At 43.0% G+C, this 144,179-nt stretch overlaps 4 protein-coding genes, 1 long non-coding RNA gene and 2 pseudogenes across 15 annotated transcripts; 2 read left to right on the top strand and 5 right to left on the bottom strand.

The window, feature by feature from the left end:
- The first annotated feature begins 27,789 nt into the window (after positions 1-27,789).
- On the top strand, positions 27,790-31,990 carry LOC309327402 (vomeronasal type-2 receptor 26-like). The gene is made up of 4 exons (XM_081836653.1): positions 27,790-28,065; positions 29,420-29,647; positions 29,883-30,009; positions 30,311-31,990. Exons 1-4 carry the CDS (start codon positions 27,823-27,825, stop codon positions 31,219-31,221), a joined length of 1,509 nt encoding a protein of 502 aa, XP_081692779.1. The 5' UTR covers positions 27,790-27,822; the 3' UTR covers positions 31,222-31,990.
- Positions 31,991-34,669: 2,679 nt separating this feature from the next.
- SLC39A2 (solute carrier family 39 member 2) lies at positions 34,670-43,054 on the bottom strand. Its single transcript, XM_081836654.1, has 4 exons — positions 42,389-43,054; positions 41,663-41,793; positions 40,326-40,379; positions 34,670-35,759 (listed from the first exon to the last, which is right to left on the bottom strand). The coding sequence occupies exons 1-4, from the start codon at positions 42,501-42,503 to the stop codon at positions 35,163-35,165; spliced, it is 897 nt and encodes a 298-aa protein (XP_081692780.1). The 5' UTR covers positions 42,504-43,054; the 3' UTR covers positions 34,670-35,162.
- A 6,758-nt stretch (positions 43,055-49,812) lies between these two features.
- METTL17 (methyltransferase like 17) lies at positions 49,813-64,873 on the bottom strand. Its single transcript, XM_081835262.1, has 14 exons — positions 64,680-64,873; positions 62,921-63,074; positions 61,344-61,478; positions 60,997-61,093; positions 59,802-59,883; positions 57,701-57,774; positions 57,317-57,411; positions 55,959-56,029; positions 55,057-55,164; positions 53,935-54,003; positions 53,017-53,067; positions 51,987-52,079; positions 50,699-50,883; positions 49,813-50,295 (listed from the first exon to the last, which is right to left on the bottom strand). The coding sequence occupies exons 1-14, from the start codon at positions 64,731-64,733 to the stop codon at positions 50,178-50,180; spliced, it is 1,386 nt and encodes a 461-aa protein (XP_081691388.1). The 5' UTR covers positions 64,734-64,873; the 3' UTR covers positions 49,813-50,177.
- Positions 64,874-68,184: 3,311 nt separating this feature from the next.
- LOC309326522 (ribonuclease pseudogene) lies at positions 68,185-72,667 on the bottom strand (annotated as a pseudogene). Of its 2 annotated transcripts, none has more exons than XR_014161584.1 (2): positions 72,215-72,667; positions 68,185-69,170 (listed from the first exon to the last, which is right to left on the bottom strand). The product of XR_014161584.1 is annotated as a ribonuclease pseudogene (transcript). The 2 variants fall into 2 exon arrangements; XR_014161585.1 differs by lacking the exon at positions 72,215-72,667 and adding an exon at positions 70,715-71,219.
- A 2,202-nt stretch (positions 72,668-74,869) lies between these two features.
- On the top strand, positions 74,870-75,786 carry LOC309326539. The gene is made up of 2 exons (XR_014150327.1): positions 74,870-74,937; positions 75,680-75,786. It is a non-coding gene; the product is annotated as an uncharacterized lncRNA (long non-coding RNA).
- A 294-nt stretch (positions 75,787-76,080) lies between these two features.
- LOC309326892 (ribonuclease pseudogene) lies at positions 76,081-78,624 on the bottom strand (annotated as a pseudogene). Its single transcript, XR_014161583.1, has 2 exons — positions 78,516-78,624; positions 76,081-76,866 (listed from the first exon to the last, which is right to left on the bottom strand). The product of XR_014161583.1 is annotated as a ribonuclease pseudogene (transcript).
- Positions 78,625-82,571: 3,947 nt separating this feature from the next.
- Positions 82,572-138,665, bottom strand: LOC309326507 (angiogenin-2-like; the record flags this gene model as incomplete). 8 transcript variants are annotated; one of them, XM_081835324.1, is made up of 2 exons in its annotated part: positions 82,572-83,253; positions 136,165-136,189. In XM_081835324.1, one exon carries the CDS (start codon positions 83,235-83,237, stop codon positions 82,794-82,796), a length of 444 nt encoding a protein of 147 aa, XP_081691450.1. In that variant the 3' UTR covers positions 82,572-82,793. The 8 variants fall into 8 exon arrangements, with proteins under 8 accessions (XP_081691450.1, XP_081691449.1, XP_081691443.1 ...); XM_081835323.1 differs by lacking the exon at positions 136,165-136,189 and adding an exon at positions 95,081-95,144 and having other exon boundaries at positions 82,573-83,253; XM_081835317.1 differs by lacking the exon at positions 136,165-136,189 and adding an exon at positions 95,081-95,138 and having other exon boundaries at positions 82,587-83,266.
- Positions 138,666-144,179: the final 5,514 nt, after the last annotated feature.

The following is a 144,179-nucleotide window of genomic DNA, read 5'->3' as shown; positions in this document are numbered from 1 at the left end:
GAAACATGGAAGGTGCCTAAAGAAGCCAGGGTGGCTATCTAAAGAACTTTTAACTGAGTTAAGATTAAAAAAGGATGTGTACAAAAAATGGAAAAGGGGGGAAACCACCAAAGAGGAATTCAAACAAATAGCCAGCACGTGTAGACACAAAGTCAGAAAAGCTAAAGCACAGAATGAACTCAGGCTTGCTAGAGAGGTTAAAAGCAACAAAAAAGGCTTTTATGGGTATGTTCGTAGCAAAAGGAAGAACAAAGAAACAGTGGGGTCACTCAGAGGAGAAGATGGTGAAATGCAAACAGGGGACACAGAAAGGGCTGAACTCCTCAATGCCTTCTTTGCCTCAGTCTTCTCCGATAAAGAAAACAATGCCCGACCTGAAGAATTTGGAGCAAATGATTCAGCAGAGGAAACACAGCCCAGAATAATTAAGGAGATAGTACAAGAATACTTGGCTAGTTTAGATGTATTCAAGTCTCCAGGGCCAGATGAACTGCATCCAAGAGTATTAAAAGAACTGGCAGATGTGATCTCAGAACCACTGGCACTCATCTTTGAGAATTCCTGGAGAACAGGCGAAGTCCCGGCAGACTGGAGGAGGGCAAATGTTGTCCCTATTTTCAAAAAGGGGAAAAGAGAGGACCCAAATAATTACCGCCCAGTCAGTCTGACATCAATACCAGGGAAGATTCTGGAGCAGATCATTAAGCAAACAGTCTGTGAGCACCTAGAAAGGAATACTGTGATCACCAATAGTCAGCATGGATTTCTGAAAAATAAGTCATGTCAGACTAACCTGATCTCATTTTTTGACAGAATTACAAGCCTGGTAGATGAAGGGAACGCAGTGGATGTAGTCTACCTTGATTTCAGCAAGGCATTTGACAAGGTGCCCCATGATATTCTTGTAAAGAAGCTGGTAAAATGCGGACTTGACTATGCTACCACTCAGTGGATTTGTAACTGGCTGACTGACCGAACCCAAAGGGTGCTCATCAATGGTTCCTCTTCATCCTGGAGAAGAGTGACTAGTGGGGTGCCACAGGGTTCTGTCTTGGGCCCGGTCTTATTCAACATCTTTATCAACGACTTGGATGATGGACTCAAGGGCATCCTGATCAAATTTGCAGATGACACCAAACTGGGAGGGGTGGCTAACACCCCAGAGGACAGGATCACACTTCAAAATGACCTTGACAGATTAGAGAACTGGACCAAAACAAACAAGATGAATTTTAACAGGGAGAAATGTAAAGTATTGCACTTGGGCAAAAAAAATGAGAGGCACAAATACAAGATGGGTGACACCTGGCTTGAGAGCAGTACATGTGAAAAGGATCTAGGAGTCTTGGTTGACCCACAAACTTGACATGAGCCAACAGTGTGACGCGGCAGCTAAAAAAGCCAATGCAATTCTGGGCTGCATCAATAGGAGTATAGCATCTAGATCAAGAGAAGTAATAGTGCCACTGTATTCTGCTCTGGTCAGACCTCACCTGGAGTACTGTGTCCAGTTCTGGGCACCACAGTTCAAGAAGGATACTGACAAACTGGAACGTGTCCAGAGGAGGGCAACCAAAATGGTCAAAGGCCTGGAAACAATGCCTTATGAGGAACGGCTAAGGGAGCTGGGCATGTTTAGCCTGGAGAAGAGGAGGTTAAGGGGTGATATGATAGCCATGTTCAAATATATAAAAGGATGTCACATAGAGGAGGGAGAAAGGTTGTTTTCTGCTGCTCCAGAGAAGCGGACACGGAGCAATGGTTCCAAACTACAAGAAAAAAGATTCCACCTAAACATTAGGAAGAACTTCCTGACAGTGAGAGCTGTTCGACAGTGGAATTTGCTGCCCAGGAGTGTGGTGGAGTCTCCTTCTTTGGAGGTCTTTAAGCGGAGGCTTGACGACCATATGTCAGGAGTGCTCTGATGGTGTTTCCTGCTTGGCAGGGGGTTGGACTCGATGGCCCTTGTGGTCTCTTCCAACTCTATGATTCTATGATTCTATGATTCACAGTAGCTTGTTTATAATTTTTAGAGAACATGCTGTGGAAAGTAGGATTATTTTCAAATAATAAAAAAGAAAATATTTTTTTTAACACTAAAACATAAATGCCAACATGGAAATAAACTATGCAGCAACATATTAGTGGAAATAACACAAAAATGTTTTTATAAAGAAGAATAGCTTGCAGAAATGTTTTATGTTATAAGAAACACACAGAAAAATGTGCATGAAGCTTGGATTTGAAAATGAAAGGAGGAAAATTGTCCCATTCATCTATTTCTCTTTTTAAAGGATTTTATTAAAACACATTTATTCCAAAGTTGCAACACAACTTTGTCCACTGTCATCCTTCCAATCCTCAATCCCTCATCACTGTCATGTTGGCTTGCCAAATACTCTCAAAAGGAGCCCAACCACCACAGGGGAATATATGGTGAATGTGGCTATTTCTTACATCCACATGGCCTCTAGTGCTGGGTTGCTGAGTTGCATCCTCCTTCCCAAATTCTACATTAATGGTGCTGAGACCTGAGCTGAACACCAGGAAAAAGAGTGTGATATCTGAGTGACTTCCTCTTTTGTTCTTGTAAATTCTTCCTTACCTGTTTCCCATGATGCATCGTCTCTTTTAGAATCGAATGCTACAGATAGTGCCATGTCAACATTTATATTTGTAAAGTACTTAGCACATTAGTTTGGCTGTGTTTTCTCTTCTCTTACCTCATAGTTTATTTATACTCCAGTTTTTGAGATGTGCTCTGTAAAGTATATATCCTAAATATAAATAAAATATGAATGACTTGTTTTTACATATTTATTTAATGAAGAACATATAATTCAATGACATTTGAAAATAAATGAAGAAAGAACATTACAGTTAAATGAAGATTAAAATTAAACACACTCATGAGATTAAAAACTGGAATAGATTTTAGTGTGGGGGGGGGTAGAGTGGGGCATTTGTGGGGTTGCAGTATCAGTTGAGATACAAGAAGATTGCAGTGGGCTGGGCATGACTGTAGAATGTGTGTTTCCCCATGGCAGTTTCCCTGGTTTCCAAATGTACCCGTGGGCCCAAAATATTTGCGAGCCCTCATGTAACCATGCCCTACCAAGTGATCTTTCATAACTTAAAGACTAGCCACTGCACATTTCATCCAGGAGGTGGCTCCTTCTAGAACTTGTTTTCTGTAGACTTAATGGGACAGGAAACAGTAGCCTTTGAACCACATCAATCAGTGAAGGTGTGTGCTCTGCAACAAGCCCAAATAGAGTGCATCAACAGTTTTCACCAAAATTTGAAAGAAATATGGGATATACTTTCTTAAAAACTGGAACAAAGAGATGGTTTTCAATGCAATAAAGACTCTCATGGGACTGCCTCAGGCAGAGTGGCCATGACTGTCCATTTAAGAAGGCTACAATCTGCCTCTTCAGGAGCCAGGGCTGCAATTTAGTAATCCCAGCCAAGAAATGGTTGGGGCAGGGAACAGCTGGTGTCACCTGAGAGTAATGACGAATTCTTGGAGCTACTGAGCTTAAATAGTTCAGAGGCAGCATTCTAGGGAGATTGGCTCTTAGGGGAAAGCGCAGAGGTTTGAGGGACAACCAACTCTTTCCTCATCTAAAGTTTATTTGTTTTCCAGCAGTAGTAGACAGGAAGCCCTACCAAGAGGCTTCCCTTAGTACCTCAACCTTCTGGAGAGAGGAAATGATGGGGCTGATTCACTGGATGTGACCATAAGGGGTGAGAAAGACTAAACTTGCTATGACTCAAGCCCCATAGCCTTGAAAAAGGGGTAAGAGGGTGCCATGGGGTTCTGGCCTCCGAGAGACCTACAAGTGCATTGTGACCAGACTAAACTCTGGGCGGCGGGGGGGGGGGGTCTATAGCTTGCACTGAAGAAGGCAAGATAGAAGTCACTCAAAAGGCCAGGACATTTTTATGTTGTGTGTGCATTTTTTACTATCTGGGGAAGGTGGTATGAGGCTGTAAGACAGGGCCATTGCTTCAGCAGAACGAGTGCATTCTTGTGGTCAATTGAGGTTCAGGTTTGAGAATATTTCCTCCATCCCATGAATAATGAAGCCTTCAATATGCTACTCTCCCAGGACAGGCAGAAGCACTATTTAACTTGCTTTGGCAATTATCATTTGATTGGTTTAGAATTTGGCAGTTTCATAGGTCTCTTCAGGTACATCGTATATGCCAAGTTTCAGCTTATACTTTTATAAGCTGTATAAATTTTTAGATATATAATGATCATTGTCGTGTCAAGTTTGTTCATTTACACCTTAGCTATAGCTTCCACACAGTGTGCTGTGACTGGGGCTGCAACGAAGTTTTTCATAACTTTGCTGAGAGTTGATTATATTGGAGAAAGTGGTGATTATCTTGGTGATTATCCTGTAATCACCGTAATCACTATCCTCATGTAATTGTAGTGATATTTCAAGCTGTCAGAAAAACAGAAACAGATGATCCATGTGCTGAAATTGTCCTCTCCATCTATAAAGAGGAGTTTCAGAAAAAAATATTTTACACAGTTCTTTGGAAGGGTCCTGTTGAACAGATTTTTGACACTCCAGATTGGAATCAGTGAAACAGCTATGTAAATTTAACTCCTGGGAGGGTTGAATGTTGTTTAGGAGTTCTATGTGGTTTAGGAATTCTGTGTATCTGCTAAAATGAATGTTTTGAACTGGGGAAGAGATCTGTCGGTAGCCAATCGGACATCATTGCTGCTGCTTCTTTTGTTGCTGGAGCTGCCTCAGATTGTCAGCAAGAATGCAAATAACAGATTTGGTTGGCAGCCAAAGGTTAAAAATGACTATGTAATTCCAGACAGTATTTTCATTGGTGCATTTGTTTCTTTTTTAATTCATTCTTTTGATGGAATCTCATATAATACATCTCCAGCTCCGGAAAAGTCTTCCTAGTACGTGAAGCTTTTATGATTCAAAGTAGTCCAATTTAATAAAAGCCTAGTTTCTGCAACACGGGGCTTTCCTTCGTTGTTGCTGTTATTCCCTGCATGGAATTCCAATATTAACATCCTTGAAAATAAGGCAGTTCAAAATGTACAACCTGGGGGGAGATGACCAGCTGATGGAAAATGCTTAATTTTTTTAAAAAAGAATGTTAAGGAGACAGTTAGACCACAGTTCTTCTGATTGATGTGCTGACTGAGGGATTTTCCTCAATCAGGTAAAGATTCACCTGTAATATGAAACTATAAAGCCCAGACAATGGTTTACCATCTGTTTAGAACGGAAGAAACCTAAGAGCCTGAACTTCTTTAGCAGCAGAAAGTGGGGCAGAAATGCGAGTCTTTATCCATTCACTTGTTTAAAAATAGGTTATTTCATACATACATATTTAGGGAGAGATTGAGTTGGTATCGGAGAAGCACAAGTAATAAGACGGTCCTCAAAGAGCAAATTGCTTTAGTTAGATAACAAGAGCTTTGTAGGAAGTGAAATATGACAAAGAAACATAATGAGCCAACAATCTTTAAAAAGCTATGTAGATATTTCCTTCTACTTAACTCCACACCTAGTGTTTCAAGAATAGCTTATAAGCTTATATAGGTCTACTGCATGTACATTAAATCAATGTACTTTTGACTACTGTATACTGGCATTTAAATGTCATTGCAGTCCATTGCCAAATTACTACCACCAAATCCTTGCCTTTACATTTGCCACGAATGAGATCAACAAGAATGCCCACCTCTTACCCAACACAACACTGTCTTCCATCTTCGCTAACAATGCTGACAATGAAATAGGATCCTGTACTGGGACTATGGACCTCCTTTTCAAAAGATGGAGCAGCCCCCTTAACTACATCTGTGTCAAGGCATACAGGCTAATGGCCATCATTGGTGGGCTTGCATCTCTTAATTCCAAGGAGATGCCCCACATCTTAAATATCTACAAGATGCCACAGGTGGGTCTGTCGATTTGGAACCTGGGTGCTGTATATTGATTCTAGAAGAGAAAAGACTAGAAGGCCTCACCATTAAGCCAAGAGAGTTAAGCATATTGGGATGAGTGCTAGTGAAGCACCAAAGGGCACTCTTGGGTGAAGGGCAATACAACTATCTTCTATTGCTGACAAGCTGGGGAGGATTTTTGGTCTGGTATTTGGGGAGCTGGCATGTGCTCCCTGCTGAGTGCTGGTTGTGGGTATATAGGTGTGCAACTTAAGACTCATATGGAGCTTGATACCCACCAATTACCTATGGAGATTTGCCTCCCATCACATTCTTGATTGTGATGGAGCTGTGTAGGCTGGGTTTACCCAGGGTCAGAGACAGGAGGCCTTTCCTCAGTATCTCTGACCAAACTATAACCGTTTTGCACCGTTTCATGTGCATCAAGCTTCATCAAAGAGATGTAACCTATGCCAGCGTATGGTCTCTTGAGTTTTCATCTGGGGAATGTGGGCAATAAATAGTCAGGTTTGTTTCATTTTTTTTCAAGAAGTCAAGATCATGAAGCTATTTTTGCTTGACTTTCCCCCACCCCCGAAGATGGGAAATTTGTCATTGAAAGGTGCACAGTATAAAAGTGTACAGCAGTACCTTGGTTTTCGAGCATCTCAGAAGCCAAACGTTTCGTTTTTCGAATGCCAAAAAACCAGAAACAGATAGGTAGCCGTGTTGGTCTGCCATAGTCAAAACAAAACAAATTCCTTCCAGTAGCACCTTAAAGACCAATTAAGTCAGTTCTTGGTATGAGCTTTCGTGTGCATGCACACTTCTTCAGATACACTGAAACAGAAGTTTCCAGACCCTTCTATATAGTGAGAAGGTGGGGAGGGGTATTACTCAGAAGGGTGGTGGGAATGGGTGATTGGCAGATAGCTGTGATGAAGCTGCTGAATTACAACTTATCACCAAACTCAAAACCATGGAGAAACCTGGTCTGAACAAAGACCTTGGATTCTTATCTCATTATACATGACAAAGCCATTTTTCACCTTTTCACCCCTTGCTTTTTCCTGTAAGACCTATTGCAGTCGTTAAGAGTCGTCAACAGGCTCATCACAGCTATCTGCCAATCACCCATTCCCACCACCCTTCTGAGAAGGGTCTGGAAACTTCTGTTTCAGTGTATCTGAAGAAGTGTGCATGCATACCAAGAACTGACTTAGTTGGTCTTTAAGGTGCTACTGGAAGGAATTTGTTTTGTAAAAAACCAGAAGTAATTGTTTCTGTTTTCGAACACGCCTCGGAAGTAGAACGGCTTCTGCTGCATTTTTTAAAAAAAATCTCAATTGAAATTGCAGGCCGTCCTTTGCACTTTGGTTTTCAAACGTTTCAGAAGCTGAACGGTCTTCCGGAACGGATTATGTTCAAAAACCAAGGTACCACTGTATATGTAAAATTGTGTGCCATTGTTTTCTTACTCAAACCTGCAGTCATTCGTTCTCTCACACGTTATTAACTCATTTCTGCATCTGCACTCCAGTCAATAGTAGTATTATGGGCACATTAAGGAAGCTCATCCTTTTCCTCCATTAATTCTTACACCCCCCCCAAATCCCCCTACAGTCCCCCTTTTTTAAAGAAGTTTATGCCTCTGATTCATGTCGTTGCTTTTTTACCTACCACTAATCCTCCTCAGAGCTTTGTAGTGGAGAGTTTAAAACCTTTGCAGTATTTGAAATGAACGTAATCTTCTATCCTGCCATTGTTGTTAGCCCTAAAAAGATCATGGTCCTTCTCCTTAGCTCTCTTATGGCTCCTTTGACCCTGCACTGAGCGATAAAACACAGTTCCCTTCTGTCTATCGAATGATGCCAAATGAAAGTCCTCAGTATGCTGGGATTGTTCACTTGCTTCAGTATTTTGGATGGACCTGGATTGGGCTCATTGTTTCAGATGATGACAGTGGAGAATTGCTGTTGAGGACTCTGACTCCTCAACTGCTGCTGAACAATATTTGTATTGCTTATAAGGAAATTATTTCAACACTGAAGATGCTCTGGGTCGGAAGAATTCAAATGCTGGAAATGGTGGAAAGAATAGGCAATATTCTAGAAACAATGGACACCAATGTGATTGTTGTTCATGGGGGTTCACGATCTATGGCGTTCTTACGAATGACACTCTATTCACATGAAAAAGTTGAAATGAAACCGAAAGAGAAGGTTTGGATTATAATGGCACAGTGGGATTTTGTATCTGTGTATCCCAGAGAGATATTCCCACTAAAATCCTTCAATGGCACCTTATCCTTTTCACTCCATGCTAATGATGTGCCAGAATATGAACATTTTGTTGAGACTTTAAATCCTAATGAATCCACACTTTATTACATATATTGGTTTTGGGCCTATGCATTTCGGTGCTCCTTCCCCATATTTAAACTTTATGCACACACTGCAAACTGTACAGGAAAGGAGAGGTTGAGGAGCCTCCCTGGAGCTGTGTTTGAAATGGGGATGTCTGGTCAGAGCTACAGTATCTACAATGCGGTTTATGCTGTAGCACATGCTCTCCATGCCATGTTTTCTTCAAGAGCTAAGAAGGTGGCAAAGGGAGTTGGTGCCACATGGAACCTTTTGAATATTTATCCATGGCAGGTAGGATTCTCATGTCCACCTTTACTGTAATCCTTGGAAAGAAATGCCTTTCATTGGCTGGATTCCCGTTCCAGTTCTTTATTTCTGTGCAGCAATTTATTGAATTTCTTAGGGGTCAGATTTTGTTTATACAGCTCACCTTGAATTACCATTTTACAGTAGGGTGGGCTTTTTCTTGCAAGAGTTTTGAACATTGCCTAACATGGGGCTTGAACCCACAACTCTGAGATTAGCAGTCTCAGGGCTATCTCTGAGGAATGAATCTTGTGAGTAACTGAGCTTCTCCACCACTGTTTAGAACCATGAACCATGGCCTTTGCTCTCATACTCTTCCTGCTGTTCGTTGTTCTTATTCCTTTGCCTTATAAGAACACATGGGCTAGCCGCTGAGTTTGTATCTTTAGAATACTATAATAAAAGTTCATTTCTTTACTGACAAGTAAATACCCCTGTGGTTTGGTCTTGGGCAGGAGCCAGAAAAATGATAGTCGTACCTTGGATCCAGAATGCCCTGCGAGTCAAACGTTTTGGCTCCCGAACAATCGAAAACCGGAAGTGAATATTCCAGTTTGCGAATGTTCTTTGGAACTTGAATGTCAGACGTGGCTTCTGCAGCTTCCTGCAGCCAATCAGAAGCCGTGCCTTGGTTTCCAAACATTTTGGAAGTCGAACGGACTTCTGGAATGGATTCCGTTCAACTTCCGAGGTACCACTGTATTAGAGAGGAGAAAAGAGTTGCACTTCAATGGCACAAGAGAACAAATTTCAGGGAAGCCACACCCTGAATTCCCCACCATGTGCCTCGATTCATGTCCTTTCATTTTCCGATCTAGCTTCACTCCTTCCTAAAACACATCCGTTTTAACAATAATGCTGGGGAAGAAATATTTTTTGATGCAAATGGAGAATTGGCAACTGGATATGATGTCATTAACACCATCACATTCCCCAATGAGTCCATCCATAAAGTCCGTGTGGGAAGGCTGAACCCACAGGCTACTGAAGGAAAACAATTTACCATCAATGGAAGTGCTGTTGTGTGGCATCACAAGTTTAAGCAGGTGGGAATAGCAAATACTTTCCTCAATATAGGTTTAGGGATGTGCTGAAGACCAAATTCTTTCTGGTTCAGGTTTCACATATGTGTAAAACAAAACATGCCCTGTTCTGATTCCATTCAAATATTTTAGGGGAAATCTGCCTGGGTCCTAATGAATGTACAAAATTTTGTTAAGAGGTATTTTAAAAAATATATACAAAAAATGAAACAAATATGAGGTAGTCTGAGGGCCTTCTATTATTTGATTTTGAAAAGATGCTTATAAGTTACCAGGTAACACACTGGGCTTCTGCTGCCATGGACTGTGAAAACAAAGCAAGAAGTTCTCATAAACTAAAAGTATCTAAAGAGCAGAGCTCGAATGACCTTTTTTAATATGCGGTATGGTTTTATTTATTATATGATTATTGAGGCACATGCTCACTCATCAGTATACGCAAATGTCTGGCTCATTTAAGACTACAGTGGTACCTCGGGTTACATACGCTTCAGGTTACATAAGCTTCATGTTACAGACTCCGCTAACCCAGAAATAGTGCTTCAGGTTAAGAACTTTGCTTCAGGATGAGAACAGAAATCATGCTCCAGCGACGTGGCGGCAGCAGGGGGCCCCATTAGCTAAAGTGGTGCTTCAGGTTAAGAACCGTTTCTGGTTAAGAACAGACCTCCGGAACGAATTAAGTACTTAACCCGAGGTACCACTGTATACAGAACCTTTATTCTAAATAGTAATGGAATTCACAGGTGATGAATAAAAAAAAAATCTTATTTCTAAAGGGAATCTTTGTATGAGTGAGTACTTTATAATCCCTTTTCATCTTTGTACTTCTGTCCTTCCAGGCTGTATCGCTTTTGGTTATTTTTGATTTATTTTTGTTTTCTTTCTTTTTGTTGACTTTGCATTTTAACAAATCAATAAAGTAAGATAGAAACTGGAATGTTATTGAGTGTACTTGAAGATCCTAGGAAATGAGTCAGGGACTAGTGATTATGGATGGAATTCATTATAGAAACTAAGTGGTCTGTGTTAGAATTCCTGATCCATGATTGCATGATTTTTGTCTATCACATGATGGTATATGTTTTAACTCCACAGAGTTGGAAGTGATGGAGACAGGATGTTTGTGTTACTGTGTTCTGTGAAGTGGGACTATTGTCCTTTGTTCCTTTTCTCTTTGCTGTCTGATAGTGGAGAGAGGGGGAGCCATGTTGCAGTGCTCCGTGTGTGTTTATATGTAAGCCAAAATGCTGAGTTGCTGAGGTCTGTCACGCAAGTTGCACAAACTCTCCAGATCCCTAAGTGTGCTGGTGTCGGTTGGCATTGGTCGCTGTGATGTTTGGGCTGAAGAAAGCTTATGAAGCTCCTGAACGATTGACCAGGAGGGAGGGAACATGCCAGTCGGGCATGTGACTCTGCCAGAGTCCTACTCAAGTGTAGGCTGAACAGCTGACAGTCTGCACCAAAGGGGGGCAACAGGAGCAAGCTCATGGGCCAGTCTCCTTTCTTTTGCAGGCCACTCTGTGCAGTTGGCCAGGTTGCCCACCTGTCAATCACTGATACCACAATGACAACAGGTGAACCATTTTTCCTTTGCAGCACTTCTTAAACTGAAGCCATGCTGCAAGCAAAGAACCAAAAAGATTGAAGCCCCATGTGAACTAACTACTGTCTGCAGTTCCTGATACTCCAGAGTTTAGCAAGATCAGTTGGGCTTGAAATCAAAGCCCATCAGCTGATCATCAGTGATTTCAATCCCCCATTTCAGCAGGGATCAGCTCCTTGGAGCTTCTGTGTGGAACCAAACGTTCACTGGGCACCAAATTTATCAGGTACTAAATGCATGCCCTGCACAGAGATGAGGGAGAAATTCAATTCAGCTCACGTTTATAGGTGACCTATTTTGTGGCAGTACAGGCAGCAAAATATATTTTTTGTATTCTCTCTCTCTCTCTCTCTCTCTCTCTCTCTCTCTCTCTCCACTGTGTCAGTAAGGGATGTTTCCAGTTGTCAGGGGTCTTTAACACTCTGGTCCATGTATGGAGAATTTTGACCACTCGGTGGCCCACTGGGAACAATTTCCTCAGCACTGTGCTGACAAACTCACTCAGATCCATTCTGACTTGGACACTTTAGTTGACACAGCTTCAGTAGATGTAGCTGGCCTCTGCTTGTCCAGTGTTAAGTTGTCCAAGTTTTCAACTTGGAAATGTGAGAGCCACCACATTCTTGCCCTTCCTGGCTTATCAAAAAGGCTAGCGGGGGACTGGCTGGGTGGCCAATACCTCCCTACAACAAAGCAGGGTTCCCATATCCTTAAAAGAAGCAGTTACAAGACCTCTACTGAAAAAGCTCTCCTTGAATCTCACTGTATTGGGTAATATCAACCCATTTCAAATATCTCATTATGGAGCATGTGGTATCATCTCAGATTCTGGTGGAGACAGATTATCTAGATCCATTTCAATCTGGTTTCAGGCCTGGTTATGGGACAGAGATGGCTTTGGTTACCTTGGTGGATGACTTATCCTGGGATTTGGACAAGGGGAGTGTGTCCCTGTTGGTTTTGTGGGACCTCTCTTTTTTTTTTATAAATATTTATTAAGGTTTTTAAATATAAATGCACACATAATAAACGATCTTACTTCTATCACAACAATTTCATCACTTCTTTGGACTCCCTCACGTCTCCCGCTCCCATTTACATCGTTAAAATTTTTTTCCAAACAAATTATCAACTTGTTTACAATCTCATGTCCACTCATTCAAATATAATCTAGCACTTCTTCCAAAAAATTTTATATTTTCTTTAGTCTCACTTATCATCAAATTTAAATCTAGTTTAGTGGTGGCCAGTTTTTTATAATCTAGCATCCTTCTTAACATTCAACCAAATTACAATGTTTTTGTAGATACATCTTGAATTTCTCCCAGTCTTCCTCCATCTTCTCTTCTCCCAGATCACGGATTCTGCCGGTCATCTCAGCCAGTTGCATATAGTCCATCAGCTGCATCTGCCACTCTTCCAGTGTGGGTAGATCTTGAGTTTTCCAGTTTTTTGCTATGAGAATCCTTGCTGCCGTTGTTGTATACATGAAAAATGTTCGATCCTTCTTTAACACCTTCTGGCCGACAATACCCAGAAGGAAGGCCTCTGGTTTCTTTGTGAAGGTATACTTAAATACCTTTTTCAGCTCATTATATATCATTTCCCAGAAGACCTTCACCTTAGGGCATGTCCACCAGAGGTGAAAGAATGTTCCTTCATTTTCTTTACATTTCCAACATTTATTATCAGACGAATGGTATATTTTGGCAAGTTTAACTGGGGTCATGTACCATCTATATATCATTTTCATAACATTTTCCTTCAGAGCATTACATGCGGTGAAGTTCAGCCCAGTGGTCCACAACCTTTCCCAGTCCTCAAACATAATGTTATGCCCAATGTCCTGTGCCCATTTTATCATAGCCGATTTAACCATTTCGTCTTGTGTATTCCATTTTAGCAGCAAGTTATACATTCTAGATAGTACCTTAGTCTTTGGTTCTAACAATTCTGTTTCTAACTTCGATTTCTCCACCTGGAACCCTAACTTTTTGTCATTTTTAAAAACTTCTTTAATCTGAGCATAATGTAACCAGTCTCGCACCTTATCCTTCATTTTCTCCAAACTCTGCAATTTCCAATTGTCTCCATCTTTTTCTAATATTTCCCAATATTTTGGCCATTTGGCCTCCATATTGGGTCTTTTTCGGGCCTTAGCCTCCAGAGGTGAAAGCCACCTTGGAGTTTTATTTTCCAATAAGTCTTTATATTTTGTCCAGACATTAAACACTGCTTTCCTGACAATATGGTTCTTAAAGGCCTTATTGATCTTAACTTTGTCATACCATAAGTATGCATGCCAACCAAAAGCATTGTTAAAACCTTCCAGGTCCAATACGTCAGTGTCTTCGAGAAGTAGCCAGTCTTTTAGCCAGCAAAAAGCTGCGGCTTCATAGTACAACTTTAAGTCTGGCAGGGCAAAGCCCCCTCTTTCTTTCGCATCTGTTAATATCTTAAACTTAATTCTGGGCTTTTTGCCCTGCCAGACAAATTTAGATATATCTTTCTGCCACTTCCGGAAGCACTCCGTTTTGTCCACAATCTGTAATGTTTGAAACAAAAATAACATTTTTGGCAATACATTCATCTTAATAGCAGCAATTCGGCCTAACAAAGAAAGCTTCAATTTTGTCCAACTATCCAAGTCTCTCTTAATTTCAGACCAACATTTTTCATAGTTATCCTTGAATAGACTCAGATTTTTTGCTGTTATGTTTACCCCTAGGTACTTTACCTTTTTAACCATAGTTAGTTCTGTTTCTCTCTGAAACCGTTCTGACTCTGTGTCTGTCAATTTTTTTCCCAGCACCTTGGTTTTCTGTTTGTTTAATTTAAATCCCGCCACCCGACCAAAGTCCTGAATCAATTGTAATACTCTTTTCGTACTAGATTCTGGCTCCTGCAGGGTCAAAACTAGGTCATCTGCAGGTTTTGTGGGACCTCTCGGTGGCTTTCCATACCATCAGCCTTGGTATCCTTCATGGTCATCTTCCTGGGATGGGACTTGAAGTTTTACGTCTATCAATGTTTATTTCCTTTAAATGTGTACACCAGTGTGGTGTAGTGGTTAAGAGCGGTAGATTCGTAATCTGGGGAACCGGGTTCGCGTCTCCGCTCCTCCACATGCAGCTGCTGGGTGACCTTGGGCCAGTCACACTTCTTTGAAGTCTCTCAGCCCCATTCACCTCACAGAGTGTTTGTTGTGGGGGAGGAAGGGAAAGGAGAATGTTAGCCACTTTGAGACTCCTTTGGGTAGTGATAAAGCGGGATATCAAATCCAAACTCTTCTTCTTCTTCTATGTTTTTAGCTGTTCTTTTTATAGGTAAGCCATCTCAAGTCTCATCAGGGGAAAGATAGGGTGTAAATATATGATGATAATGATACTGTGAAAATTAGGCCCACAGGCCAGAAGTTCCCAACTAGTGGTAGTTGCTCTAAATTCTTTGTTTCTTAGATCCAACCCCAATCCAGATGTGTTAAAAGTTGCCGTCTTGGACACAGCAAGATCGTGAGACAGGGAGAACAGATTTGTTGTTATGATTGTGCTCAGTGCTCAGAAGGAATGGTTTCAAACCTGGAGGGTAAGTAAAGATTTCAGAATTGCATGCAGATGAAAGTCCAGATGTTGGTAAAACAAATTTGCTTAAAATGCTGGTTTGCATGTGCATGTTCATCACTTAATATGCGAACATAACTTTAAGACTCTGTAAATGGACCATTTAAGATATAAGAACTTATGATGATGATGAAATAATAATAATGATGATGTGCTTTTGTATCTCTTCACTTGTAACTCTTCACAGCTTTTTTTCACACATTAAGCTATTTTTTTTTTTTTTTTTTTAATATTTATTTATACAACAAGAAAAAACAAGAAAACACACACACAAAACCCCCCCCCCACAAGTATCAAATTACACACAAATTACAAAAATAACCATAGACGCGTAATTTTCTTGACAAACAATAAAACATCTATTGGTCTTAACACTAAAGACCCAACTTCCCGTCTATTCCATATTTCAAGTTCAAATTACTTATTGCCAATACACATTTTTTTTTCATAATTAAACTTATTCTCAATAAATCTAATTTCTTCTCTCTACCTAGCAACTATTACTGAAGTTCCTCGAATGCTGCAACAGAATTTAAACTACTATATTTGTTTTTCAGATATTCTTTGAAAACCTCCCATTTAGAAACAAATTCCTGTTTGGATTTATTCTTTATTTTTTCTGATAAACCATCTAATTCGGCATATTCTGTCAGCTTTTGGATCCAATCTTGTATAGAGGGGATTTCATTACTCTTCCATTTTGCTGCGATCAAAACTCTTGCTGCCGCCGTCGCATATAAAAAGATACCCTTCCTCTTTTGTGGAATATCCAAATCTGTTATTCCCAGGAGGTAGGCCTCTGGTTTTTTATTGAATGAGATCTTTAGAATTTTTTGCAGTTCTGCGTGTATACTCTCCCAGAATACCTGTATTTTCCTACATGTCCACCACATATGGTAGAATGTTCCTGAGTCTCCGCATCTCCAACAATTGCTTGACACATTTTTATACATTTTTGAGAGTTTCCATGGTGTTAGATACCATCGATGTTGCATTTTTTGAAAGTTCTCTCTAATCGTGTAACAATTTGTGAATTTCCAGTTGATCTTCCATAAATTTTCCCATTGGGCCATGGTTATTGAATGGCCAAAATCCTGAGACCACCTCACCATTGCCACTGTTACCTCCTCCTCCTTGACTGTCCAGTCAAGGAGGAGTCGGTAAGTTTTGGAAAGAGTTTTTCTTTTAGAATTTACAAGATCAGATTCGAATCGGGAAGTTTCTACTGAGAACCCCTTTTGTTTGTCAGATTTAAATTTTTCAAATAACTGATGGTATTGGAACCAGTCTGAAATGTGTTCTCTTATTTCCTCAAATTTTTTTAATTTTATTTGGTTATCTTCATTTTTTAGAAGTATTTTATATGTTGGCCAGCTTTCCTGAGTATTTTTCCGTTTTACTGCTATGGCTTCTACTGGAGAAGTCCACCACGGGACTTTAGGCTCCATCAGGTTTTTATATTTTTCCCATACAGCAAAGAGTGACTTTCTTATTATATGGTTGGTAAAATTTTTATGGATTTTCGCTTTTCCATATATTAGGTAGGCGTGCCATCCCCAACGGTTGTCAAAACCTTCCAGGTCCAGGAGGTCCGGATCCTGCAACGTGCACCAATCTTTTAACCAGGTGAAACAGGCTGCCTCATAATAAAGTTTTAGGTCGGGTAGGGAAAAGCCTCCTCTCTCTTTTATGTCTATTAAGATCAGGTGTTTAATCCTGGGTTTCTTCCCTTCCCACAAAAATTTGGAAATTTCTCTTTGCCATATCTTGAGACAACCTGCTTCACCAAGTATCGGAATCATTTGAAATAAAAAGATTAATTTTGGAAGCACATTCATCTTTATAATGGAAATCCTACCGAGAAATGTTAATTTTAGTTTACTCCAGGTTACCAAGTTTTTTCTAATCTCTAGCCAAGTTTTGGTGTAATTGTCCTGAAATAAGTTTATGTTCTTAGGGGTGATCCAAATACCCAAGTATTTCGCTTTGGAAGAGATTTTCAAGCCCAATATTTTTTCTAAGTCGTCCTTTTCTTCTGCGGTTACATTTTTGACAAGCATTTTTGTTTTTGTAATATTCAGCTTAAAGCCTGCCACTTCTCCAAATTCTTTAATCATTTCCAACACTCTTTTCAGACTTTCTTTAGGGTTTTCAGTCATAACGAGTAGATCGTCCGCGAAAGCTTTAATTTTATATGTTTTGTTTCCCAGAGTGATGCCTTTAACAAGCTGATCCCTTCTTATCTGATTGTTCAATACTTCCATCACCAAGATAAATATCAGTGGAGACAGTGGGCAGCCTTGTCTGGTTCCCTTGTTTATTTTGCATTCCTCAGTAATTCTTCCGTTGATGATCAATTTTGCATATTGTTCTGAGTAGATGGCATTTATTCCTTTACAAATATTTTCTCCCAGTCCGATTTCTTCCATTAATTTTTTCATAAACTTCCAGGACACATTATCAAAAGCTTTTTCAGCGTCTACCAACATAATAGCTGCTGGTTTATCAATTTTAATATCCAAATATTCTAATACATTAATCACACATCTAATATTGGATTGCATAAATCGTCCGGGAAGAAATCCGGTTTGATCTTTATGAATTATCTCTTTCAGCACCATTTTTAATCTATTTGCAAGAATGTCTGCAAATATCTTGTAATCATTATTTAGCAGTGCAATGGGTCTGTAATTGGCCATGTTTGAGGCTTCTGTTCCTTGTTTATGGATAAGAGTAATAAAGCTGTCCTTCCAGGTTTTCGGAAGTTTTCCATTTGCCAGAATATTATTCATTAGGTCTTTCATGGGAAGAAATAATGCTTGTTCTAACTTTTTATAGTAATTAGCTGGAAGACCATCTGGGCCCGGTGTCTTTCCTAATTTTGATCTCTGTATAGCTTGTTGCACCTCCATAGCTGTTATTGGTGAGTTCAAGATTTCAGTTTTTTCCTTAGGTATTATTGGTAGTTTATTTTTGCCCAGATAATCAATTATTTTTTCCAGAATCTCTGGACCTTCATTATATAGTTTTCCGAAAAAACTAGCAAAGTTTTTACTAATTTCCTTAGGTTCTTGAATCCATTTGTCTTCAATTTTAATTTTATTGATAATTCTATCTTCTTTTTTCTTCTTTAATTGCCAGGCCAGAAGTTTACCAGGTTTATTTGCAAACTCAAAGTTTCTATGTCTCAACCATTTTATCTTCCATTCTATCTCTTCATTTATTATCATGGAGAATTGCGTCTGTAAGATTTTTATACTTTGCTTAATTGGTTCATCATCTGGTTTTTGGAAAAGGATCCTTTCCTTTTTTCTAATTTCCTCCCAGATCTCCATTTTCTTCTTCTCCTTTATTTTCCTTTGGAATGCGTTTTGTTGTATAAAGAAGCCTCTTATGACGGCTTTACCCGCGTCCCAAACCGTCTCTAGATCTACTCCTTGATTTAAATTAAACTTAAAATATTCTTCTAAGATTTGCTTGGCCTTCTGTACAATTTTTTCATCGTTTAACATACTCTCATTAAGTTGCCACCTTTTAACCTTTTCTTCTTTTCCTTTAAAGTTAACCCAGACCGCGCTGTGGTCAGAAATTGTCCTTGGGTGGATTTCTGCTTTTGTAATATTATTTAATAAATCCTTTGTTGTCCAGATCGCGTCGATTCGTCCCGCCGATTTATGTGGCTCTGAGTAATGTGTAAATTCTTTCTCTGTTGGGTTCTTAAACCTCCAAGCGTCGAACAAATTCAGGAGTTCTATTAGTTGGAAAAATGTAGTTGGGAGTTTGTTCTGCCTCTTTTCTTTCTTCTTTATTGTCCTGTCCATGTTTGGATTGACTACTCCATTAAAATCTCCTAATAATATAATTTTTTCCCCTATATATTCTATGACTTTTTCTTCCAGGAATTGATAGAATTCGGATTTTCTTTCATTTGGTGCATAGATTCCAATAACTATCACTTTTTCATTATTGATCTTAACCTCTATAATCACTGTTCGGCCTTTTTCATCATTATAAAGCAGTTTTGGCTCCAGCTGAGGTTTTACATAAATTACCACCCCTCTCTTTTTTTCTTTACTTGATGCAATAAACTCAAGCCCCAATCTCTTATTTATTAATACTCTTTTATGTTTTTCCGCTACATGAGTTTCTTGCAGACAGATTAGATCATATTTTTGCTTAACCAGAATATGTTCCACCTTGTTCCTTTTTGATTTTTCATTTAATCCATTTACATTCCAAGTAATAAATTTATAATCCATACTTTATTTCTTATGATATGTCAACAGGTTTAAAAAAATAATAATAAAATTACACATTCAAGGCCTCAGTATAATTTAATAAATTCCCTTCTTAGATCTGTCTCCTAACTCTCAACTGTTTGTTCAATATCCTCTGATTCTCCCAACAATTGCCGTTTTCCTCCGAGGTCTTTTCGGTACTTTCTCCAGAACTTGTCTGCATCTAATGCCGACAGGCACTTTCTACGTTTCCCTTTGAAGAAAAAAGAGATGCCTTCCGGGTACTCCCACCTATAGTCCACTGCCTTTGCCTTTAATGCCTCGGCCAGAGGTCTATAAGCTTCTCTCTTTTTTATCAACCGATTTGGAATAATCTTGTGGACGATAATATCATTTCCTTCTGATTGAAATTTCTTCTTGTTACTAGCTTGTAAAATTCTGTTTCTGAAATCCATAGAGTTAAAAGAGACTAAACAATCAGCCGGCCAGTTGTTTACTTTTGCTACATTAGATTTGACTCTGAATGCTTTTTCTATTTTTTGTGCTACTTCTGCTTCTTCTAGGTCTAACCAAGCTGCTAGCTCTTTTGAGATTTTTTTCTCAGTTGCTTCCTCTGCGTCCACATTAAGCACACATTAAGCTATTTATATTTATTTCATGAGGTAACTTCTCATGAAACCACCTGAATTTAACAGAAAAAATATTTGCAATAAAGGCATGCAACAGGTTTTTTTGGGGGGGGGGGAATCAAAGAGTTGTAAGTTAAGTCAGAATGATCGAAATTTGGAATTTTTAAAATGTTTCATGGTTCTTTTTCCTTTTAAGAATCAAGAATTGAATTAACCAATATAAAATCTTAGTTAAGAAAGTACATGTACTTCTTTTTACTATTAAACCTTAAAACTTTCAGATGCAGACCACTGCAACAAGTGCCCTGATGACCAGCATCCAAACAAGAACCACGACCACTGCATTCCTAAGCAAATTGTCTATTTGGCTTATGGAGAATCCTTGGGAATAATTCTGGCTTCATTTGCTCTGTTCCTTTCTCTGATCACACTAGTGGTGATGTGGATCTTCATTCAACACCAGAAGACTCCCATTGTCAAGGCCAACAACTGGAACATCACCTGCACCCTCCTCACTTCCCTCTTGCTTTGCTTTCTCTGCTCCTTCCTATTCATTGGGCAGCCTGGGAAGGTGACCTGCCTTCTCCGTCAAACAGTGTTTGGGATTGTCTTCTCCCTGGCAGTTTCTTGTGTGCTGGCAAAAACCCTCACTGTGGTTCTGGCCTTCATGGCCACCAAGCCAGGAAACAGGATGAGGAAATGGGTGGGGAAGAGACTGGCAGTGTCAGTCATCATCCTCTTTACTCTTATTCAACTTGGCATCTGTGCACTGTGGTTGGCAACCTCTCCTCCCTTCCCAGAGTTTGACATGCATTCACAGACTACCCAAATCATTGTGCAGTGCAATGAAGGATCAGCCGCCATGTTTTATACTGTCCTGGGCTACATGGGGCTTCTGGCCATCATCAGCTTCACTGTGGCTTTCTTGGCCAGGAAGCTGCCTGATACTTTCAACGAAGCCAAGCTCATCACCTTCAGCATGCTGGTCTTCTGCAGTGTTTGGCTGTCCTTTGTCCCTACCTACTTGAGCACCAAAGGAAAATATATGGTGGCTGTGGAGATCTTCTCTATCTTGACTTCTAGCTCTGGGTTGCTGGGTTGCATCTTCCTCCCCAAATTCTATATTATTATTCTGAGGCCTGAGCTGAACACCAGGGATCAGCTTGTGAGGAAACAATATTGTGCTACCTGACTGATGATTCCAGTTTTCTTCATTTTCATGTGATGGTTATTTTTATATTAAGAATGTTAACTTATAGACCAGGTTGTGTCTACTTTTTTGTTTTTGAAGCACTTTGGGTGAAGTGTTAAATTTCCCCTTTTCCCCTTTTACTTTGTTGCCTCATCTGCTTCCACTTAGCATCTAAAGTGTATGTGGGGATGGGGAAGACAAATTCGATCATGCTGTTTGAGAACTACTGTTTCTAATTCATAAGAAGCACACCTTTGCCTTTCTTATACATCCTAGGACATCCATATTAATAATCTGCAAACTTTCCTGAGCTTGATTAACAGTTGGATTCAGCTAATTGAACCTGTCAATGAATAAGGGAAAGCAAAAGAACTTGTTTCTTTCATAGACCAAATCACATAGAAGATATATTCCATGTTTCACAATACTAGACCAATAGTTTTTTTAAGTTATAGAAATTTTATGCTTCTTATTACAGAATCTGGGTTTTATTACTCTACTTAGCTATAGGAACATTCCTACCCTACTAAAAACCTAGCCTGCCCTCAGTTTCAGCACTGAACATTTCATTAGCAGACATGAATATGAGGAAGTGAAAGATGTTTTTCTTAACTTTGCTGAGAGGTGAGAATCTTGGAAAAGGTACTTACCTACCCTATAATTATCATAATCACAGTCCTAATGTAATTGTAGTGTGATCTCAAAACAATCAGAAAGAGAACAATAGATGTATCCACCTTAAATATTGGTGGAATGCTACTCCACAGCTATAAAGGCGAGTCTAAAAACAACTTTTCACCCACAGCTCTTTGAAGCATTCTGTCAAATATGTTTGAAAATTAACTCTGATGAGGCTTTGAAGCATTCTTCTCCCTTGCCGCCCACCAAATACTCATGTTCTGTTTTTCTGTCACAATGAATATGACCAGCTGGGGGCAAGATTTTCTGGTAGCCAGATGGACATCATTCCTGCTGCTCATTTTGCTGATGCACCTGCCTCAGGTTGTCAACAAGAATGTGCACAATGCAATGGGGCAGCAGCCAAAGGTTCGAAATGGGTTCAGCATCCCAGAGAATATTGTCATTGGTGAATTTGCTTCATTTCTAATTCATAGCCTTGAGGAGATTCCATTTAATACGACTCCAGATGAGCAAGTACATTCCATGTAAGTAAGACATCCAACTAAATAGCATAGTGTGAACATGGAATCAGAAGAGGATCGATGAAAAGAAGTCCTTATTGTGAAAGAACTATGGCTCTCCACCGGTAAAAATGATTCTAAATGTTCTTGTGGAAATCCAAACCCTTAATACAATTCTTTATCCAGAAAGGATGTGTGATAGATTGATAGATGATAGATAGATATAGATGATAGATAGATAGATAGATAGATAGATAGATAGATAGATACAAACTCTATAGAAAGGACAGTGAAGGACCTACTAGAGATATTGTCACACTGTGAAAGAGAACAAAGCACAACAATCTAGAAGTCCCAAAAGGGGCAGACTCCTCCACAGAATTTTTGGGAATGGTGATATTGGACCCCAAATGTAATTTAGTACAATGAACATGCTATCACCCCTTTTTCCTTTACATTTACATACATAATCTACTTATTTTATACATGTTCGTATCCTCTGTATAATAATTGACTTCCCCCTACCTCTTAACAGCTTCTCTCTTTATTTCATTTTCTTTTGTACTGTGTTCTAGTATACTTTCGACCTTCTATTTATATAGGATATCTTCTCTAATTGTCTTTTATTTTGTGAAATTTACTCTGGACACATCCAAGTTTTGATTTGGGAACCTTGTTTACACATATAATTTTTAAAATAATCCCATTCTTTTTTAACCCTTAAGTTTGAGTGATTTCTTATTGCTTCTGTCATTTTGGCTAGCTCAACATATTCACACAGTTTCATGTGCCACTCTTCCATAGTTGGTATCAAATCCCCTTTCCAGCATTTGGCAATTAATAATCAGAAGACATCTTAAGGCAGCCCTGTTCAGGGATGTTTTTAATATGTAATGCTGTATTGTTTTTAATACTGATTGGGAGCCGCCCAGAGTGGCTGGGGAAACTCAGCCAGATGGGCGGGGTATAAATAATAAATTATTATTATTATTATTATTATTATTATTATTATTATTATTATTATACTCTAGCCACAGTTGTTGCGTATAGAAATACTCTTTTGCTTCTCTTGGGATGTTTATTGTCATAATGCCCAGTAAAAAGGTCTCTGAGCTCTTAGAGAATGTTTCTCTGAGCATTTTCTTTAATTCTTCATACACCATGTTCCAGAATTTTTTAATCTGGGGACAGGTCCACCACATATGAAATAGGATTCCTTCCCCCTGCTTACATGTCCAACATGTGTTGGTGTTGTTTTTATATATTTTAGCAAATTTACTAGGAGTCAAGTACCACCTATAAATCATTTTCATAAAATTTTCCTTTATCAGATAACACACGGTAAATTTTTAATCTATTTTTTATAATTTTCTCCAGTCTTTCATTAAAACAGGATATCGCTTCTTGGCCTTTTGGCTAAGATCAAGTGTAGAAAATAAAAGTCTTGTCCAAATGAGAATGAACAAGAACACAATTTTTGACAAAAGAAATGCAATAAGTCAATAAAGGATTCTTCAAAAGAATTTGAAGAGCGCATTTCATTAAATACATTATTTGGAAGACACTGGCTACAGTGGATGAATGATCCATTGCATAACAAGTTAGTCAATAGTATGCAAAAGCAGCAATAAGCAGATGAATGAATTATTTGCATCTTTCTTCCCAGTAGAATATCTAGGGCACAGGGGGCACCGGCTCCTAGGGACTGAGCCCTTTTGTGTCCCCCTATATTTTGGGGGTAAGGGCCAAGGCCCTGCTATGCCCCAAAAGCATGGTGTGTCAAACATTGGAGCCAAGCATGGCGTGCCTCCAGCAGCCAGCTCCTTCTCTTCCCCCTCCTACCACAGAAGTGAGGAATGATTGAAGCAGTCTTCTGCCAGTGGCCCCACCCAGAGGAGAAATGAGCCACATGGCCACCACATTGGGGGTCTGTCCCCAGATCCTCCCGATATCCTCACATCACAAACATGGCCTTGGCCCTGCCTCAATTGCCTTCACAAACTGTTGCTTCTGATAGGGCAGATGTTGATTCCTGAACTAACTTTTGCAGGGAGTCTGGGAAGCCAAGGCAAGTGAAAGATGGTATTCTAGGCCTTGTTGACAAAATTCGTGGAGAATAAGATTATTGATGGCTACTAGATACGACGCCTACATTCTACCTCTGTTGTAGGGCAAATCTGCTGTCTCACTAGTGCCATTAACTACTTGTGAGTTGGTTTGAAGAAAGAGTCCAAAAATTATTTACTACAGTAAATAGGTTCAGCACTGTCACTTCCACAAAGGCTGAACAGTGTGTGTGTGTGTGTGTGTGTGTGTGTGTGTGTGTGTGTGTGTGTGTGTTGCCCCCCTGAACCTTTTATAGGGTTTACAGGCAAAGAATTCATATAAAATCCAATCAAAATGCTGCAGACATTTGCAGATGGTAGCTGGCAGAACACTCATTGGATACAACTCTCTGAGGGGTCCAGTCTGCACCTTGACGTGGCAGCTCTTTGAGGGCCCCTCGCTTTGCTGCTGCTTCTTACTAAAGTTCTGAAGCCTACATACTAAAAGGGAGAATTGTAGTCTGATTTATGCTTACATAGGTAACGAGCCTAAGGACGCAGGTGGCGCTGTGGGTTAAACCACAGAGCCTAGGACTTGCTGATCAGAAGTTTGGCGGTTCAAATCCCCGTGACGGGGTGAGCTTCTGTTGCTCGGTCCCTGCTCCTGTCAACCTAGCAGTTCGAAAGCACAAAGTACAAGTAGATAAATAGGTACCGCTCCAGTGGGAAGGTAAACAGCGTTTCCATGCACTGCTCTGGTTCACCAGAAGCAACTTAGTCATGCTGGCCACATGACCACGCCAGCTCCCTTGGCCAGTAAAGCGAGATGAGCACCACAACCCCAGAGTCATCCATGACTGGACCTCATGGTCAGGTGTCCCTTTACCTTTAGGGTTGCCATACATCTGGGGCACAACAACTTTTGTGTCTGGATTTTCACTCTTTGAAATATGGCAACCCTAACTTATAGAGATAATTTCCACAGAACAACCCTGTGCCTGGTACAGTGGTACCTCAGGTTACATACACTTCAGGTTACAGACTCCGCTAACCCAGAAATAGTACCTCGGGTTAAGAATTTTGCTTCAGGATGAGAACAGAAATCGTGCTCCGGTGGCATGGTGGCAGCAGGAGGCACCATTAGCTAAAGTGGTACCTCAGGTTAAGAACAGTTTCAGGTTAAGAACGGACCTCTGGAACTAATTAAGTACTTAACCTGAGGTACCACTGTAGTTCAGGAACAGCTTCCAATGGTCAATAAGTCCACTCTGTACATTAAATCATTGGATATGCAACAGCCCTAAGTCTATATTGAAATATCATTGCAGTATAATGCACAATTACTACCATCAAGTCCTTGCCTTCATTCTGGCCATGAATGAGATCAACAATAATGACTACCTCTTGCCTAACACAACATTATCATCCATCATCACTCATACTGTTCTCAATGAAGCGGGATCCTGTTCTGGGACCATGGAACTCCTTTTCCAAAATCAGGGGAACCCCATTAACTACATCTGTGACAAGACATACAAACTAATGGCCATCATTGGAGGGCTCACCTCTCATAACTCTAAGCAGATGCCCCACATCTTAAATATCTATAAGATGCCGCAGGTGTGTACTGTATACATAGGTGCAACCAGTAGGAGTATTTAGTAGAACAAGCACATTTGTGTACCCATGACCTTCCTTGTGTTTAACACAGGGACTAACTTGACCCAATGGGGAAATGCATGCAATAGAAGCTGGGTTCCAGAAGGCCTCACTATCAACCCACGTGAATGAACAGTGTGACATCAGAAGCCGTTTTGAGTGGTTTGGCCAGCACCATCTCATTAAAGGCCAGAACAACCCTGGATTTAATCAGTCCAGTTAATCTGCACTTATTTTCTTCCTTCTCCATTCCCCCTCCAGTTTAACATTTTCTCCCTAAGTTATAATAATGAATAGTAAGTTGTAATAAGAAATATTCTGAATTTTTATATAAAAAGTCAGGTTCACAATGCTCTTCTCACATATGGGGCAAGACAGTTTGACACCAATTCTGGCCCAACAGCACTGGCTGCAAATTAGTCTCCAGGCCGAACTCAAGGTGCTGGTTTTGACCTATAAAACCTTAAATGGCTCAGAACCGCAATACCTCAAGGACTGCCTCTTTGAACCGATACAAACCCTGAGCTCATCATCTGAGGGCCTTTGTGGTGTAGAGCCAGTGTGGTGTAGTGGTTAAGAGCGGTAGTCTCGTAATCTGGGGAACCGGGTTCGCGTCTCCGCTCCTCCACATGCAGCTGCTGGGTGACCTTGGGCCAGTCACACTTCTTTGAAGTCTCTCAGCCCCACTCACCTCACAGAGTGTTTGTTGTGGGGGAGGAAGGGAAAGGAGATTGTTAGCCGCTTTGAGACTCCTTAAAGGGAGTGAAAGGCGGGATATCAAATCCAAACTCTTCTCTTCTCTTCTTTGTAATGTGCCTCCCCAGGATACGTTTGACAGGTGGCAACACGAGAATGGGCCTTTTCTGTGGTGGCTCCCTTCTTGTGAAATGTTCTCCCCAAGGAGTCTTGCCTGATGCCTTCATTACATATCTTTAGGCACCAGGCGAAAACATTCCTCTTCTCCCAGGCATTTAGCCAATTAAACAACCTACGGCCTTTAAAACTGGGGTGGGTATTGCTTTTGTTTGTCATCATGGTACATATTTTTTGTGTTTTTATCTTGTAAACCACCCTGTCCTCTTTGGATGAAGTGTAGTATAAAAATTTAATAAATAACAAGGAATAGAACTGGAAGCCTTTTGTTAACTTTCCTTTTTAAAATATGCCCTGTATAAAAGTGTCAGCATGTATATGTGCTCTCCCTCTCCCTCTCTCCCTCTCCCCCCGGCCCACCTAATTTATGTGTTTCTTTAATCAGCTCAGTAATCATGTCTAGTTTGTGGTATTGGGAGAGTTTATAGTCCCTGCAGCATTTGTATCAAATATAAAATGACCTAAATGTTCTTCCTGCCAGATCACCAAAGGAAAAATCTGAATTTTTGGTTAGGTCTAAAAAAAATGTGTTGCTCCTGTTTTTTAGCTCAGCTATAAATCCTTCGACCCTGCACTGAGCGATAAAACACAGTTCCCTTCTGTCTATCGGATGATGCCAAATGAACGTCCTCAGTATGCTGGGATTGTTCAGCTGCTTCAGCATTTTGGATGGACTTGGATTGGGCTCATTGTTTCAGATGACGACAGTGGAGAAATACTGTTGAGGACTCTCACGCCTTGGCTGCACCAGAACAATATTTGTGTCGCTTTTAAGGAAATTATTCCAACGCCGAAGGAGGTCTTTGATGAAGCACTGCTAACAGATAAGAACTTGGCGAGAATAAGCAGAGTTCTCTTTTCGGCTGTAACCAATGTGATTCTCGTTCACGGGGAGTCACGGACTATGGAGAGCTTACGAATGGTTCTACATGTGCATGAATTTCCTGAAAGGAAGCCAGAAGAGAGGGTTTGGATCATAACAGCTCAGTGGGATTTCACAACTGTGCCGGTTAACTACGCATTCACACCAAAAACCTTCAATGGCACCTTGTCCTTCACACGCCACACAACTTATATGGCAAAATATGAAGAGTTCCTTGAGACTGTACATCCTAATCAATCTACACTTTATTACATCCATCATTTCTGGTCTGTCTCATTTATGTGTGCATTTCCGTCACTGGGCATTGTTGCAGAAGACATAAAAAACTGTACTGGAAAAGAAACCTTGAAGAGCCTCTCTGGATTGGTTTTTGAAATGGGAATGTCTGGTCAGAGCTACAGTATTTACAATGCAGTTTATGCTGTTGCACATGCTCTCCACGCCATGTTTTCATCAAGATCTAGGCAGAAGGCAACACTCAATGGTGCCACAAGAAATGGCTCAAATGTTTACCCATGGCAGGTAGGAAATTCATGCCCACCTCTACTTAATATATGACCATGAATGCTGGATTCAGGTTTATTACTTAGCAATTGACTGAGTTTGATTCAGCAACAACACACATACATATACAAATACTGAGCTTGCCCTGATGAACCATATTGATTTAAGATGCTGTGTTTCTTCGCAGAATTTTGAAATGTTCTCTGCTAGCTTTCCCCAACCTAGTATTCCTCAAATGTTGTTGACTACAGTTTCCTTTTTGCACCAGCCAAAATGACCAACGGTCAGGAATGATGTGGCCTGAAGTCCAAGGCATCTGGAACTGACAAAGTTCAGGGAGGTTATAAAGGTTGTGAACGAAGCATATTCAACATGGGCCTCATATTTTGTTATGGCAACCATGAAAATTGAGAAAATATTTTATTCCATTGACTCTATATCCCCCACACAATAATAAGAAGGAGCTAGTTGAGTATGATATTAGAGTGACAAAGTGATTTTCCACACTTCTTCTTGTCCCACTGCTGTTCTGCTGCTTTCCCCGGGGGAAAACCCTTCCTTTGCACTCAACTGGAGCACAACAAAAAGTGGGTTTTCCCTGGGAAAGAAGTGAGGCAAGAGGACAATGGCTCAGATCTGTGCCTAGGAAGTGTATGGTATGCCTAGGAAGTGTATGGACCCCAGGATGGTCAAAAGTCCAGTCAAAAGCAACTATGGGTTCACGGCACTCATCTTGCTTTCAGGCCAAGGGAGACGGCGTTTGTCCACAGGCAGCTTTCCAGGCCATGTGGCTAGCATGACTAAACTGCTTCTGGTGCAAAGGAATACCATGACAAAAACCAGAGTGCATGTTCAGAATCTGGTAATGCCATTTACCTTCCCGCTGCAGCGGTACCTATTTATCTACTTGAACTGGCGTGCTTTCGAACTGCTAGGTTGGCAGGAGCTGGGACAGAGTGACGGGAGCTCACCCCATCGCACAGATTTGAACTGCCAACCTTCTGATCAGCAAGCCCAAGAGGCTCTGGGGTTTAGACCACAGCGCCACCTGCATCCCCATTCTATTTTCCTCATAGATGGGTTGGCAGGAGCTGGGACAGAGCAACGGGAGCTTGCTCCATCATAGGGATTCAAACCGCCGACCTTCTGATCGGCAAGCCCAAGAGGCTCCATGGCTTAGACCACAGCACCACCCACGTCCCTTGCCTAGGAAATGTAGGTCAAGTAGAAACACACAGACCCACACTTTCAAGGAATGGGACAAGTGGAAGTGTCTACAAGCCCCCAAACAAGAAAGTAAATTCCAGGTAAATCACAGTAACTGTTACTGCAATTGGCAGTAACATGTCCTTTTCTTCTCCAATCTACGTAGCTTCACTCCTTCCTGAAACACATCCGTTTCAACAACAGTGCTGGAGAAGAATTTTTTTTTGATGAAAATGGAGACTGGGCAACAGGATATGATATCGTAAATACTGTCACATTCCCCAATTTGTCCATACACAGAGTTCACGTTGGAAGACTTGATCCAAAGGCTCCTGAAGGAAAGAAGTTCACCATCAATGGAAGTGCTGTTGTGTGGAATCACAAGTTTAACCAGGTGGGAAACACAGATATTCTCCAGAACAATAGATTCTGAACAAATCCTGCCTGCCCCTCATTTCACACAGATCTGCATTTCACACAGAATCTGCAGAAATCCAGGAGAGGGGATGAGGAGGTGTAAGGACTGGGTAATCTTTATACATTCATGTTGGGCCTTCAGCAGCCCTGTGGGCTGGCAGTTTAATACCAATTGTTTATACTTTAAATTCTTTCTTTCTGGATATTCTTAGATCACACCACAATCCACATGTGTTGAGAGTTGCCACCCTGGACAAAGCAAGATGGCACGGCAGGGGGAACAGATTTGTTGTTATGATTGTCCTCAGTGCTCTGAAGGCATGATTTCAGCCTTGACAGGTAAGTAGAGACTGCACAGTTACATGGGGAATGCTAATCCAGGTGTCTGTAAAATAAATGTTCTCAAAGGCCCATGACTCTGATGTGTGAATGGGCCATTGCAAATAGTCCTTAGAAAGGGTGTTCCTTAGAAAGGGGATTCCTTGTTTTATCACATTATCATCAAAAAGGGGGGAAAGGATTCTGTTCTTCTTGTCCAAGAGAAATGTTACAGAGGCCATATTTCATGCCACACCATGAAACAGTTGATGCTGAAGAAGATCCATGCACATTTTCAATGATTAAGATTTATAACTTTCAGATGCAGACCACTGTAACAAGTGCCCTGAGGATCAACATCCAAATAGAAATCAGGATGGCTGTATCGCTAAAACTATAAGTTTTCTATCATACGGTGAACCCTTGGGAATAATTCTGGTTTCATTTGCACTTTCCCTTTTTCTGATCACACTTGTGGTGATGTGGATCTTCATTCAACACCAGGAGACTCCCATCGTCAAGGCCAACAACTGGAACATCACCTGCACCCTCCTCATTTCCCTCTTGCTTTGCTTTCTCTGCTCCTTCCTATTCATTGGGCAGCCTGGGAAGGTGACCTGCCTTCTCCGTCAAACCATGTTTGGAATCATCTTCTCCCTGGCTGTTTCTTGTGTGTTGGCGAAAACCATCACTGTGGTTCTGGCCTTCATGGCTACCAAGCCAGGAAACAGGATGAGGAAATGGGTGGGGAAGAGGCTGGCAGTGTCAGTCATCATCCTTTGCACTCTTATTCAAACTGGCATCTGTGCACTGTGGTTGGCAACCTCTCCTCCCTTCCCAGAGTTTGACATGCATTCACAGACTACCCAAATCATTGTGCAGTGCAATGAGGGATCAGCCACCATGTTTTATACTGTCCTGGGCTACATGGGTCTTCTGGCCATCATCAGCTTCACTGTGGCTTTCTTGGCCAGGAAATTGCCTGATACTTTCAATGAAGCCAAGCTTATCACCTTCAGCATGCTGGTCTTCTGCAGTGTTTGGCTGTCCTTTGTCCCCACCTACCTGAGCACCAAAGGAAAATATATGGTGGCTGTGGAGATCTTCTCTATCTTGACTTCTAGCTCTGGGTTGCTGGGTTGCATCTTCCTCCCCAAATTCTATATTATTGTTCTGAGGCCTGAGCTGAACACCAGGGATCAGCTTGTGAGAAAAAAGAACTGTGAAATCTGATAGGTTTCCTCCTTGCTTTTTGTAGCTTCTTTCCCACTCACTTTTCTGGTTGTTTTGTCTTTTTAAAACAACCTTAACCAAAATACATGCAATGCCTTCTTTTATGTTTGGAAAGTACTTCCGATGATGTAAAATTCCAGCCAGTTTGGCTTTTACTCAGTTTACTTATCTAGTAGTTTGTTTATAAGCCCCTTTTTTTGAAAATGTGCTTATTTATTTATAAAAGTATTTATATTTCACTGTGTCATAAATAAATATCAAAGTTGCTTACAACAACGCAATAAAACTATATACAAATTTAAAATCTGAGATGATAAACTAATCATTATGGAAATATATTTTCTTAATTGCATGCAAGAGCCTGGTGGCATAAAAAGTTTCCAGCAGGCATTTAAAGGATGAAACAGAAGGTGCCTGCTAAATCTGTATCACCAGAGCTTTCCACAAGTTTGGGATGATAACACTAAAGGCTCTGTCACATGTACCCATAATAATACTAATGCCTAAATATCAGCACATAATTAGTTATCAGCCAGCCAGACCCCAGTACAAAAAGCCCCCACTTATAACCCCAGTTTATATTAGCCATTACAAGCCAGAGAGGGGTGCTTTTGAAATTGTTAAGTTCTGTTTAATTGACATGAGAAATGGAGCCTTTTCAGTCTCAGAAGGAACTGAGTTCTATAGCTGCAAAGCCACAGTTTAGAAGACCCTGTTATGAATGCCCACCAGCCTGATTTTTTCTACTGGTAGGCACCCATGCAGGATGCGTGATGTAAATCTTACAAGGCTAATAAGGGCTGCCTTCAGATGTAATCTAACGTTTATATAGCTACTCATCTCCTTGACTGATGGGAGGTGTTCTGCAGGGCGGGCACCACTACGGAGAAGACCCTCTGCCTGGTTCCCTGTAGCTTCATTTCTCACAGTGAGGGAACCGCCGGAAGGCTCTCAGTGCTGGATCTCAGTGACTGGGATGAATGATGGGGGTGGAGACACTCCTTCAGGTATACAGAGGTTTTATTCTTAAGCCATTTATTTTCTTGATTAAGCTGCATTGATGCTTCACTAACACATCACTGGGCAAGTGACAGCAAGTTAATGCAAATCAAGGCAAACACTAGCCTGCACTCTGCAGACTTACTTACGTATACACATGGAGCTAAACCCTCACCATCCTCTCATGCATTCTTTGAGTATGTGAAAGTGGGGCATCCAAACTTCCATGTAAACAAATCAGATCATTTGCATGGTGCTGTCCGGGAACTCTTTATTTTCAGTGAAGGAAATATTTCCTGCCCTCACTCTGACTTGGCTTTGTGTACCTTTACATTGTGGTATGACAACATCTTCGCATTGCCTACAGTAGAAGTAGGTTGGTATCCCACTGGTAGCTCTATTAATGGTTGGGTGTTGATCATGGATGTCCAACAGCTTGATGGGGATCTACTGGTAGATCGCAGGTCGATCTCTGGCTTCCTTTCCTCAGCATCATTGAAACGGACTCCTGCCTCGCCCCCATTGTTGTGTGATCAGTGGAAGGGAAGACAGAGCTTTCTCTCTGTGGCTGTTTTCATTCAAAGCGATATTACTGTGAGAGAGAAAGTCTCTCTCTCTTAGACCCTTGGTTTTAACTCCCTCCTAACTTCCCTCCTAAGAAAGTCCTCCTCCCTAAAAAAAAGCTCAACAACTTTGAAATTTTGACCTGAATCATTGCCAGATTTTAATTCTGAAAGTAGATCGCAGTCTCTCGGGAATTGGTCATCCCTGCTGTAGATCAACAGGTTTCTTGCCTCACAACTGTTTAAGAATGAGCAGGAGAGCCCCGAATCACTGCATTGTATCATTGGGAGGGACCTCAAAGGCCTAGTCCATCCCATTCTCATTCAAATAATGCACATGGCAATCTTAAAAAGGGTGCCCCTGGTAGATCATTAAGGCCAAAGTATACAATTGCTGAGCTACATAGCTGACTGGTTTGAGCAATTAGAGGGCCTTCTGTCTGTTGCTTTTGCCTCACCTCCACCCTCAACAGCACAGGGCCTTGATCTATCCTGCATATAGCCCACTACACCCAGTTAAGGACCTTATCTACTTTAGAGTGGTGTAGTGATTTGAAGGAAGGAAGGAAGGAAGGAAGGAAGGAATAGACAATGGTTTCCTTCTGGGTTTTCTCTCCACCTTTCTTCCACACACACACACACACACACAGGGATACCCTGTCTGTCATGAGACATGGAGAGGGTAGTTGGGTGCTGAGGAGGAACTGGTGAAGAGTTGGATGATCTCATGAAAGCTCCTAGCAAGCTGGAACAGTTGAAATCAGGACACCAAGAGAAGTCTGATCCAGAAGAGGGTTGCAGCGGGATGGAAGATGGAGATCTGGATTCTGTGAAAGGGCCTGGCCAGAGCTGGCCCAGGACATTTTGCCACTCCAGTCAAAATTGAAAATGGCCACACACACATCGCCTCCTCTACACCCACTGCCTGGAGGCTGCACGGGGAGCAAAAGGAGGCTGGAGAGGAGCAGGCGGTAGGGGATGGGAGGGTGTGCAGCGGTGGCAGTACCCCTCCCAGCTGACTGCCTTACTGAGCCTCATAGGCAGGTGGGGTAGGGGGCTGTCGGGCTGTTAGAAAAGCACCCTGCCCCCAAAACATTGGCTATTCCAAGTTTAAAGCCTTTAAAGCCAAGTTTAAATTCCCTTCCGGGAATAAGTTGGATGCCAAGCAGACTCTTGAGTCCACCCCCATCTCAAAGGATGTGGTGCTGTCAGCAGCTGCAAAAGCATGCCTTGCATAATCACTTGGATGAGGGCTCATTTGAAAGCCAAGTTCCAAGATTTGGGACAACTGCCACACCAATTGCACCTTCAAAAGTAGAGCACAGAGGGCATGTTGCTTGTGCTTAGCCATTATTTCTAACCTCTTATGCACCTACTGGTTTCTAGGACTCGAAAACTGACCTACATAACATTCTGATCTAAACATTTAAGCCTTTGGTAGAAACTAAGCTGGAAGTCTAAGTTCTTCATCTAGCAGTGAGAGCCAGGATACCATCAAAAACACACGTACACCACATGGGATACTCCACCCCCCTCTCTCACATACACCCTCTTCCTCACACATGTAGGAACATCCTTCGCACACATACCTTCCCCAAAGACAGGCAAAAGCGTAACACAACACAACACTGAGTGTATATTTCCATCCACATCCACAAAACATACATATAGCAGTGAGAGCTAGGATACCATCAAACACCCACCCACCCACCTCACATGGGATACTTCCCCTTCTCTCTCTCTCTCTCGCTCTCTCTCTCTCTCTCTCTCTCTCTCGCACACACACACACACACACACATCCTCTTCCTCACACATGTAGGAACATCCTTCGCACACATACTTTCCCCAAAGAGAGACAAAAGGGTGACAAAACAAAACAAAACAAAACTAAACAAAGCAACTCAGTGTATATTTCCATCCATATACACAAAACCCAATACCCTCTCTTAAAATGTCCCATTTATCCCTTAGCCAATATCCTACTTGTTCCGGAGTTCCTTGCAGGTAGACCCTACATACTGTACATTTAGTCTTTCACGACGATTGAAAGAAGAGATGCCATTGCTTGTGTTAGGTCTCTTGGCTGCGTTAATTATCACTGCTGCTAGGATATTGTGCTGATGGTTGTGGCTTTCCAGTAGTTCAGGGAGCAAAGCTAAAAATGATGTATTTGTTGCTTCGGCTCCATTGCTTCACATATTTTGCATTTTCATCCATGTGGGTTGTTGGTTATTTCCCTTCACTTAGTACATATGTGTATATATAGCACCACCCAAGGTGACGGCCCTCATGGCTGATAAGAGGAGGTTCTGGAAAGAGAGGAGTCTATGAGTGCAGTTGTGATTGGCTTTCATGGAGAACATAGAAGAGCCACTCTTTCATGCCCAAATGGCAATGATGGCCATGATGGAGAAGCCCAGTCCAATGAAGAAGAACTTGGTGAGGGGGCTTTCGTGCGAGCGCAGCTCGTAGGGGAGGATCTCCAGGAAGGTGACGTAGAGAAAGGTCCCTGCAGCCACTCCTTCCAACAAAGCCTGAGCCAGGCTGGTCCCGTCACTGTTGTAAAGGGAGACACCGATGCCCACACCGATGCCAGCGGGAGACATCAGAGCAAACACCACCAAGTACAGCAACCTCCACCGGGCCGGCGTGCCGCTCTGCACCAACTTCAAAGCCAGGCTGAAGACCACAATGGCCTTGTGGATCAGCACCGCCAGGCAAAGCTGAATGGCGGCCGTCTCCTGCTTTTGGACGCCGATGGCGAGGCCCTCAAAGACCGAGTGGAAGGAGAGCGACAGGAAGAGCACGAACGCCCGGAAAGAGCTGTGGGATTCTGGCGGGTCCTTGTGATCCTCTTCGGTGTTGTGGTCGCCGTGGGAGTGCACGGCCCTGGGGCAACAATGGAGCACCACGCTCTCAATGAGGAACACCAGGAAGAAGCCAGCTGAGATGACTAGCTCCCCAAATGGGTACATCTGCCACAGGAGGAGAGAAAGAGTTGGACGTGAGTTAAGGCCCCATCTGCAATATCCATTTCAAGCGGTATCATACCACTTTAAATAATCATGGCTTCCCTCAAATAATCCTAGGAAGTGTAGTTTATTATGGGTGCTGAGAGTTGTTAGGAGACTCCTATTCCCCGCTGCCACAGAGCCATAGCTGTCAACGTTTCCCCTTTTTTAAGGAAAATTCCCTTATTCTGAATAGGATTCCTCACAAGAAAAGGAGAAAGTTGACAGCTATGCACAGAGCTACAGTAAACGGCTCAGTACTGCAATACTTCAAGGACCACCTCTTTCCATATGAACCTACCCAGACCCTGAGATCATCTTCTGAGGCTCTCCTTCGTGTGTCGCCTCCTCAAGAGGACTGGAGGGTGGCAACACGAGAACGGGCCTTTTCCGAAGTGGTTCCCCATCTGTGGAATGTTCTCCACAGGGAGAAACATTCCTTTTTAACCAGGCCTTTGGTTGATCTGATTTACATCCTAAGCCCTTTTAAAACGTGTTTGTGTTTTTGTGGCTGGGAGGGGGAGGGAAGGGCTATTGGGTTGTTCTTTTTATTTTCATTATGTATTTTGTGGTTTTATATCTTGATTTTATTCTGTGAAGTGCCGTGAGACCCCTGGGTATAGGGCGGTATATAAATTCAATATATAAATAAAATAAAATAAAAACACTATGTGAACACTTTTTTTGGGGGGGGGGGATATTCTGCATCTTCCAACATTCAGCTTCACTGGATGGACCAGATGAGGGTGTAAAAACCTCTCTCCGTCTTCATTATACACCTTTAGGCACCAGGCAAATACATTCCTTTTTAACCAGGCGTTTGGTTGATCTGATTGAAATCCTATGCCCTTTTAAAATGTTTTTTTTGGGGGGGGCGCTATTGGGTTGTTCTTTTAATTTTTATTATGTACTTTGTCGTTTTATATCTTGCTTCATTCTGTAAACTGCCCTGAGATTCCCAGGTATAGGGCGGTATTAAAATAAATAAAATAAAATAAAATTCCCAAAGTGGTATGAACCAGGGGGCATGCCACTCTTCACTGCCTGAGGCAAAATGGGAGTGTGCTGACCCACTGCGCCACCACAGCCCTTCCTCCTTTATCTGGGTTGTGTGCTTGGCAAGTTCTGGCAAGATCTTGTGAGATTTCGGTGGCTTCTCATGCGATTTCAGCAAGATCTTACAATATTTTGGCAAGATCGGCAGAAGAGGTAGCCGGGTTGGTGGGACCCCTGTGGGGTGGGGTGGGGTCTTCTCTTGAGCTTCCACAGCCCAAGACAGCTGCCTCATCTCACCTCACGGGGACCAAGCCCTGGGTTTAACAATCAAACATATTTCCAGGAAACTCCCGATAGCGCTTTATATGTGTAGTGCAGATGGGGCCCAGATCTGCTTGCTTGCATATTTATACTGCTTACAACTTTTTATTTCAACAGAGATCTTAAAGTGACACATATTTCCCCCCCAAAAACCGTATGAGAAATGCAAGTGTCACATTGCTGCAACTGCTAATACTTTAAAAGCCACATTTTAAGTAACATAAGCAACAATAAATCTCAAAAATGCACACAGGTACACAAATAAAATAATTAAAAACCACAAAAAAATGAATTGTATACAAAATAGCAAATCCCAGTATTGAAGGGCAACTATTGCATCAATGTTCTCTCCCCCCCCCCCTCTTTTGCCTGGAGCCCAGTAGATGAAAATACTCTTCACCCCACCTATTGCTCTCCTGCTACAGTTTAGCAAGCTGCACAATTAACTTTGCAAACCCAGTGAGTCTTTGAACATGTTATTTCTCAAACAGCATCCTTACATAGCCCAGGGCAAATAGTATTGGAAGCTACGTATTCCATTTATGGTGCAGTTTCTGCACATGTGTGTTTTATAAAACCAGGTGTTGTTTATTGCTCTTCTATTCATTTACCCAGGGACTTTATCTAAACCTAAGAGGTGCTCCGGTCTTCAAAGAGCTTTCCATGCTTCCCGGGGTTTTTTTAAATTGAAGTTGCACCACCAGGTGGCCATCAAGGGCCACCACAGGATTTCTCAACTGGAAGGCGGTTGTCTTGGCAGGCTTCTTAGTCTTCGATTGCAACACCGCCTCCCAGAATGGAGGAAGAAAAGGTCCTCACAATACTTGAGTTTGGAAAGAGAGGTGTGAAACATAGAAGCAGGGCGGTGCAGCGTGTGGGACCTGCGAGACCAGAGTTTAAATCCACACTTGGGCAAAAAGTCTAGAGACAGTCTTTCAGCCCAACCAACCTCACAGAGTTCTTGCAATGATAAAATGGAGAGCTGGGGGTGGGGGTGGGGGTGAAAATGTACACCACCCTAAGCTCTTTGGAAGAAAAGAGGGATATAAATGCAATGAAAATATAAATAAATAGTAAAGTAAAATACAATGCAATAAAATGCGGTTCAGCTCACCGTTTGGTAATGTATCAGAACTGTCTGTGTTCCCACAACCAGGTACACGACGGCACCCCCCCCCCCTTTTAAATTTGTTTTTCACATTTGTATCCATTCCCTTCCCTCAAAGAGTTCAAGGTGGCATACATGGCTCTGCAATATTTGGATGAATGAAGGGCGATATACAAATTATATATATCTATAGACAGTGGTACCTCAGGTTACATACGCTTCAGGTTACAGACTCTGCTAACCCAGAACTAGTGCTTCAGGTTAAGAACTTTGCTTCAGGATGAGAACAGGAATTGTGCAGTGGTGGTGCAGAGGCAGCAGGAGGCCCCATTAACTAAAGTGGTGCTTCAGGTTAAGAACAGTTTCAGGTTAAGTACGGCCCTCTGGAACGAATTAAGTACTTAACCTGAGGTACCACTGTATAGATATAGATATATAGATATATCACAACCCTGTGAGCCAGACTGGACTGAGAACTAGTGAGCTGCCCAGTAAACTGGCAGGTCACAAAAAAGAGGTAAAAAGGTAAAGGACCCCTGGACGGTTAAGTCCAGGCAACGGTGACTATGGGGTGTGACGCTCATCTCACTTTCAGGCCGAGGGAAGGGAACAGTTTCAGGTTAAGAACATTAAGAACAGTTTCAGGTTAAGAACCGACCTCTGGAATGGATTAAGTTCATAACTAGAGGTACCACTGTATCTGCAAGATGGGAACTATTTTATTCCATTGACTCTATATCCCACACACATTAGTAAGAAGGAGCTAGTTGAGTATGATATTAGAGTGACAAAGTGATTTTCCACACTTCTTCTTGTCCCGCTGCTGTTCTGCTGCTTTCCCCAGGGGAAAACCCTTCCTTTGCACTCAACTGGAGCAAAACAAAGAGTGGGTTTTCCCTAGGAAAGAAGTGAGGCAAGAGGAGAATGGCTCAGATCTGTGCCTAGGAAGTGTAAGGTAAAGGTAAAGGACCCGATGATGGTTAAGTTCGGTCACAAGCGACTATGGGTCTATGGCGCTCATCTTGCTTTCAGGCTGAGGGAGCTGGCGTTTGTCCACAGACAGCTTTCCAGGCCACGTGGCTAGCATGACTAAACTGTTTCTGGTGCAAAGAAATACCATGACAAAAGCTAGAGCACATGGAAATGTCATTTACCTTCCCGCTGCAGCGGTACCTATTTATCTACTTGAACTGGCGTGCTTTCGAACTGATGGGTTGGCAGGAGCTGGGACAGAGTGACGGGAGCTCACCCCATCACACAGATTCGAACTGCCAACCTTCTGATCAGCAAGCCCAAGAGGCTCCATGGTTTAGACCACAGCGCCATCTGCATCCCCATTCTATTTTCTTCATAGATGGATAGACAGACAGACAGACAGACAGATATGCCTTAGTATCTTGCTCTCCAGCTTTAATAATAATAATAATAATAATAATAATAATAATAATAATAATAATAATTTATACCCCGCCCATCTGGCTGAGTTTCCCCAGCCACTCTGGGCAGCTTCCAATCAAGTGTTAAAAACAATACATCATTAAATATTAAAAACTTTCCTAAACAGGGCTGCCTTCAGATGTCTCCTCACAGAAACTCCTCACAGCAGGAAGAAACTTCTCACAGCAGGAAGCAATTAATTTCAAAAATGCAAACACAACTACAACCATAACAAAATTTTACAAGAGACTGGAACAGTCAAAGTAGGTATTTTAAAAGGTTTGTTATGGTTCTGTTCACAGATCCTTAAATAAGTAACCAAAACCAAGACCTGAGCCAAGCAAGATTAGAACAGTCATTAAAAGATTGTGAAATATGCAGAGGCCAAGCTTGAGATCTTAATCAACCATCTCACCCCCATACACTCTTGCAAAATTTGAGAGCCTTTTGCAGCTGACTAGAAAACAAAATCCTTGACTGTGTGGATCCTGCACCCAAATTCACAGCCCCATTCCCTGGAGGAGAGTCAGAAGATGGATAAAAAGCTTTTTCAGCTCCCCTGCCAATACCCAAGGTACCAAAATAAATAATCCATAATTGATCACAATGGCAGCTCGTGCCTATCCAAAGCTAACCTGAACAGCAATCTCAAACAAGGGGAAACATACCTCAGAATCATCATCACCTTCAGAGGTGCTGTTCTGCTTATGCATAGGAGCTCCCTGGGGAAAAAGAAACAAACAAACAGCTGAGTTGGAAACATTTTGGGGATAAGAATGGTTCAGTCATTGGCTATCATGGTGGTGGAATCACGTTTCCTCACTATTCAAGCAGCGGGAGCTCAGATCTTGAAGATCTGTCAAATTTTGGAACCATGAACTTCTTTTGCATGTCACAAACAATATTCATTCATTCATTCATTCATTCATTCATTCATTCATTCATTACTAAAGCCTCTTGTTGTTGCTTTCCCAATCCCAGTGCAACAGTACCCTTAATTATTAGACCAATTTCCAATGGGGTGGCTGTGTTAATCTCTTGTAGCCAAATGAGTGAGTCTTAAATTTATTATAGCATAAGCTCGTAGTTCCCAAACTTTCCCCTCCTTGGACCACTTGAAAATTGCTGGTGGTCTTGATGGACTACTTAATGATCTTTCTGCCTGTTGTAGCAGTTACTGTGTGCTGTGATTTCTGATTGCATTTTTACAGATACACCATGGAGCACCTGAATGAAGTTCGTGGACCATGGGTGGTTCTTGGATCACAGTTTAGGAACCCCTGACATAAGTGTTCATGGACAGTAGTTCACTTCATAATGTGCAGGCACTTTCAGAAGAAGGGACTCTATTCATGACGTTATGATAAAGGGAGGTACATCTGGGAAGACGTGATCTTTTAGGTCTTAAGCCAGCTTTATAGGTTAGAAAAAACCCAGTATTTTGAATTGGACAAGTCAGATGAAGCGGTGAAAGCAAAACAACAACAACAACAACCCAAACAAAACTTATGCAATATGTTTATAATGGCCAGTCCCATTCAAATTTTTGGTACCATGTTCTGGGCCGACATTTCCATACCATCTTCAAAGGCTGCACCATGTACAGTGGGTTACATTGGTCCAAACAGTTATTTACTAAAGCATGGAACACTGAAGTCCGGTTGTACAATTCAGCCAAGGTCAGAGCCTGGATACTGGTTTACGTTTGTCCAGTATTGTCTCCCCTAATGCTCAACCTTGGCTAAGCTGGATGAGAATAAGAGGAGTTGTGGTCCAACAACATATAGGGACATATGACCAGAGCACACTGGTCTGCTCTGACTGGCAGTGACCCTCCAGGGTCTCAGACAGTGGTATCTCCCATGATCTTGTTTTAACTGAACATGCTATGGACTGAAGCTCAGACTTTCTGCATATAAAGCAGATGTTGTTCCACCAAGCTGTGGCCCATCCAAATTCATTGCAGTGAAATTCAGATTTAAGAGACTGCTGCGATGGCACTCACCTGCTGCCGTCTCTTTTTTAGTTCCTCCTGGATGTCTCCCAGTGCGTCGGCCACCATGTGCATAATGCAGGCCCCAAGGAACACTCCGGCGGCAAAGCAGCCTATGAAACTGAGGATGCGCCGATGCTTCCCTAGAAGAGATGCAGGGCGGAATAGGAAGGATAATGTCAGATGTAGAGGCTGCCAATCCATGTCTTAAAAATGTATCTTAATGTAAGTCACTTGCATAGATTTGGTTCCTGAAAGGCAGGATACTAATCAATATTAATACTACTAATAAAGGAGAGTAACACCTGCATGCTCAGAATTCAGTGCATGCTCAAGAGTTCAAGGTCCACCAGCATCAAGAGATAATCTGGAGGTGTAAAGCACCCTTTCAGTTCCAGCACCATGGATAGAGCTTTTTTTGCCCAATGAAATGTAGTGTTTTTTAACAGAGCCAATTTGCTTGTTCAGCTCACTTAAGCCCTGTTTACTTATTCTGGGTGTGGAAGTAGAAGGAACGCTAATCTGTAAAAGGAACATGTGAGCATTGATTCACCAGAAAGATCAAGAGTGGTAAAGAGGGACCCACCTCAATATATGGCCACCTAGAGAGTGAAAAAACAAAGCTGAGGTCTCAAGACAGCACAGTATTTGCACTCCTGCACATGTTCTGATAGTCACATTGCATCAAGCCCTTCTGAAGATCCATACCCACTCCAATCCCTTCCACCAACTGCTCACCTCTGGCCATGTTGCTCTGGAACCACCTAACCTGCGCCGGGATGAGGCCACAAATGAGCGTGACCACCAGCAGACCTGCCAGGCAGCCAATCTTGACCTCCAACAATTGATCCATCTCTGCAGCGTAGGGTAGGGAAAATCACACCGGGAGGAGAGGCAAAGGCTTATCCGTCGTATCTCTGGACACTTTTCGGGCCAGTCTGATTCCAAAACGTCTTATGAGCGTTAGTAACTAGTCCCAAACAGAGAACTCCACCTCTCTTCACACTCTTCTGGTGCAATAAAGCTCTCCCCTTTGGAAGTATGAGTGGGGGAAAGTGTAGGAAGAAAGCCTCACACTATGGAGTCTTCATGAACTGAGCATCCATATATAGCAAGATCAAAAGCAACTAGATGTTCCAGCAGCAGTCGGGTGTATGGTGCTGTCTTCAACCTCTGCCTTCTAGATATATTTCATGGAGCCTTCTACTCCCCACCTTGTTCCCTTGTTCCTTACCCTCTGCTATTTCCCTCATTGATCCAGCTTTCTGGTCTCTTGTCCTGCAGATGTTCTCTCTTGCATTCCACCTTCCTTCCTTCTCTTTTCTACCTCCCTCATCAGATTCCTGCTTCCATCCAACCTCAGTCTAATCCTAGCCGCCTTCTAGGGAGTGAGTAATCACCCCGATACTCCAGAAAGCCGCCCGCCCACTTTGGTGTTGTCACATCCCATCCCCTCCCCTTCATTATGCAAACGCGTAATTTCATTTACAATAAACATTCTACAAGCGATCGTTTCGTCATTAATTTTAAGGTCACTGGGCCATAGCAGCCACAGTCGAGGGCTCCACCTCGAATTCTCGATAAGAAATGCTCATTAAAAAACGGGAGTCTATTGATCTAGCTGAAGATTGTTTTCCAGCTGGCAGGTCAAGGCTAACAAGTGTGTGGGTCTCAATGGCTGCACCTTCACGTTTTGCTTCAGATGTGGATAAGGGGGAAGAGAGGGGAAAACAAGCACAAAACATTGCAAAAAACCCTCAAAGCACAATCTTATGAGCCTTGGCAGGATAGCCCAGGGGCCACAGGATACAGCAGATCTCCCTCTCTGCTAAGCAAGACGCTTGACCATCTGCCTCTGCCAATGAACACATGTAGGTTGTTTATTTTTATTTTATTTATTATTTTATTTTGACAAAGTAATCATCATAAATAAATAAATAAATAAATAAATAAAAAATGTGCACCTCACCACTGAGACCATTCCATTGTTAACTATCCACCCTCCCAAAATTTCAACACCTCTTGCGATGGTTTGGTCCGTTTTAACAGTACAAATTCTACAAACACCCTCCATATCTCCTCAAAATGCGTATTCCCTGTCTTACCTTAATGGCACATGTTAATTTATCATTAATAGCTATATCCCACACCCCTTTAAACCATTCTTCCATTTTGTATTCTGCTTGCCCCTTCCACTTCCTAGCTATAACAATTCGTGCAGCTGTCAGTAAATTTGTGAGCAAGTCCTTCATAGCCTGCGAAAGTTCCACCCCATCATAAATTGATAATAATGCTACCTCTGGACTTTCAGTCAGCTTTACTCATGTAGATTGTGCTGGTCAGATGCTCTTGGACCCTTCTGAATACTGATCAGTAGGGGGGGGGTGAATTCTGGGCTTTTGGTTTTATTATTTCCCACTACTGCTGGGCACCTGTCTCTATGGTGTTGAGCACCTGCACTGGGGGCAGGGGGTAGAAACAAACAGGGGCCCACTTCTGCCCACTCAAGGAGACCCACCCTCAGAGGCCCCCTTATTCTGGCTCCAAGACCATCCCTTCTCCTCCCCCACTGCTCTGATGGCACAAAGGAGAGGCAGAAAGGGGCACACCTTGGAATAGACTGAGGGAGGCTTACAAAACTCCCTCCCTGAGAAGAAACCAGAGACTAACCACACCTGTCCTGGAGCTGATATAGGAAATGTTCCTCCCCTAAGAACCCACAGGACGGAAATGGACGGTGTATCCCTCTTCTGCAAGAATGGTGTTAAGACTGGCAGGGCTGTGAATTTGGTATCTGGCCCATCTTGGATTTCCCCTTCCTTCTGCCCTGCCTTTTGGTGGCCCTGTAAATGTAGAACAGCAGAGCAGCAAGATTTCATGCAGGTTGGGGCTGCTGGGAGCTGGGAGTCAAGCAATAGTTGGGCTACAGAACCTCCACCTTTGTACTAAATCAGTAAGATCTATTCTGTTGAGATTATGCAATAATCAACCAAATGAGGCAACTTTAATCAAGGAGCCTGAGCTATTCACGATACTGGCACAGTTCAAGATAAAGACCCTTCATGCTAACTCTGACTGGAGCTAACTAGGCTATCCCACCTGCCTTTATTTTGCCTGCCAGCTCCAAGACTGGTTTGGCAGGCTGGCTGGAGCCGCACCCAAGAGCCTTCGCTTTTCAAACTTGGGTTTCATTGAGAGCAAACCAACAAGTTTGGATTGCTACATTAGCTACCTCATTACTCCACCACAGCTAAGAAAAACGCAGGACTTTTCCTCCACTGTCTGAAGCCAAGGAAACAAATCTACAAAAGGACTCTCAAGTGGAGACCAGAGGCTCACGTTTTTTGCACCCAAGTCCTTTGGCTCACAAGAGCACCAGCAGGTGAGATTAAGGCTGGATTGAGACATGCTTGAGAGTAGGAGAGAAAAATGGGGTTCTCCCAGCACTGCTCTATTTTTCTTCGGGCAGGAACTGTGAATGTCAGAACGGACTGCAGGCATGTGCACTGAAAGAAAACATAGCCTAGCACTAAAGAAAACATAGCCACGAGCCATTTGCTTGAAGCAAATATTGCCCCTCCAAAAGCCTTATAGCAGAAAAGCAATTGTATCTGGAATGAAGATTTATTTATATTATTGTTTTTTGAAATACACAATCATTGGCTTCAGGACTTGAAATAGGGGGGCACCCTTTGCCTATTTTAACATTGCACTTGAAAAGTAGAGATTTCCTTTGACGTGTGTGTATGTGTGTGTGAAAGAGAGAGAGAAAGAGAGAGAGAGAGAGAGAGAGAGAGAGAGAGAGAGAGAGAACTACTAGGCTTCTTGATGTTATTGGGCTACCAACTCCCATCAGTTCCAGCCACCACAGCAAAAGGTCAGGGATGATGGGAGTTGTTGTGCAACATCTGGAGGACTGGAGGTTTCCTCCCCCCTTGTATTAAGTCACCATTCTGTCCTCCCTGCCCCCGGGATTTTCAGTTTTTCAAAAGTTCTTCCTATTCCGCAAACTGCACAACAACAAGGAGTAGCATAACAATGCATGGGGTTTTTTGGAAACGATTTTCCCTGCTATTGCACAACTTTGCAATAGATGGAAAAGACATTCTAAAAACAAGGAAGTGAACCTAAGTGGTGATGAAAGAAAAAACATGTAAGGGTTTCTTTGTGATGGAAATTGCTACTTCTGGGCGTCATTCTAAATTCCACAAAACCACATTTCGAATATATAGACTCAGTAAACCTGTTTGGTAAAGTTGGAAGGTCAACATCCAGGGAAGAAATTATACCCTCCTAGCATCACTGGCCCCTGGTATGCTAGGATGGGGGGAGGCCTCTCCTTTCCCCAACTACTCTGGGCGGCTCCCAGAGTATTATTACTACTACTAATATTAATATTATTATTAATAATAAAGCGATGTAACATTAAAACTTCCCTAAACAGGGCTGCCTTCAGATGTCTTCTAAAAGTCAGATAGTTGTTTATTTCCTTGACATCTGATGGGAGGGCGTTCCACAGGACAGCTGCCACTACCAAAAAGGCCCTCTGCCTAGTTCCCTGCAACCTCACTTCTTGCAGGGAGGGAACCTCAGTGTCTGGGGTGAACGATGGAGGTGGAGATGCTTATTCAGGTATACTGGGCCAAGGCTGTTTAGGGCTTTAAAGGTCATCACTACCACAACACTTTGAATTGTGCTCAGCGATGTACTGGGAGCCAATGCAGGTCTTTCAGGACAGGTGTAATATGGTCTTGACAGCTGCTCCCAGTCACCAGTCCAGCTGCCACATTCTGGATTACTTGTAGTTTTTGGGCCACCTTCAAAGGTAGCTCCACGTAGAGTGCATTGCAGTAGTCCATGGGTAGGCAAACTAAGGCCTGGGGGCCGGATCCGGCCCAATCGCCTTCTAAACCTGGCCCGTGGGCGGTGCGGGAATCAGCGTGTTTTTACATGAGTAGAATGTGTCCTTTTATTTAAAATGCGTCTCTGGGTTATTTGTGGGGCACCGAAATTTGTTCATATATTTTTTTTTCAAAATATAGTCTGGCCCCCCACAAGGTCTGAGGGACAGTGAACCAGTCCCCTGATGAAAAGGTTTGCTGACAGTAGTCCAAGCGGGAAATAACTATAGTCAAATACTGAGCTAGATTGATTTTTTCCCCCTCCCCTTAGCTTAGTATGAGAAATCTACCTGTGTTCCAGAGTGGGAAATGGCAGTGGGTGGTGGAATTTTTCCCATGCTCAAATCATGAGCCGAACCAGGGAAGTCTGGATGGGAGGGGGTTCTGGAACTCTGTTCACATTATAGAATTTGCAAGCAGAGGTATTCTGAGTTGTCCCTCCTTTTGCAACACATCTATGGTCTACATGATGCAGAATACAGGATGCAAACGTCTCAGTGATGCGAGTAGGTTTGAGACTAGTTGGTGCCCAGAAAACAGACCAGCAAGAAATCCTTTGTGTGGCAACTCCATATAAGAAGGATGGGATATGAAATGTAATGATTTTGGGTTGACTTCACTGGTTGGCATGGGCTCTGCAGGGTTTTTGAAATGGTGCATTCCCAGCTCTAAATGCAGGTGCAGACTGCTAGAGCTACATTCGCTCACTCTGACCTAGAGCCAGTCACAAGATCCAGAGGCCTCCCTTCATCCTGACACACTAGGGACCAGTGATACTGGGAGGGTGTCATTTTCCCACAATGCAATTCCAGGCTGCCTTAGCAGCTGGGATCCTAACACCTGGCAAGGCCCAGTATTACAAACTTTTCTGCACTCTTCCCAATGACCAGCTGAATGAAGCTCTCTGGTCCATGCACCTTTTTCTCAGATCACTCACTCCGCAATGAGAATGAAGCCTGCCCTTATTTTAATGGGCCTTAAAATATGTAGCCAAGCTCTTCTGATAGAATTCAGAAGTAGGATCATAGACTTCCCCCTGGTGGCGCATTAAAGCATAGCTGCCTCTTCCATCTGCTTGGCTCAGAAGATTGGAACTCTGCAGTATGCCCTAGTGATGAGAGTTACCGGGTTTTATAAAGGATGCCCAGGAATGCAACCTGAGTCAGTGGGGCACTTGCACATTCCATAGTCTCGGGATCCTAAGGCACATGGGCTGTGAATCTCGAGCAAAGAACCAAGTTCATCTGCTTCACCCAAGGCAGGAAGTGCTGAAAACCTGGACTTGACAAGCAGGAGTGAAATGTTACTTTATTACTCAGTTATAGCCCATTTTCCCCGTCATGAAACCCAAAGGAGTCGTCAGCCACCCAGGCACTGACCAGACCAAGACCTCCTTAGCTTCAGCAGGGCAGTAGTAATCTAAGAAGCCCTGTATGGTTTGTAACCAGCTACCTGAAGGACCATCCACACTCATCTATACCTGCCTGAACCTTAACCCTGGTGCTCTTCTCTGGTCTACTGCCGAGACCTTTAATGACAGTAAGTACCATGGACAGGGATTTCACTGCGTTCACTCACACACACACCCTCCAGCTGTGGGAGATAAGCATGAAACCCTGATGTTTACAAGAGCCTTAAAAACTGAGTTCAATTCGAGTTTGGTTTGTAATAATTTTATGACACTGTGCCTGTAGCCTTTTAATTTTATCACACTACATCTGCTGCTCTTACTTTATTTTTTAAATAAAATAATTTGGTTTTCCATATTAAAATCTTACAGAAATGTATCATAAAAACAAGATTCCAAGGACTTCCATCCTCCTCTTTGTGGGCCCTGTTATTAATCCTTTCCTCCTGCTTCTTTTATGATAATCCAAAACCTCTTCCATTATGTCCAGAATTCAAACTTAAACTACAAGTGATATTCCAATCCTAGTAACAATTTTAACTGTTTACAATGGTCCTTAAGGTAAGTTATAAATTTCCCCCATTCCTTGTTAAAGTTGGTCTTCCTGATTTCTGACTCTTCCAGTCATTTTAGCCATTTCAGCATACTCCATTAACTTCACCTGCCACTCTTCTCTGGTGGAAACTTTGTTTTCTTTTCATCTCTGGGCCAGTAACATCTGTGCAGCCTGCTGCTCTTACTTCAATGTTCTTGTTCTATATAAACTTTGTTATATTTTATTATCTGTTGCTAAACCACTTTGGGAGCATGAACACCATAGATGACAGGATTTTATTTTTTTTTAAAAATCACCTAATAATACATTAATTCCAGCACTCATCCTAGAGTTGTTTGCACACCTCAGGAATCCCAGCTCCCACACACTTGGCTCTTCTCCACTCTCTGCCCCAATTCCAAAACACTTGGCTCTTCTCCACTCTCTGCCCCAATTCCAAAACAAGGAACTGAATACAGGATCCCTCCTAGCCCTATTTTAAACCTCTAATTCCAGAACTGAGAATGAAACCAAGAGTCAAGATCACACCCTTCAGCCCTGGACCAAAACTAGAGATCTACCAGCTCCTTGTTTCAGGCTCACCCCCACAAATTCCATTTAGAATCACATTCTTCCACCCATGAGCCTGCCTTGAAAGAAAGGGAAAGGACCTCTGCTGCTTTGACATTCTTTATCAAGCCTGACTGTCCACGTTCTAAAGGAGAAATTCATCAGCACTAAGCCCCAGAGGCAGCTTGTCTTGGCTTGTCTTGGGCAGTCCAGATAGTGCTGGACAACCACCCCCATCATCCCTGACCATGGGAGGCCGATGGGAATCTAATCTCCAGAGACTCACAGGTTCCCCATGCATAGGCAAGGCTTCCCATGCAGTTCAGCTGCATTAAGCCTCCTACTGGGTTCCTGTGAGAGTAACTGCACCAACAGGTTTACTCAGTCCCTTCAATCAGGGACTTTACCTAAGAACTAGGAGAAACAAACAGAAGCACTTTGCAATACTTTTTTTTTTTTTTTTTTTTTTTTGCATGGGGCAAGATCTTTCTGGAAGTTTTCTCATTCCTCCTACGAATACAATACCAGGAAGAAGGTTTGGAGCTATCCTGTCCCACAATAAAGGGGTCTTGAACAGATAGATTTTAGAGAAGTGAGAACAGGGGAGGGATTTAAAGGTTCAACCATGTACACCTTACCACCTGAAAAGGGGTAGCAGCAGAAACAGATACACCAGAGAGCTTGATGTTTTGTTTTCAGCCTGAAATCTGCACATCTTGGATGGAGAATATAGACTGGCCAAGCACCCCTGGTTAAGTAGAAAAGGACTCTTTGGAGTTTATGAATAAATATGCAGCCATGTAAGACCACAGCAAAAACAGATCTACATTAAATACAAGTACAGTGTGTCTCCAAGGAGCAGGAACAACTTTCGTATGTTTAACACTGATATAAAACTGCCTGAAGCTTACTGAAACCTTTTGCTCTCCAAGATGCCACAATTCCCCCACTAGGCCAGAAAGGCCTGGAAATGTGACTTGTGGCACCAGTTTATCCAACCAGCTCATGGATTCTGGAAAGCCATCCAGCATTTGTAAGCCCATCTGATGCAAGGTGTCTCTTAGAGGATGTGGTATATGCTGGGATGAGGAGGGTGGCTGTACAGAGCTCCCATCAACTGTGATCTTCATCTATGTCGCCTCTCTCTTCTCCCAAGTCTGGCTCGCTGTCCAGGTTCAAAACAGGGAGGCGGTCTCCACATTCACAGTTCCGGGCACATCTGTAAATATCCCTGTAGGAGAGAACGATGGGTGAAGATGATCCCTACATGAGAGAGGGCGTAAAAACCTCTCCCTGTTTACACATCTCCACACCACGCCTAATATTACAAACCTCTATTGTGTTACACACAAACAGACACTTTACCGGCTATTTTTCTAAGCTAAAAGCCCCAAATGATATAATCTTCCTCAAAGGGATATTACTTTGGTGCCTTGACCATTCTTGCAGTTACTTTGTCCAGAGAATCAAAGTAGAATTCTGTAACTGTTGAGTGACAAAGTAGAACTTTGAATCTTGAAATGAAAGAAAAATATTAGAAGTAGGGGGAAAGTCTACACCTAATTCGCCACCAGAGAATGAATGAGAGTCTAGAACCAAGGCCCCTCCCACCTTTGGGAGAAGAGATCCAGTACCTGCTGTGCTTCTTTGAAGTAATCACTGCGTGCTGAAGGCTGCCATCGGGACAGCACAGGTGGACGTGGACATGGCGGGTACGACAAAGGACAGGCTTTGTGATCCGAGGCCAAGGCTGCTCCAGTTCCCCCGATCCTCTGCGTAGGATCAGGTATGAGAATTTCTCCTCCTTCTTTGGTGGGTTCTGGAGGAAGACACAGAAGGTTGGGAAGGGGAAAATGGATCTCTGCAGAATACAGCTTCCCGCCCGCCCTCACTAACTAATTTGCTTCCCAGCCTTTGCTAAAGGGCGATCCAACTCTTGAAGTTGGCTTCATGTTTAATCGGGTGTGGATTAACTGATGCCCGACTCCCTATCCGATTCAGCATGCCAGCATTTCCCAGCCCTGATCCCCCAGGATGAGAGAGGTGAAGGGAGAAGGGCAGGATATTTGACTGTTAATGGAGCCTAATAACATGTCCCTTTGCCCCGTATCATTCATGCATGGGAAAAGCGTCTATGTAACAAAAACAATACAAAACACATCACCGTGGACAAGTGAGCAGGTTTTTATTGGCACCCTGAGTGAGGACACAATTTGGCCCCCTCCCCCCTCTTGCTTTCTGCTCTGTGCATGCTCTCAAGTGTGCTATGTCATAGTTTTGTGACCCCGCTGTGCAGAGGAACTGCCTGCATGAATGGTGACAACTAATAAAAGGGCTCGGTATGCTTTTTTGCAGTCTATAGGGTAGGGAAACGTAGTTAAGTTACCATATATTTCGGCCCATAAGGCGCACCGGCTCATAGGGGCACCTAGTTTTTTGGGGGGGAAATAAAGAAAAAAAATGTATTTCCCCCCCCAGGCACGGGGCTGGGGAAGCCCGAGCTTCCCCTGACCCCAGCCCCCAGAACAAACTCCTCTCCGTGGGAGGGCTCCTGCGGCTTGCGCAGAGCTACCTGAAGCCCGGATGCGACTGCTCAGCGAACTCCCGGAGGCTCCCAAGGCTTGCGGATAGCTTTCCGAAGCCTGGAGAGCGAGAGGGGTCGGTGCGCACCGACCCCTCTCGCTCTCCAGGCTTCAGCGAAAGCCTGCATTCGCCCCATAGGACGCACACACATTTCCCCTTCATTTTTGGAGGGGAAAAAGTGCGTCCTATAGGGCGAAAAATACGGTATATTGGAAATGAGTGAAGCTGAGCCAACCAGCCTATTGCTTGTAACTACACCCCAATCTAATTGAACACAACAGGAGGTTGATCAACATACAACGTGGAAAAGCACTGCACGTGCAATAAGCGGAAACTCACCCAACTGAAAGGCAGCGGGAAATACGTCTGGGTGAAGTTACATGGCAGGATACGGTCAGGCGACAAACGAGGGCATGGCAAATGGTGCGGACACTGAGCATAAGAGAGAAAGGGCAGAAAGTATCTGTTAGTCTCAGGTTATGGTAGGGTTATTTATCTCTCTGAGAATAGAAGACAACCAGTCTAATTTGCCCACAGCCCCCCCCCCCCAAATTAACAAGCCTTCGCATCCTATCTACTCCACATTGCTCTAAGTGGAAGAATTTATTAGACCTGGTCCAGATGAAACAATCTCGGTCCAATAAGCCAAATGAACAGCCTGTTTCCTGCATCTCATTTCAAAACCTCTCGTTTCTTACATACTTGGTACAATTTAGATGCCGTGGTTTATGTTCCACCCACTAAAACAGACTGCAAACCACAGTATTTTTTCCAAGGTTGCAAGCGAGGCTTCAGTTAGGATGAAACAGGAAATTGTGGTTTAACAAGCCCCCAAAATACTGAATTCAAACACACAATAGATGGGTTAGAGGGAACTTGCAGAAACACCAATCATTCTCAGTCTAAGAGACCTTGCTTTACCTTAGGGGTTGTTGCCCTCCAGAAATTACTGGGACTCCCAAAACACATCAACCCTAGCCAACATGGCAAATGGGCTAGGATGATGGGAGCTGTAGTTCAGCAACATCTGGGGGGCATCAGGTTGTTCATTCTTGATTTATCATATTCAGATGGTTATATCTGAACTGCATATTAGCTTCCCACTACTCTCATGTATCTGTTTGGCAGTTTTGGTACTGTTATTTATATTGTACATTTAAAACATTTGTAGGCTGGCTTTCATTCAAAATCCAAAGCAGGTGTACAGCCTTTTTTTGGGGGGGGGGGGGGGGATACAATTCTGTCCAGAACAGGTAAATCACCTAATTCCTGGACCTAGGAACCATCCACAAGTCCTCCTTCTTCTCAGGATTCAGCAGCCGCAGCTCCTTTTTACTCAATCTAGCTTCAGGAAAATTTCTAAACTCACCGGGGCAAAAACGGAAGGCTCTGTGGGATCATGAACCACTTCATCTGTGCCCTACAGAAGAAGATGGATGGGGGTAGAGAAACAATTCATTTAAACAGTCACGCATGTCATTCTCACAGTCCTTCCTCAATCATGGGCAAGGAAGCTAAATATTGAGGAAAATACAGGGGCCAGAGGTCGGGCAGGTGCAGCCACCACAGGAACAGGCCTAGCAACTTGTCTAAAAGTTCAAGCCCATTTGAAATGGAGACAAGCCTAAATGCCTGCTACAATTATGGGGTGGGTGGGAATGAACTTTCCTTCTTTAATTAAAATTGGATTCTTAAGTATCTGTGCAAATAAGAGTGGTAATCTGGAGTAGTTTTGTTAATTAGCAGAGCTTAGGGTTAAAGGTCTTCAAGAGGGAAATTATGAATCTTAAACTCATTAATTACAGTCCACGCTCCAGAGAAAAACTTTGGGGAAGACATAAAGCAATCATCAGTCTAAGAGAAGGAGGCTGACGTGCTTCCTGGCACGATATCCTTCTTTAAACAAGGATTTAAATCAATTTTTTAATAGTTTTATTTCAGGGGTCACCAACACAGCACCCATGGGTGTAACGGCACCCTTGATGTCTTCTTCTGGTGCCCACACTTACAGCCCCCCTTGGTTATGAGGCCATCACCTTTTGTCCCATGGAGAGTACGTAGAACTGGAAGAGGAAGGTGGAAGAATGACACTCATTCCCACTTGCTCACTCAGCACTTTTAAAGGCTGTGCGTATGCGCGCACACACATTTTCTATCTCTGGGGAGCAGGAAGAAGTCAGGGGTTGCACCCCCAGCATTTGCTCGCAGGTCTAAAAAGGCCGTCAACTCCTATTTTATACCCTGCGTGCATTTATTTAAAGGCCACAAACACAGAGAAGTGCCTCACCTTTAAAATAAGATCCCGGGCTTCCATGAGCATCTGATGACCTTCTTTGGTCCCGTTCTCTACCAGAACCTGGAAAAATGAAGGCAAGGGAGAGACTATACACTGGGTGGTGCTGAGCAACAGCCCCACCCCCTATTCCCAAAGAAGAGCAGGCTTCTGCAGTGCATGGAATGCAAGGGAAAGTTGTTACTATCTATAGCACCACCAGTGGGCAAGGCACACGAGAAGAAATCCCTATCCTGGGGAGCTTACAATATTAAGATTTTATATAGAGGAAGCAGGTGCCTCCACTTTCTGCTGCTCTCTCAGTGCCGTGACTTGGTGATCCAGGAACAGCAGCTCACAGAGTTTCCTCTGAGTTGCCCTAAGAATCAGGAGCCCCCTTTTCATTCAATGTACAGAGGAATCCAGGTCACAGTTGGAGAAAAAGAGAGAATTGCAGAGACGATAGAAACTGCATAGGTAAAAGTAAAGGGACCCCGGACCATTAGGTCCAGTCGCGGACGACTTCGGGGTTGCAGCACTCATCTTGCTTTATTGGCTGAGGGAGCCGGCATACAGCTTCCGGGTCATGTGGCCAGCATGACCAAGCCGCTTCTCACAAACGGTGCATGGAAACGCCGTTTACCTTCCCGCCGGAGCGTGAAGGTGCTTTCTAACTGCTAGGTTGGCAGGAGCAGGGACCGAGCAACAGGAGCCCACCCCGTCACGGGGATTTGAACCGCTGACCTTCTGATCGGGAAGCCCTAGGCTCTGTGGTTTAACCCACAATGCCACCTGTGTCCCATAGAAAATGCATATCCCCCTCCATTTACTGGAGCCAATAGGAGCTCCACACACCCTCACCTCTAATTATGGTGAGCGTGTAATATGTGTGCAGGGTCCCAATAGGCAGCTTTCCCCAAGCCTTACTGCAATACAAGGGAGTAAAGGCAGAGAGGAGGCAAGGATATGCTGCAGGATGGGTAGGGGGGCCACATGGGCCACACCCAGTTATTCCCTATCCCTGGAACAGAAGAATGGAAGGCAAGGTTAACAGGGAAGGTATATGTGGCTGCTTCAGTTGCACGTACTTAGGGGGAGAAACACAGTATCAGACGGGTAAGCTGTTTGTCCACTTACCAAAAAGCCACCTGTCTTTCTCCAGAGTGTCTGCACTGTCTCCACTCTCTGACCATAACTTTGGAGTTCGTTGAGTGAGAAAGCAGAAACCACAAGGTCAAATTTCACCTGCATGTGGAGCAAAGGGAGAGAGAGAGATGTGGCTGGAATATGTAGGGACGGTATATTCAATTACAAATTTTAGGGTCTTTTAAAAAAGAAAGGAAAAAGGCCAAAAGTTTAATTTAGAGCCAGTGTGGACAACTTCTGCAGTGTAACCGTCAAGCTGTTGGACTTAATACCGGGAAGATCAGTCCATTCTCTGCTCTGCCATGAAGTTTCCCGGGTGACTGTGACAAAGGTACACTCTCAGCTTAACCTACTTCACAGGGCAATGATCCAACTGGTGGTGGCTGGCAGTAGTTGGGGAGGGCAGAAGAGGCCTCTGTATAATGGAAATTTTTAAGGGCCCTCTGTAACAGATATGTTGTCGATTTGGTGGAAGTAGCAGAAGACGTGAAAAATTCCTCCCATGAACTTCCTTACGGCTCAAGCCATTGGTATTATTCAATAAAATATCTGATTATTCTTACGTGCACTGAAGTGTGGCAAAAGTTGGCCACTTGCAGGGTTTTTTAAACGGAAAATTTACACAGCATAAGAAGTATTTAAAAACAAACTTGGGTGAAGACCAGTTCCAATCATTAAGCCTGGGGGAATGGGAGGGGAAACCTGGTTAGATGGGGAAATTAACCAGTTCAAGTGGGAAATCCTTGTGGGATTCTGGAAAACACACAATGGTACCCAGTCAACAGAACGGGGGACTGTAGGCACCTGAATGCAGATTTAACAAGACCCCCTGGGACTCATGCTGCTCTGAGTGCAGCTCCCATTGGGAGGAAATTAAGATGAGTTATTATTACCTTTGGTGAGACGGGGAGGAACTGCCGAAAGTAGACTCCTGGGATGCAGAGATTCTTGTCCTCAGAAATACCTGGGTAGTTGTTGTTTTTTTAAAAAAAGAACAAAAACAAAGGTAGAAGCACGGAGAGGTTTGTGCGAGCTCAAATACAACAGGTTAAGTGCTATAACTCAGTGAGTAGAATGTACGTTTTGCATGCAGAAGGTGCCTAAGCTCAATCCCTGATATCCCCAGCTAGGGCTGGGAGAGACTCCTGCTGAAACCCTGGGGAGTGACTGCCAGCCAGTGTCTACAGTACTGAGAAAGATGGACCAATGGCCTTACTCTGTATAATAATAATAATAATAATAATAATAATAATAATAATAGTAATAGTTTATTACTTATACCCCAACCATCTGGCTGGGCCTCCCCAGCCACTCTGGGTGACTTCCAACAGGATATTAAAAACACAATAAAATATCAAACATGAAAAACTTCCTTAAACAGGGCTGCCTTCAGATGTCTTCTAAAAGTCAGATAGTTGTTTATTTCCTTGACATCTGATGGGAGGGCGTTCCACAGGACAGCTGCCACTACCAAAAAGGCCCTCTGCCTAGTTCCCTGTAACCTCACTTCTTGCAGCTAGGGAACTGCCAGAAAGCCCTTGGAGCTGGACCTCAGTGTCCAGGCTGAACAATGGGGGTGGAGACGCTCCTTCAGGTATACGGGGCTGAGGCCGTTTAGGGCTTTAAAGGTCAGCACCAACACCTTGAATTATGCTTAGAAACTCACTGGGAGCCAATGTAAATCTTTCAGGACCGGTGCTATATGGTCTCACCGGTTGCTCTTAGTCACCAGTCTAGCTGCTGCATTCTGGACTAGTTGTAGTTTCCAGCTCACCTTCAAAGGTAGCCCCACGTAGAGCACATTGCAGTAATCCAAGCAGGAGATAACCAGAGCATGCACCATTCTGGCGAGACAGTCCGCGGGAAGGTTGGGTCTCAGCCTGCGTACCAGATGGAGCAGTTTCCTATGCTCCCATGATTCTAGTGGCAATGGGTGGGAACTGCAGCACGGAAAGGGTCTGAAGCCATACGGCCCAGACGGAGGTTTGATGCTTAAAGAGTAGGGTTACACTGAACTGCCCTGTGCAAATTACAACAACAGGCCAAAGGGGCAGAGCTTCCCTTCATTTCAATGGTCCCTGCATATAATTTCCCCATTCATTGGGCATCTGGCATCCTACCTATTAATCAAGGACAGGGCGGGGGGTGTATATCACTGGCATGATAGGGCTCCTGGATAGATGTCAGGCAATGAAGAACCCCACCCCACCCCACACGAAGTTCTCCACATAGCACCACTCACAACTCTCACCTTTCATCAGCCTCTCAGCTAAGGCTAACATTGAAGCCGAACTGTCGATGTTCATGTACTCGTTGATACTCTTGCCCCAGATGCCATGTGCTGCCCTAAAGTGAAGGGGGAGGAGAGGGAAGAAAGGAGCAGGGTGGCACGTCTGTGAATGGTCTCTTCTAACAGATCTGAACTGCTGGGATGGGAAGACTCCTGGACCAGGGTTAAAGAACCCGTGGCCCTCCAGATACTGGAATACAGCTACTACTATTCTTGACCACTAACCTGCTGGCTGATGGGAGTTAGGAGTCCAGCAGCAGGAGGGCCACAGGTTCCCCACCCCTATTTACATCAATATTTCCCTCCCTCCCTCCCTGCTGCTCAGGAATTGACATGGTTTCTCACCAGGTGACAGCGCCCGTTCCTGAGCCGAAATCCAACAGGGTGCGCGGCTCAAAGTCCGAGACTCTCTTCTGGATCTGAAGGAGGAAAAAAGAGAAATTGATTCGTAAACCAAGGACTGCTGTCAACTGAAGATACATATGAACCTTTCCAAAAAAAACCAGGGTCCTTTTTGTTGGGGGATAATTCAGAGGGAATTCCGAGGTGTTAAAAGAGACTATTTATGTATGCTACTACTGTGGCCCGTGTTTTGTTAGCCCAAAAATGGAAAATGAGAGAGGTCCCAACCAAAGAAGAATGGCAACTTAAAACAGATGGAATATGCACAGCTTGCAGATTTGACATATAGAATAAGAGAACAAGAAGAATGCATGTTTAAAGAAGACTGGAAAACATTTACTAAATATAGGGGTGAAAATTGTGTTCATTTAAAAACACTTGTAGCATTAAGATAAATTCAACAGCGTATATAAGTTTTGATGGATGTAACAATGGATTACTGAATGGTTTAGCTCGTGTAAAATATGCAGGGATGTATGGTATGCAAAATGAACCATGGACAGGGAAGAAGGGAAGCCATTGATTTAGGGTTGTTTAAATGAATATTTTGAAATGTAATTTAGAAAATTTAATAAAAATTATATACAAAAAAAGAAAAGAAAAAAACATATGAACCCGTTCCCCATTTGAAAGTAGGGTATGGTATTTACAAACTCACCCTGCAGTGCGATAACTTTAAAAGGAACACCAAAGTAATTAACTATACAAAAACAAAACAGGATGGCATTCAACCAAGTTTTACTCAAGAGTAGGCCTACTAAAATTAATGGACCTAATGTATATCAATTTCTAGGGGTCTACTCTGAGGAAAGCTTAGTGGAATACCACACAGCCCAAAAAGTTTATATATACCTAGAAATTCAAAAGGAATGTTGCAAACCTTACAGAAAACACTTGCTTTGCACTGCCACAGCTAGGAGAGTGTACAAAGCAACTTTGATCACCTAACTGCAGCTGGTGCATGGGCTAATAGAGCGAGCAGAAGCCACTCAGGTATAAGAGTCTCGGGTTATGAATCATACTAAATAATGCTAGCCTACCTTATAGAGCTGTTGTTAACCATTGCAGAAACAATGCAGGTGAAGCAGTTTGGTCATTTAATGGGCAGTGTATAAATCAAGGATGGGGAATCTCTCTCCATTTGCTCCCCAGGACTCTCACACCACATCACAAATAATACCCTCCTTGATGATTCTTAACCTGGCTGGAATGTGCCCTTGAACTCCAATAATGGCTCCTGCTCACCAGGGTGGAGGACAGAGGTGTGTGCATGTGGATGCGTACAGAAACTAGCCTATTGAACAAAGGGAAACTTTTTCTTTCCTGATCTGTGTACTTTTGCCTCTCACCCTATCCACTGTCATTTGGCCCCTAGAAGGTCACCAAGAATGAAATACTGACCACAGGCTCAGAAAGCATTTTATATGAGGGGCAGGGAACCAAAGCCATATCTATTTTATTCATTTCCTGTATTTTTAATCCTGTTTGCCGAGGCAAATTACTGTTTGCAAAATTCGCTCACACCAATTGGCGGGGTGGGGGTGGGGCGTTTGCAAACAGTCTTACAAACCCAAAAACAAAAAGGCAAGACGTATGAGGAAAAGGTGCTGAGGGAAAATGTAGAGAGGGATGATCTGTTATTCAAGGCCAGGACTAAGTGGTGACCCATAGCAAGGCATTTATATGCAGCTCAGGTCAGGCTGATCTTCTCTTGAAACTATTCATGGCTCCTGTTCCTTTGAGCCAATGGATGGAGACAGAGCCCCTCTGGTTTTTTTTTGTTTTGCTTACATAAAGGTAGGGCTTGCCAGAAGACCCCAACAAAGCAAATCCTTTGCTCAAAGGGGATGAGAACCTGGGGTTCTCCTATCTAAATGATGCTGCACTAGTCAGAGGCCTGAATAATCCAGAGTTTTACCAAATGAATGCTTGGTGATGTTTTAACTACTAGTAAATTAATAGCCACCAAGTTATTTTGAACATGTAGTACACAGCCATCTTCTCACCCTGCTCCACCCACTGAAAACTTGAAACGTCAACTCACTTCATGGAAAGCTCGGGTCACAGCTGCAAAAACCCCGTCCATCCGGGCTGCCATGTATATAAAGCTGAGCTCTTCAGTGTACCTAGGAAAAGACAAACCACATAACCAAGTCAGCAAGGAGCACAATTCTCACAGCCTGTGCCACAAAGAGAAAAGGGAAAGAAAACACAGCACCACAAAAAAGGGCTGAGCGAGAGCTCCCTGCTGGTCTAAACTGTGTAATGAGTCGTATCTGCTCTACTACCGGTTGTTGCTATCGACTTATCCCTGTTACAATAAAGAGCCGGGTGTCTTCTGCAGGCTGGCCAAATTTAATTCAACCTTCTGAGAATCTCGCTTTCCATTTAAATAACAATGAACAACCCCCTAGTTCTTAGCGTTAAGACAAAATCTGAACAGAAGTGGGTGTGAGTCTCAAAAGGCAGGCAACAGCAAAAAAAGTATACTTAAAATATTTGGATACGGATTCGGTAGCATATTAGTTGTCAAAAGAACAGATCAGGACCATGGCCCATCTGGTCCAGCCTTCTTTCTTCTCCTATCACACTCCCATAATGGCCAACAAGATTATTGTGCAAAGCCCACAAGCAGGAAATGAGGGTAATAGCCCTATTCTGCTTGCAGCTGATATTCAGACCCACTTTAACTCTGGCACTAAAAGCAGTAAACATTCATTTGCATAGTAGCCACCAACAGACAGTGCTACTCTCCATGAATTTACAGTGGTACCTCAGGTTACATACGCTTCAGGTTACAGACTCCGCTAACCCAGAAATAGTGCTTCAGGTCAATAACTTTACTTCAGGATGAGAACAGAAATCATGTTCTGGTGGCGCGGCGGCAGCAGGAGGCCCCATTAGCTAAAATGGTGCTTCAGGTTAAGAACAGTTTCAGGTTAAGAACGGACCTCCGGAACAAATTAAGATCTTAACCCGAGGTACCACTGTATCTAAAGCCATGTAAGAATGCATTTCCAGGACCACGTAAGTTTGCTGTAGATTACTGTTCGGAATAAGTCACCATATTGATTCTCCATATTTAGAACGTGAAACAAAAAGAGAAAGGCTCTGCAAAAAAAGAAGGGCTTTATCTGTCAGTCTGCGTTCAGTAATATGAGACGGCATGCTATGTTCGCACCAAATCTTCCCAGGAGAATCAGGTCTTTGACTTCTGGAAAGGTCCCCAGGACACTCACTTCAGCTCCTCCCAGTGGTAAGTTGCTTTTCGGAGGGCATCCAAGACCTTTTTCTGCAGCTTCGCCTCAGCTTCCTCATCCAGAGGGCCCGTGGCATCTGAGACAGAAGAAGTCAAATTATTTTATTTAATCCCACTCTTCTCCCACGCTAGTATCAATCATTATTCAACCCCCTTTCTCTGACCCACCCCCATGCAACAATATGTAAGGTAAGTTAGGCTAAAAGAGTGTGACTAGCTCAAGATCGACCAGCAGGTTACATGGCTAAGTTGGGAACAGCATCATATCCTCACTCTCTTTGAATAGGTACTGTCTCCTCCACAACTACCCCACAAATCTGCACTCACTTTTCTTCTCCCGAAATTTCTGCTCCAATTCATGAGCCTTCCTACGCAGACCTGCAGCCTCCAGGGGGCGTTTGCGGCTCCACAGGTAGTTGGTGAGGGCCTTGGTTTGTTGCTCCAGATTCCGCATGGAGGATTCTGGGGGAACGAAAAGCTAGTCAGGGTAGGGGCACCTACAGCAGCTCTCACTTGAAGACCCAAAGCACTTTCTCAGCTTGCTATGATGCTATCAACATGCAGGGAACTTTATTATCAGGGGATGAGCAACAGGTAGTAAGTACACCCCCCCAAAAAAAAATCTGAAGTAGATAAGCAAGGGGTTTTGAATTCTAAGTATTTAATAGAAGCAGCAACAAAACATTAGTCTTTTGCTCCCCAATCCAGTCTGTATGACTCCTTGATCTGTCACCAACTCAAAATGTAGATGTGTACAGTCATACCTCGTGTTGCGTTCTGCTCTTGTTGCGGACTTTCAGCTTATGAATGCAGCAAACCTGGAAGTGTTTTTCCGGGTTTGCAGCCTGAGCAAGCGCAGAAGCGATCTGCGCACTTCGCACATGCGCAGAAGTGCTGGATTATGCCATGCACATGCGCAAAAGAGGCACTCTAGTTGCGGACTTTTCGGGGTGAGAATGGCACCCCGAAACAGATTAAGTCTGCAACTAGAGGTACAACTGTACTTGCACAACAAGGGTGGGGAAGCACTTAATTATTTAATGATTTAAAAAATGTCTATCTTGCTTTTCCCAATGTGGGTCTCCAGGAAGCTTACAGCTATAAAATATACCATGTACAAAATTAAAAACATAAATTAAGGCTTCAAAAATTAAAAAAAACATCAATAATTTAAAATCTAAAAGGAAAAGGAAAAGATCTGAGAAGCATTCATGGTGCAAAAGCCTCCTGAAACAGAAGAGTTTTGACTAAGCAACTGAAACTCAGTAGGGATGGTGCCTGTCTAACTTTTTGCAAGTGGGAGCTGCACAGAGTTAGGCCCACAACACTTGAAGGCTTAACTCCTCATTGATGCAAGTCCAAATCCCCGCACCTCCTTGAGGAATAAGCTACAAAATATTACCTTTATTATTGTTGTTATTTATTCATGCAGATGATTTATATCCTGCATTTGTGATACATTTGCATTGCTCAGAGGAGCAATACAATAAAAAGCAATCACTGCACGTGTGTGTGTGTATATGTGTATACTCTCTCTCTCCCTATCTAACACCAAAATAAGAAAACGAAGTCCCAAGGACCATTCCCTCTTCAAGGCTAGGAGACCTGTAGTCCTCCAGAGTTTACAGGTCTACAACTCTCATTTCTGACTACTGCCCGTGTTGATTGGGAATTGTAGTCCAACACACCCTGGAGGGTCATGTATTCTCCAGCCCCGATATACAACATCACGGGACCAAGAAAACAACAAGTTTATTACAAAATCATTCTTTAACTCCGCACCTCTGGAGTTGGGAAGAGTGAACTCAGCCCACCCAACAAATCTATGAAGTCCATACGAGTCCACTACCCTTCATCCCACCCCACATATCACAGAGGTGCCATTGTTAATGGGTTTTACTTACCAGTTACCAGAAATTGAGCTACTTCTACCAGTTCAGGAGGAAGCCTAACATTTTTGAGATGGAGGATGCCCGGGTGCTGGCGATGTGGAATTTTGCCCAAGAAATCAGAAGAATTATCTACTTGGGAGACCTTGGGTATGACAGTAGCCAGGCCCTGAGGGTAGACAATCAGTAAAAAGGGCTAGTTATGAGACCCAAAGACATGTTCACAGCCAGGCAGAATTACAGCAGTGCTACAAACTGAGATATGAAATCCAGGAGCTAAATGGCACCTTAAAACTAGGTTATGGGCACAACTATGGAATGTCTAGGAACTTTTTAAAAACAAGAATACAAAGCTGAAAATGAATGAACTGCAGCTAAACGGTCTAGTCCTTACCCTGCCCACCCCCACTAATATTCCTCAGAGTAGCTGGAAGTGGGAGACAGAAAAAGGTCCTCCTTTCCTTCCACTCTACAGTTTTAATCTGAAATCTCAGGCTCAGTACTAAACTCAGAAACGTCTCGTGTTAATGAAATTCCCTGTCACAAAATGCGCCTAGAACAATGGAAGTTTCAAACACTGAACTATAGGGAGTAATGCAAGTTTATGCCGCCAAGGAAAGTAGTAGGACAACATTGCTAAGCTAGAGAGGCCCAATGCAACACTGTCTTTGCCAAACAGTGACCATCCACATCCCTAAGAATCTCAGAGAAACAAACTTGCTAATCTTCAAAACGATTTTTTTTTTGCTTTTATGCATTTCACAATGTTTTCTTTTATTCATAGAAGTGTATCTATGTCACCATATCATAAAGTATCAGGGCAACAATAAAAAACACCATGGGGGGGGGGGGGAATACTAAAAATCATCAGAATGTCTGTCTAATTAGAATTGCAAAGCTATGTTGGCATAAAACAATTTTGCTACTGTTGTGAGCTGCTTTGACAATAACAACAACAACAACAATTTATTTATGGCCCACCCATATCTTTGAGTGGAAAGATATACATACAATACATACACAGAGAGAAAGAGAAGATAAATGTAAACAAATAAGACTAGCATGGCATAAATAACCAGCAGGTGGAAGTATGAACTTCATTATTTCCAAGTGAGGGGAGAGTGGTGGGCTAACAAGCAAGTCACAGAGCCAAATATTGGAGGTTGAACATTTGTGTCTTATCTATTTGCAAGCTGCTTTGAGGTTGTATGAATTTTACATAGATTTCATGAAAAAACGAACAACATAGCAGAATCCAGAGCAAGTCAGGTGGTGCCCCAAAAGAATAAAAATAACCAGAGTTATTGATGAATCTACATTTTAGGTAAGGGGGGGGGGCTAGTCTTCATCGCCACCACTATTGTTATTGCAATTATTAAGGCTGCATGCAATTTCATAACATTTGCATGCTGTTGGGTTGCTTTAAAAAAAACCAAAAATAATCACCCTCAAAGCGCGTTTTCAAAAAGAGAATAAAGCAATAAAATTATTAGCGGAACCAATTCAAAACACCCCCCCCCCCAAAAAAAAAATCTCGAAAACAAGAAAAACACACCAGCATTTCAGGTTTATCTGGGTCGACACTGAGGCGGGTTTGCAACCTGAGAGCATCACATTCTCCTATAAGCCACAGTTCAGGAAAGTCTGACCACCCGCAAATTAATGGCACGGGCTACCTAAGAAACTCAAGCCTTTAAAAAGCCTGAAAATGCAAAGTTTACAGCGCCCCCAGCCCTCTCGCATATAAACGGGGGCGAAGGGGGAAAAAACCCACCCTAAACGCCATAGGATAATTCCACGTTTTCCTCAAGCACCTCGCAGCCGCCATCTTCGGAAGGGAATTCGTGCTCGTCGCGCCGTCGCATCAACGCTCCTCTCCCCCGCCGCGTCGCACCGCAGCCGCCATCTTGGGTAGGGCACTGACCCAAGCTGCATCGGACAAGCGCATGCGCGTAACTCTCCACTCCGTTCCTACAAGCTGCTCGCGAGGACGCAGAGCGAGCGCAAACCAGAGAGGCAGGCCTCGTGTCCACGCCCCCTAAACTGCTGATTGGCCCCAGAGTCACCAATCATCAGCAGCTGCCTCCCCTCAGTTGTTGCATTTTTGGTCACTTTTTTTTTAAAGAAAAAGAAGAGCGGTGTATTTGCATACTGCTCGCTGATTCGCTCGTTTGGCGTTCTAAGGCAGGCATGTGCGCGCCCGCTTCCTTTAGCTTTCCATGAGTACGGTAGTTTGTTCTCTTTGAGGAGTTCTGAGCCTGGCTGCTCGTGTGAGGCTGGCTGCGTGAGCGGGCATATTATTATGTTTTCTTTTCGCAAGTTAAGAGAGTAAAAAATAATAATGCATTTTTGGGTCTGTGAAGCTTGAACTGTTACAGAGTCCCATCCGCAAGTAGCAGGCAGCTCTGGATAACCACTGTTAGCTTCTTCAGTGAAGTTGTTCCACAACAGTTCACCACATTATTATTTTTAATTAGCTACTACATGTCAGACTTTGATTAAAATGGCTGTACTGGATTATTTCACATTTCAGAGTCACTGATGTAAATAAAAATTTCCTGTGCATTATAGTTTTCAAGTTATTCTGGGGGAAGGATGAAAATTAGGGAAATATTGATACAATCACGAAGCATCGTAGAATGATGAAATAAAACAAAGACCCCAGTCAATATAATCTTTTATTTTAGACACCTCTGGGAATACATACTATATTAAGCACAGATGGATAAAACAAATCTCTATAGCAGAAATCTCTCCTCCCAAAAAGCTGAGATCCTCCAGAGCTCAGTTTCTTTTGCGCCTTTGAAATTATATGTACTGAATGCACATTGGCCAATATATTATGCTGCCTGTGGAAAAAAAAACAGGGTGGAACAGCAATGGGGCTACCTATGGGACTGCCTGTCCTGGTATGTCCCACGAAGGACCTTACGGTTCTGAAACAAAAACACTTTGGAGGTCCCGGGCCACAGAGAGGTTAGGCTGGCCTCAACCAAAGCCAGGGCTTTCTTGGCTGTGGCTCCGATCTGGTGGAACGCTCTGTCACAAGAGACTACAGCCCTGCGGGACTTGACATCTTTCTGCAGGGCCTGCAAGACAGAGCTGTTCCACCAGGCCTTTGGCCAAGGCAAAGCCTGACCCCCTCCTTTGGTAATTCTTCACAGAACTCTAGCCCAATGGTTGCCATCAATTTGATTTGAACTGATTTTATAATGAATTGTTTTTATAATGCTGTATTATTTTACTGTTGTTAGCTGCTCTGAGCCCGGCTTCGGCTGGGGAAGGCGGGATATAAATAAATTATTATTATTATTATTATTATTGGGAAAGGACCAAACTTAGGTGGTCACATAAACCATGAAATCCTACACATTACGCTCATGGTCATTTATGTGAATAAAGAGCAGCATGTGCGTAAGTTGTAGATTTGTGCATATATCACATTATGTATTTTATTTTATTTTTAAACATAATTCCTCGACTTGTAAAAAACCAAAACTATATTAGAGTAACAGAAACAAGTGAGCACTTGGGTGTACATGGTGATCTGACACAGGACAAAGCTTGAGTGCATCCGTATCCACAAATCTGCATTGAGCCTGTATTCCTAGAGCATCCCTCGTTCAAATGTTGAATGAGGCTGAGATTATCGTCATACATGTAATATGTTCTATTATCATCCAAGAAAAAAAAAATCACAGGGAAACATATCGAAATGCAAATGTTCAAAAATGTTGCCAACTTTCAAATGCAGGCTTACGTTTCATTTTCACTCTAATCAGAAACTGTTGAATCCAAAATGACAACAGTTGAATAGTTTCCTCAGCTATTGGGCAGGCAGCCTAATGCAGAGGCTGTCCACCTTTTGGGCCTCAAGGTCATGTTTGCAAATGTGTGTGTTGTGGGCACCACAGATGCACTGCAACCAAGCAAAAGCTGCAGCCTATTATAGTGACTACAGAAGAATGTTTCTTGCTAGCCTCATTTCAGTGGGTGGAGTGGGGGACCTGAAGGCATCTGGAAAGACATCTGTGGTGACCCTGACCTGATGCCACTAACCCTATAATTGTCTAACATAGTAACTGTGTGTGTTTGTAAAGCAGTGGGAAATCCAGTTTTAATTTGTGTAATGATGGGGGTCAGGGAGGTAAAGATGTATGTAGAACAGGACAAGTTTTTTCTTATACAGTGGAACCCTGCTTCTCGAATGGCTTAGTTGATGAACAAATCGGCTCCCGATTGCCGAAAACCCAGAAGTAAGTGTTCTGGTTTTCAAATGTTTTTCAGAAGCCGAACGTCTGATGTGGCTGTTGGCTATTGTTTCTGGGGCGCCTGCACCCATCGGAATCTGCGCCTTGGTTTTCCAAAGTTTAGGGAGTTGAACAGACTTCCGGAACGGATTAAGTTTGAGAACCAAGGTTCCACTGTACTAATGGCTGGAGAAAGAGGAGGAACATCAGTGGGCCAGATTAGATCGATACCTATCTCCAGTATGTCCCACATGTGCAGAGGAGAGACGGCTCTGGATAGAATTGGGTAACCTACCATGCGGATTGACCCTATGTGTCTTGGATCTTGTGGGTTTACGGCATATGCAAATGAACCTCAGCATGGACACCTGCCAGTAGTATCAGAGACAGGGCAGGAAAACAGCTGCTCTCTTTTGCCCATCCATGTACAGTGGTACCTAGGGTTAAGTACTTAATTCGTTCTGGAGGTCCGTGCTTAACCTGAAACTGTTCTTAACCTGAAGCAACACTTTAGCTAATGGGGCCTCCTGCTGCTGCCGCACTGTCGGAGCACGATTTCTGTTCTCATCCTGAAGCAAAGTTCTTAACCTGAAGCACTATTTCTGGGTTAGCGGAGTCTGTAACCTGAAGCATATGTAACCTGAAGCATATGTAACCTGAGGTACCACTGTATATCAGTTGAATTTGGGCAACACATTGTTCGATGTGGCATGAAATCTCTGGATGATCCAGTCCCGCAGTTTTGGATCTGATAATGGAGTTCAGCAATATCTGGAGGGCCACAGGTTCCCTACCCCTGTATTATGTGGCCTGACAGGTATCTGATAACACCTTAATCTGAATTTTAATGTCCCTGGCAAGTGCCCAAATGGAATCTCTGGCTTAATGGGTTATATAGTGAGCAGCCCTGCATTGATCCAAGGCATGGACAATGTCATGTTTTGTTACATTGATGAGCCTCTGTAAAAGAAATAATAGGTGAATTTTTTTTCTTTCTTTTTTGTATATAATTTTTATTAAATTTTGTGTTTTACAGTTGAATATACTCATTTTTACATCCTTAAAATATCAATGACTTCCCTTCTTCTCTTTCTATGGTTCATTTTACATATCATAAATCCCTGCATATTTTACAAAAAACTAAACCATTCAGCATTCCATTATTACATCCATCCGGTGCTTTTTTAATGAAAAAAATGTTTAGGGGTACTCTCATTTTCCTATTCATATTGAAATACTGCCCCTCAATGAGGCCAAACTTAGATTCAAAAAATGTTTAGGGGTATGCGTACCCCAGAAAAAAGCACTGCATCCATCAAAACTTATTTACACTGTTAAATTCATCTTAATGCTGCCAACGTTTCCAGCTGTACACAATTATTTCCCAAGAAATAATAGGCGAATTCTTACCACACTATACATACGTTAACTTTGGGTAAGTGAGATTCAAGTGACAATTCTGTTGTGAGTGAGCTCCGTGGAACACCAGCTTTCAAAGATTTTTACAGCTGTTTAGTGCTCTTGCTGCAAGTGGAAAAAGCAAGCCTGCCCTACATGAAATTGCTTTCTTCAAAATGGACAGGCCACCCTGATGCATCGCAACCTATGAGAATATGCCTTTGTCCCGTGTGGGCCCAGTAGCGGCACTGGCCCCGCGAAGTTCCCTGCAGCTTGCAGGTGGTGACGGATAACTGTGCCCTGCTGAGCCTCAGGGCCCGGCGGTAATGGGTTCCGCCTCTGTTGCAGATGTCCTTTATGTTGCTCCTGGGCGCATGGACAAAGCTGTTGGTGTCTTTGCAAGGCCTCGTCATCCCCCGGCGCAGCATCATGGCCCCGCAGTAATCCTGCCCGGCCACATTGGTCCGGGGGAAGTCGCTGTGCTGCCTCAGGAACTTCTCGTGCCGAGGATTCTGTGAGGAGACGCGGCTTACGATCAGGCAGGAGGCCAACAGGAGCAGCAATAGCGCTTCGTTTCCTCTCAGGGAGATCATTGTTGCTGCTGATTTCCGACGAACCTGCAGCCATCGAAAGGAAGCCGGTGAAATGTTTATTTCGCATTACTTTACAGTGGTACCTCGGGTTAAGTACTTAATTCATTCCGGAGGTCCATACTTAACCTGAAACTGTTCTTAACCTGAAGCACCACTTTAGCTAATAGGGCCTCCTGCTGCCACTGCGCTGCCAGAGCACGATTTCTGTTCTCATCCTGAAGCAGAGTTCTTAACCTGAAGCACTGTTTCTGGGTTAGCAGAGCCTGTAAGCTGAAGCGTATGTAACCCGAGGTACCACTGTATATTTTAAAAAAATGGGCCGCAGTGTATCATAAAACAAATACGCATTGCAAATGAAGGTCAAGATTAAAAATAAATAGTATTTAAAGAAGCATGATTGACAGGAAAACAAAACAGAAAAAAAATCAAAAAATCAAAACTCCACATGGAGTTTTTTTTATTTGTTTTACTTGATTTTTGCTTGCATCGTTGGCAATGCAGTGAACAATACAAGTGGTTTTATTCTGGGGGCGATGCAGGGATATGCATACCCCTAAACATTTTGTGAATCTTTGTACTTTTGTCCATTTACTGTATTTATCTTTCTTGATCTGAACTATAAAATGGGGATTTTCTTGAGTTAAAATGAGAGTACCCCTAAACATTTTTTTATAAAAAAGCACTGAACAATACCATAAGAAGTATTGTTTACCATCAAACACAGACCATTGGTCCATCTAAATCAATGTTGTCCACACTGACTGGCAGCTGCTCTGTGGGGTTTAAGTCAAATGGTTGCATCTAGCTGTACAGTACCAATGTGAGAGAGCTACTTTGCCCCAGTCTCAAGACACCCACCGCAAAGGTAGGCTAGGTCAGTGTAGTTGACGCTAGATGGCAACAGAGAACAATAGCTAGCCTGTCATGAAGCAGAAACTGTGTGTGAGAGAGATTGCGATAGCCTTCAATTTCTGTTCAGGAATGTTTTTACGGTGCCCGTATGCAAAAGAGGGCAAAGTCTCTCACTTGTTTGAAGGGTTCTCTATCAAAGCAGGGTGTGTATCAGGCACAGCTTGGTGGCAGGGAAAAGCAAAGTCAAACATGCCGGAATTCCCACTTTTTGAAAGGCACAAGGACTGTGTTTTCAACATTACACCAAGTGATCATCTTAAAAGTGCTCTTTTGGCAATTTCTTATTCTCTCTCTCTCTCTCTCTCTCTCTCTCTCTCACACACACACACACACACACACACACACACACACAAATTCTTGCTCTGCATAGACTAGAACAAACCCACAGGTGGGTTTCATTGGCAAGACTCAGCTCTGGGACATAACAGGTAATTTGAAAGAAAGAAAGAAAGAAAGAAAGAAAGAAAGAAAGAGAACAGTCCCTGAGAACAAAAGTGTTTACCATTATTTGTTTGTTTACCATTTTGTAACAGAAGAAGCACTAAACATTGAAGGGAAAATAGCTTCTTTCAAACAAGTAAAAAAAACCCCAAACTCAGGTATTGTTACCATTGTAACAAGGAACTAGTCCCTCAGGGGTCTCACACACCCCTTACCCTTTTGCTCAGTTAGTCAGAGGCTCAGCAATAGAGATGTACTTTCTGGGTGATTCTGCTGTGTGGAAGGGAATCAGTTCCACGTGAGACCCTTTCCTCTGAGGGACAGTCGTGGATACATGCAGCAGGGTGCCTTATTCTCTCTCTCTCTCTCTCTCTCTCTCTCTCTCTCTCACACACACACACACACACACAACACACAGTCACACACTTCAGACCTTCTTGTGTGTTGTGACTGCAAAGCACATACTGTTAGAATATTTATTTTTTTTAGTCTGGGGGGAGCACACAGTCTGGGTATCCTGTGCTCCTCTCTAGATGCTTTTCAGTGCCAACTACCATAAGCCCCAGCCTGCATAACGGGTGTTCAGTGATAGGAAAGGACGATCTCTGCTTCTAGTCAGTGAATATTCTTCACATTTACAAAGCTGAGGAAGGTGTTTTTATATTAACAGACAGGATTGTAAATTGTTTTTATATGCAACAATGGCAGCAAGAATATTCTTGGCACAAAAATGGAAAAAAAGAAGAATTACCGACAAAAGAAGAGTGGCAGATGAAATTAATGTGCTATGCAGAATTAGACAAACTGACAGGAAGGATTCGAAACCTGTGGGACCAGAGTAAATATTTGAACTATTTGAAAATCAATTGTAATAAACAGATTACGCTAGTAGGACTGCAAGAAGTTTTGTAAGGAGGACTATGTGAAATATTGCAAGGAAGACTATAAAGAGATTAATCAGTTAAGGACAATTAAAAGTAATAGAGAAATTAAGAAATGCAGATTAAGTGATAAAGAATGGAAAATCTTCAGGGGTAGTTGACGGAAGTCTAAAATATTGCATAAGATAAGAATTTATGTTAAATGATTGTTGGAAATGATATGTTAAAAAATTAATTAAAATTTATTTTAAAAAAGGAGAAAGGCGTTTTTAAGGCCAAATAACACACATGCAGCTGAAGGGACCTGAGATTTCCCACTCTCCCCTTCTTTACAGCCTAGTTGATACTGGAGCTGGGATGGGGGAGAAAGCAGGTACTGGCTCATAGGGAAGTGATACTGGGAAGGGTCCCTGCAAACGTTTGTGTTTATTTTTATGCCAAACACAAAATCTCTCCTCTCCATCTTCTGCGTCACAAATGCGCACGAGTTAACAAACAGGGCTGCCGCCTCCTCACGTAGTTTGACCTGTAAATCGTCACTGTGAGGGCCCCTCCATTCGCCCTTCGCAGCAAGGAGAGCAAACCTGTGGCCCTTCAGATGTTGTGGACTACAAATCCCATCATCCCTGACCACTCAGCATGCTGGCTGGCACTGATGGGGTTTGAAGTCCAATAGTATCCATAGGCTGGCAGCTTCCCTGCCCCTAGCCTACACGGTGTAAGTCTAGCTGGGTGGCAACCAATGTTTCCTTTGGCGACAAACTCAGCCTCACTCCCTGACACAAGCTAAGGACCACAATTTTATCACCCAGAACGATTTCTGCACCAACTTACGCGATCTTCTCAGCCAGCACTACTCAGAAATGCCTCCAAATCACCCAGGGGGCTGTCAGAGCGGTGAATTTGGTTTCCTGTAGAACTGAACATTTCCCCTTGGGCTCTTTATACCCAGCCTAGCCAGCTGCTGGTAAAAGGTTAGTACTGATCACATGCAGCTGGATTGAACAGGCAGACAATGTGTGGATCACTGAGATGGAGGGTAAGGATTAAGAAGAACAAATGCACTGAGGATCAAGACACAGTTGACCTCATCGTGGTTTGAAGTCTCTCTGTTAACCAGTAAAGATAACACTACTTCCTGAATCCTTCTGAATATTTCTCCTGGGTGTGTGAATCCTGCAAATCATCATCATCATCACTTCTTGATTGATTTAAACAATACTGTTACTGGGAATGGGGAAGAAATTTGATTCAATTCGCACTTAATGGCCAACATACTTAATTCACACTTCCTGGAACATTCTGCCTATTGAAAAATGGCCAACCTTAAAATTCGCACTTTGGTGAATTTTTCAGCGCAGTTCTGCTGCCAGGCAATGTGTGCAAGAATGCATGTGCTGGAGTAAAGTGTGCTTATAAATGCATATGTAAAAAAAATTAAAATAAATAAATAAATGCACATATGATTGAGAATCACATTAAACTGGCATTAAAGAAGGGCAAATTGCTTTGCAAAAAAAAAAGTATGCGTTGGGCAAAATGGCATAAAACATGTATGTATTAGGAGAAACACCACTTGAGGAATAAAAAATTTCAGGGCTTATAAATGAATTTGTGCCAAGCTGCAAGAGAGTCAAGGGTGATTTTAACTGGGGCCCTCTTTCCAATATTATCACATTTATAAAGTGTGTATATATATGTAGAGAAAGAGAGAAAAAACCCTCCATGGAGCTGTACAAGACACACCTCCAAGATTAAAGCGATCATGTGCATTGTGAACAGACATCCCAGAAACTAAGACACCTCTGTATTTCTTCATCTTGCAAGGGAGGAAGCTAAGTAGGATGAGGTTGGTGGAAATGAAGAAACCTGTTAGTAGCATGGAGCAAACATACATCAATGCTTCTTTTCTCCTGCAGTGGCAAAAAGAAGTACAGTTGTACCTTGGTTCTCGAACGCCTTGCAACTCGAACGTTTTGGCTCCCGAACACCGCAAACTCAGAAGCAGGGCTGTAGCTAGGGAGTGGGGAGGAGGGCCGTGCCAGGGGTGCAGGCGAGGGGGGTGCGTGCAAAATTGGCTAAAAATATGTCCATAAATATGTCTAGAAATAAAAATATTGATTATTGCCTCTTAAGAAAAGGTTTTAAATAGAGGGTGAATTGAATGGGGGTAGGGTTGGAGGAGAGGTGGAAAGAAGAGCTAATTTGTCAGTGGCTGGGGGCACAATCTGGACAGTTCTGCTAGGGGCACAAGATCACCTAGCTACGGCTCTGCCCGGAAGTGAGTGTTCCGGTTTGCGAACGTTTTTGGGAAGCCGAACATCCAACACGGCTTCCGTGGCTTCTGATTGACTGCAGGAAACTCCTGCAGTCAATCAGAAGCTGCGCCTTGGTTTTTGAACGTTTTCAGAAGTCGAACGGACTTCCAGAACAGATTCCATTCGAGAACCAAGGTACGACTGTACCTCAATATTGTCCTCACTGATTTTTGATAGACGTTCCCTTCTTAGGAGGCACAACAGCTGCGTCCAACTCTATGACTCCCTATTCTCTACACTCCAACTGTATAATTATTAGAGCAACAGAACTCCATGAAACACAAAGGACAGTCCAGTTTCACAGAGGGTTGCACTTCTGTTGAACTCTGAAGTGTAAACGCTAGATTTCTTCAGCAACATTCTGGACATTCTTAGCTCTGATCCTAGGCCTTGTCTTGAGATGGGAACACCATTGTCTCCTGAGTCGGTCAATATTTGGCCACTAATAAAGGAGTAGCAAACAGGAACAATCCATTGTAGGCAGGAGGATTTTCTGAATTTATCATAAGCAATTGTTCACCAGCCTTTTGGAGCCACTCTCTTGCTTATCTCTTACCCAGTCTCCCATTTCTTATCCCAAAGGTGATGGCTGGGGCAAACCTATCTAGATAAAGCCAAAAGCCTTTTCACTGCCTAAGATTTTTTCCAGGCGAAACAGGTTGTAGCTGGCCTGCCTCACTAGGAGGGGCTGCCCCATTTCCAGGAGTCACTTCAAAGAAACAAATGGACAATTAGTGCTTTTTAATCTCCCTGCAATGCTCAGTTTGGTCCAGCAGGGCTATTATTACATTACGTTCCTTACGTTCATTTTAACTACTTTGGTGTTTTCCTTCCCTGTACTCATTTGGGGCTCTGATTCAGTTATGTTTTCAGTGTTTGGCTGATTTTGTCATTTCTGTTTTCTTTAGAGGAACAAACAAGACTGTTCAGTCTTGGCAGATACGTTGCCTCATGAGGCATGCCAACTGCTGCCTTGCAACTTCCTACCTCCCCTTTGAAAAACGTCTAGAAACATATCAATCATTTGGTCGTTGGCCTGTTTCCAAACACCCCTACCAACTTCTGTGGTCAAATGGAGGCCTCTCTTCTGGGGGAAAGTGTGCAAACACTTGAGATTACAAAAGGTGACTTTCACAAGCCAATTTAGCTTGTTCAGAGTAATGCCGTCATTGAACAGGTTCGCTGTTGCCATCACTGAGAGCCACTTAAAAGTGGGTGAAACCACACCTCTTGATACTGGTAGGTAAAGGTAAAGGTAAAGGGTCCAGTCGTGACCGACTCTGGGGTTGCAGTGCTCATCTCGCTTTATTGGCCGAGGGAGCCGGCGTACAGCTTCCGGGTCATATGACCAGCATGACTAAGCCGCTTCTGGCGAACCAGAGCAGTGCACGGAAACACCGTTTACCTTCCCGCCAGAGTGGTGCCTGTTTATCTACGTGCACTTTGACGTGCTTTTGAACTGCTAGGTTGACAGAAGCAGGGACCGAGCAACAGGAGCTCACCCCGTCGCAGAGATTCGAACCGCCAGCCTTCTGATCGGCAAGTCCTAGGCTCTGTGGTTTAACCCACAGTGCCACCCGCGTCCCATTTTGATACTGGTAATAAACTGCTAAAAGAAAATTTGTGTGGTGCAGACTAGATAACATCACAAAAAATCAGCCACCAGAACCCATGTTTTCATAGGTTCCTGTGCATTCATGGCTCATCCTATTCATGTTACTATAATTTGTTTTAACAACTTTCAATACTGAATTCTAAGTTGCTGCTTTTGAGCCTGTTGGAATGGAACATGTTGCCTTCTAGCAGGTCACCTACTTAGTTCAATATTGCATTCTCTGACTTCCTTAAGGTCTTAGGCAAACTACTTGATAACTTTAAAACCAAAGCAAAATCTGTAGATGCCAGGGACTGAACTGGGGACATTAACAATGAGCTCTTAACAATGAGCTATAACTTGTTCTCCAAATTGACTACTCCCCAGGAACCAGAATCAACACCTGACGTCCCTGGAAGAAATGCGGGAGAAATTCGGCTCTTTGTTTGGATACACTCATACTACATCATCATGCAACAAAATGGTAGACTGAAGCTTTTCAAGACTGGATTTGTTTGTTTGTTTGTATTCCTGAGCAATGCCCTTTATGAGGCTACTGGTATATATAGCAAACACATTTAAACTCCACAGTCAAACAAACACTATCCACACACAAAAGGAGAGGTCCTGGGAAACCCCAAAGTTTACTAAGGTACCCAAGCGGGGAGACCTTAAGTTTTGAGGACCTTTAAAAAGTTCAAAGAGGGGTGGAATGGAGTGTCCTGGAGTAGGGCATGTTTAGCTGGCTGCCACTTCACTGCCGTCTTTTATTGCAAATAACAACACAGTTCTACATATGTAAAGGAATATTTTATTGCATGAAACTGCAAGAGCAGACCATTCAGTCACAGGTGTTCTCAGATCTCAGCCTTAATCTTTAGCGGGTGTTAAAACGCAAGGATAGGAAAATGCATTCATATTGCTTTATGACCACTAGATGGCATGCATTTTATTAAAATACAAAAGCAGGAGGGAAAGACTGGAGGGACTGTGCCTCAGAGAAAGCAAACGGCAGCATTTGAAAAGGCAAATTGCAGTTGAGATACACAAACAGAAATAGATTTTTTAAAAATTCTACCCGATTCTAAAAAGGGATTTAAAGCACTGTGATTCAATACAAGTAAACAGAGACATCTAAAGAGGCATTTTGAAGTGAACTGGCACCCCGTTAGTGCAGCCCACCCGAATGCGCTGGGAGGTGGACCTGCCTCTGTAGTTACAGGGGGGTCTCTGGGAGCCTCCCCCAAGAATGCGGCAAGCTGTGAGGTCAAAGGGTGTGTTGCTGTCATAGTAATTCTCGCTGGCGTAGGTCCCCCCGTCGCTGCAGGTGGCATCCACGGCCATGGGGTCCCCATGGATGAAGGTGTTGGAAGGTTTGCAAACACCGTCGGTCATCCCCCTTCTCTGCATCATGAGGTTGCAATAGCGCCGGGCATCCAAGTCGCTTCTGGTCTTTGGGAAGTCGATGTGCTGCCGGCGGAATTTCTCGTAACGGGATTCCCTCTGGGTAAGTGCTGGCAGGACCATCAGGAATAGCAGCAGCCAGCAGGCAGTCGTCTGAGCCATGGTGTCCGCTGCACTTAGGAATGGAGAAGGGAATTATTATTTATTTCTTTTAAAAAAATTGTAAGGCAATTTGCACACAAAACTGAATGATTTTGTGTAACTATATACAGTGGTACTTCAGGTTACAGACACTTCAGGTTACAGACTCCGCTAACCCAGAAATAATACCTCAGGTTAAGAACTTTGCTTCAGGATGAGAACAGAAATTGTGCAGCAGTGGCGCGGCGGCAGCGGGAGGCCCCATTAGCTACCTTAGGTTAAGAACAGTTTCAGGTTAAAAACAGACCTCTGGAACGAATTAAGTTCTTAACCCGAGGTACCACTGTACAGTAAAAGCTGAAGAGCGACCACTGCTTTGATTGGCTAGGTTGAATATCAACACAGATCCTCCGCAGGCATTGGCTGGCCTTCTGTGATGTCATTCCTGAGTGTTCTAACCTCTGAGTGTGAAAGAGGTGCTCATGGAATGTTAACAAAATGCGGCTTCTACAAAGAAAGCGAAAGGTCGCTTGAGCAGCATGTAAGGGCCACCAATATCTGGGAAGAGAAGGAGCTGAAAGCTCTTTGCAGGAAGGAGGAAGTGTCACAGAAAGGATGGCTCAGCTCACCAAAGCCGATTGCAAAAAGCTCAGTGTAGAACATGTTAAAAAGCAAGGAGGTTGAGTTGATTCTTTAGTCTTCTGCTTTACTCTTCTGCCAGGATAACAAATGAGTACAATCTAGAAAGCTGTTTATGAGGTCACAAGCTTTTTCATCTGTGTTGAACACATAGTTTAGATAGTTGGGGTTTTTCCTCATCTCCTGTCATAGCTCCAGGTAGAGAAGCAGGGGCCATAACATAGATTGAGAGATCGATCGATCAGTGATAAACACCAGTGGAGGCTGGTGCAGCAGAGCAAATGGGAACTCAGGCTCCATGTGCTCAGACAGCCCTCACCTCCCTAACTGTCCCCATATACATGTCATTCAAAATATAAACAACAATAAACCGTAAAATAAAATTTTATTTTTTTAAATGAAACAAAACCTACAGTGAGATGGAAAATAATGATTATTTTTTATACTTCTGATTGGCCCAAGAGGCTCAGTGGTTTAGACCACAGCACCATCCGCGTCCCTCATGGAGAATCTAGGCACCCTATATATAGAAATGAGCCAACCAGTGATATTTTAGGGAGCAGGCTAGCAGGCGGGGCCCATGACTTACATCATAGGAACCTACACGACACAAAACACTGTTGCTGTATGTAGGTTTTATTTTATTTGTTTTTTATCTTATATTTTGGAAATGTACATCCAGTTGTTTTTTTCCTTTAATTTAGCGTATATGTAAATCTGGCACTGTTCACATGCAGCGGAAGTCCCTAACTCACTGAGGGTTCGAGGCCCATCGGCTGCCCTCACCTGGTTTAGCTTGCCAGTCAAAACTGTTCTGGGGTGTGACTGCTGTCACATGCTGACAGCTTCTGGGAGCCACAGGTGAGAGCTGAGTGCAGGGTGGGGACCAAAGGCAAGAGGAGAAGAAGGAGCATGACACGTCCCTCACCACAGATACTACCCCCTCCCCTAACACCCCATACACTCCAGAACATTTAATTATAGCAACTCATTTGAATGCTTGGGCCCTAATCCCCTCACTTTTTTCAGCAGATCCTACCTGCCTTGCAGAGCAAAATGATTCCCTTCTGAGCTGTGTTTTTCCCTTCTCGAGATCTTGTTCTACCGAGATGGCGAAACAGATCAAGTTCCCAGAAAACCTTTTTTTTTTTTTAATGGCATATTTTGCAATCCTCTGGACTGTGTGGAAAAGTGGGAGGCTCCATTGCAAAGCTGTTTGAGGCAAATTGGCTGGTTCTAGACCACTCGTTGCTTATTAACAAATGGATCTGGTTCAATTTTTTTTTTAAAAAAAAATCAACATCATCATCTCGCCCTTGAAAAGGTGCTGTGCTGCCAAAATGTGTCAGGGCCTCAGTGTTGAGAAAGCCAGGACAAGGCTGAAAACCGCACCCTGCTGATCAAGGGCGGCAGGAGGGGGGAGAGACTTTTGTTTCATGTTTCTAAGGAAAGAAAAGATGCAGAGCATCTGGAACTGATAATATTTGGAAAGGAAAACATCACTAGCCACTTTCTTCTGTTACACGTCAACCAAGTGAAGGAGGACCCAGGGAGGAGTAAATAACTGCTGCTGAGAAAATTAGACTGAAGAAGAGCAGTTGGAACTGCTAAAGAAGAGCAGTTCAGATCAGCCTCCTCTCCCTCTGAAAGGGAAATGTCACAGATCTTGTCCATCTTCCCTTGCTGAAACCTGAATCTTGTGGCATGGGCCTGTGCTATTGATAGTCTTGCATTCTCTGCCTTATACTGAGCGAGGCCATCGGTTCTCCAGGATTTCAGGCAGGGGACATTCCCCGTCCTACCTTGAGATTTTAGGGACTGAACATAGGATTTTCTGTTTGCAAAGCAGAGCCACTGCCAGTCAGTGTAGACTGAGCTAGGTGGGCCAGTGACTTGACTCAGTATAAAACACCTTCCGTTGTTCCTTTGGCCTGATCTAGTTGGGCACTTAAGTTATCTTAAGTGAAGAATGTGCAAGGGCGACCAGTGACATCAATATGAGCATGTGCACTCAGGGCCGGATTTAGGTTTGATGAGGCCCTAAGCTACTGAAGGTATTGGGGCCCCTTATAGGTCCAGCTGTCCTTTGTCAACAACAAATTGTTTCTGTTTTTTTGTGTTGAATATATGCTATATGGTAATTTATGGACCTAATAGGTATCTTAAGCCATTTGCACACAACAAATAGCAGCCTACACAACACAAAACACTCTTGCTGTATGTAGGTTTTATTTCATTTCATTGTATCTTATAATTTGGAAATGTACATCCAGTTTCTTTCCTTTAATTTTTTTGGGGGCCCCAAGAGAGTGAGGTCCTAAGCTATAGCTTGTTTAGCTTATACGTAAATCCGGCACTGTATGCACTAATGAACTCTGCTCAGTGGTCCACTGTCACTGGTCCTCCTTGCAACTTCAACTCTCTGGGGAAGGAAAGAGAGAGAGAGAAAGAGAGAGAGAGAGAGAGAGAGAGAGAGAGAGAGCCCTTTCTTTGTTCAAAACAAACCTTCTCTGTAACTTTCACATGCTGCTGTGAATTATTAACTTACTTATAGCTTTAGTAATTTATTAACTTGCTGTAAAAGTTGAAGTTATTCACATACACATTTTTCATTCCTCTATAATGGTGTGTGTGTGCTCCATGAGGCAATACCCGAAGGACCTCCTCTTTCCATATCAACCCACCTGGACCCTGAGATCACCTCCTGAGGCCCTCCTTCGTGTGCCTCCTCCTCAAGAGGTCAGGAGAGTGGCAAGATGAGAACGGGCCTTCTCTGCAGTGGCTCTCCATCTGTGGAACACTCTCCCCAGGCAGGTTCTCATCGCGCCTTCATTATACACCTTTAGGCGCCAGACAAAAACATTCCTTTTTAACGAGGCCTTGGGCTGACCTGAGGGACGCGGGTGGCACTGTGGTGTAAACCACTGAGCCTCTTGGGCTTGCCGATCGGAAGGTCGGCAGTTCGAATTCCCGCGATGGGGTGAGCTCCCGTTTCTCGGTCCCAGCTCCTGCCAACCTAGCAGTTCAAAAGCACGCCAAAAAGTGCAAGTAGATAAATAAGTAGATAAATAGGTAGATAAATAAGTACTGGCCACATGACCCCAAAAAACTGTCTGTGGACAACCGTCGGCTCCCTTGTCCAGGAAGATGAGCACCGCAATTCCAGAGTCGTTCGTGACTGGACTTAACTGTCAGGGGTCCTTTACCTTTACCTTTACCTTGGCTGACCTGATCAACACCCTATACCCTTTAAAATGTGGCTCTTTTGGGGTGGGGCATTATTGTTTTGATTTTATATATTGCAATCCTTTTTGTGAACCACCCTGAGACCTCCGGGCATAGGGCGGCATATAAATTCAATAAATGAAATGAAATGGCTTGTTAGAAGGGGGTCCAGGAGGGCAAAATAGCTGGTGGGTAAAGGTTCAGTATCTCCTCTTCCCCGCTTCTTCCACTTCAAAAACACTGTCTCAAAAAATGGTCAGGGGGGACCTCCTGCAGAGACACATCTGACCTTTGGGTTGATGTTCTATTGATAACAATACCACCTGAAGATTTATCTTTCTCTTGGTTTCCAACAGATTTCCAATCTGCCTTGGAAGCTAGATTCCCATGTGGGTCTGAATATCCCCAGACACTTTCAAGGGGAACATTTGTCTTCCAAAGAAGGGAGTTTACATTGTCCATTATATTTACTCCCAGCCTCAAAGCACCCACAGAGCCACAAACGGCAAGATGACTATTTATTAGGCATCCTGTGGAATGTGCTCAGAAGCAGCCCTGGGGTTGTGGTGCCTGATCACATGATGACAACTGGCTGTGTCCATAAACATGAACTCTGCACACTGGGACAGAACTGAGTGGGGAACCAGAGTTGCGAAAGTGTTGGGGGAAGCATTCCAAGCTGCCAGACATTAATGCTGAACCATATGCGCTCTATATTGTGAATACCCTATGGGTGGGGGTCAAATGGAAGGAGAAAATCTAGACATTTGGGCATGGGGAAATGGAAAAAAGGAGAAAGGCAGTGGTGACAGTTCCCCACCCTAATATTTGACTGGACCTTTCTTGCTGAAACCTGGTTTTGCTTCAGTCATGAGCATCAAAAAACTTCCTATCCATCTCCCAGCAGACACTATGTCCCCCCCCCAACAATGATTCACTTGGAATAACTGTATGCCACCACACCATAATTCCTGACGGCAAATGGTTGTGGCCTGTGTGTTCTCATAAAATGTGTTGCAGACACCAATTAGATCTAGCCAGGGCCTCAACTTTTACTGCCAATGAATCTTTCAGGTACTCTGCCTCCCCTATGGTATGTCTAGCTAAACTCGAAGTCCGTAAGTGCTGGAGGGCCTTTAACTTGGCTCGATGTCATGCCCTCCCTTCAGCTGTCCTTGAAGGCTGATACAGGAAGATTGCTTACCTGGAGAGACAATGCGCCTGTGACTCTGGACAAATAGAAACAACAGAGCATGTGTTTCTCTATTATCTTTATTATAGAGACATTTGTACTACCCTCATCTTACCATTACTGCATAAGTACCCAGGGTGCACAGGACAATTCTATACCTCCCTGCTGCTTTCAGATACCAATCCTGCTACAACATACGTTCCCGATTCTGCACAGCAGCACCAAAAATTCATCGGATGATGACCCGTGACACAAACTAGATGTAATGAGCACTCGTATAAGAGTGCTCTGTAGACTGACAGCTATAGTCTTATATATACTAACCTTTTATGCTCTTTCATTCTTGTCTAATGTTCCTAACTCCTCTTTTAGACTCTTAGTTTCTTTTGGATTCTGATAGACTTTTATATATATATACTTTCTGTTTTAACTGGTTTTTTTTTAAAAAAAAAAAACCAAAACCAAAACGTTTTTAGACTTTAAATGATTGTACTCTTCCCTCCTTATGCTGGTCTATGACCGTAATAAAGATTTGATTTGATTTGGTTGCAGCCTACCACCCATGTCGGCAGAAAAACGAAAGAAAATCTCGGACAGTGCAGTACTGCATTCCACATTCCCTCCCTTGGATGCAATAAGAAAAATATAAATAAATGAAATTAAACACACATCAAATGCTATGCAACTTTCTCCTCAGTTTAATAGTGACAGACATTGCTGGTTTAACAGAATCAAAGCAGGTTTCTTTGCCACTATGGTTTAAGGGTTTTTTTTTTTTTTTAATTGCAGTAAAGCAGAGCTGGACAGAATGGCAGCAAAGGGGGGTGGGGTTCAGTGGAGTTGCAAGGGATGGCATAATTGTTAAAAAGCTGAATATTTGGGATCTGGGCATTGGAAATCTTACACTGTGACAATGATGCTTTCGTCGAAGTGCACAGGCTCATTATTCTGATTACAGGCAATGACAATGTATCTGGATGACTTGTTATCAGAGTACTTGCAAGGTGGGCGAGTTGAGCCGCCTTTGTGCTTGCAGCTGGTGACAGTGAAGGGACGGAGAGCGATCCTCAGCCCGTTTCCATAATCCTTCCCTCCAATATCGGTGCAGACAGATTTGATGTTATTCTTGGTGCCGTGGATGAAGGTGTTCACTTCCTTGCATGGTTTGTCCAGCCCACGTCTTTTCATCATGACGTCACAATACTGCTTTCCAACGTTGCTCTTGGGATTATCGTAGTGCTGCCTTAGGAACTTCTCATAGGGGGTTTCACAATAGGCTCCCAGTGCCAGAACAGACACCAGAAAGGTGAGGAGCACAAGGCCAGATCCCTTGAAAGGCATCATCGTGGGTGACCTCTGCCTGAAAGAGATACCTGGGGGGAAGTAAAGTGGGTGTGTAAATGCTTTCTTTCTGTTTGCCACCAGAGGGTGCTTTGTGAAACAGCTTGGAGTTCAAATGAATGCTGTACTGTATATCCTTGCAAATTCTTATCTGCAAATGTTGTGGTGGATGTTATCTAGTCATGATCACATAACCATGTGAATATTGATACAAACCAGTCACATTGCAGCTTATGCATCTTATAGCAGAAGTTTAAGACACAATTTAAATATTTTTTAAAACCACTCTAAGTAGAATAATGAAGCATAACCACCCACCCTACCCACTCACCACTCCCAGTCTTCCCCTCCCCCTCTTCTACTTCCTAATTGTTTAAACCAATTCATAAACCAAGAATTTATGCATTCACCACTAATAATGAAACACATGTTGTAGATATTTTTCAACAATTATTATGCTATTTTTGTGATATACAAATGACATGAGAAAACTTGGTATACTTATTTGTATAACATCATTCTTGTTTGTAAAACCCAATAAAACAAAAAAACCAATATAAAAGAAGAAGCTTGGACCATTGTTGAGGGTCAGGGAGAAGGAGGCAAAGAAGATAGGATATTTGTACAAGCTCAGTTAAGTTTCTGGCTGAAGTGAGATGTGAGCAAGGGACTCACTGGTATGAATCTGAGCTCCAGACTAGCACTGAGAGACCAGGGTTCAAATCCCCACTCGGCCGTGAAGCTCATTGGGAAACCCTGGGTCAGTCTCAGTCTCTTACCCTAGCCTGCCTCACAGGATTGATGAGAGGACTGACTGAAGGAGGCTGGATGCTGCCTTGAGCTCCTTGGTGGAAAGGTGGGGTATAAATCAATCAATCAATCAATCAATCAATCAATCAATCAATCAATCTCCCTTTTGTATAAACTCCCTTAAAATCCTTCTGAAAGTCTTCATCAAGCACCACCAGTAGCTCAACAAGACAGCGGGGTATAAGATTTATTTCTTAACCTTTAGGTTAAAGTGCTGTACACCTGGGAACACCATGAGCTTTAAGTAGCTGGGTTGGTGTTGCAGCATCAGTAGATTTAAACAATTGTTGCTATAATCTTTTTGCATAGCCTTTTACATAAATGCATCTTAAGCCCCCCCTTTTCTAGTAGGATTTAGTAAGAGCTAAATTGGAGTCACTTTTACATGTGCAATTTGTGCACACAACAGCTCCCTCATCTTGTGGTTCAATGTTGTATGTTCACCCCTCTTAAAAATATACATTCCCCTAATAATAACGGCTTGCTTTATATTCTGCTTATGTTTCCCAGGCACGTAATGTTCTCTGACATTTCCCTTTTTCTAAGATTCCTTTGTGTGGAATGTAATGTGCTTTGAATTTCCTTAGTGTAGATTATTAATTTCCTTAGTGAGAGGGTGGGGGGCAGCCAAGTACTGCAACTATGAGTTGGGCCATAGGGAAAGCCCCATGGAGGCCATGCTTTCCACAAAGTCCCAAGCGCCCCTTGTAAGGTCGTGTCACCATGGATGTTAAAATGCCCATGGACAACCAAACTAGGTGTCTCCAGGAGAACATCTGCCATGACCTGAAGCAGCTTGGGCAGGGAATCCTTGGTGCAGCAGGGAGGTTGCTACACCAAAAGGAATCCTGTACTGCCCTTACTGCCCAACCTCCAGAACATGCACTCAGAGAACTGGGTCTTCCCAATAGGACACCTGGTACAAACTAATGACTTCCTAAAACTCACTGCAACCTCGCCTCCCCACCCATATGAGCTGGGTTGCTGTGTGTATGAGAAACCTGGTGGACAAGCAGCGGCAATATCAGGCCCATCTGCTTCATCCAGCCAAGTCTCTGTTACACATGCCAGGTCAAGTCCTCCATCCACAATCAAGTCGTGGATGACAGCCGTCTTGTGAATCATTGACCTGGCATTGCACAGCAGCACCTTAAAGTCATGTGGGTCTCCCTTGTTGAATCCAGTATCCTTGCGGACAAGACCAGACCTGGAGGCAGGGATAGTCTTCAAACTACGACTAAACCTGCCTCATCGGTAATTACATGGTCATAAATCCACCATTGCTCTGACCTTTCAATAACTGTTACGCTCTTAGGCATCAACCACCAGACCCAATAACTTACAATTTCTTCAATTTAGCCTCCTATCTTCTCTCTTAGCCTCTGTTCTGTTTTGCTCAGCTCCAGATGATACCCTGTCAATGCTTTGTCCAACCTTTTATAATCTAGCGGCCACAGCTTCTGGCCAATAGCACACGGCCAGGTTGCAAGACAGTCTTCTATTGGACTTCAGCCAAGGTCCAATAGGAATACTTTAGTGACCCTCAGAACACCAATTGGATTGGTCCCTGCTAGTCTCAGCACAAACCATTGAAGCCTGGTCCTTTAGGATCAATGAAAAATGCCCCCAGCAACAACAGCATGATCCTAGCCACTTCCTCCAGCCAGCCCAGAGCATGCTCCTAGCTGTCAACTTCCTCTTCCTCAGTATCAGATCATGCCAGTCATGAATGGAGAATTAAATGCAATTTTGCAAAGCAGCTCAGATATGCCGAAATGTGTTTTCGAAAGCCAAAGCTGATGAAAAGCCTTCACAATGATTCTGGGAAAGGGCCAGGGTTGCAACTGCAATCACTAGGAACACCTTCTTAGTCACTACCAAGAAATCCACACTCAAAAAGGGCAAAGTCATAAGATACAACTCAATTAATACTTCAAAAACAACAATAACACAAAAACCTGAAAATGCAACTGATTGCCCACAAGGCAACCAACTGAAAGATGAACTTGCTGCCAAACAAGGATAGCTCAATAGCAACCTTCAGGAAATGGGGATGCCAGTCGTCTGAATTTGAGGCCCAGACCTTTTCTATTAATCTGTAGAAGACTTCACTGATAGCATAGGCCAGGGGTCAGCAAGGCTTACTAGGCATGGGCAGGATCACTCCTGCAGAGATCCCCGTGGGACGGGCAGGCGCAGCATGATGCCGGAAATCTCTTCTGCGCATGCCCAGATGCCAAAAATCACACCTGCGCAGAAGGATTTTGGCATCTGGGCATGCGTAGGAGTGATTTCTGGAGCCGCGGAAGAGAGTCCCTGCACTGCGCTGGTTTAGCGCAGCATGTGGGGACTCGCCAAGCAGGTGGCTGGGTTCGGGGGCAGCTCATGGGCCAGTTAAGCGACTCTCATGGGCCTCCTCAGGCCCATGGGCCTTAGGTTGTCGACCTCTGGCATAGGCCAAGGATGGGGAGCTGGGTTCAGCTGGTGGGGGCAGGTCCTTGGTTTCCCCCACCCTTGGTATGCCATTTTAACAAGTGTCCATCACCATGATGTCAAAATATCAATTCTTCCTTGCTAGTGTTGTAAGCTGCGCTAGAAAGGAAAATGCAAAGCCAGCTAAGCAAGGCTGGAAATTTCTGCCATGGAAACATGGGAAGTTAGCTGACCCCAGGGAACCTAAAGTCCAGCTTAGTCTGGAAGCTACGCAACTGGAATTATTATTCTAAAAAACCAAACATAGCTCTATCACCTTGCCTTGAATTAAAACAAAAGGAGCTTATTATTTTGAATTTTGCTCATTTAATCCCCCCTTTGCCTCTTCTCACTTTCATATCACCACTTTTTATGTGTAACTATGTCCTGCCTTCTCTTTCCTGCAGGATATTCTATAGCAGCAAAAGCCAAAGGGGTCATGCCGCACCTGATATGTTCACAAATTTAATATAGCGGTCATTCTTAAATTTCTCCCATGGCTACTTGAAAATTGCTGAGGATATTGTCAGACCACTTAATATTTTTTTTTCCTGTCTGTTGTAGTATTTGTAACACATGGCAACAAGTGCTCTGTTGTTTTTAATTGTATTTCAGTGCTTGTTTTGTTTTGTATTTTATTGCATTGCAATTTGGATTGTATATAATTCCGTGGAATTCACAGACACACCAATGGACCACAGTTAGAAAACATCTGGATATTAGGATAAGAGTTCACTGCTTAGAATCCACCTCTTCAGATATATCTAAAAGAGTAGCATTTTTCAAATTTATTAATACAATTTTCCCTCAAAAATAATTCTGTGCCTCAAGTTAGCAGTAATCCCCAGATTACCAGTTTTCATTCTTTTTCTCCTTAAACAACAACAAAAAAAAAAACAGATTCCTAGCATTTATATAACAAGGCCTGTGAAACGTCAGTTTTCTTTTCCCCTCCGTGATAAATAAACCTATTTTTCCATTTTCAGTATTTTATTCTGTCCCTTCCCTATAGAAAAAAAAAAAATCACTCCATCCTGTAGAATAATTTCCCAGGCCTCCAAGACTTTGAATTTCTTTCTTCTGTTTAATAGAATTCAAGTAGAAAAGTGAGGAAAGAGAATTGAAACAGCTCTCACTAAATGGCAGCAAAAAAGTTTGACATGGGAAGTGATGGATCTTTCAAAATCCATTCAAACCAGTCTAATTAATTCTTAATTTTTATTTCTTGCTCCCTCTACGTCGATAGAAAGAAATAGGTGAGTATTATTACATCCAGATACTAGAGAACTTGTACCAACCATATGATTGTGAAATGTACCGTGCAATTGTGACTATAAAACACTAAAAACAACATCAAAGAATGGGAACGATTATAATACAGCATTACAAAATACCACAGTTTAGGATTGTGACAGGAGCCATATTGGTTATAGCTGCTTGTACATAGTGGAAATTTAACTGAGTTAAAACATTGCTTCTTTTCTGGGGAGACGCGGGGGTATGCATAGAATCATAGAATAGAATCATAGAATCATAGAGTTGGAAGAGACCACAAGGGCCATCGAGTCCAACCCCCTGCCAAGCAGGAAACACCATCAGAGCACTCCTGACATATGGTTGTCAAGCCTCTGCTTAAAGACCTCCAAAGAAGGAGACTCCACCACACTCCTTGGCAGCAAATTCCACTGTCGAACAGCTCTTACTGTCAGGAAGTTCTTCCTAATGTTTAGGTGGAATCTTTTTTCTTGTAGTTTGGAACCATTGCTCCGTGTCTGCTTCTCTGGAGCAGCAGAAAACAACCTTTCTCCCTCCTCTATGTGACATCCTTTTATATATTTGAACATGGCTATCATATCACCTCTTAACCTCCTCTTCTCCAGGCTAAACATGCCCAGCTCCCTTAGCCGTTCCTCATAAGGCATCGTTTCCAGGCCTTTGACCATTTTGGTTGCCCTCCTCTGGACACGTTCCTGTTTGTCAGTGTCCTTCTTGAACTGTGGTGCCCAGAACTGGACACAGTACTCCAGGTGAGGTCTGACCAGAGCAGAATACAGTGGCACTATTACTTCCCTTGATCTAGATGCTATACTCCTATTGATGCAGCCCAGAATTGCATTGGCTTTTTTGGCTGCCGCGTCACACTGTTGGCTCATGTCAAGTTTGTGGTCAACCAAGACTCCTAGATCCTTTTCACATGTACTGCTCTCAAGCCAGGTGTCACCCATCTTGTATTTGTGCCTCTCATTTTTTTTGCCCAAGTGCAATACTTTACATTTCTCCCTGTTAAAATTCATCTTGTTTGTTTTGGCCCAGTTCTCTAATTTGCCAAGGTCGTTTTGAAGTGTGATCCTGTCCTCTGGGGTGTTAGCCACCCCTCCCAGTTTGGTGTCATCTGCAAATGTGATCAGGATGCCCTTGAGTCCATCATCCAAGTCGTTGATAAAGATGTTGAATAAGACCGGGCCCAAGACAGAACCCTGTGGCACCCCACTAGTCACTCTTCTCCAGGATGAAGAGGAACCATTGATGAGCACCCTTTGGGTTCGGTCAGTCAGCCAGTTACAAATCCACTGAGTGGTAGCATAGTCAAGTCCACATTTTACCAGCTTCTTTACAAGAATATCATGGGGCATACCCCTAAGCTTTTTGTGAATTGAAGTTTGGCCTCATTGAGGGGCAGTATTTCAATATGAGTAGGAAAATGAGAGTACCCCTAAACATTTTTTTAAAGAAAAAAAGCACTGGTTAAAACTATAGCAAAAGTACTGACAAGACATGTGGACAGCTACCCAGCAAGAAGCAGAAGTAAGTATTAGGCGGTTTCTGGTGAGCAAATCAGATGTTACAGAATCTGAGCCACAAAAAGTAAATCGTTGGCTTGCTTGACAAATCCACAGGAGCCTAACCACAGCAACTAACCATCAGCTTGCTTGACAAATAAGAATGCTAAATTTATAAATATTAAGACGTGATAAACAAACTTGTGTGCATGGATGGAATACACCCCCCAAAAAGCATAAAAGAATTGTGCAGCGCAGGCTTCCTAACCTCACCCCCTCCAGATGTTTTTGGCCTACAACTCCCATGGTCCCTAGCTAGCAGGAACAGTGGTCAGGGATGATGGGAATTGTAGTCTCAAAACATCTGGAGGGCCGAGTTTGAGGAAGCCTGGTGCAGAGGTTTGGATAGGGAGAGTCTGGAAGTTGCTGCAGGAATTAATAAAGATCACCCAATGGTGCCCTTGCTTCATATCTTAGTCTTGACCAGTTATGTCCCACCTGGGACAGGTATTGAGGATGCTACCACAGGGTCTCAGGGACAGCTTGAGAAAAAAGGTACATCTTCAAATGAGGAACAGATATTGATCTGCCTGTCCAATGTATGTTTCTTAGCCTCTTGACTGAGTCAGATGAACGCCTGATAGAAAAAAATTAACAAATGTATTGGTTCGTGCTGTTTTAATAAGGTATAATTTGCTTAGGGACGCGGGTGGCGCTGTGGGTAAAACCTCAGCGCCTAAAGCTTGCCGATTGCATTGTCGGTGGTTCGAATCCCCACGGTGGGGTGAGCTCCCGTCTTTCGGTCCCAGCTCCTGCCCACCTAGCAGTTCGAAAGCACCCCTAAGTGCAAGTAGATAAATAGGTACCACTTTCTAGCGGGAAGGTAAACGATGTTTCCGTGTGCTGCGCTGGTGCTGGCTCGCCAGAGCAGCTTCGTCATGCTGGCCACGTGACCCGGAAGTGTCTCCGGACAGCGCTGGCCCCCGGCCTCTTAAGTGAGATGGGCGCACAACCCTAGAGTCGGACACGACTGGCCCGTACGGGCAGGGGTACCTTTACCTTTACCTTAATTTGCTTAAAAGCATGGTTTCCTAGCTGTGTGCAGCAGCAATACAACATACAAAATCAAATCAAGTTGAAAATAAAATTTGGGAGTGGGTGTCATTTAAAACGGCTGCTGAAATTTAAAAAGTCACCGTTTTGTATGAGTTTTGTGTGTTCTGAAAGGAATCATATAAGTAGGTGGATCGTGCTCACAACATTGCCTATGCCAGCCACTGAAAGGTGTAAAAGACATAAGTGAAATTGGAAAAGAAAAGAAAATGAATATGAAAGAAAAAGTGATTGATATGTGCTGTATGTGCGATATAACATTGTTTTTCTCTACCTGTTTTTGCAGCTTAAATTTACAATGCTTTAAACTGAAACGCTTCTTTGATGGATCTAGATCCAGGCACAGAGTCAGCTGGGTACATTAACCCAGGCATAGCCAGCCGGGGGTGGGGGGTAGGAGGAGGCTGCCAGAGACCTGAAAGACTTATGCTGTCATGACAAGAATGCCCAATGCCTCCCTGCCAACCAGTCAGGGAAATATCTCCCACAGAGACACCTCTGACCTTGGGGTTGATGTTATATTGATGCCATTTGAAGATTTCTCTCTCTCTTGTTTTCCAACAGAGTTCCAAGCTGACTTGGAAGTGTAAGTCCCAAGTGTGAGGTACCACTGTATTTGCATTTTGTACTGGCAGCTAATTCCTGTCAGTGGTTTCCCAGAACAGTCACATGACTAACGAAACAAGCTTGAAGACCTGAACGAACACCAACGTTTATCTTGCTACATCCACATTGGATGCCCAAACGTCTTAGGTTACAGGCTTTAATTTTCAGAATTAATGCTTTTGTTTAGCCCATACTTAATTAAAAATAAGGCCACTTGTATAACTTAGGTAAGACAGCAGAAAACCTCGTGTTCTGCTGGGGAAACCCAGCAATATTTTCATTCACAGATTGTGCAAATACACTTCACCTGCCAAAAACCCTCCAATGCCACCATTAAGAAGCACATGTTCTCCTGTTAATTAGAGCTCAATTTGGATTAATGTGCTGGAAGGGATGAGATCACAAACTGCGGAACAAAACAAGCTGCAAGGTCATTAAGGTTAGAACTTGAGTTAACACTTCATTTGGTGCAAAAGACAGTGTGGGAGTAGGGGAGACTACAGTTTCTTTATATCAAGTTTTCTTCTCTACATTTATGATTCAGCGATCATAATTCAGAATTAATGTTTTCTGAACCTCACCTTAATGTCCCACCATTATCTCCACCTTCCACTGGATGGCACATCCTTCTCATTCATCATTTGCATGGGGCATAGCCACCAACGCCCCATCAAATGAAGCCACACTAGGCTCAATCCCTGCCTTCCTTCTGTAGTTTTGTAAGGCTTGTTCACACAGGAGCAAAGTCTAGATTTCCATTGGCCGGTCTTGTGGCATCCCTGTGACATCTTCCGTATCTCAGGGTTGCCCTGGACATTTCCTACTAGGAGTGTTTAAAACACACACACACACACAAACACCTTTGCATAGTCCCTAATGGTAGGATTGGGACCCAGGGGAAAAGATCTGGAGCAAGGTAGAGAGGATGCCAGGTGTACCTCCCTACATTAATGGGGATGAAATGTTCATACAGATCCACATTGGGCTTTGGAGCTGAACCACAGGGTCAAAACATCAAGAGAGGAGGCCATGTCTATAATCCACATAGCACAGCTTTCAAAATCTGAACAGACATCTCTTTAAAAAGTTAGTGTTTTGTCTTCCAGGGTGACACCTTTCATCAAGTAGGGAGCAGGAGGACGTGATACTTCTGCTGGTGCTCAAATCTGGGTTGTTATTTTTTTAGTACCATTAGCCAATACAACTTGAAATCTAAAATTCTGGTACTTGGAAGGAATTTGGAAACATTATTTTGGTGACTGAGAAAAGCACAGAACTGGTAGTGCTGTGAGAAAGACAAATGGAAGTGGACCAGAAAGTCACAGACAGTTTCATGGATTTTTAATGTTCACATTTTATTGACATAATTTTAGTTTTAAAGAAATAGAGTGATACAGTGGAAAAAAGGGGGAAAGAACAAAGCTGTATATAAGAACTATATTTTCTATGTCTGCTTATCTGAGTCACAAGGTGGAAGAGTGAGAAAAGAGGCCGGGTTTTAATAAGCAACCAGGGATACCACAAATAACTGCTTGATCCCACAGCAGCAAGAATCATGAGAAAAGGAATGAGATCTCACTTATATCATGCAATCCTCTGGCCTTTGCCCAGACCTGCCCTGGAAGATTGGGGGACTACATTGAGAGGTCTCTTGAGAGGGATGCAGTGCAGGAGGGGGGAAGTGTAGGGGGTTGCTGAGTGTCAGAGAGGATGGTAGTGGAGGTTTGTTGCCTGAGCAGAAGTCTGCTTGTGAAACAATGGCATTCAAAATCTTAATTCAATTGGGTATCCATTCTTACAAGAAAGCGAAATATTCCTACTGAGGTAATATTCGTGGTAGATGAAATCATATCTAAAACACGTGGTGACTGGAACAGGAGATGAGCTCGAATGTGGACCAGTTTGTGGTATGCCAATAACAGTGCAGATGTCTTTAAGATCTTGGTCAGAGACATGAACGAAAGTGTGATTGGCGTAGGGAGCCAGGCCTCTTTTCTGGACTATATAGTCGCAGTAATTTGTGACTTTAGTCCTCGGGTAATCGACATACTCGTGTTTGAAGGACCGGAAATCCCAGGAGGCTTCAGTCCCCAGCACCATTCAGGAGAGTAAAACCAAGAGCAGCCATGAAGGACAGGGCCCCTTGGCAGCCATGGCTCGCTGTGGCTCTTGGTGGTTGTTCTGTGCAGAAAAAACAGGAAACGGTGAAAAGTTCAACGGGGCATTTTCATGCTCTCCCTTTTTCCATCAGATTTATTATATAAACCAGTTCCCAGGAAATAGCAAGGGAAAATCTGAAAAGGGCTATGACAGCCTTGCTCAAATTGTAATTTTAATTCCCTCATTAGGTAGTTATGAGGCTGTCTAGTACTGCCGTCAGACACTGCCCCATCTACTTCAGTACTGTGGTATCTCAGAAGTCAAACAAAATCCGTTCTGGAACTCCGTTTGACTTCCAAAATGTTCAGAATCCAAGGCACAGCTTCCGATTGGTTGCAGGAAGTCTGAAGTTGCATCAGACGTTTTGGTTCCAAAGAACGTTTGACAATTGAAACACTCACTTCCAGGTTTACAGGATTCAGTTGGCAAAGTGTTTGAGTCGCAAGGTGTTGGGATCCAAGGTATGCCTTTATTGTCTAGCATTGAGTTGTGGCCCTTCCCCATTCCCATCTCTCTTCCTCCACCCCATTACAACTATGAAACTATAGTTGAGTTGACAGGCAGATTGAAGAAATGAATAAAACTAAGTTTCAGAGACTAATAAGCACCTCAAAAATCACAGAAAAATTAGCCTCTGCAAAGACAATGAATGACACCATTATTCTTCGTGTCACAACAGCAGAAATAAACAGGAGTGAGTTCCCCAAATTAGCATAATGAGATTCAAGACGTTACTTCCCAAAGCGCCCAACTCTTAACCTTAGTCAGAGTGTGGTGGTCTCCTGTGTGTCTCCTGTGTGGTGGACAACCTAATTCAGGTTGTCATGAAATAATAGCAATTTATTGATTTTATTGCCAATGTATTTTTATTGCCAGAAAGAAAAAACAGTGTTTGACTCCCAGGGCAGCATAAGTACAACCAACTGAAAAAAAGGTAGTCCCTACTCGCAGGCTGAAGATTGTAATGATACAAAGGGACAAAGGGATGAGTGAAGAAGAAAAAGACAGACCTCTGTGCCAGTCCTTAAAGTCAAACAGACAAACTAAGAAATACATAAAATTTGTTCAAGTCAGACCCTGCTTTCTATTTGAGACATCCCAATGATAACTTGGCATCTACTTTCTAGATTTCTAGATAAAAAAATGTGTAAAGACCTTTGAAATGGGCACCTTTCATGACTGTAAAATTATCCTAAATCTAGGAATGTAGCTTTTTCCAATGAAGCTTCATTTCCCTGTACATAGAGCTTTACTTCCTACTTTCTGCTGTTCATACCTTCTCAAAATGTACATTTCTATATAAGGATACTGGGCTTCCTTGTACAGGGGTGGTGGTACTTACATGACTTAATCTTTCTCCAAAAATTAAAGAATTCCTGCACATAGCAATATTTAAATTCCGCATAAAGCAGTGTAACCTAAATTTCAGCATGGCTGTTACATACAGTCTTCAGTACATCAGCCTTCTGTACTCTGAATTGATGCAGCCAATCCACAGCTCAGCCACCACATCTATTGTCAGAGAGCTTGTACTCAAAGATGATTGGCTGCCAGTGAAATGCAGGAAAAGAATATGGCTGCCATGATTAATACTTAGGAGAAGGAGTCACACAGAGGTTAAATATCTATTCACAAAAATGAATATATGCATAGATAAATAAAATTACAGGGGGGGGGATACAAGGAGAAAAGTGTTGTTAAACATGGAAAAAGTTTATTCTATTAAAGACAGGGGGAAATTGAGATCAAGCATGGAAGAAAAGAAATGACAGACAAAGATTAGCTCTTCAAAAGCTGGCTGATTTAAAACCCGCCTGCAGTGTGCCTTCTAGGCCACCTTTCCTACTGCTGAACAAAACAATGAACATAGCTTCGTAGATGAACATGTTGAGGCCTTTTTCTTACCTAGTGTAATAGAAATTGGTCTCCCAAAGAGTCGATCAAAATATCTTCTTTCGCTCATATGCGCCTCTAAGCATCCTCCAGTAAGAGACACCTTATATAGAGAGAATTCAGCTATGGTGGATGATGATACGTGGAAAATTGTTACTGGATGTCCTGGGACAAAGGCTGGAAGCCAATTTTTCCCCCAGTAGGAGATGGAAATGAAGCATCATTAGTAGAAAAACATTTAGGTCTAATTTAATTGATCTTGAATGTTCTTGTAGGACGCATTCTGTACCCAACAGGTTGACGGTACAGCTGATGTCTATATTCTCACATGAATATTTTGACTCACTCCAGACAGGCATATTACATCATGCAATGCATGGGAAAGTGTTCATTCACCCATATTGATCAGGGCTAATCCTGATTCTCTACAGTGGATAGAGTGCTTATAGCATGAATGTTCCCCCTTGTTAGTAAAGACTTACTGGAAGACCAAGAGGCAGATATCTTCTACGTAGGGGTGCGTATGGATGCTTTGTTGTCACTTGAGGCTAAGGTGGCATCAGTGGCACAGAGTACCTTCCATCGACTTCAGCTGATGGCCTAGCTCTACACCTATCTGGACATAGACAGCCTAACTACTATTGTCTATGCTCTGGGGACCTCTAGGTTAGATTACTGTCAGGTGTTCTACTCAGAGCTCTGAAGACAATTCAGATACTTCAGTTAGTGCGGAACTTGGTGGCCAGCCATAAAGGACAGGGCCCCTTGGCAGCCATGGCTCGCTGTGGCTCTTGGTGGCAGAAAAAAGAGGAAATGATGTAAAGTTCAACAGGGCATTTTCATGCTTTCCCTTTTTTCCTTCAGATTTATTATATAACCCATTTCCTAGGGAAAATCAAGGGAAAACCTTGCTCAAATTGTAATCCTAATTCCCTCATTAGGTAGTTATGAGGCTGCAGTCAGACCATTGGCCCGTCTACTTCAATACAGTGGTAATTCAGAAGTCCTAAATGTAGAGAAGAAAACTTTATATTAAGAAACTGTAGGCTCCCCTCTGCCCACACTGTCCTTTTGCCCCAAATGAAGTGTTACCTCAAGATCAAACCTTAATGACCTTGGAGCAGGTTCTGTTCCGAGTTTTGTGATCTCAACATTTGTAGCACACGCCTGTACGTTACTTCAAATTAAGCTCTAATTAACAGGAGAACACGTGCTTCTTAATGGCAGCATTGGAGGGTTTTTGGCAGGTGAAGTGCTTTTGCACAATCTATGAACGAAAATATTGCTGGTTTTTTTTGTGTGTGGACGTGCAGAGTCCCCCAAACCCCGGCTGGCCCCCTAGTGGAATAACGACTCAATACAACGTGCTATGGGATTAAAATTGGCCACAACTTTATTATGTTTCAGATGAAGGTAGACTTTGGCTTAGGCATTGGGCATTATCTCTCCCACTCTGGGGATTTGGGGAACATCAGGGTTATCCAGAGTGTGTGTGGGTGTGGGATGGGCTGGCTCTAGAGAACATATGTTCACATGCGTTACGCTGCCATCGCAGGGGAGGGCAATGACAACCTGTAGGCGTATGGCCAATGCCTACCCTCAAACAACCCCTTTAACGGGGAACCCTGTGATCGCCGCCTCAAAGAGGAAGGGAGCGTGGGTCACTGCTACACGCCCACTCCTATCTAGGGAAGATAGACTAAAGGATTCCGCTCAAGGCCTGAAACTGCCAACGTTGTGATGTTTTGCTACGGGAAAGGCAAAACCTGCCAACACAGGGTAATTCTTTTCTTGCCCTTGAACAGCGACATTGATGTAGCAGCGCCAACGTACCTGTGGAGGAAAGGTGAACCTGAAATAGAAGGCATAACTGAGGGTGGGTAGGGTGGGAGAAACTCTGGAGCCAAATGACGATTCCCAGGTATGTTCCTCCCCCTATTGTGTGGACAGGGTGTTCCCTCCCCCTATCTGGCCTGATCACCTTGGCCACTCCTCCCCAGGCGGAATTGGGCAACTGGCAGAGGTTTTACAAATGGCCTTATTTTTAATTAAGTCTGGGCTGTAGCTAAACAAAAACATTAATTCTGGAAATTAAAGCCTGTAACCTCAGACATCTTGGCATCCACTGTGGATCTGGCAAGATAAACGTTGGTGTCTGTTCAGGTCTTCAAGCTAGTTTCATGAGTCATGTCAGTGTTCCAGCTATAGAACGAGCCTTTTCCTACCATGGAATTCAGCTCTTTTGACTGTTGCACTCTGGGTTGACATGGGATTGCCATATTTCAGAAATGAAAAACCAGCAGGACACCCTCAAATTGTTGAGCTTTCTTTAGGAAGACCCCATTTTTTCCAAAAGCACCATTTTTTGATTGACTATCAATCTGCTTTCGAACACATTTTTAAAAGAAAAGTGTGACTAGTTTTTCAGATGCCTTTTAATTGAATAATTTTCTAAAGAGATGCCTGAAGCAACTGATATTATAGCTGAAGTCTTGTTTATTTTGTTATATTTTACTCCAATAAGACCCTTTTATCCTAAATAGAACCCAGTAGGGCAGACATGTCTGTACAATGTATGTCCCTTGTTGCTTATTAAAATCCAGCCTCATTTCTAACTCTTCCACCTTGTGACTCAGATAAGCAATAAACTTACTTGGTTTATGTTGACAGGATTGTCATCAGAAAAATAGCCACTTATTGGGAAATGAGGGGCACTTCTCAACATCCCTTATGAAACTCCAACATATACAGATGTACAAAAAGAAATCTTAGGCGGGAAACCACAGCCTAAGATGTAAAAGCAAAATTCAAGATGTTCCCACAGACTGGCATGGGGGCAAAATGGAGTAGGAGAATGTAACAACTCTTTGCCTAGATCAATGAACGAGAGCACTCCACAATGCAACAGTTTATTGCAGGATGAGTTCCAAAAGACGCAGTATGGCTTCAGCAAAGGCTGTGTTCCTAATCTAGGACCAGCAACTTGCAGGGTCCAGAAACCCTGGGAAATATCAAGATTTCACTTGAGCTGGGCCCACCATCTTGGCCAAGTCCCCTTTGAAACATTCATGTTAACTAGTTTTTACATAGCTTTTGTATGTTGTGGCTTATTTTCCTCAGTGTGTGAGTTTACTTTTTTTTTTATAAATTTTTATTGGGTTTTCAGGTTTTATAACAACAAACAACACATATGACTTCCCCCCACCCCCCCACAAACATCCCACTTCCCCCATTTAATTCAGCAAGTTCTTATTCCTCTCTCTAAACTTAATCTCATTATTCTCCAACTTAATTCTTCTTATTAAACCCCATATTATTACCCTATCTTCTTATATGCAATAAATCCTTTTTTCTAAGATCAATCAAACTTTATATACCATTCTCCCCTTTTTTATATTAAAGTATAAATCAAATTTACAATAACCAAAAGTCATAAAATTTTTCAAAAATCTGTTTTCCCCCCTCCCTCCCTGCCCGGGTATCTGTCCCTTCCCAGGTAGTTATCCTCCCATAAAATTCCTAGCCAGGATTCCTCACATCTCCAGCCCTCAAGTCTATTTCAGTCTCTCTCCGGTTTTTCTGTTGATATTCCTTTTTGCTGGTTTCCAGGTCTCGAAGGGTGTCTGTTACAGTTACTTCCTCTTCTCCCAGTTCAAACTTAATTGAAAAAACTTGTTGCCAGGGTTTTACCAAAAGTCCTCCAGGTTGCAGATAACAAAGGCCAGAAAAGAGGAGGAAGTCCCAGTTATATTTCTTTACTCCTTTAATTTTCATAATTCCACAGTTTCCGAGGGCTTCCTCCTTCACTTTTCTCCTCAGTCTCATCTCTTCATGATTTGTAATCCAAAAGGTTTCTTTGTTCTCTGGCAACATGGATTTCCACACTTTCTCTTCTCCGACTTCCTTCTCCACCCCCTCCAAAGATGTCATTTTTGGTTCAGCTGCAGAGTCTCTCAAGAACAAGTCTCTAGTTCCATCAGCAAGGTTGCTTGTTTTAAAAATCAAGGTCGTGTATTGTTCTTGTAAGATTCCCACGAGAAAAAAAGCTCTCTCTATTTGTGCTAGTAATTTTCCTTCTGCAGCCATTGTAGTGTCACTGGTTTCCCCTAGGGGGATTGCCATTGTTCAAAGTTCTGCGCCAGCAATCCTTTACCCTATTGTTTATTTACTTTGTTTCAAATCACATCTGCTTATATGTAACACCTTTAAACCAAAGAGATATATAGTAATACAGTTTTGTCCTTTGTTCAGCTGTTTGACCGCTCAGTTGACAGCTGTCAAACTCCGATTCCTTTAGGCTAGATTAGTGCAGGACGCTCCCAGGTCCAAGGGGGGGGGGGTCACAAAAGTTTCCAAAATTCGTCTCTTCCCTCCAGCGCAACTTGACAAAATAAAAGCTTGTTCTTAAAAATTATTAAAGTCTCTTACCAGTTTCAATAAACACAAGATCTTTTTTCCGATCTTAGATTTTCGCTCCTTGCTTCCAATTGCCTGTATGAAGGGGGGGTGCGGACTTCCCTTTAGCACATCCCCCCCGTTTGCCCGATTTAAAAATAGCGATTTTTTTTTTTTTAAGTCCAAATTTTCTTCTACTCACGGGGTGTTTGTATCCGATCGAATTTTCAGGTAGAAAGTTGACGCTCTCCGGTGAATGGCTTGCGGCTTCACTCCACTGAGGTAGCGGTTTACTCTCAGCACCATGCCACCCCCCGTACCTTCTCCGCAGCCTTTAAAAAGGCTCTTCGACTGTCGAGGGGGGCGCTTAAGGTGCCCACCGAGTCACCAGGTCCACAGGTATCCGCACCTGTGGTTTCTAGGGGTCCCCGCGTCGCCGGCGCAGCAAGACCCGTCCTCAGAGGAGCCGATTCCCTCCGGAGCTCGGAGGGAATCCGCCATTACACCGATCGCATCAACCCAGAAGTCCCTCAGTGTGTGAGTTTACAGGCCTTTCTGACTTTGCTAAAATAACTATTTTCCCTGCATAAACATGACAGTGTGTTTTATTCTTGTTTGTTCAGAGGGAAGTCACAATGGTACAAATACACTACAACCGTATAACTAAGGAAAGTAGATAGAGAGATATAGACATATATATACAGTATGTATTGTAAAGAATGAAAAAAGGTGTAATTGATCATATTATGGCAAAATTATATATATGAATAATGCAGAAACCCTAGACATAAAATTGGGCAGGAAGCCATGTCTTTATTATGGGATGGGAAGGTGAACATTTATAAAGGGAAGACTCTGACTCTGGAGATGAGGGACTGCAGCCACAGACAGAGCAGGAGTGGGTTAGTTCAGCACCCCTTCATCAAGAGTTCCCAGATTGAGGTAGAGCAGCACATCTGGAAAGCTCAAAGGCAGCAGTAGAGGAGGAGATAGATGACACTGAGGGGGTTGCTATGCAACCAGGAAGGAGGCAGCATTTAAAGGGCTCTTCTTGTTTCATGGTGTGGGGGGGAGGTCACCCACCTTCTCCCCAAACCAAAAGAGCTGAAAAGGTTAAAATGCAACAGAAATACAAGAGAGGACGGACTGGACTTTGGCACCCTTCATGGTGTGAAAGGGGCGGGGACTCAAAGTGACCAGCTCATAGCTGGGAGTGGCAGGCTCGGAGCTGCTCTCTGGATGTTAATTGTCAATAAACATGTCATATAACTGCCAGACTCATTAATTCTTATCGGAGTTTGCTTGCCTGCCTCAATTCATTACACTATTTGATGCAAATCATGCAGTCGCATGTCAACCCAGGGTGCAGCAGTCAAAAGAGCTGGATTCCATGTTAGGAAAAGGCTCCTTCTATATCTGGAAATACTCGTGCTTGGATTTACCAATCAATGCACTAAGTTCCCAAACATGGATGTGTACCAATAAAAAAACAGCAGCCATATTTACCTGAAGTAAATCTACAGTGGTACCTCACGTTACATATGCTTCAGGTTACATACGCTTCAGGTTACAGACTCTGCTATAACCCAGAAATAGTGCTTCAGGTGAAGAACTTTGCTTAAGGATGAGAACAGAAATCGTGTTCCGGCGGCCTGGCGGCAGTAGGAGGCCCCATTAGCTAAAGTGGTGCATCAGGTTAAGAACAGTTTCAGGTTAAGAATGGACCTCTGAAACGAATAAAGTACTTAACCCGAGGTACCTCTGTATTTCCATTTTGTACTGGCAGCTAATTCCTGTCAGTGGTTTCCCAGAACACTCACATGACTCACGAAACAAGCTTGAAGACCTGAACAGACACCAACGTTTATATTGCTACATCTACTCTGGATGCCAAAATGTCTTAAGTTACAGGTTTTAATTTTTTAGAATCACTGCTTTTATTTAGCCCATACTTAATTAAAAATAAGGCCACTTGTAGAACTTAGGTAAGACAGCAGAAAACCTTGTGTTCTGCAGGGGAACCAAACAATATTTTCATTCACAGATTGTGCAAATACACTTCGCCTGCCAAAAACCCTCCAATGCCGCCATTAAGAAGCACATGTTCTCCTGTTAATTAGAGCTTAATCTGGATTAATGTGCTGGAAGTAATGAGATCACAAATTGCAGAACAGAACCAGCTGCAAGGTCATTAAGGTCTGAACTTGAGATGGGCTGGCTCTAGAGAACATATGTTCAAGCAGAGAGCCCCCCCTCCCCCCAGTTACGCCGCCATCGCAGGAGAGAGCAATGACAACCTGTAGGCGTACGGCCAATGCCTACCCTCAAACAACCCCTTTAACGGGGAACCCTGTGATCGCCGCCTCAAAGAGGAAAGGAGTGCGGGTCACTGCTACACGCCCACGCCTATCTAGGGAAGATAGACTAAAGGATTCCGCCCAAGGCCTGAAACTGCTAACGTTGTGATGTTTTGCTACGGGAAAGGCAAAGCCTGCCAACGCAGGGAAATTCCTTTCTTGCCCTTCAACAGCCACCTTGATGTAACAGCGCCCACATACCTGTGGAGAAAAGGTTAACATGAAAAAGAAGGCATAATTGAGGGTGAGTAGGGTGAGAGAATCTCTGGAGCCAACTGACGGTTCCCTGGCAAGTTCCTCCCCCTATTGTGTGGACAGGGTGGTCCCCCCCCCACCTGGCCTGATCACCTTGGCCACTCCTCCCCAGGCGGGATTGGGCAACTGGCAGAGGTTCTACAAGTGGCCTTATTTTTAATTACGTCTGGGCTGTAGCTAAACAAAAACATTAATTCTGGAAATTAAAACCTGTAACCTCAGACATCTTGGCATCCACTGTGGATGTAGCAAGATAAATGTTGGTGTCTGTTCAGGTCTTCAAGCTAGTTTCGTGAGTCATGTGAGTGTTCCAGATATAGAATGAGCCTTTTCCTAACATGGAATTCAGCTCTTTGGACTGCTGCACTCTGGGTTGACATGGGATTGCCATATTTCAGAAAGGAAAAACCAGCAGGACACCCTCAAAGTGTTGAGCTCTCTTTAGGAAGACACCATCTTTTCCCAAAACCACCATTTTTTGATTGACTATCAATCTGCTTTCGAACATATTTTTAAAAGAATAGCCTGACTAGTTTTTCAGATGCTTTTTAATTGAATAACTTTCTAAAGAGATGCCTGAAGCAACTGATATTATAGTTGAAGTCTTGTTTATTTTGTTATATTTTACTCCAATAAGACCCTTTTATCCTAAATAGAACCCAGTACAATGTATGTCCCTGGTTGCATGTTAAAATCCAGCCTCATTTCTAACTCTTCCACCTTGTGACTCAGATAAGCAGACATGGAATATAGTGGAACCTCCGTTTTTGACCGTAATCTATTCCGGAAAACCGTTCGACTTCCAAAACATTTGAAAACCAAGGCGCAAAGATTTAATTGAAAAATTGAGAAACAATCAGTAGAAGCCTTTTGACTTCCAAGGTGCATTCGAAAACAGAAGCATTTACTTCCGGGTTTTCGGCATTCCAAAGCTGAAACATTTGACTTCTGAGACGGTCGAAAACCAAGTTTCCACTGTCCTTTGATTATGGGCATTGCTCTGAATTAGTGCTGCATGCAATAAACTTCCTTGGTTTATGTTGACAGGATTGTACTCAGAAAAAGAGCCACTTCATTGGGAAACAAGGGACACTTCTCAACATCCCTTATGAAACTCCAACATGTACAGATGTACAAAAAGAAATCTTAGGCGGGGAAAACCACAGCCTAAGATGTAAAAGCAAAATTCAAGACATTCCCACAGACTGGTCCGGGAGCAAAATGGAGTAGGAGAATGTAACAACTGGTTGCCTAGATCAATGAACAAGCGCACTCCACAATGCAATAGTTTATTGCAGGATGAATTCCAGAAGACTCCATGGCTTCCACAAAAGCTGTTTTCATAATCTAGGACCAGCAACTGGTAGGGTCCAGAAACCCCAGGAAATATCAAGATTTCACTTGAGCTGGGTCCGTCATCTTGGCCAAGTCCTTAAATCCCCTTTGCAACATTCATGTTAACTAGTTTTTACATAGCTTTTGTATTTTGTATGTTGTGGCTTATTTTCCTCAATGTGTGAGTTTTCAGGGCTTTCTGACTTTGCTAAAATAAACATTTTCACTGCATAAGCAAGATAATGTGTTTTATTCTTGTTTGTTCAGAAAACTCTGGCTTAAGTATACAAAGTCTCACAGTCAGGAGAGGGGCAAACATGAGTGGGAGATTCCTTTCTGCAAAAGTCCATTTTCCTTGGTCCCATCGAAAGGGGGAGAAAGGGGGTCCTAATAGGTCCCAGCACATCTTTTAAAATGTTTTGGGGAGAGTAAGCTTAACTTCCATGAGTCATCAGTTTTCTGTTTTGCCAGCATTGCTATTTTTATTAATAATTATGAATTGATCAATTAATTCATTAAATTCATATACCACCATTCATCCAAAGATCTCAGGGCAGGTCACTACAGAAAAATACAAAAGAAAACTATGAAATACATAATAAAAACAAGAGGGAAAAAAGCCTATAACCTCCCCTCCCACAAACATATTTTTAGTGTGTTTGTTTTGGGTTTGTTTGTTTGTATACTTACTTACATTCCACCTTCCCCACAGAATTGGGACTCTCTGAGGCTCACCATAAATAAAACAAACACAGGAAAAAACCACAGATACCTATACCTTGGTTTTTATTACTTCAAGCACTGGCATACCCCCAACAAACTCTTTCTCCATTCATTCATTCATTCATTCATTCCCAGTTATCTGCAAAATCCCATACCTTCCCCGTAAGCAGTGGTGTAGCATGGGCAAGGCCACAGGGCTGGTTGCCCTGGTTGCCAAATTCTTAGGGGTGCATAAATTTTTAAAGAAAATAGAGAAAACAGTAATAATAAATAATAAATAGTTATCAGCTTGATAATAAGGAATGTAGATAGATAGGTATAGACATATATATATAGTATGTATTGTAAATAATGACAAAAGGTGTAATTGATTATATTATGCGAAATTATATATAAATGGATAAGAAGAGGAACTGCTAGATGACACCAAGGAGGTTGCTATGCAACCAGGAAGGAGGTAGTATTAAGAGTGCTCTTTGTTTCATGGTGGTGGTGGGGAGTTCACCCACATTCTCTCCAAACAAAAGAGCTGAAATGGTTAAAATGTAACAGAATTAGAAGAGAGGAAGGACTGGACTTTGGCGCACTTCGTGCTGTGAAAGGGAGGGGGACTCAAAGTGACCAACTTGTAGCTAAGAGTGGCAGGCTCGGAGCTGCTCTCTGGATGTTAATTGTGAATAAATGTGTCATATAACTGCCAGAGACTCATTAATTCTTATCGGGGTTTGCTTGCCTGCCTGAGATCATTACACTATTTGATGCAAATCATGCAATATCATGTCAACCCTGGGTGCAGCAGTCAAAAGAGCTGGATTCCATGTTAGGAAAAGGCTCCTTCTATATCTGGAAATACTCATGCTTGGACTTACCAATCAATGCACTGAGTTCCAAAACATGGATGTGTAGCAATAAAAAAACCACAGCCATATTTACCTTAAGGAAATCTATTTGCATTTTGTACTAGGAGCTAATTCCTATCAGTAGTTTCCCAGAACACTCACATGACTCACGAAACTAGCTTGAAGATCTGAACAGACACCAACGTTTATTTTGCTACATCCACATTGGATGCCAAAATGTCTTAGGTTACAGGCTTTAACTTTCAGAATTAATGCTTTTGTTTAGCCCATACTTAATTAAAAATAAGGCCACTTGTAGAACTTAGGTAAGACCACAGAAAACCTCATGTTCTGCTGGAGTAACCCAGCAATATTTTCATTCATAGATTATGCAATAGCACTTTGCCTGCCAAAAACCCTCCAGCGCCGCCATTAAGAAGCACATGTTCTCCTGTTAATTAGAGCTTAATTTGGACTAAAGATCAGGTATGTGCTTGAAGTGATGAGATTACAAACTGCGGAATAGAAGCAGCTGCAAGGTCATTAAGGTTTGAACTTGAGGTAACACTTCATTCGGTGCAAAAGACAGCGTGGGAGTAGGGGAGACTACAGTTTCTTTATATCAGTTTCTTTATATCAAGTTTTCTTCTCTACGTTTATGATTCAGCAGTCATAATTCAGAATTAATGTTTTCATTTAGCTACAGCACATACATAATTAAAAATGAGGCAACTTGCAGAACTTAGGAAAGACCGCAGAAAAACCAAGTTTATGGGCTGGCAGCCAGTAATATTTTCATTCATAGATTGTTGCCGATATGCTGTTAAAGCAAATGTTGTTACGGTCTGCTACATTAATGTGTTTACTATGTGTGACCCATAGTGGGTAAAACATAGCCACATTTATTCTGTTTTTTATTGATGCCAATCATTATAGAGGTTGATTCTGGCATAGGGAAAGCGTTCCGGTAACAGGTAGGCTGCCTTCTGGTCCATATCTCATCTTCTTCCCATTGGCCACAGGCTGGAAGGGGGTTACCAGGCATCAAGGTCCACCCTGGTACAAGCCATTTCTGCAAAGCCCATCTTGCAGAGGCCATGTTTCCCACTTGTGAATTAATACCTTTCTGTTTTCCTCGCTTCTCGGCCTTTTGGCTAAGATCAAGTCTAGCTGTGAATACTTCTGAGCCCCACTTGAATGTCCCACCATTATCTCCAGCTTACACTGGATGGCACATCCTCCTCATTCCTCATTTGCATGGGGCATAGCCACCAACGCCCCATCAAATGAAGCCACACTAGGCTCAATCCCTGCCTTCCTTCTGTAGTTTTGTAAGGCTTGTTCACACAGGAGCAAAGTCTAGATTTCCATTGGCTGGTCTTGTGGCATCCCTATGACATCTTCCCTATCTCAGGGTTGCCCTGGACATTTCCTACTAGGAGTGTTTAAAACACACACACAAAAAAACACCTTTGCACAGTCCCTAATTGTAGAATTGGGACCCCAGGGGAAAAGGTCTGGGGCAAGGTAGAGAGGATGTCAGATGTATCTCCCTACATTAATGGGGATGAAATGTTCATACAGATCCACATTGGGCTCTGGAGCTGAACCACAGGGTCAAAACATCAAGAGAGGAGGCCATGTCTATAATCCACATAGCACAGCTTTCAAAATCTGAACAGACACCTCTTGAAAAAGTTAGTGTTTTGTCTTCCAGGGAGACACCTTTCATCAAGTAGGGAGCAGGAGGACCTGATACTTCTGCTGGTGCTCAAATCTGGGTTGTTATTTTTTTAGTACCATTAGCCAATACAACTTGAAATCTAAAATTCTGGTACTTGGAAGGACTTTGGAAACATTATTTTGGTGAGTGAGAAAAGCACAGAACTGGTAGTGCTGTGAGGAAAAAAAATGGAAGTGGACCAGAAAGTCACAGACAGTTTCATGGATTTTTAATGTTCATATTTTATTGACATAATTTCCGTTATAAAGAAATAGAGTGATACAGAGGAAAAAAGAAGGAAAGAACAAAGCTTTATATAAGAAATATATATTCCATGTCTGCTTATCTGAGTCACAAGGTGGAAGAGTTAGAAAAGAGGCCGGGTTTTAATAAGAAACCAGGGATATCACAAATAACTGCTTGATCCCACAGCAGCAAGAATCATGAGAAAAGGAATGAGATCTCACTTATATCATGCAAAGTGAGGTAGGAGATGAGCGGTGGGACACAGTGGAGGCCCAAAGTGATCAGAGTGGCCTTTTCACCCTCAGGAAGGAAGGAATCCTGGTGGCAATCCAATGGTGACTGTGAGCAGGTAAAATACATACTTACTTATGTAAAAGGACTTCTTCAACTCCTCCTCCTTGTAATGCTCTTGCCTTTCCCTAGACCTGCCCTGGAAGATTGGGGGACTACCTTGAGAGGTTTCTTGAGAGGGATGCAGTGCAGACGGCGGAAAGTGTAGGGGGCTGCTGAGTGTCGGAGAGGATGGTAGTGGAGGTTTTTTGCCTGAGCAGAAGTCTGCTTGGGCAACAATGGCATTCAGAATCTTAAGTCAATTGGGTATCCATTCTCACATCTAAGCGAAATTCTCCTAGTAAATGTATAACCGTTGTAGTTGAAGTCTTCTTTAAAACAGATGGTGATTGGAACAGGAGATGCGCTCGGCATGGGACCAGTTTCAAGTATGCCCTTAACAGTGCAGATATTTTTAAGATCCTGGTCTGAGACATGAATGAAAGTGTGTGATTCTTCGTATACCAGGCCTCTTTTGCTTCTTAAATAGTTGCAGTAATCTTTGACTTCAGTCCTCGGGTAATCGACATACTCATGTTTGAAGGATTGGAAATCCCAGGAGGCTTCAGTCCCCAGCACCATCCAGGAGAGGAAAACCAAGAGCAGCCATAAAGGACAGGGCCCCTTGGCAGCCATGGCTTTCTGTGGCTCTTGGTGGTTGTTCTGCGCAGAAAAAACAGGAAACGGTGTAAAGTTCAACTGAGCATTTTTATGCTTTTCCTTTTCCCATCAGATTTATTATATAACCCACTTCCCAGGAAATACCAAGGGAAAATCTGAAAAGGGCTGTGACAGCCTTGCTCAAGTTGTAATCCTAATTCCCTCGTTAGGTAGTTATGAGGCTGTCTAATACCGCCGTCAGACACTGCCCCATCTACTTCAGTACTGTTGTACCTCAGAAGTCAAACAGAATCCCTTCTGGAACTCCATTTGACTTCCAAAATGTTCAGAATCAAAGGCAAAGCTTCCGATTGGTTGCAGGAAGCTCCTGCACCCATTCGGAAGGTGGGAAGTTGCATCAGAAGTTTGGGTTCAAAAGAACATTCGAAAACTGAAACACTCACTTCCAGGTTTACAGCATTCAGGAGCCAAAGTGTTTGACTCGCAAGGCGTTCGGATCCAAGGCACCCCTTTATTGTCTAGCATTGAGTTGTGGCCCTTCCCCATTCCCATCTCTCCTCCTCCACCCCATTACAACTATGAAACTATAGTTTAGCTGACAGGCAGATCGAAGAAATGAATAAAACTAAGTTCCAGAGACTAAGAAGCACCTCAAAAATCACACAAAAATTAGTCTCTGCAAAGACAATGAATGACACCATTATTCTTCATGTCACCACAGCAGCAATAAACAGGCGTGAGTTCCCCAAATTAGCATACTGAGATTCCCTAAGTGCCAAACTTTTAACCTTACTCAGAGTGTGGTGGCCTCCTCAGGTAGCTAATTCAGGTTGTCATGAAATAATAGCAATTTATTGACTATTGCCAATGTATTTTTATTGCCAGAAAGAAGGAACAGTGTTTGACTCCCAGGGCAGCATAAGTACAACCAACTGAAGAAAAGGTAGTCCCTACTCGCAGGCTGCAGATTGTAATGATACAAAAGGACAAAGGGATGAGTGAAGAAGAAAAAGACAGACCTCTGAGCCCATCCTTAAAGTCAAACAGACGGACTAAGAAATTCATAAAATTTATTCATGTCAAACCCCGCTTGGCATCTACTTTCATTTCTAGAGAAATGTAAACGCCTTTGAAATGGGCACCTTTCATGACTGTAAAATTATCCTAAATCTAGGAATGTAGCTTTTTCCAATGAAGCTTCATTTCCCTGTACGTAGAGCTTTACTTCCTACTTCTGCTGTTCATGCCTTCTCAAAATGTACATTTGTATATAAGCATACTGGGCTTCCATGTACAGGGGTGGTGGTACTTACATGACTTAATCTTCCTCCAAAAATTAAACAATTCCTGCATATAGAAATATTTAAATTCCGGAGAAAGCATTGTAACCTAAATTTCAGCATGGCTGTTACATACAGTCATCTCATCAGCCTTCTGTACTCTGAACTGATGCAGCCAGTCCACAGCTCAGCCACCACATCTATTGTCAGAGAGCTTGTGCTCAAAGATGATTGGCTGCCAGTGAAATGCATGTAAAGAATATGGCTGCCATGACTAGAACTTAGGAAAAGGAGACACACAAAGGTTAAATATTTATTCACAAAAATGAATATCTTCATCCAGAAATAAAATTCCAGGGGGGTGGGAATACAAGGAGAAAATGTTGTTAAACATGGAAAAGGTTTATTCTATCAAAGACGGGGAGAAACTGAAATCAAGTATGGAAGAAAAGAAATGACAGACAAAGTTTAGCTATTCAAAAGCTGGCTGATTAAAAACCTGCCTGCAGTGTGCCTTCTAGGCCACCTTTCCCACTCCTGAACAAAACAATGAACATAGCTGTGAAGCCTTTCATGTCAAGGCCTTTTTCTTACCTAGTGTAATAGAAATTGGTCTCCCAAAGGTTGGATCGAAATATCTTCTTTCACTCGTATGCGCCTCTGAGCATCCTTCAGGAAGAGACACCTTATATAGAGAGAAGTCAGCTATGGTGGATGATGATACGTGGAAAATTGTTACTGGATGTACTGGAAGAAACACTGGAAGCCTATTTACCCCCTGTGGGAGATGGAATTGAAGCATCATTAGTAGAAAAACATGAAGGTCTACTTGCTAATTGGTCTTGAATGTTATTGTAGTTCCCATATATTGTTTTACTGGAAGGATGCATTCTGTACCCAACAGGTTGATGGTACAGCTGATGTTTATATTCTCACATGAATATTTTTACTCACTCCAGATAGGCATAATACATCATGCAATGCATGGAAAAGTGTTCATCCACCCATATTGATCAGGGCTAATCCTGATTCTCTACAGTGGATACAGTGCTTATAGCATGAATGTTTCCCCTTGTTATTAAAGACTCACTGGAAGACCCAAGAGGCAGATATCTTTTACTTAGGGGTACGTCTGGATGCTTTGCTGTCGCTTGAGGCTAAGGTGGCATCAGTGGCACAGAGTACCTTCCATCGACTTCAGCTGATGGCCTAGCTCTACGCCTATCTGGACATAGACAGCCTAACTACTATTGTCTATGCTCTGGGAACCTCTAGGTTAGATTACTGTAAGGTGTTCTACTCAGAGCTCTGAAGACAATTCAGAAACTTCAGGTAGTGCAGAACTCGGTGTCCAGGGCAAGATTCTTCGGTCATATTACACCAAGCCCAACTGCACTCATTTCCAGGCCCAACTCATGGCATGGAATATTACTGATTATTCATTTATTTTTGGTTCTTATATTCAGCATGCGTTTTTTGTTTTTTATACTGTATTCTTATGCATTATTATTGTATTAAGATATTATTTCTAGAGGTAAAAGCTGTATCCACCACCCAAATCATAAGTTGTACTCCAAGGCTTTCCAATTAAAACAGTTGACGCACATGATTAACTCATCTTCAACTCTGTGGGCCAAAATGGAACTGGAACCCTCACAAATCTCTCCTAATTCTTTATCCTTCCTGAAAACCTCACGTACTTGCATTAGCAAAATAAGGTTGCAATGTACCTCGGGTTACAGACGCTTCAGGTTACAGGCTCCACTAACCCAGAAATAGTACCTCGGGTTAAGAACTTTGCTTCAGGATGAGAACAGAAATCGTGTGGTAGCGGTGCGGCAGCAGCAGAAATCCCCACTAGCTAAAGTGGTCCCTCAGGTTAAGAACAGTTTCAGGTTAAGAATGGACCTTTGGATCAAATTAAGTTCTTAACCCGAGGTACCACTGTATATCCTTTCAAATTCTCATGTGCAAATGTGGTGGATCGTGTCTAGTCATGATCACATATCCATGTGAATATTGACACTTGCCAGTCATTACTTGATAAACGACAATGTGGAGAGTCAGCATTTGACAGTATGTGACCACTGTCGTGCAACAATAGTCTACGGAGGATAGTATCCACACAATGCATTTTATAGAGCATGGCCACTCCATTTGTGCACACCCTTCACAAGTAGGTAGAATTTTGGCTATTATTATGTTTTTGACAACAGGACAAATTTCAAGTGCAGGCAGTGAAATAATTAACATCATCAACTTACAGATGTTGGATATTGTGTTAATTACCCATCATGCCTCTGGCATTATTCTAGATAAGACAAGAAGCTTATACCATTGTTGAGGGTCAGGGAGATGAGGCCAAGAGATAGGATATTTGTATAAACTGTGTAAGCTTCTCGCTGAAGCGAGATCTGAGCAAGGGACTGAATGAATGAATCTGAGCTCCACCTCTGACCCTAAACCATGCTGTATGTCCACCCCTCTTTTTTTTTTTTTTTTTTTTTAAAAAAAAAATCCCCTTATAATAAGTCTGCTCACCTTTCCTGGTGGGCAGCTTAAACAAAGCTTCAACAATGGTCTAAGCCAGGCATCCCCAAACTTGGTCCTAGAGGTATTTTGGGACTACAACTCCCTTCATACCTAGCTACCAGAACCAGTGGTCTGGAATGATGGGAATTGTAGTCCCTAAACATATGGAGGGCCACGTTTGGGGGTGCCTGGTCTTAGCTTTCCATTCTGGCCATTAACAGAGCCAGGAAGAAAGCAATCACCTGCCTTCCCCTTCAACAAGGAAGTCTTGTCTCGCAGTGATGGGGTACACCTTTCTGATGTCAGCAATGATACCCTGTTGAATGACACTTCAGAGTGCATCAGGGATTGGTTGCAGGTGTGTGGGTGTTAAGGGCAAGCCCTTTGGGCTCGAGTGGCGGTTAACCATTGTTTGTATGGAGGGGAAGTTGTAGCCTCCGCCTGCTCCTCCTCAGTAAGGGTATCCTGTTAAAGGGATCTGGGGTTGTGAATTCTGTCCAATGCCGGGACGTGGGCTAGGGCCATGTCACAACCCATACGGGGACCCCTCAGGGTGTCTCCAATTTATGTCATAGGGTGCCCCCTAATGATGGTTTACCCTTAGATGGACTCCCAGCAGACAGGCAGGAGTCAAGATATAGCCTGGCTTCACCAAATGCCTAAGCCAAACCATTCACATCTTTAACCAATAAAGTTGAAGCCTACTGGAACCCATAATACAAAACACTCATGTCCGTGTGTTTATTGGCAATTAGGTGGACAATAATGGGGGCCTTGGCACGCAACAACATGTTTTATATTCTACTTATGCTTCCCAAGCATGAAGCCTATTTTTCTAGAAAAAGAGGTGCCAGAACTCATCATGAACCCCTCTTCTACTTGATTCTGGCTCCCTCTGTACTGGCATTCCTTCATCTTCAGAGTCAGCCTCTTCCCAGGTGTTCTATCCAGCCACATCCCTGACATTAGAATGGTGAGTGAGAAAAGCACAGAACTGGCAGTGCTGCGAGAAAGACAAATAGAAGTAGACCAGGAAGTCACAGAGAGTTTCAGGGATTTTTAATGTTCATATTTTATTGACATAATTTCAGTTTTAAAAGAAATGGAGTGATACAGAGGGGAAAAAAGGGGGAAAGAACAAAGCTGTATATCAGAAATGTATATACCATGTCTGCTTATCCGGAAGAGTTAGGAAAGAGGCTGGGTTTAAACAGGCAGCCAGGGATACCACAAATAACTGCTTGATCCCACAGCAGCAAGAATCATGACAAAAGGAATGAGATCATCCTTTTATATGATGAAAAGTGAGATGAGCAGTGGGACAAAGTGGAGGCCCAAAGTGATCAGAGTGGCCTTTTCACCCTCAAGAAGAAAGGAATGCTGGTGGCAATCCAATGGTGATTTGTGGGCAGGTAAAACAGATATTTGCTTATGTAAAAGGACTTCTTCAACTCCTCCTTCTTGCAATCCTCATGCCTTTGCCCAGACCTGCCCTGCAAGATTGGGGGACTACCTTGAGAGATTTCTTGAGAGGGATGGAGTGCAGGATGGGGTTAGTGGAGGGGGCTGCTGAGTGTCGGAGAGGATGGTAGCGGAGGTTTTTTGCCTGAGCAGAAGTCTGCTTGTGCAACAATGGCATTCAATATCTAAATTCAATTGGGTATCCGTTCTCACATGAAAGGGAAATTTTCCAATTCCCTCAAAAGTGTGGTAGCTGAATTTATATTTTATACAGTTGGTGACTTGAATGGGAGATGAGCTCGACTTGGGACCAGTTACTGGGGCACCCAATGAAGTGCAGATGTTTTTTAGGTCTTGGTCAGAGACATGAATGAAAATGTGTGCCATTGTGTAATACAAGCCTTTTTCCCTGAATAAATAGTTGCAGTAATCTTTGACATCAGTCCTTTGGTTTGAAGGATGGGAAATCCCAGGAGGCTTCAGTCCCCAGCACCATCCAGGAGAGCAAAACCAAGAGCAGTCATAAAGGACAGGGCCCCTTGGCAGCCATGGCTCACTGTGGCTCTTGGTGGTTTTTCTGAGCAGGAAAAAAAGGAAATGATGTAAAGTTCAACAGGGCATCTTCATGCTTTCCCTTTTTTCCTTCAGATTTATTATATAACCCACTTCCTAGGGAAAATCAAGGGGAAATCTGAAAAGGGCTATGACAACCTTGCTCAAATTGTAATCTTACTTCCCTCGTTAGGTAGTTATGAGGCTGCAGTCAGACCATTGGCCCATCTACTTCAATACAGTGGTACTTCAAAAGTCGTAAATGTAGAGAAGAAAACTTTATATTAAGAAACTGTATTCTCCCCTCTGCCCACACCGTCCTTTTGCCCCAAATGAAGTATTACCTCAAGATCAATCCTTAATGACCTTGCAGCAGGTTCTGTTCCGAGGTTTGTGATCTCAAAATTTCCAGCACATGCCTGTACTTTAGTTCAAAATTTAGTTTAGTTCAAATTAGTAGTAGTTTAGTTCAAATTAAGCTCTAATTAACAGGAGAACACGTGCTTCTTAATGGCAGCATTGGAGGGTTTTTGGCAGGCGAAGTGCTTTTGCACAATCTATGAATGAAAATATTGCTGGTTTTTGTGTGTGGATGTGCAGAGTCCCCCAAACCCCGGCTGGCCCCCTAGCGGAATAACGACACAAGACAATATGCTATGGGATTAAAATTGGCCACAACTTTATTATGTTTCAGATGAAGGTAGACTTTGGCTTAGGCATTGGGCATTATACCTCCCACTCTGGGGATTTGGGGAATGCCGCCGTCACAGGGGAGAGCAATGAGAACCTGTAGGCGTACGGCCAATGCCTCCCCTCCTTCTTTGGAGGTCTTTAAGCAGAGGCTTGACAACCATATGTCAGGAGTACTCTGATGGTGTTTCCTGCTTGGCAGGGGATTGGACTCGATGGCCCTTGTGGTCTCTTCCAACTCTATGATTCTATGATTCTATGATTCAAACAAACCCTTTAACGGGGAACCCTGTGATCGCGGCCTCAAAGAGGAAGGGAGCGTGGGTCACTGCTACATGCCCACTCCTATCTAGGGAAGATAGACTAAAGGATTCTGCCCAACGCCTGAAACTGCCAACGTTGTGATGTTTTGCTACAGGAAAGGGAAAACCTGCCAACGCAGGGAAATTCTTTTCTTGCCCTTGAACAGCGACATTGATGTAGCAGAGCCCACGTACCTGTGGAGGAAAGGTGAACCTGAAATAGAAGGCATAACTGAGGGTGGGTAGGGTGGGAGAAACTCTGGAGTCAACTGACACTTTCCAGGTATGTTCCTCCCCCTATTGTGTGGACAGGGTGGTCCCTCCCCCTACCTGGCCTGATCACCTTGGCAACTCCTCCCCAGGCGGAATTGGGCAACTGGCAGAGGTTCTACAAGTGGCCTTATTTTTAATTAAGTCTAGGCTGTAGCTAAACAAAAACATTAATTCTGGAAATTAAAGCCTGTAACCTCAGACATCTTGGCATCCACTGTGGATGTAGCAAGATAAATGTTGGTGTCTGTTCAGGTCTTCAAGCTAGTTTCATGAGTCATGTGAGTGTTCCAGATATAGAACGAGCCTTTTCCTAAAATGGAATTCAGCTCTTTGGCCTGCTGCAATCTGGGTTGACATGGGATTGCCATATTTCAGAAAATAAAAACCAGCAAGACACCCTCAAATTGTTGAGCTTTCTTTAGGAAGACCCCATTTTTTACTAAAAGCACCATTTTTTGATTGACTATCAATCTGCTTTCGAACACATTTTTAAAAGAAAAGTGTGACTAGTTTTTCAGATGCCTTTTAATTGAATAATTTTCTAAAGAGATGCCTGAAGCAACTGATATTATAGCTGAAGTCTTGTTTATTTTGTTATATTTTACTCCAATAAGACCATTTTATCCTAAATAGAACCCAGTAGGGCAGACATGTATGTACAATGTATGTCCCTTGTTGCTTATTAAAATCCAGCCTCATTTCTAACTCTTCCACCTTGTGACTCAGATAAGCAATAAACTTACTTGGTTTATGTTGACAGGATTGTCCTCAGAAAAATAGTCACTTATTGGGAAATGAGGGGCACTTCTCAACATCCGTTATGAAACTCCAACATGTACAGATGTACAAAAAGAAATCTTAGGTGGGGAAAACCACAGCCTAAGATGTAAAAGCAAAATTCAAGACGTTCCCACAGACTGGCATGGGGGCAAAATGGAGTAGGAGAATGTAACAACTGGTTGCCTAGATCAATGAACGAGAGCACTCCACAATGCAACAGTTTATTGCAGGTTGAGTTCCAGAAGACGCAGGATGGCTCCAGCAAAGGCTGTGTTCCTCATCTAGGACCAGCAACTAGCAGGGTCCAGAAACCCCAGGAAATATCAAGATTTCACTTGAGCTGGGCCCACCATCTTGGCCAAGTCCTTAAATCCCCTTTGCAACATTCATGTTAACTAGTTTTTACATAGCTTTTGTATTTTGTATGTTGTGGCTTATTTTCCTCAATGTGTGACTTTACAGGCCTTTCTGACTTTGCTAAAATAAACATTTTCCCTGCATAAGCAAGATAGTGTGTTTTATTCTTGTTCGTTCAGAAAACTCTGGCTTAAGTATACAAAGTCTCACAGTCAGGAGAGGGGAAAACATGAGTGGGAGATTCCTTTCTGCAAAAGTCCATTTTCCTTGGTCCCATCAAAAGGGGGAGAAAGGGGGTCCTAATAGGTCCAAGCACATCTTTTAAAATGTTTTGGGGAGAGTAAGCTTAACTTCCATGAGTCTTCAGTTTTCTGTTTTGCCAGCATTGCTATTTTTATTAATAATTATTAATTGATTGATTAATTCATTAAATTCATATACCACCATTCATCCAAAGATCTCAGGGCAGGTCACTGCAGAAAAATACAAAAGAAAACTATGAAATACATAATAAAAACAAGGGGGGGGGGAGCCTATAACCTCCCCCCCAAAAAACATATTTTAGTGTGTTTGTTTTGGGTTTGTTTCTTTGTGTACTTACTTACATTCCACCTTCCCCACAGAATTGGGACTCTCTGAAGCTTACCATAAATAAAACAAACACAGGAAAAAACCACAGATACCTATACCTAGGTTTTTATTACTTCAAGGACTGGCATACCCCCAACAAACTCTTTCTCCATTCATTCATGCATTCATTCATTCCCAGTTATCTGCAAAATCCCATACCTTCCCCTTAAGCAGTGGTGTAGCATGGGCAGGGCCACAGGGTTGGTTTCCCTGGTTGCCAAATTCTTAGGGGTGCAGATTTTTTAAAGAAAATAGAGAAAACTGTAATAATGAATAATAAATAGTTATCAGCTTGATAATAAGAAACCCCTTGGGGGGCACTCAAGTGTGTCACCAAGTGGGTGAAGCAGGAAGTGGGGAAAGAGAATTAAGCACAACTCTGAGAGCAAGATAGCAACGAATGAGAAGAGTGGAGGTGTAATATGCCATCGAGGGTGCTTAAAATTCTCTCCAATAAATTCCAGTTCTAAATAATTCAGGCTGCTTCAAAGAATGGAAGAAGGATATTTCTAAATTCATCTGGCTGGGGGGGGGGGGAGCCAAGAATTAAACATAACATTATGATAAAACAAAGAGGAGGCAATTCCCTGCCAGACCTGCAAATGTATTATGAGGCAGCCTGTTTGTGTTGGTTAAAAGAATGGATTGTGTTGGTTAAAAGAATGGATTACCTGGGGGTGGAGTGGAACAAATTAAAAAGGAAATATACATGAATGACGAAATGCTAGCTAAAGACCAATGGTCAACAATGATTACAAAATTTATACAGAAATCGTGGCCAGTACATTAAAAGTAGTACTGAAGCATATCATCAATGAAGATCAGGCCGGATTGTTGCCAGGGAGACGAATGAATAATAATACGAGAACACTAATAATTGAATATCTGGACTTGAAACCAAGCAAAAAAGCAGCCTTCATATTTGTAGGTGCTGAGAAGGCATTTGACAACGTATCAAGGAAATTTCTGGAAAAAGTTATGGAACTATTTATAATGAAATGTTTTTAGAATCATTGGATTATTTTGATTGTTGTTAGCCGCCCTGAGCCCAGCTTTGGCTGGGGAGGGCGGGATATAAATAAAATTTATTATTATTATATCTGATGGCAATGGGGGAGTGTTTTACCAGAGGAATAAAAGCAATATATGGAAGAAAAAAACCTAAATAATTAACAACGAAATGACAGAATCTTTCAAAATAGAAAAAGGAACAAGGCAGGGATGCTCACTCTTTCCCTTATTGTTCATCATGGTTTTGGAAATACTTAATCAGGACATTAAAGAAGACCAGGGAATAAAAGGGATAACATTAGGCAATATTTATTTTAAACGGTCATGCTAAGCTCTGGAGGCGTCTTGGGTGTAAAGACGCAGAGCTGTTTTCCTGACACCAAAAGCTCCCAATGCAGTGGGAGGCATTTGAAGGAAAAATGCGCAAGGACGATGTTTCCTGTAATGGGGGAGGAATCTCCAGCACAGGAGGAGCAAGGGGGCTTTACTGCCAAGGCATCCCAACCATCATTGCAACCACCAGGTGGTGGCGCTGAGTTCGAAGCAGTGGAAAGTTATTCCTGTGGGAAGTTTGGACAAAGTCCAAAGGCCAGGAAGATCTTCAGCGTTTTCCAAAGGTGCCATGAAGCAAGGCTAGAGGTGCTAGACGTCATCAAGGATATGTTTACACCACAGAAGGGTCTGATCCACCAGTTGGGTGGAGACTTCTTGAAGGTGAAAGACTTTTGATATCCTAAATGACAAACCAGGAGGGAAAGAACACGCCAGTCAGGCATGTGTCTCTGCCAGACTCCTACTTGTGTGTAGGACCTCCTGACAGGCTTTGCTCTCCCAGACCTAATATTATACTACGAGGCAGCATGCCTATGTTGGATATGAGATTGGATACTGTTAGACAATACAGACATACTAGTTATAGAGGGATGGAATAATCAGTATGGATGGCATGCGTACCTTGTATATACAGTGTTATCTTGGTTTAAGAACAGCTTAGTTTATGAACAACTTGGAATAAGAACACTGCAAACCCAAAAGTAGGTGTTTTGGTTTGTGAACTTTGTCTTGGAAGCAGAACATGTTCCGCTTCCTGTTGAGTGTGTTCCATTTGTAAATTGAGTTCCCCACTGCTATGGGAAATTGGATTGATTGGATTGATCTTTATTACGGCCATTGGCCCGTCCACGACAGTTTCCCATACCACCATAATGTACTTGAACCTCCAAATTTAAAACCGCCAAAACTTACCAAAAAAAGACAAGAACCAAAGCAAAACAAAAACAAAAGACCAACATCATACATTACAATAAATTTGTAACATAAACATCGCCCTCTGCTCATAAATTAATATGCTATGGGAAAGTATGCTTTGGTTTAAAAATACTTTGGTTTAAGAACGGACTGCCGGAACGGATTAAGTTCATAAACCAAGCTACCACCATAAGAAAGTTAAGGTACACCAAGGGTTTCTAAATCATATAATTAGGAAATCATTGTATAAAGTGTGCACAAAATATCAAGTTTTATTGGAACCCAAGATACCGTGGTGGGTATCACCTCTGGAGGCATTTTCGGTAAAGAAGAAATATAGGGAGAATAATTGGGCTACATATCAGCAACTTCATGGTCAATTAAAATTGAAAACCATTGAGGAAGTTAAACAACACTGTACTGGCTGGTTGCAATACTACCAATTAAATGACATTTTTAATTGGAATAAAAAAAATGGATTTGGAAAGAGGAATCGTAACTACAAATAAAATTATTACAAAATACAAAGAAAGTACTATCAAAAACTTATAAATTATTGTTAGAGTAGGAACTGAAGGATGAGGAAGTAAAGGAGGTGATGATCAGGTGGGCTGGACATCGATCAGGACATCGGCTATAATATTCAGATGGTGCAATGGAAAAAATTGTGGAAGCAGGATATTAAATGTACTGCATGCTATACAATTAGGGAAAACCTGATGAAGATGATGTATAGGTGGTATATGACCCCTGTCAGACTAGCCAAAATATACAGATTAAAATCAAATATGTGCTGGAGATGTCATGAGGTAGAGGGAATGATGTATCAAGTATGATGGGGATGTGGGAAAATTAAAAAAAATTCTGGAGTAATATTCATGAGGAATTAAAAAAAAGATGTTTAAAACATCTTTTGAGAAAAAGCCTGAAGCATTTTTATTAGGTATAGTTTCAAGAGACATCCAGGTGATAAGAAAAAAGTGTTCTTATGGGCCACAGCTGCAGCCAGAATACTGATAGCTAGAAATTGGAAAGGGGATGCTGTCCCCTCAGTAGCAGAGTGGCAAAATAAGCTCTGTGAATTTCTAGAATTGGCCAAAATGAGAGCAGCTATTAGGTTGAAAAGTGACTAATAGGGAATATGTATTTAACTTCTTTAACACAATATTAAAGGAATGGAAAACATTGGAAGCTGAGCAGAGGTGGAGGGAAGTCAGAATGGTACAAATACAGTACAACATTATAAATAAGGAATGTAGATAGATAGGTATAGACATATATATATAGTATGTATTGTAAAGAATGACAAAAGGTGTAATTGATTATATTATGCAAAATTATATATATATGGATAATGCAGACATCCTCGACTTAAAAATAGGCAGGCAGGCAGGCATGTCTTTAGTATGGGAAGATGAAAATTTATAAAAAATGTATGGACCATACTCTTAGGAAGAAACTATGTAGAGTTTGGGAGAAATGTAAAAATCTGCTGGAAAGGAAAACACCTTTATGGCTATCTCTTATCAAGGCTATTACAGTCAAGAGAGTTTATATGGATCGACAGTTGGCAATTTACAGGGAATTGCTGTTCCCAAACAGTTTGAGAACCAGAATTTTAGATTTCAAGTTGTATTGGCTACTCTACTAAAACCCCCAAATTTCAGCACCTACAGAAGTCTCAGGTCCTTCTTCTCCCTACTTGTCAAGGATGTGACTGAATCGAATGCCTGGGAAGACTCTGACTCTGGAGATGAGGGACTGCAGCCACAGACAAAGCAGGAGTGGGTTAGTTCAACCCCCCTTCATCAAGAGTAACCAGACTGAGATAGAGCAGCACACTTGGAAAGCTCGAAGGCAGCAGAAGAGGAGGAGATAGATGATATTTTGGAGGTTGCTATGCAACCAGGAAGGAGGCAGCATTAAGAGTGCTCTTTGTTTCATGGTGGGGGGGAGGGGAGTTCACCCACATTCTCTCCAAACAAAAGAGCTGAAAGGGTTAAAATGCAACAGAAATACAAGAGAGGATGGACTGGACTTTGGCGCCCTTCATGCTGTGAAAGGGAGGGGGACTCAATTGACCAACTCGTAGGTAAGAGTGGCAAGCTTGGAGTTGCTCTCTGGATGTTAATTGTGAATAAACATGTCATATACCTGCCAGAGACTCGTTAATTCTTATCAGGGTTTGCTTGCCTGCCTGAGATCATTACACTATTTGAGGCAAATCATGCAATCGCAAGTCAACCCAGGATGCATCAGTCAAAAGAGCTGGATTCCATGTTATAGGAAAAGGCTCCTTCTATATCTGGAAATACTCGTGCTTGGACTTACCAATCAATGTACTGTGTTCCTAAACATGGATGTGTACTAATAAAAAAACAGCAGCCATATTTACCTGAAGGAAATCTATTTGCATTTTGTACTGGGAGCTAATTCCTGTCAGTGGTTTCCCAGAACATGACTCACGTAACCAGATTGAAGACCTGAACAGACACCAACATTTATCTTGCTAGATTCACAATGGATGCCAAAATGTCTGAGGTTACAGGCTTTAATTTTCAGAATTAATACTTTTGTTTAGCCAATACTTAATTAAAAATAAGGTCACTTTTAGAACTTAGGTAAGACCGCAAAAAACCTCGTGTTCTGCTGGGGAAACCCAGCAATATTTTCATTCACAGATTGTGCAAATACACTTCGCCTGCCAAAAACCCTCCAACGCCGCCATTAAGAAGCACATGTTCTCCTGTTAATAAGAGCTTAATCTGGATTAATGTGCTGGAAGTAATGAGATCACAAACTGCAGAACAGAACCAGCTTGAAGGTCATTAAGGTTTGAACTTGAGTTAACACTTCATCTGGTGCAAAAGACAGTGTGGGAGTAGGGGAGACTACAGTTTCTTTATATCAAGTTTTCTTCTCTACATTTATGATTCAGCAATCATAATTCAGAATTAATGTTTTCATTTAGCTACAGCCCATACATAATTAAATACGAGGTAACCTGTAGAACTTAGGCAAGACCACAGAAAAACCTAGTTTATGGGCTGGCAGCCAGTAATATTTTCATTCACAGATTGTTGCCGACATGCTATTAAAGCAAATGTTGTTACGGTCTGCTACATTAATGTATTTACTATTGGTGACCCATAGTGGGTAAAACATAGCCACATTTATTTTTCATTATTATTGGTGCCAATCATTATAGAGGTTGATTCTGGCATTGGGAAAGCATTCCGTTAACAGGTAGGCTGCCTTCTGCTCAATATCTCATCTTCTTTCCATTGGCCACAGGCTGGAAGGGAGTTACCAGGCACCAAGGTCCACCCTGGTATAAGCCATTTCCGCAAAGCCCATCTTGCAACGGCCATGGTTCCCGGTTGTGAATTAATACCTTTCTGTGTTCCTGGCCCTCTCTCTTGTGATTCAGATAAGCTGGCTGTGAATACTTCTGAGCCCCACTTGAATGTCCCACCATTATCTCCAGCTTACACTGGATGGCACATCCTCCTCATTCCTCATTTGCATGGGGCATAGCCACCAACACCCCATCAAATGAAGCCACACTAGGCTCAATCCCTGCCTTCCTTCTGTAGTTTTGTAAGGCTTGTTCACACAGGAGCAAAGTCTAGATTTTCATTGGCTGGTCTTGTGGCATCCCTGTGACATCTTCCCTATCTCAGGGTTGCCCTGGACATTTCCTACTAGGAGTGTTTCAAACACAGAGAGACACAAACACCTTTGCATAGTCCCTAATGGTAGGATTGGGACCCAGGGGAAAAGATCTGGAGCAAGGTAGAGAGGATGTCAGGTGTACCTCCCTACATTAATGGGGATGAAATGTTCATACAGATCCACATTGGGCTCTGGAGCTGAACCACAGGGTCAAAACATCAAGAGAGGAGGCCATGTCTATAATCCACATAGCACAGCTTTCAAAATCTGAACAGACATCTCTTTAAAAAGTTAGTGTTTTGTCTTCCAGGGAGACACCTTTCATTAAGTAGGGAGCAGGAGGACCTGATACTTCTGCTGGTGCTCAAATCTGGGTTGGTTTTTTTTTAGTAATAGTAGCCAATACAACTTGAAAACTAAAATTCTGGTACTTGGAAGGAATTTGGAAACATTATTTTGGTGAGTGAGAAAAACACAGAACTGGTAGTGCTGTGAGAAAAACAAATGGAAGTGCACCAGAAAGTCACAGACATTTTCATGGATTTTCAGTGTTCTTATTTTATTGACATAATTTCAGTTATAAAGAAATAGAATGATACAGAGGAAAATAGGGGGAAAGAACAAAGCTGTATATAAGAAATATATATTCCATGTCTGCTTATCTGAGTCACAAGGGGGAAGAGTGAGAAAAGTGGCCGGGTTTAAATAAGCAACCAGGGATACCACAAATAACTGCTTGATCCCACAGCAGCAAGAATCATGAGAAAAGGAATGAGATGACACTTTTATATGATGAAAAGCGAGGTAGGAGATGAGCAGTGGGACAAAGTGGAGGCCCAAAGTGATCAGAGTGGCCTTTTCACCCTCAAGAAGAAAGGAATGCTGGTGGCAATCCAATGGCAATTTGTGGGCAGGTAAAACAGATATTTGCTTATGTAAAAGGACTTCTTCAACTCCTCCTTCTTGCAGTCCTCTCGCCTTTGACAAGACCTGCACTGGAAGATTGGCGGACTACATTGAGAGGTTTCTTGAGAGGGATGCAGTGCAGACGGGGGGGGGGGGGAGTGTAGGGGGCTGCTGAGTGTCAGAGAGGATGGTAGCGGATATTTGTTGCCTGAGCAGAAGTCTGCTTGTGCAGCAAAGGCATTCAAAATCTTAATTCAATTGGGTATCCATTCTTACATGAAAGCGAAATTTTCCTATTAAGTTTATAAGCGTAGTAGCTGAACTTAGCTCTATAACACACAGTGATTGGAACAGGAGATGAGCTCGGCATGAAACCAGTGAAGGGTGAGCCATGAACAGTGCAGATTTCTTTAAGATCTTGGTCAGAGAGATGAATGAAAGTGTGTGATTTTCCATATGTCAGGCCTCTTTTGTTTCTTAAATAGTTGCAGTAATCTTCGACTTCAGTCCAGGGGTAATCGACATACTCGTGTTTGAAGGATTGGAAATCCCTGGAGGTTTCAGTCCCCAGCACTATCCAGGAGAGCAAAACCAAGAGCAGCCATACAGGACAGGGCCCCTTGGCAGCCATGGCTCGCTGTGGCTCTTGGTGGTTGTTCTGCGCAGAAAAAACAGGAAACGGTGTTAAGTTCAATAGAGCATTTTCATGCTTTCCCTTTCCCCATCAGATTTATTATATAACCCACTTCCCAGGAAATATCAAGGGAAAATCTGAAAAGGGCTATGACAGCCTTGCTCAAATTGTAATCCTAATTCCCTCGTTAGGTAGTTATGAGGCTGTCTAATGCTGCCGTCAGACACTGCCCCATCTATCTCAGTACTGTGGTACCTCAGAAGTCAAACAGAATCCCTTCTGGAACTCCGTTTGACTTCCAAAATGTTCAGAATCCAAGGCACAGCTTCCAATTGGCTGCAGGCAGCTCCTGCAGCCAATCGGAAGGTGGGAAGTTGCATCAGACGTTTGGGTTCCAAACAATGTTCGAAAACTGAAACACTCACTTCCAGGTTTACAGCATTCAGAAGCCAAAGTGTTTGACTCGCAAGGTGTTCGGATCCAAGGTACGCCTTTATTGTCTAGCATTGAGTTGTGGCCCTTCCCCATTCCCATCTCTCCTCCTCCACCCCATTACAACTATGAAACTATAGTTTAGCTGACAGGCAGATTGAAGAAATAAATAAAGCTTGGTTCCAGATACTAATCAGCACCTCAAAAATCACACAAAAATTAGCCTCTGCAAAGACAATGAATGACACCATTATTCTTCATGTCACAACAGCAGAAATAAACAGACGTGAGTTCTCCAAATTAGGATACTGAGATTCCCTAAGTGCCAAACTGTTAACCTTAGTCAGAGTGTGGTAGCCTCCTCAGGGAGCTGCTTCAGGTTGTCATGAAATAATAGCAATTTATTGATTTTATTGCCAATGTATTTTTATTGCCAGAAAGAAGGAACAGTCTTTGCCTCCCAGGGCAACATTAGTACAACCAACTGAAAAAAAAGTAGTCCCTACTCGCAGGCTGCAGATTGTAATGCTACAAAAGGACAAAGGGATGAGTGAAGAAGAAAAAGACAGACCTCTGAGCCCATCTTTAAAGTCAAACAGACGAACTAAGAAATTCATAAAATTTATTCATGTGAAACCCTGCTTTCTCTTTGAGACATCCCAATGATGACTTGGCATCTACTTTCATTTCTAGAGAAATGTAAACACCTTTGAAATGGGCACCCTTCATGACTGTAAAATTATCCTAAATCTAGAAAAGTAGCTTTTTCCAATGAAGCTACATTTCTATGTACGTAGAGCTTTACTTCCTACTTTCTGCTACTTTCTCAAAATGGACATTTGTATATAAGCATACTGGGCTTCCTTGTACAGGGGTGGTGGTACTTACATGACTTCCTCCAAAAATTAAACAAATTCTGCATATAGCAATATTTAAATTCAAGATAAAGCATTGTAACCGATATTTCAACATGGCTGTTATCATCAGCCTTCTTTACTCTGAACTGATGCAGCCAATCCACAGCTCAGCCACCACATCTATTGTCAGAGAGCTTGCGCTCAAAGATGATTGGCTGCCAGTGAAATGCAGGTAAAGAACAGGGCTGCCATGATTAATACTTAGGAGAAGGAGTCACACAAAGGTTAAATATTTATTCACAAAAATGAATATCTGCATCCAGAAATAAAATTCCGGGGGGGGGGGGGGATACAAGGAGAAAAGTGTTGTTAAACACGGAAAAGGTTTATTCTATCAAAGACGGGGGGGGGGGGACTGAAATCAAGCATGGAAGAAAAGAAATGACAGACAAAGTTTAGCTATTCAAAAGCTGGCTCATTTAAAACCCGCCTGCAGTGTGCCTTCTAGGCCACCTTTCCCACTCCTGAACAAAACAATGAACATAGCTTCCTAGATGAGCATGTTGAGGCCTTTTTCTTACCTAGTGTAGTAGAAATTGGTCTCCCAAAGAGTGGATCGAAATATCTTCTTTCGCTCGTATGCGCCTCTGAGCATCCTTCAGGAAGAGACACCTTATATAGAGAGAATTCAGCTATGGTGGATGATGATACATGGAAAATTGTTACTGGATGTCCTGGGACAAAGGCTGGAAGCCTATTTACACCCTGTAGGAGATGGAATTGAAGCATCATTAGTAGAAAAACATGAAGGTCTAATTTAATTGATCTTGAATGTTATTGTAGTTCCCATATATTGTTTTACTGGAAGGATGCATGATGTACCCAACAGGTTGATTGCATAGCTGATGTCTATATTCTGACATGAATATTTTTACTCACTCTAGACAGGCATATTACATAATGCAATGCATGGGAAAGTGTTCATCCACCCATATTTATCAGGGCCAATCCTGATTCTCTACAGTGGATACAGTGCTTATAGCATGAATGTCCCCCCTTGTTATTAAAGACTCACTGGAAGACCCAAGAGGCAGATATCTTCTACTTAGGGGTACGTCTGGATGCTTTGTTGTCGCTTGAGGCTAAGGTGGCATCAGTGGCACAGAGTACCTTCCATTGACTTCAGCTGATGGCCTAGCTCTATGACTATCTGGACACAGCCTAACTACTATTGTCTATGCTCTGGGAACCTCTAGGTTAGATTACTGTCAGGTGTTCTACTCAGAGCTCTGAAGACAATTCAGAATCTTCAATTAGTGCAGAACTTGGTGGCCAGGGCAAGATTCTTCGGTCATATTACACCAAGCCCAACTGCACTCATTTCCAGGCCCAACTCATGGGATGGGGGATTATTGATTATTTATTTATTTTTGGTTCTTATTTTCAGTATGTGTTTTGTGTTTTTTATACTGTATTCTTAAGCATTATTATTGTATTAAGATATTATTTCTAGAGGTAAAAGCTGTATCCACCACCCAAATCATAAGATGTACTCCAAGGCTTTCCAATTAAAACAGTTGACGCACATGATTAACTCATCTTCAACTCTCTGGGCCAAAATGGAACTGGAACCCTCACAAATCTCTCCTAATGCTTTACCCTTCCTGAAAACTTCACGTACTTGCATTAGCAAAATAAGGTTGCAATGTACCTCGGGTTACAGACGCTTCAGGTTACAGGCTCCACTAACCCAGAAATAGTACCTCGGGTTAAGAACTTTGCTTCAGGATGAGAACAGAAATCGTGTGGTAGCGGTGCGGCAGCAGCAGAAATCCCCACTAGCTAAAGTGGTCCCTCAGGTTAAGAACAGTTTCAGGTTAAGAATGGACCTCTGGATCAAATTAAGTTCTTAACCCGAGGTACCACTGTATATCCTTTCAAATTCTCATGTGCAAATGTGATGGATCGTGTCTAGTCATGATCACATATCCATGTGAATATTGACACTTGCCAGTCATTACTTGATAAACGACAATGTGGAGAGTCAGCATTTGACAGTATGGGACCACTGTCATGCAACAACAGTCTACGGAGGATAGTATCCACACAATGCATTTTATAGAGCATGACCACTCCATTTGTGCACACCCTTCACAAGTAGGTAGAATTTTGGCTATTATTATGTTTTTGACAACGGGACAAATTTCAAGTGCCGGCAGTGAAATAATTAACATCATCCACCTTACGGAAATAATTAACATCATCCACCTTCAAGTGCGGGCGGTGAAATAATTAACATCATCCACCTTACGGATGTTGACTACTGTATTAATTACCCACCATGCCTCTGGCATTATGCTACATAAGACAAGAAGCTTAGACCCTTTGTTGAGGGTCAGGGAGATGAGGCCAAGAGATAGGATATTTGTATATACCGTGTAAGTTTCTCGCTGAAGCGAGATCTGAGCAAGGGACTGAATGAATGAATCTGAGCTCCACCTATGACCCTAAACCATAGAGAGGGGAGACAGATATAGCAGATTTAATGTAGGATGACGAAAAAGAGGGTCTCTTGGTTCTATCCTCCTCTGGCCAGAGACAGAGAAAATGTACATTTACCTACATTTACAAGGGACAGATATGCAAATTCCTGTGCTTAGTATTTCATTTGCATTTTAGGAAAAACATGTACAGTGGTGCCCCGCAAGACGAACGCCTCGCAAGACGGAAAACCCGCTAGACGAAAGGGTTTTCCGTTTTGGAGGCGCTTCGCAAGACGAATTTCCCTATGGGCTTGCTTCGCAAGACGACAGCCCATAGGGAAATCTCCGGGACAGTGGGGAAGCGCAGCTCGTCTTCCCCGCTGTCCTCGGACCTCCTCCGAAGCCTGGCGGCGGGGCGGGGACACCTCCTCCCGCCGCCGGGCTTCGGAAGGATGCCCCGATGCCGGGCGGCGGGTCGGGAAAGTCTCCCCCCGCCGCCCGGCATCGGAACGATGCCCCGATGCCGGGTGGTGAGGCGGGAACGCCTCCCCCCGCCGCCCGGCATCGGAACGATGTCCCGAAGCCGGCGGCGGGGCGGGAAAGTCTCCCCCCGCCGCCCGGCATCGGAACGATGTCCCGAAGCCGGCGGCGGGGCGGGAAAGTCTCCCCCCGCCGCCCGGCATCGGAACGATGTCCCGAAGCCGAGCAGCGGGGCGGGAAAGTCTCCCCCCGCCGCCCGGCTTCGGAACGATGTCCCGAAGCCGAGCGGCGGGGCGGGAAAGTCTCCCCCCGCCGCCCGGCTTCGGAACGATGCCCCGATGCCGGGCGGCGAGGCGGGAAAGTCTCCCCCCGCCGCCCGGCTTCGGGGCGGGAAAGCCTCCCCCCGCCGCCCGGCTTCGGGGCATCATCCCGATGCCGGGCGGCGGGGCAAGAAAGCCTCCCCCCGCTGCCTGGCATCGGAACGATGTCCCGAAGCCGGGCGGCGGGGCTGCGAAGCCTGGGCGCGCTGGCAACTCTCCGCAAGGAGCGCTCCCGCTGCTTGCGGAGAGGTCCGCAAAGCCTGTCCTGGACCTCTTCTGAAGGCAGGCGGGGGGCAAAAGTCTTTGTCCCCCCTGCTTGCCTTCCCAGGGGCTTTTAAATCGCCCGGACAGCGGAGAAGTCCTCCGCTGTCCCGGGCGATTTTAAAATGCCGCCCGCCAGAAGAGGTCGGGGGAAGGCGGTTTCCATAGGAACGCATTAATTGATTTTCAATGCATTCCTATGGAAAACCGTGCATCGCAAGACGAAAAACTCGCAAGACGAAGAGACTTGTGGAACGAATTAATTTCGTCTTGCGAGGCACCACTGTATCTGTTGGAGATTCGTGGAGGTGAAATAATTCCTTTGGGGGGTGTTTTCTGAAGTTGCCATATTCAGGATTGGGTGCTCCCACCTCAGTGTCCATGGAAGTTAAATCATAGGGCGCCCCCTAATTGTGGTTTACCCTTAGATGGACTCCCAGCAGACAGGTAGGAGTCAAGATATAGCCTGGCTTCACCCAATGCCTAAGCCAAACCACTGACATCTGTAACCAATAAGGTTGTGGCCTATTTGAACCCATAAACCAAAACACTCATGTCTGTGTGTTTATTGTCCCTTAGGTGGACAAGAATGGGGGCCTTGGCACGCAACAACATGTTTTACATTCTACTTATGCTTCCCAAGCATGAAGGCTATTTTTCTAGAAAAAGAGGTGCCAGAACTCATCATGAACCCCTCTTCTTTTTCTTCTCTTTAAATGGCAATGGTGCCCTCATGAGAGGTGCCAGTTCTGGCTGAGAAAAGCCCTACAAGCATGTAATGTTCTCTCACATTTTCTTTTACCCAAGATTGGTCGCACTGGTTGATGATCTCCGGCGGGCTAGGGACAAAGGTGAGAGTTGTTTCCTAGTTCTGCTGGATCTCTCAGCGGCGTTTGATACCATCGACCATAACATCCTTCTGGACCGTCTTGAGGGGCTGGAGCTGGGGGCACTGTCATACAGTGGTTCCGCTCCTTCCTCCGGGGCCGTGTTCAGAAAGTGGTGGTGGGGGATGAGTGTTCAGACCCCTGGGCTCTCACTTGTGGGGTGCCTCAGGGTTCTGTCCTCTCCCCCATGCTTTTCAACATTTACATGCAGCCACTGGGAGATATCATCAGGAGGTTTGGGCTTGGTGTTCATCAGTATGCGGATGATACCCAGCTCTACCTCTCTTTTAAATCAGAACCAGTGAGGGCGGTGAAGGTCCTGTGTGAGTGTCTGGAGGCGGTTGGAGGATGGATGGCGGCTAACAGATTGATGTTGAATCCTGACAAGACAGAAGTACTGTTTTGGGGGGACAGGAGGCGTGCAGGTGTGGAGGATTCCCTGGTCCTGAATGGGGTAACTGTGCCCCTGAAGGACCAGGTGTGCAGCCTGGGAGTCATTTTGGACTCACAGCTGTCCATGGAAGCACAGGTCAAATCTGTGTCCAGGGCAGCTGTTTACCAGCTCCATCTGGTACGTAGGCTGAGACCCTATCTGCCTGTGGACTGTCTCGCCAGAGTGGTGCATGCTCCAGTTATCTCCCGCTTGGACTACTGCAATGCACTCTACATGGGGCTACCTTTGAAGGTGACTCGGAAACTACAACTAATCCAGAATGCGGCAGCTAGACTGGTGACTGGTGAGCGGCCGCCGAGACCATATAATACCGGTCTTGAAAGACCTACATTGGCTCCCAGTATGTTTCCGAGCACAATTCAAAGTGTTGCTGCTGACCTTTAAAGCCCTAAACGGCCTCGGCCCAGTATACCTGAAGGAGCGTCTCCACCCCCATCATTCTGCCCAGACGCTGAGGTCCAGCGCCGAGGGCCTTCTGGCGGTTCCCTCATTGTGAGAAGCAAAGCTACAGGGAACCAGGCAGAGGGCCTTCTTGGTAGTGGCGCCCGCCCTGTGGAACGCCCTTCCAGCATATGTCAAAGCAATAAACAACTATCTGACATTCAGAAGACATCTTAAGGCAGCCCTGTTCAGGGAAGTTTTTAACGTGTGATATTTTACTGTATTTCTGGTTTTTATGGAAGCCGCCCAGAGTGGCTGGGGAGGCCCAGACAGATGGGCGGGGTATAAATAATAAATTATTATTATTATTATTATTATTATTATTATTATTATTATTATTGTTGTTGTTGTTGTTGTTGTTGTTGTTGCCATACATCTGGAATTTCCCGGACACAGTTGGGATTTGGCAGTGTCTGAGTGGAATTTGCTGAAATGTCCAGGAAAATCTGGACACATGACAACCCGTGTCAGAAATGTTGATTTAGGTGAATTTCCTTCAAAACAGCTCAAAAACTTAATTTGGTGTCGCACTTCCGGGTTAGCGCGAACGGCTAATGGCGGATTCCCTCCAAGCTCCGGAGGGAATCGGCTCTGCTGTGGACGGGTCTTGCCGTGCCGGCGACACGGGGACCCTCAGAAACCGCAGGCGCGGAAGCCTGCGGACTTGGTGACTTGGTGGGCACCTTAAGCGCCCTCCCCGACCCACGAAGAGCCTTTTTAAAGGCTACGGAGAGGGTACGGAGAGTGGCGTGGTGCTGAGAGTAGACCGCTACTTCAGTAGAGCGAAGCCGCAAGCCATGGCCGGAGAGCGCTGACTTTCTTCCCAAAATTTGGACTGGATAACAAAGGACCCGTGAGTAGTAGAATTTGGACTTTAAAAATTTTTATCCTTTGAATTCGGCACGATCGGGGGATGTGTTAAAGGGAAGTCCGCACCCCCTCTACTTATAGACGATTTAAAGCAAGGAACGGAGAATTAAGGCGGAATGAATGCTGTTCTGATGATTTAAAATTTTTTCACAAATTTGTTAGAAGAAGATTTTGTGCTGGAGAGAAAGGGAGGAACTTTGGAACTTTGTGTGTAATCCACCCCAAAACCCGGGAGTGTCCTGTTTGGGTGCCGGAGGAAGAAGTGAAAGGAGTTTGACAGCTGTCAAAGAAGCTGTCAAACGGGTGGATAAAGTAAAGAATTTTGTTATTTAATAACTCTCTGAACCAAAGGTGATACATTTGAACTGAGGCGATTGGAAACAAAGTATTGATTATAACAAAGTAACAGATTATTGGAAAAGGACTACTAAATAACTGAAAGCCCCCTAGGGGGAATCAGTGACATTACAATGGCTGCAGAGGGAAAATTACTGGCGGAGATAGAAAAAATGTTCTTTCTCGTGGGAATCCTGCAAGAGCAGAGTACGGCTTTGAGCAAAGTATTTATGACCTTGAATTCTGAAACAAACAACTCTGCTGAATGCACAAAGGAGATGTATGATAAAAACTCTGCAGCTGAGCAGGAAGAGATGCTTTTGGAATTGACAGAGAAGAAAGAAGGAGTGCAGACACTACAAGTGGAAAATATCAACCAGGAATCTACATTGTTAGAGTTTGAACAAGAAGACCCTTGGATTACAAACTTGCGAAAGATGAGAAAGAAGAAGAGGGAAGTCCCTGGAGTACTTGGAATATTAAAACTAAAAAGAATAAAGCAACATGATCGGGACTCTCCTCTTGAGTACGGAAAAGTAGATGATCCTTCGCAGCAAACACTTCTTAACATTCTGGATGAAAGAAAATATGAGGTGACCCTGACTGAACTCCTTCGGGGTCTCAGGACCAACAAAGAGGACTACCAATATAGTTGGCAGAGAGGGGCGGACGGAGAATTAGACGCCTCAGACGTGAGGAATCCGGGCTAAGAACTATTTTTTTGTTTGTTTTTTGGACATTTGTTTGGGAAGGGACAGAAACCGGGGCGGGGGGGGGAGAGAGAATAGAATTATTAAATGTTATGATTTGTTTTATTTGGTCAATGTGACCTATAATTAATATAATAAAGGGAAAATTTGTGGAAGGGAAGTTAGATCGACCTTATAAAAAAAAGAAATTAATGATTATAAGAGAATTGGATAAGTTGAATATAGATAAACAAAAAGAATTAAATTTTTAAAAGTAATATGAATATGTTTAAGACGTTGGGTAAGAACTTGCTGAATTAAGTATTGGAATTGGGATATAAGAGGAGGGGGTGGGGGGAAGTCAACGAAAGTGGGTTAAGAAAATTAGGGTATGAAACTGTATTTGTGTGTTTTTGTCTTTGTGTGTGTGTTTGTTGTTATAAAATGTAAAAACCCAATAAAAATTACTTTAAAAAAAAACAACAAAAACTTAATTTGTAAAAAAATGCCAACAACTTTTGTTTCTGGATATGGCAGTCCTACCCAAGATTCATTTACCGTATTTTTTGCTGTATAAGACGCACCAGACCACAAGAAGACCTAGTGTTTGGAGAAGTAAAACAAGAAAAAAAATATTCTGAATCAGAGAAGCCAGAACAGCAAGAGGGATCATTGTGGTGAAAGCAGCAATCCCTCTTGATGTTCCGGCTTCTGTGGTAGCTGCACAGCCTGCATTCGCTCCCTAAGACGCACACACATTTGCTTGATCCCACAGCAGCAAGAATCATGAGAAAAAGGATGAGATCATACTTTTATATGATGAAAAGCGAGGTAGGAGATGAGCAGTGGGACACAGTGGAGGCCCAAAGTGATCAGAGTGGCCTTTTCACCCACAAGAAGGAAGGAATCCTGGTGGCAATCCAATTGTGACTTGTGAGCAGGTAAAATACATATTTGCTTATGTAAAAGGACTTCTTCAACTCTGCCTTCTTGCAATCCTCTTGCCTTTGCCCAGACCTGCCCTGGAGGATTGGGGGACTATCTTGACAGGTTTCTTGAGAGGGATGCAGTGCAGGAGGGGGGAAGTGTAGGGGGCTAGTGAGTGTCGGAGAGGATGGTAGTGGATGTTTGTTGCCTGAGCAGAAGTCTGCTTGTGCAACCTTTGCATTCATTATCTTAATTCAATTGGGTATCCATTCTTACATGAAAGGGAAATTCTCCTAGATATGTCAAAAGTGTAGTAGCTGAATTTATATTTTATACAGTCGGTGACTGGAACAGGAGATGAGCTCTTCATGGGACCAGTTACTCGTGAGCCATTAAAAGTGCAGATGTCTTTAAGATCTTGGTCAGAGACATGAATGAAAGTATGTTGCACTCCAAATTTCCGGCCTCCTTTGCTTCTTAAATAGTTGCAGTAATCTTTGACTTGAGGCCTTGGGTAATCAACATACTCGTGTTTGAAGGACCGGAAATCCCAGGAGGCTTCAGTCTCCAGCACCATCCAGGAGAGCAAAACCAAGAGCAGCCATAAAGGACAGGGCCCCTTGGCAGCCATGGCTCGCTGTGGCTCTTGGTGGTTGTTCTGCGCAGAAAAAACAGGAAACGGTGTAAAGTTCAATAGAGCATTTTCATGCTTTCCCTTTTTCCCTTTAGATTTATTATATAACCCACTTCCCAGGAAATCTCAAGGGAAAATCTGAAAAGGGCTATGACAGCCTTGCTCAAATTGTAATCCTAATTCCCTCATTAGGTAGTTTTGAGGCTGCCTAATACTGCCGTCAGACACTGCCCCATCTAATTCAGTTCTGTGGTACCTCAGAAGTGAAACAGAATCACTTTCGGAACTCCGTTTGACTTCCAAAATGTTCAGAATCCAAGGCACATCTTCCAATTGCTTGCAGTAAGCTCCTGCAGCCAATCGAAAGGTGGGAAGTTGCATCAGACATTTGGGTTCCAAAGAACGTTCGCAAACCAAAACACTCCCTTCCAGGTTTACAGGATTCAGGAGCCAAAGTGTTTGACTTGCAAGGCGTTGGGATCCAAGGTACGCCTTTATTGTCTAGCATTGAGTTGTGGCCCTTCCCCATTCCCATCTCTCTTCCTCCACCCCATTACAACTATGAAACTACAGTTTAGTTGACAGGCAGATTGAAGAAATGAATAAAACTAAGTTCCAGAGACTAATAAGCACCTCAAAAATCACACCAAAATCAGCCTCTGCAAAGACAATGAATGACACCATTATTCTTCATGTCACAACAGCAGAAATAAACAGACGCGAGTTCTCCAAATTAGCATACTGAGATTCCCAAAGTGCCAAATTGTTAACCTTAGTCAGAGTGTGGTGGCCTCCTCAGGGAGCTGCTTCAGGTTGTCATGAAATAATAGCAATTTATTGATTTTATTGCCAATGTATTTTTATTGCCAGAAAGATAGAACCGTGTTTGACTCCCAGGGCAGCATAAGTACAACCAACTGAAAAAAAGGTAGTCCCTACTCGCAGGCTGAAGATTGTAATGATACAAAAGGACAAAGGGATGAGTGAAGAAGAAAAAGACAGACCTCTGTGCCCATCTTTAAAGTCAAACAGACTAACTAAGAAATTCATAAAATTTATTCAAGTCAGACCCTGCTTTCTCTTTGAGACATCCCAATGATGACTCGGCATCTACTTTCATTTCTAGATAAATGTAAACACCTTTGAAATGGGCAGCTGTAAAATTATCCTAAATCTAGGAATGTAGCTTTTTCCAATGAAGCTACATTTCTATGTACGTAGAGCTTTACTTCCTACTTTCTGCTGTTCATACCTTCTCAAAATGGACATTTGTATATAAGCATACTGGGCTTCCTTGTACAGGGGTGGTGGTACTTACATGACTTAATCTTCCTCCAAAAATTAAACAAATTCTGCATATAGCAATATTTAAATTCAAGATAAAGCATTGTAACCAATATTTCAACATGGCTGTTATCATCAGACTTCTGTACTCTGAACTGATGCAGCCAATCCACAGCTCAGCCACCACATCTATTGTCAGAGAGCTTGTGCGCAAAGATGATTGGCTGCCAGTGAAATGCAGGTAAAGAATATGGCTGCCATGATTAATACTTAGGAGAATGAGTCACACAAAGGTTAAATATTTATTTACAAAAATGAATATCTTCATCCAGAAATAAAATTCCGGGGGGGGGGGGGGATACAAGGAGAAAAGTGTTGTTAAACATGGGAAAGGTTTATTCTATCAAAGACGGGGGAAAACTGAAATCAAGTATGGAAGAAAAGAAATGACAGACAAAGTTTAGCTATTCAAAAGAAGGCTGATTTAAAACCTGCCTGCAGTGTGCCTTCTAGGCCACCTTTCCCACTCCTGAACAAAACAATGAACATAGCTTCCTAGATGAGCATGTTGATGCCTTTTTCTTACCTAGTGTAATAGAAATTGGTCTCCCAAAGAGTGGATCGAAATATCTTCTTTCGCTCGTATATGCCTCTGAGCATCGTTCAGGAAGAGACACCTTATATAGAGAGAATTCAGCTATGGTGGATGATGATATGTGGAAAATTGTTACAGGATGTCCTGGGAAGCCTATTTTCCCCCCTAGTAGGAGATGGAAATGAAGCATCATTAGTAGAAAACATGAAGGTCTAATTTAATTGATCTTGAATGTTATAGTAGTTCCCATATATTGTTTTTCTGGAAGGATGCATGGTGTACCCAACAGGTTGATGGCATAGCTGTTGTCTATATTCTGACATGAATATTTTTACTCACTCTAGACAGGCATATTACATCATGCAATGCATGGGAAAGTGTTCATCCACCTATATTGATCAGGGCTAATCCTGATTCTCTACAGTGGATACAGTGCTTATAGCATGAATGTTCTCCCTTGTTATTAAAGACTCACTTGAAGACCCAAGAGGCAGATATCTACTACTTAGGGGTTCGTCTGGGGTGTTTCCTGAAGTTGCCATATTCAGGATTGGGTGCTCCCACCTCAGTGTCCATGGAAGTTAAATCTTTGGGGGCTGCTGATTGTGGGGGGAGGGAGGCATATTCACTCTAATGTGTAGGCATGCAAACTTTTATTAAAATTTCCTTCAATCATCAATTTTTTCACATAGCCTTTTCAATAAACGGAACTTTGAAACATACAGTTTAAGTAATTTCCCCTTGCCTAGTAGCATTTAATGAGACCTAAATCGGAGTCACTTTTGCATGTTGCAATTCGGACACACAACAGCTCCCTCATCTAGAGGTTTAATGCTGTATTTTCACCCCCTTTTAAAAAAAGTATTCCCCTTATAATAAGTCTGCTCACCTTTCCCGGTTGGCAGCTTTAACAAAGCTTAAACAATGGTCTAAGCCAGGCATCCCCAGACTTGGCCTTCCAGATGTTTTGGGACTACAACTCCCATCATCCCTAGCTAACAGGACTTGTGGTCTGGGATGATGGGAATTGTAGTCCCTCAAGACCTGGAGGGCTGAGTTTGTGGTTTCTTAGTCTAAACTTTCCTTTCTGGCCATTAATAGAGCCAGAAAGAAAGCAATCACCTGTCTTCCCCTTTGACAAGGAAGCCTTGTCTCGCAGTGATGGGGTACACCTTTCTGATGTCGGCAATGATAGCCTGTTGAATGACACTTCAGAGTGTGTCAGGGATTGGTTGCAGGTGTGAGGGTGTTGGCGGTAAGCCCTTTGGGCTCAAGTGGCAGTTAGCCTTTGTTTGTATGGAGGGGAAGTTGTAGCCTCCGCCTGCCCCTCCTCAGTAACGGTATCCTGTTAAAGGGATCCGGGGTTGTGAATTCTGTCCAAAGCCAGGATGTGGGCTAGGGCCATGTCACAACCCTTACGGGGATCCCTCGGGGTGTCCCTAGTTGATGTAAGTCATAGGGCACCCCCTAATGGTGGTTTACCCTTAGATGGACTCCCAGCAGACAGGCAGGAGTCAAGATATAGCCTGGCTTCACACAATGCCTAAGCCAAACCACTGACATCTGTAACCAATAAAGTTGTGGCCTACTGGAACCCATAAACCAAAACACTCATGTCTGTGTGTTTATTGTCCCTTAGGTGGACAAGAATGGGGGCCTTGGAACACAGCAACATGTTTTACATTCTACTTATGCTTCCCAAGCATGAAGGCTATTTTTCTAGAAAAAGAGGTGCCAGAACTCATCATGAACCCCTCTTCTTTTTCTTCTCTTTAAATGGCAATGGTGCCCTCATGAGAGGTGCCAGTTCTGGCTGAGAAAAGCCCTACAAGCATGTAATGTTCTCTGACATTTTCCTTTACCCAAGATTAGGGTCTCCATACACCTGGCATTTCCCGGACACAGCTGGGATTTGGCAGTGTCTGAGTGGGATTTGCTGAAATGTCCAGGAAAATCTGGGCACATGACAACCCATGTCAGAAATGTTGATTTGGGTGAATTTCCTTAAAAACAGCTCAAAAACTTAATTTGTAAAAAATGCCAAAAATTTTTCTTTCTGGATATGGCAGTCCTACACACGATTCATTTATGTATAATGTGCTTAAAGTTTGCAGTGTTAATTCTGTATAGATTTTTACTCCCACCTCTCATAAACTGAAATAGATCCACTGTTGCTGTCAACTTTCAATAACTGTTACGCTCTTATGCAACAACAATCATACCCAATAAATTACTGTTTCCTTTATATAGCTTCCAGTCTTCTCTCTTGCTCCTCTCTGTCTGCCTGCAGCTCCAGATGACACCCTGTCAATGCTTTGCCTGGCTTTTTATTCTATGGGGGCCACCGCTTCTGGCCTATGGCACACGGCCAGCTTGGAGGACCCCATTCTATTTGACTTTTCCCCAAGGTCCAAATGGAATTCTCAGGACACCAATCAGATTAGTCCCTGACGGTGCTAGCAGAAACCAGTGGAGGCTGGTCCTTTAGGATCAAAGGATCACTGCCCCAACAAATGCAACCTGACCCCAGTCAGCCATCACCTGCCTCCTTTCTTATGCCAGCCCAGGGGGTTTCCCTGGTTGTCAACTTCCTTCTCAGATTCAGGGTTGGCCTTGTAGAATTCAGGGCGGGGAGTGAGTGCATGGGAAATGGGACAAAACTAGATGTAGTTGGTTCTACTCTCTCTGGCTCCAGTTCCACAAATTGTTTTGCCTAAGTTTTACAAATTGCCTTATTTTTAAGCATGGGCTGTAGGTAAACGGGGAAAAAAATATCTTTTAAAAGCTAGTGTTTTGTCATCTAGGGAAACACCTTTCATTTCCAGAATTAATGAGTCTCTGGCAGTTTTATGACATGTTTATTTACAATTAACATACAGAGAGCGGCTCCGAGTCTGTTGCTCTTAGCTACGAGTTAGTCACTCTTGAGTCCCCGCCCCTTTTGGAGCATGAAGAGCGCCAAAGTCCTGTCCTTCCTCTATTGTATATCCATTGCATTTTAACACTTTCAGCTCTTCTGCTTTGGGGAGAAGGTGGGTGATCTCACCCCCCCCCCGCTATCAAACGAAGAGCCCTCTAAATGCTGCCTCCCTCCTGGTTGCATAGCAACCCCCTCAATGTCATCCATCTCCTCCCCTCCCTTCTCCTGCGAGCTTTCCGAGTCTGCTGCTCTATCTGAGTCTGGGAACTCTTGATGAAGGGAGGATGAACTAACCCACTCCTGCTCTGTCTGTGGCTGCAGTCCCTCCTCTCCAGAGTCACACTCTGGCTCCATCTGTACTGGCATTCCTTCATCTCCAGAGTCAGACTCTTCCCAGGTGTTCTATCCAGCCACATCCCTGACATTATAATGGTGAAGAAATGTGCATGCACACGAAAGCTCATACCAAGAACTGACTTAGTTGGTCTTTAAGGTGCTACTGGAAGGAATTTGTTTTGTTTTGACTATGGCAGACCAACACGGCTACCTATCTGTAACTGGAACTATGGAAGGCACCACATTGAGCCGTATGAAATGGAAGTCCATCAACCTCACCAAGAAACTTGCACAGGTATAGAAGGGTCTGGCAGTGTATCTGAAGAAGTGTGCATGCACACGAAAGCTCATACCAAGAACTGACTTAGTTGGTCTTTAAGGTGCTACTGGAAGGAATTTGTTTTGTTTTGACTATGGCAGACCAACACGGCTACCTATCTGTAATTATAATGGTGAGTGAGAAAAGCACAGAACTGACAGTACTGCGAGAAATACAAATGGAAGTGGACCAGAAAGTCACAGACAGTTTCATGGATTTTTAATGTTCATATTTTATTGACATAATTTCAATTTTATAAGAAACAGAGTGATACAGAGAGAAAAAAAGGGGGGGGGGACAGAACAAAGTTGCATATAAGAAATATATATTCCATGTCTGCTTATCTAAGTCACAAGGGGGAAGAGTTAGAAAAGAGGCCGGATTTTAATGGGCAACCAGGGATACCACAAATAACTGCTTGATCCCACAGCAGCAAGAATAATGAGAAAAGGAATGAGATCATACTTTTATATGATGAAAAGCGAGGTAGGAGGTGAGCAGTGGGACAAAGTGGAGGCCCAAAGTGATCAGAGTGGCCCTTTCACCCTCAAGAAGGAAGAATTCCTGGTGGCAATCCAATGGTGACTGTGAGCAGGTAAAGCAGATATTTGCTTATGTAAAAGGACTTCTTCAACTCCTCCTTCATGCAATCCTCTTGCCTTTGCTCAGACCTGCCCTGGAAGATTGGGGGACTACCTTGAGAGGTTTCTTGAGAGGGATGCAGTGCAGGAGGGGGAAAGTGTAGGGGGTGCTGAGTGTCGGAGAGGGTGGTAGCGGAGGTTTGTTGCCTGAGCAGAAGTCTGCTTGTGCAACAATGGCATTCAAAATCTTAATTCAATTGGGTATCCATTCTTACATGAAAGTTTAATTTTCCTAGTAAATTCATAGGTGTGGTAGATGAAATCATATCTATAACACATAGTGATTGGAACAGGAGATGAGCTCGGCATCGGACCAGTTTCTGGTATGCCCAAACAGTGCAGATGTCTTTAAGATCTTGGTCAGAGACATGAACGAAAGTGTGTGATTCTCCATCATTCAGGCCTCTTTTCCTGATTAAATAGTTGCAGTAATTTGCGACTTCAGTCTTCGGGTAATCGACATACTGATGTTTGAAGGATTTGAAATCCCAGGAGGCTTCAGTCCCCAGCACCATCCAGGAGAGCAAAACCAAGAGCAGCCATACAGGACAGGGCCCCTTGGCAGCCATGGATCGCTGTGGCTCTTGGTGGTTGTTCTGCGCAGAAAAAACAGGAAATGATGTAAAGTTCAACAGGGCATTTTCATACTTTCCCTTTTTTCCATCAGATTTATTATATAACCTACTTCCTAGGAAATATCAACGGGAAATCTGAAAAGAGCTATGACAACCTTGCTCAAATTGTAATCCTAATTCCCTCATTAGGTAGTTATGAGGCTGCAGTCGGACATTGGCCCATCTACTTCAGTACAGTGGTACATCAGAAGTCAAAGGGAATCTGTTCCGGAACTCGGTTCGACTTCCAAAACCTTCAGAAACCAAGGCACGGCTTCTGATTGGCTGCCCTGTGCCTCCCTGCCAACCAGTCAGGGAAATATCTCCCGCAGAGACACCTCTGACCTTGGGGTTGATGTCATATTGATGCCATTTGAAGATTTTTCTCTCTCTTGGTTTCCAAGCTGACTTGGAAATGTGAGTCCCACGTGGGTCTGAATATCCCCACATACTTTCAAGGGGAACATTTGTCTCCCAAAGAGAGGAGTTTACATTCTCCATTATATTTATTTCCAGGCCTCCAGGCTTCCACAGAGACACTGTAGGCTCCCCTCTGCCCACCCTGTCTTTTTGCATCGAATGAAGTGTTACCTCACGATCAAACCTTAATGAGCTTGCAGCAGCTTCTGTTCTGAGGTTTGTGATCTCAACATTTCCAGCACATGCCTGTAGGTTAGTCCAAATTGAGCTCTAATTAACAGGAGAACATGTGCTTCTTAATGGCAGCGTTGGAGGGTTATTGGCAGGAGAAGTGCTTTTGCACAATCTATGAATGAAAATATTGCTGGTTTTTTTGTGAGGACAGGCAGAGACCCCCAAAACCCCAGGCGGCAACCCAAATGGAATAACGACTCAAGACAATGTGCTATGGGATTAATAATGGCCACAACTTTATTATGTTTCAGATGAAGGTAGACTTTGGCTTAGGCATTGGGCATTATCCCTCCCAGTCTGGGTATCTGGGGAACATCAGGGTTATCCAGAGTGTGTAGGGGATGGGCTGGCTCTAGAGAACATATGTTCAAGCGGAGAGCCCACCCCCATTACGCTGCCGTCATAGGGGAGAGCAAGGACAACTTCTAGATGTATGGCCAATGCAAGGAGCAAGGAATGGAAAACATTGGAAGCTGAGCACAGGTGGAGATAAGTCACAATGGTACAAATACACTACAACAGTATAAATAAGGAAAGTAGATAGATATAGACACACACACACACACACACACACAGTATGTATTGTAAAGAATATATGGACATATATAGACAGTATGTATTGTAAAGAATGACAAAAGGTGTAATTGATAATATTATGGCAAAATTATATATATATGGATAATGCAGACATCCTAGACTTAAAATTGGGCAGGAAGGCATGACTTTAGAATGGGAAGATGAAAATTTATAAAAGTTTTATGAACCATATTCTTAGGAAGAAACTATATAGAGCTTAGGAGAAATGTAAAAATCTGCTGGAAAGGAAAACACCTTTATGGCTATCTCTTATCAAGGCTATTACAGTCAAGAGAGTTTATATGGATCGACAGTGGGCAATTTACAGGGAATTGCTGTTCCCAAACAATTTGGGAACCAGAAATTTAGATCTCAAGTTGTATTGGCTACCCTACTAAAACCCCCAAATTTCAGCACCTACAGAAGTCTCAGGTCCTTCTTCTCCCTACTTGTCAGGGATGTGACTGAATCGAACGCCTCAGAAGATTCTGACTCTGGAGATGAGGGACTGCAGCCACAGACAAAGCAGGAGTGGGTTAGTTCAGCACCCATTCATCAAGAGTTCCCAGATTGAGATAGAGCAGCACACTTGGAAAGCTTGAAGGCAGCAGAAGAGGAGGAGATAGATGACATTGAGGAGGTTGCTATGCAACCAGGAAGGAGGCAGCATATAGAGGGATCTTTGTTTCTGGTGTGTGTGGGGGGGAGTTCACCCACCTTTTCCCCGAACCAAAAGAGCTGAAAGGGTTAAAATGCAACAGAAATACAAGAGAGGACGGACTGGACTTTGGCGCCCTTCATCCAGAACACTCACATGACTCACGAAACAAGCTTGAAGATCTGAACAGACACCAACCTTTATCTTGCTACATCCACATTGGATGCCAAAATGTCTTAGGTTACAGGCTTTAATTTTCAGAATTAATGTTTTTGTTTAGCCCATACTTAATTAAAAATAAGGCCACTTGTAGAACTTAGGTAAGACCACAGAAAACCTCGTGTTCTGCTGGAGTAACCCAGCAATATTTTCATTCATAGATTATGCAATAGCACTTTGCCTGCCAAAACCCCTCCAACGCCGCCATTAAGAAGCACATGTTCTCCTGTTAATTAGAGCTTAATTTGGTGTGGGAGCAGGGGAGCCTACAGTTTCTTTATATAAAGTTTACATCTCTACATTTATGATTCAGCAATCATAATTCAGAATAAATGTTTTCATTTAGCTACAGCACATACATAATTAAAAATGAGGCAACTTGTAGAACTTAGGTAATACCGCAGAAAAACCGAGTTTATGGGCTGGCAGCCAGTATTACTTTCATTCATAGATTGTTGCCGACATGCTTTCTAAAGTAAATGTCATTACGGTCTGCTACATTAATGTATTTACTATGTGTGACCCATAGTGGGTAAAACATAGCCACATTTATTTTATATTTAATTGATGCCAATCATTATAGAGATTGATGCTGGCAAAGGGAAAGCATTCCGGTAACAGGTAGGCTGCCTTCTGGTCCATATCTCATCTTCTTTCCATTGGCCACAGGCTGGAAGGGAGTTACCAGGCACCAAGGTCCACCCTGGTACAAGCCATTTCTGCAAAGCCCATCTTGCAGCAGCAATGTTTCCCAGTTGTGAATTAATACCTTTCTGTGTTCCTGGCCCTCTCTCCTGTGATTCAGATAAGCTGGCTGTGAATACTTCTGAGCCCCACTTGAATGTCCCACCATTATCTCCAGCTTACACTGGATGGCACATCCTCCTCATTCATCATTTGCATGGGGCGTAGCCACCAACGCCCCATCAAATGAAGCCACACTAGGCTCAATCCCTGCCTTCCTTCTGTAGTTTTGTAAGGCTTGTTCACACAGGAGCAAAGTCTAGATATCCATTGGCCGGTCTTGTGGCATCCCTGTGACATCTTCCCAATCTCAGGGTTGCCCTGG

The sequence above is a fragment of the Podarcis erhardii genome (assembly GCF_964252035.2).
Source record: "Podarcis erhardii genome assembly, chromosome: 13".
NCBI lineage: Eukaryota > Metazoa > Chordata > Lepidosauria > Squamata > Lacertidae > Podarcis > Podarcis erhardii.
The sequence above is the reverse complement of the archived record's forward strand: the minus strand, read 5'-3'. Positions and strand labels throughout refer to the sequence as shown.

Bases quoted from the DNA above. Each gene is read 5' to 3' on its own strand.
- LOC309327402 (XM_081836653.1), top strand. From the start codon at position 27,823: ATGTGTGCATTTCCGTCACTGGGCATTGTTGCAGAAGACATAAAAAAC. The intron at 28,066-29,419 runs GTAGGAAATTCA...CAATCTACGTAG, and splicing joins CAAATGTTTACCCATGGCAG to CTTCACTCCTTCCTGAAACA. The intron at 30,010-30,310 runs GTAAGTAGAGAC...TATAACTTTCAG, and splicing joins CATGATTTCAGCCTTGACAG to ATGCAGACCACTGTAACAAG.
- SLC39A2 (XM_081836654.1), bottom strand. From the start codon at position 42,503: ATGGATCAATTGTTGGAGGTCAAGATTGGCTGCCTGGCAGGTCTGCTG. The intron at 41,794-42,388 runs GTGAGCAGTTGG...CATCTCTTCTAG, and splicing joins CCAGAGCAACATGGCCAGAG to GGAAGCATCGGCGCATCCTC. The intron at 35,760-40,325 runs GTATGTTTCCCC...CTCCTGTGGCAG, and splicing joins AAGGTGATGATGATTCTGAG to ATGTACCCATTTGGGGAGCT.
- METTL17 (XM_081835262.1), bottom strand. From the start codon at position 64,733: ATGGCGGCTGCGAGGTGCTTGAGGAAAACGTGGAATTATCCTATGGCG. The intron at 61,094-61,343 runs GTGAGTGCAGAT...CTTCTGTCTCAG, and splicing joins GAAATTTCGGGAGAAGAAAA to ATGCCACGGGCCCTCTGGAT. The intron at 50,296-50,698 runs GTACTGGATCTC...TCTCTCCTACAG, and splicing joins ACTTCAAAGAAGCACAGCAG to GGATATTTACAGATGTGCCC.